The sequence below is a fragment of the Setaria viridis genome, chromosome 3, assembly GCF_005286985.2.
Source record: "Setaria viridis chromosome 3, Setaria_viridis_v4.0, whole genome shotgun sequence".
In the NCBI taxonomy this organism is placed as follows: domain Eukaryota; kingdom Viridiplantae; phylum Streptophyta; class Magnoliopsida; order Poales; family Poaceae; genus Setaria; species Setaria viridis.
The window spans coordinates 3612610-3727630 of record NC_048265.2 but is presented as its reverse complement, the minus strand read 5'-3'; the positions used below and the strand labels follow the sequence as shown (position 1 = coordinate 3727630).

Below are 115021 nucleotides of genomic sequence, written 5' to 3'. Positions count from 1 at the left end.
AGTGAGTCACGCCTTGCGGGGCGTGCGAGAGGGTTTGACTAGTTTGACCTCAAAACTGGGGGTGAGTCACGCCTTGCGGGGTGTGTAAGAGGGTTTGACCGGTTTGACCTTAAAACCGGGGGTGAGTCACGCCTGTGAGGTATGCAAGAATGTTTGATCGGTTTGGCCTCAAAACCCGGGGACGACTCCAGTGCGGTCGAACAACGTCGAGTCGGAGGATGCATGACACCATCGCAAAGCTTGCGTTGAGGCGAGGCGAAGTCGTGAAGGCGCGGGGTCCATCCGATGTACCGATAAAAAGTTGGACGGTTTTACCCCTGTGGGGTATTTGAGTTGTATGCTTCATATAAGGGTATCCTGGTTATTTTCGGATGCCAATATATACGTGGAGAGGGCTGTTGGGGCAGCTACATATCTCTTAGACTCTTTAGTGGTGGGCTTCTCATTTTGTTGGTGAGGGCCTTTGGAAGGAGAGAGGGAAAGAGATGAGAGGATCTTTGATTTGATTTTTTTACCATCTTAATTTTGATTGTACTTAAGAGTGGCTCATAAACCGAACTTGATAGAGTAATCTAAAGATCAATTTCGTGCTCACTTGTTCCATCCTCTCAAGATCTGAAATTTATCTTTTTCATAATTTTTGAAGGTATTTTTGGAGATTTTTTTGTTCTTCGTGTTTGAGCCCAAATCCCGTGAGATTTGTTGGGAGTTTTTGTTTCTAGGATCCTTGTGAGCAATTTTACTGTGATCCCTACTCAAATCCCTCACTAATTTAGCCCAGATTTGGATTTCCTCGAAATTCCCCTTCTCTTGTGTTCTTGATCAAAATCATGAAATTCAAGGTGAAGTTTTGATCTTTTTGAGGAGATCATTTGGGAAAAGACTCACTCCATCTGGGAAAACCTTTGCCTAGAATTTTATGAAGTTTGGACGTCATTTGATTGAGTTTTCCTTTTTCTTTGGATCTTGACCCGCGCAGTTAAAACAGGAAGTTCCATTTTTTTAACTTGCTCTTTTTGGGAGATCTCTGGGAATGGACTCTTGATGGTCTTGGAAAGCTATGGTCCAAATCTCATGTATTTTGGAATTTGTTTGGTCAAGTTTTGGTATTTTTCTTGGAGCTCCTACACGTTGTTGTCTGGGCAAAATCAGACGTTCTGGTTTTGAGAAGAGGAAGCTCCAGTTTTGGAAGATTCCCCTCCAATTTTGGTAATATTTCCCTCTGGTTTTGGTTCCAAAGGTTCCGATTTTTTTCTGATGCCTTTGTTTCCTTTTTAGCTCTTTTTGTATTTGCTTCCGCTTTATGTCAAGGGCTTCCTAGTACTGTTCTTAGGTCCAATAGCATCTCATTTTGCTGTGGATCTGACAATTCTAGAAGGGATGTGTGTATGGTGACTTTTAGGATATAGGCCGAATTTCTGTGTTCAAGAAGAGAATTTTGATCGGCTCCCGCTCACCCCCTTCTGGTTGCCAGTCCCGATCGTTCAGTGTGTGTATGCTTGTGTATTAACTTAAAGAGTGTACGGCTTGCAGCCTTCCACCGGTAATAAACTTGTTTGTATGAATATCATTGGAATGTCCCCCACATGTTCACGTTACCCTGTTAATCCTATAGCGCTTTTGTTTGCAGCAACATGCTTTTTTCCTCTGCTTTTTCCTCTTGATTCTTGAAGTCTATGAAAAATGCTCTAATTAACTTTGCTTGTCGTCTCAATTAACCCAACAGGTAGGTGCAATTTTGTAGAAGATATATCCGCATATATGATATATGATCCTTATATTTAGGTGTATCTAGAAGCGTATGAGTTTGACTATACGGCAAGTGGACATAGCAAAATGACACTTGAAAACAAATGATGAATGGTTTATTTTTTGTTACAAAAGTAACAAAGTAAATTTCAACTATTAAGTGCCCATATTGTAAAAAACTATATTTGACTTTCATAAGCCTGGCTTGGCTAGAATTGAGAATTCCTTGGCTTTACCAGTTATCTGAGTGAGGGATTTATGAGCTAAGTACTTGTTTTTTAGCAGGCTTTGTCGGACATCACCTCATTAAGCAACGTATTAAGCCACTTGATAAGGAGACACTTAACTTTGAATGGTAGATTGGGTAATTCTCAATCAACCTTGATCTTTTGGTTGGCATAACGTCATGGTCCATTTTGCTGGTAGATATTTCTTTTTCATAAGGTAACCCATAATGGCACTGTGAGAGTAGTCTCACCGCAAGAGTTACGCATATGCATATACCCATATGCGTGTGAAAATAGAGGATTTAGGGTTGGGGTTGGTGGCAGGTGCGTTCAAGTGGGTCAAGGTCAATGGTTCCATAACCAGTCTGTTCTCACAGCTTTCCTCTCGAGACTAGTGTAGGCTGGCTCTCAAGTCGTCTCAACTTGTATAGATCAGCTACATGTAATTAAATTGTTAGACAACCATGCAAATATGAATATGCTGGCCATACGTATTGTCTGAAACTTTATGTTTTCCATATAACACTGTATCTCTTTGGCATGGAGATGATCGATTCCCTGTACGGGATGGCCACGAGTGATAAAGATCATATACATGATATATCCTTGCATATCTGTTGTTCGAGATGGAATGAATCTCTGCATCGTACATCTTCTGTAATACCAACATAAAAAGAAGATCAAGCTAGTATGATTTTGTGCGGCAATCCATAACCTTTTTCCTCATTGCTTTCTCATCTAGATGAGATTTTTCCGGGTTTGCACCTGCATGCACTTTCCTATTTTCTCATGATTCCTTTAAAAGTGGAAAAGTGCACGTTCAATTTGCATTGTCGGTGTGTCGAATTACTGGACAGGTAGCTGCGATATGAGATATCCAGAGTCCCTTTGCCTGCAGTTTCAGACTCCAAAAGCCATTTTTTCAATGCGATCACACACCACTACGCATATCTGTTCCTCCGATCACCGCCAGATCAGCTGACGTACCCATCGTGACATCTTCTTGCTGATGAGATGTCCAGAGTAGTGCTTCGATTGGTGAAGATGCTGTTGCCTTTGAGGATGCAGTGCAAGATTATTTGCTCAACAATTCTCCCTCCGAGGAACCAAAAATTTGCCAGATTACAGTACGAAATGCGCAACACGCCTGCATGCGCTTTACCCAAAGGATCGATTCCACCCAAGTTGCCGCCCCGGCAGCGACGAACTTCACTACTACCATCAGCTAGTGGCACCAGGGTTGGTAGCGTAGCCAAGTCCAAGTCGCTGGCATCTCTGATCGATATCCCTTACAGACGCGGCAACCAGCCATCCGTGACCGGATCGGCAACCTGCCGAACGCCCGAACGTCGTCGATCGCATCAAGCGACTGACCGCCTGCGCGTGATGACCAATTGTTTGATTGACTTGACCTAGATGCATGGCCATGAGCAGCTTGATTTTATCTGAAACCCAAGAACTAACACGTTCTCTGAGATCTGTATCAAAGCGCCAAGAGGACGCTCCCTATATAAACGAAGGCCATCAGTTGCCAATGGCATCGTCCAGAACTAAATCCAAACGAGAAAACCAGACAGGTGTCTAACCAGCAGGTGTCTTCCTTAGGCTCGCTCGTATGGGTAGCAAGAAGGAGATGTTCAGTTGGGGCAAGAGCAAGAGCCCTGCTCCGGCCGAGGGCGCCGGCGCTGCCAGCAGGGCGGCCGGGGAGGTGGCGGTGCAGAAGGTGGAGAAAATCGATCAGGTCCTGAGCCTGGTCCCCAGGCCCAGGTCCCCGGTCTTCGGCGGCGTCTGTACTCTATGGGATGGTGGTCGCGCCGCCAAAGGAGATGACATTGACAGGCAGGCACAGGAGTTCATTAACAGGCAGAGGAGCATGTGGTGATCCCTCCGCCAGAAGACCAGCGGGCCTTCGTCGTCCATCGATGAGAGTAGCATCATATATGTTCGTGTATGGATATAATGCATGCATAATGTTAGAGTTAAACTCAGTTATTTATGAATTATGATCACCTTGTATATATACGTATTTTGAAGAAACTATGTGTACACTACTAGGTAAAGGCGAAACGCCTTTAGTACCGGTTAGGGACCCCCTAATATGCTATAGGACCTTTAGTACCGGGTGGGAACTCCACTGGGTACTAAATGGGGTCATGGAGAACACCTCAGGGACTATCCGTTAGGCCCGGTACTAATGCTCACATTAGTGCCGGGTCCAATTCCAACCGGTACTGATGTCGTGGACGAAAGGTCCATTCCTTAGTAGTGGTATAAATTAGCAGAGTAAGTTTGTGTACAATGAGCATGAGAATTGCGTGACCACATACCTAACTTTATGTTGCGTCCCAAATTACTATTCGTTTTAGCTTTTCTTGATACATAGCTTTTGACATGCACCTAAATATATTATGTATTTAGAAAAGCCAGTTATTTGGGACCGCACACGTGTTTACGTAAACCTATAACTAGCGAAGTGCAAGTGTGCAATTGCGAGGCTAGTACGCTATTCAAACCTAACACAGCTTATCCTGCACCCTTCCCACACCCATTTTGATAACTTTGTACGCGAATCATGTTCGTCTCAAATGGATGCCTTCATCAATATTTCTTTGTAGCTGGAAGTAGTCATTCCATCTAGGGATGAAAACGATCGGGAACGGTCGGGAAAATCTCCTAGCCACTCCCGCAACTGAATTTTTTTATCAGGAACAGGAAAGCCGGATAGACAAACGAAATCAACCACTGCCCGGGATTTCTTTCTGGGGCTCGCCTACGGGACATTTCAACCAGAACATATCGATTACGATCGGAAATCGATAACTTAAATTGGGAACATCGACACATGTTACCACTTCAAACATTTAGCTCAACGCAATAGCTACAACCATACATAATTGATATGCAAACAATACACAAATAAGCAAATAAATTTTACATGCATATCAGCGAATGCACATGCATACCGAGAACAAGAAATTGAGAACGGCGGAATCAGACACACACACATGCGACATGCACATGACACTACATCACACACGCACAGGCACAGGCACGGGCACAGATCCAGCCGCGCAGGTGCCTCCCTTCTCCCTGCTACGCGCCTTTCCGAGACGCCGGGATCCCGAGAGCTGAGACGGCGCCCGTGGCGGAGTGGACGGAAGCACGGAGCGGCCTGTGGCGGAGTGCCGAAGACTGGAGACGATGGTGCCTGGGTGGCGGCGGCGGGCCTGATTGGTTTGCTGAACCAGCCTAGCCTGGCTCGTATCAGCAAACCAGGCTCCGGTCGGCCAGGTTCTGTTGGTACATCCGCAGCTGATTGGTTGTTCGTTCACAGGTAGCCTGGCTCTGTAGGGAAAATGGTTGGTTGGCCTGTTCGCCTGTTCAGCTTACTATCTCGCACCGCTGCTCTCTCATTCCGCACAGGAAGTGTGCTCGCGCGAGCCAGGCTCGGGGGAAACGAGGAATTTCCTCGTACGCGCGGAGCCTGGCCTGTTTTGCACCGTCAGAGCTAGGTCCAGTCAAGGGTGCGACTGGTTTCAGGTCGGATGCGAGCTCTCCGCGTGCGACCTCCATACGATTGGTTGCATGCGCTGCTTGCTGGGCCTGGCTCGCGGGATGCAAAAGGACGTCTGAAGCCTGGCTCCCGCGATGCGACCAAATCCTTCGTATCTCTAGAGCCAGGCTCCTGGGATGCAGCGGCAGATGCATGGATGCAGCGCGGAGGCAAAAAAACGCAGCGGAGCAGACAACCAATCAACTTCCCACGCGAGCCAGGCTGCATGCAAACATCAACCAATCAAAAGGGGGTTGCATCTGGCGAGCTGGCCGACGGGAGCCTGGATGGTGGTGCGAGCCAGGCTCGGCGGAGAAGGAAACCAATCGTACCCCAAGTGATTCAGCCAACCTATCAAATGCTGGTCGCATCGGGAGGGCCTGGCTGATGGAAAAACAGCCAACCAATCAGCCCCGGAATGGAGAGAAGGCAAGCTAGGTTAGGACAGGAGGCCAGTGGGGGCTGGTTTTGTTTGAGGCGGCTGCCGGCAGGTGTGGGACGCTGGCCAACGGGCCAGGCCGTCAGGCGCGCGTGGGACGCCAGCCGTGGGCTTGGGCTGAATGCAGATGTGGGCTGAATGCAGAGGTTTTGGTGCAAACAATACGGGAATACAGACGGGAATTTTACAGATCAAAGAACCACCAATACGGTTAAGAAACACCGCTCCCGTTCTTGTTCCTGCCGGTTTTTTCTGATTTTTTCCTGTTCCCTATTTTTCATGTTAATACGATATACAGTCGGTTTATATAGGATACGGTGCCGGTCGGGACGCGATTTTCCCGTCCCGCTTCCATCCTAGTTCCATCATCACTTATTTTGGTTGCCGCCACAACCTCCAGCTTTGGGATCCAAGCTTAGGACTAAACCAACAATGACTAATCTGCTAGTTTATAAGAATCAACCTCAGCATTGTGCGCTTACATGAAAGATAGAAAATGTAAAAAAAGATAGTATACTATCCTAGTAGGAAAAAAAACAGACCACACCACCGGTTGAACCGGCAACTGGTGACCTTATTGGTCCGGTCCGATTAAAAGATCGGCCACAGAAAAAAATCCTTCCCATATGCATAGAAGCAAAACTGGCGGCAAATGAACCATGTGTGAAATAACTTTCTCTGCTTCCACGGAGACTTTCGGGAAGTTATAGATCAGCATCGATGCACAGACATGCTTCGCAAGTTGTGTTCTTGTTTTCAGCACCAGCACCTGTAATGGCATGCATTGGTGCTTGAACCTTCTTGTTCATACTTCAAGCATCAACTACAAGAATGCAGGCCATCGCGCCCTGGTCGTCTATTTGGGGGAGGAGGAGGAGGAGGAGGAGGAGGTACTACCACTTGTTCGAGTACGCAACAGTTCGACTCGGCTCACTTAAATCTATGACCAACCAAGGCTTTAGGCGTAAGACTAGTTTTAAATACTGTATTTTCAAAGAATCTTCCGAAGGATAGAATACCTAACACCGCCCAACGTGCGTGAAGGCTGGCCACTAATATGCATAGGACATGGTGTCATCCATGGAGCTATTAAAAAAATTTATGAATTTAGAAATATTAAAACGAACTATATTTTAGGAAAAAAGAATAAATATATTTTTCCACCGTATGTGCTCGCAAACCAGAGGTTGGCCGAGCAGAAGATTTCCTGCGCCCTTGGCTTCGATCGACCACACACGACGGGTGTATGAATACATGCTTGCTCTGCCTGGTGGTGCACTGATCTCTCTTCAATTCATGGTGTCGGGCCACTTATTGCAAGTGCTGCCGCCGGTCAAGGGGCTCGAGTGGCGACTTGCCACAAGTATCCAATGGCCGGCGGCCTTGCAAACCTCTCACCGGATTAGTGTGGCTGTGGCATGGCATCATTAGCGCTTCTCCTAGACGTGGCATCATTATTAGTCAGTTGCGTGCGCGGAGCTACTGTGGCTAGATATGCCCTGCACAGTCATTCTTAATGAAGACCGACCTGGCTGGCTAGGTGCGTAGTACGGGAGCAGTATAATTTAACTTCGTTGCCATTGTTTGTTGTCTTGTACAAATGCATGGTATAGTTCTTCTAAAAAATAAATACACACGCTCAGACGCAAACACATACTCTCTCCGTTCCAAATTGTAGGTCGTTTTAGTTTTCAAGATTCATAGATATTTATATGCAAAAAAATATAGTTTATTTCTAGATATATAAATATCTATGAATTTAGAAAAATAAAACGACCTACAATTTAAAACATATAGATTATATAGTCATACGTGACTTGTGTTCTCAAGGGCCTCGCCTACCACTAAATAATAAAGTAGTCAAAGTTATGGTCAACCATGCTGAGTTTGCGACTCGAGCTCAAGCAAACAGCTCAATTCATGCACAGTATAGGATTAGGGCTGCCATCAACATCATCCATTCATTTCCTTCGCATTTAATTTGATTTATTTCACCAGAGCTTAATATATAGTTTATAAAAACTTTCTTTCTTGGTCTTTTATTACATCTCAAAAACAAAGTTACAATCACGAGCGATAATGTGATGAATTCGAGTAAAATAGATCGAGTGTGTGCTTACGTGTGTAGGTTCGCACGCATGTATCATCTTTGTAATTGAGAAAAATGTGAGAGGGAAATTGGTATCTGCCCCTTATTTTTGTGGGAACATATTAGCAAAATTGTAACAATTGTAGAAACCACCAGGTTAGTAGTAAACAATAATATAAGGGTTTGTCTATCTGTCTGTCGACACATTTTGTCTGTCTAAATCTGTCAGATTTTTTGTCCAATCAGATGTAGACACATCGTCAACAAAAAACTAAAAGATTTTCAAAGAAAAATCTGACAGAAACTTATAACAGGGATAATGAGTGTTAATGGGTCCAAAAAAGTACCCAAAACCCGCTTATCACAACCAGATCAACATTTTCAACCTGTCGCTGGGAGAAATGTCAAAAGACATTTACAAAGCCAAATAAAGTTAACGAGTGAAATAAAACCAGACAACATATTACAAAGGCAAAAGATAAATTACAAATTACAAAGGAAAATAACACTGATAGGGAACAGAAAAAATAGGTGATAACAAGAATAATCACATTCTTGTTGATATTTAGAGCTTACAAATACACAACCTAAACTACTGCATGCAACACTCGAACTAACTGAATTTGGTAGTGACAGCTTTGATATAGAAAACTCCAAGCCATAGCAAAATCTAGGACTCACACAACAACTGGGTTGGAGGCGGGTGCCGCGGGGGTTAGAGGCGCGACTGCAGGTGCGCGCGCCGTCGGTCTCTCTACTAGTCCTCCTCCCCTCCATCGTCGATTACTAACGCATGGTGAGGAGGGGAAGAAAAAGAGTGTGGTGGCTCCTGAGATTCCGAGGTGGCAAGGGCAAGGGGAAACGAGCAGATTTAGTGGGGAGAGGGTGCGGTTTTCAAAAAAATCGCCAGGCTAACAGGTTTCGGGCTGGACGTTTTGCAACTGTTAGCAGTATGAACCTGCAACGTCGAGAAAACTAAGATATAATGAGCACATATCTCAAAGCATGCATCTAACGGACCAAAATTCGATAGATTTTTTGTAGAAAATCTGTTGATAGACATTTAGCAAAAATCATAATATAAATACAAACCGCATTTTCAATTAACTATGTTATTATTGCTATTTTGCAAAAAAAATAGATTATTACTTGTAAGTTAATTCTGATTTATTAAGAATCCAATCTCATTATCAGAATCTACAAAGAAATAGTTAATTAAACATGTCGATCACCCACCCCAATTAAATATCACGTCCAGTAACTACCATGTATCATATTCAAGACAATCCACTTCTAGTTGAAGAAGAAGATGGGAAATATATATAATCCAATGACTTTCTTAACCTCATGGAACCCAAAAGGCCAAAACCCCTATTTTGTGCCACTAGTGACTTTCTTGATGGAACATGTGTCTAGTCTCTAGTATCGTACTCACCTGAACTCTAACGCATCCAAAGTTCTAAGTATGTAATTGTTATTATGTCCACTCCCAATTTTTCATAGAAAATAAAATCTTGTTCTTTGTAGAACACAGAAAGAAAACTCTTGGAAAATATATATTTCTCGGCTTCAATTATTATGTACATCACAATACATTGAACTTGTTCCTCTAGTGTGCATCGAGTGAAATTTTTCTAGATCCGCCACTGCTTTCAGTCGCGCAATTGCCCCTCAGAGATTGCTCTCTGTCGTCCCTCATTCCTCGTATCCACTAAACATAAAGGGCGTGCAGCTTGCAGTGCACCACCACAGGGAGCCACTTCCTCTGCCACCAATTCTCATGAATCTTCATCTTCCTTCCTCCCAGGGGCACAGGCCTACTTGTATTCAAGGGTATTCAACTGAGGGGGTGTTTGGAAAGGAGTGCTAAACTTTAGCACCCCACTTTTTAAGCACATTTTAGCACTTGACTCCCAAACAGGAGTGCTAAAAAGGGTGTGCTAAAGTTTAGCACCCCCATTTTCTTTAGCACACCTAAGGGGTGCTAAAAGGTGCTAATGGGTGCTAAAAGTGGTCCCAAACCTATTTTTTCCCCTGGTGCCCTCCCCCCTCTCTCTCCTCCCCGCCACCTGCCTCTTCCGCCTGCCCCGCTGCCTCCGCCGGCCGTGCCTCCGTCGCTCGCCCCCGCCTCCTCCGCCGGCATGCCACGCCGCCTCCGCCGGCCCCACCTCCTCCGCCCAGCCCGCCGCCACCACCTCACGGGCAGCCGCCAGCCTCTTCTCCCTCCCGCACCGCGTGTCCCCCGCTGTCCTCCGCCTGCCACGCCACCTCCGTCGGCCCTGCTGCCTCTGTTGGTGCTGCTGCCTCCGCCGGCCACGCCTTCACAGTCGCTCCTCCCGCCGGCGCGCGCGGCGGATCTGGGCCTCCCCAAGCGGCGCGGTCGGGTCGGTCGAGGAGGCAGAGAGGGCGGTGGTCGCCGGATCTGGACCCTACCTCCGTGCCTTCCCCACTAGCCGCGGCTTCGTCTCCTCCCCAAGCCGCCGCGCCTCCCTCCGCCACCGGTCCAGACGTTCGTGCCTCCCTCCACGAACAGCTCCGTCAGCGCCGCCGTGTTGTGGGCCTTGCCACCATGGGGAAGGAGCAGATGCCTCCACCGCGGGGCGAGGTGGCCTGGGCAGAACAAGGGTCGTAGCTAATCGTGAACAAGGATGCCGGGGTGGAGCAGGGCTACCGCGTCGACAGGGGCTACCGCAGCGGGGGTCGGGATGGGGACGGGAGGCGGGGATCGTGCGGGGGCACCGAGGCTAATGGCATCAGCGGCGCCTGGCCGTGCGGGTGCGCCGGGGCCGGCGGCATCGGCGACGCTTGGCTGTGCGGGAGCGGCGGTAGAGGGAGTGGGAGAGGAGATGCGCGAGGTGGGTTGAAGGAGGGGAGCTCGAAGAGGAGGAGGAAGAGGGGTAGTGCGCCAGCCATAAATGAGGGGTACTATTGTCATTTGCCACCAAATGTGCTAAAGTTTAGCATACTATCCAAACAGCTCAAGGTGCTAAACTTTAGCTCTCCATTTGAGGGTGCTAAACTTTAGCACTGTGCTAAAGTTTAGCACAAGGTTTCCAAACAGGGCCTGAATACCCATTATTTTTAGCAAAAAATTTTGTATATGTAGTGTATAACACTTGTATATATTCAAAAAATAGAAAATGGCATCACTAAACAGGGCTTCCAATCTGTCCCTACCTCCGTCAGCCAAAAAGACGATCTAGCCCACTTCCCCCTCCATCCCGAAGGCTCAGAGACAGCTCAAACTTGGATCAGAGGAGTCGTCCTTCCACATTGCACCTGCAGCAGACTGCCGAGTTTCGACTCCCTCTCGTTCTCGGCTCCCGTTCAAACGCTCATCCCCGAAGTCCCGAACCCTAGATGACCGGCCCCTGGCCGCGCAGCAACAGTGGAGGCGCAAAAAGTTTGGGACTTGGGAGCAGGCAGAGTGCTGAGCGGTTCGTCAGGCCTTGTGCGCACAGGCCGGCAGGATGCAGAGGTGGCGCATAGGCCGAGCGCAGGGCAAATAGTGGCCAGCGGCGGGCTCCCCGGCTCTAATCTCCTTCCCAACTTCCTGCTCGCTCCCCGCTCCACCACTGTTCCCTCCTTGTTCTGCGCACAAGCACAGCGGCAGCCCCACAGCAAGAGCTAGTCAACAAATGACTAACTTAGGTGAGCAAATTGTTATTGATTAGGGAATTTGTAATTGCAATTTTGAATACTTGTTAATTTGTGGCAATTTGAGAGCGATGTGGTGAGTAGAATGTTTCTGAAACTTAAGTGATTTTAATTTTTAGGTCTAAAGCATGAAGATGAAGAAGGGTAGTAGTGCTACTACTGATTTGATGTCTTTATTGCAAAAGAAGAAACAACCTGAGCCATTTCAATTTTGAATAACCATTGTCAAAATCCTGGGCCCGCCCCTGCTCCCTCCCACATAATGCTCGCAATCATTACCATTGGTTGCCTCATGCGCATGATATAAAAAAGAACCATTTCACCTCCACTATAAAAGCCCCTCGTTTCACCTCTTTCGATCTCCCTCTCACCATTGCTTGCATGCAACAGTGCACCACCACACTCCATTTGCTTCCGCAACAGTGTACAGTGTGTGTTCGCCACGTGTTCAGCTACCGATCAATGGCTTCTTCCGGGTTCGAGGGTTTCGAGAAGCGTCTCGAGCTCGTGTTCTCACTGCCGAGCTGTGGCGACGGCGCGCGGGCGCAGCACGGGCTCCGGCTGCTGCCGGTGGGCGCGCTCCGGGAGGCGCTGGATACCGTGCAGTGCGCCGTGGTGTCGGCTGCGGGGAACGCGGCGTTCGACGCGTACGTGCTGTCGGAGTCGAGCCTGTTCGTGTACCCGTCCCGCGCCATCCTCAAGACGTGCGGCACCACCCGGCTGCTGCGCGCCGTGCCGATCCTGCTCCGCGCCGCCGCCGGCGAGCTCGGGCTCGCGCTCCGGTCGTGCCGGTACTCGCGCGGCTCGTACCTCTTCCCCGAGGCGCAGCCGTTCCCGCACGCCGACTTCGCCGACGAGATCCGGTTCCTCGACGGCGCCGTCCTGAGCGCCCTCCGCTTCCGCCGCTCCAGCGTGATGCCGCCGTCGCAGAGGCACAGTCAGCAGCAGCACAAGTGGCACGTGTACGCGGCGTCGACCTCCGACGACGACCAGCACGTCGACGGCGCGACGCATTTCACCGTGGAGGTGTGCATGACGGAGCTGGACCGCACGCTAGCCAGGCAGTTCTACCTGACGACTACCCCCGGCGACGGCCGCCGGACCAGCCACGCCATCGGCGACGCGATGACGGCGGCGTCGGGGCTCGGCGACGTGAACCCGCGCTCGCTCGCCTTCGGGTACGCGTTCGCGCCGTGCGGGTACTCGATGAACGCGCTGGACGGCGCGCTCTACGCCACCGTGCACGTGACCCCCGAGGACGGGCACAGCTACGCCAGCTACGAGTGCGGCGGCGCTGAGGCCGGATGCGCGCTCGCGTCCGTCGGCAAGGCCATCGCCGTGTTCCGCCCGGCCACTGTCTCTGTCTCAGTCTGCTACGATGGCGCCGGTACGGAAGCCATTAACACCGCGTCGATATGGTCGGCGGTCGCGGACGCCGTGGAGCCCATGGGCCTCGCCTGCCGGAGCCGGGCGGCCGAGGCCTTCCCGGGCGCGACGACGGTGACGTACCAAACGTTCACGCGTACTCCGGCTTCACTCGACATGATCAATCACAGCTAGCATAATGCATGGACGTTCTCGTTAGTCGTCTGGACTGGATCCATGGCTTGCTTTTGCCATGAGGATGCTGGGGTTGGGGGCAGCAGGGGAGGTGACCATGGGTTTTTGCCTGGAGAGGGGGCAGGCACTAGGGTTTGTGATAAGTCCCTCCATTGATCCATCCTCGTATACTATGATAATCCTATTTTCCGATATTTCCTTGGGCTTTGTGGGGGTTTAACCGTGATGATGGCGATGCATTGGCATTGCATTGCTGCATGGTGGACTTACTGGTGGAGGATCTGGGGACGCAATGTGGCACGAGCACTATAGGCGGCGATCGAGCAGTATGGCAAGCCGGGGAGCATGCGAAAATGCGATGTCGCGTGCAGCTAGCGGGAGTGGAGGTGGAGTGGGAGATGGATCACGCGCGTGCAGTGGCAAATGGCAACGCCGGCATGCGCTGCATTACATGGTCGGAGGGGATTGGATTGGAGATGGAGGAGGGAGGAATGATACCGAATACGGGTTGCGTTGGTTTGTTTCGAGTTGGTGCAGGCATACCGGCCGGGTTGGTGGAGTGGCAGGCCAGTTTCTGCAGTGGAGACGATGGATTGGCCGCCGCCGGCTTTTCGGGGGATTTGGGCTGCCGTTTCGATCATTCGATCTGCCGATGGGTCGTGTAAAGGGTGAAAAGGGAAGGGTGTGCCCTGTTGCTTTTGCTCGAGAACTGTTGTGCGTGCTAAATGGGTTCGCGTTAGGGGGTGGGGGGAAACTGGAGAGGCCCGTGGGTTGCCAAGTTGGAAACTGCTTTTCGTGATATTGCTCAATTTCATGGAGTTTCCAATAGATTTCGGATCATTGCGCCTATGCTACACTAGGAACAGAACGAAACAAGTTACATTGTACTAGTAAGTTGAGCACATTTTCCTAGTAACGAGTAAGTTGAACAAGGGTTTGTTTGGATTGAGCGCGAAAAGGCCCCCGGTCCGGTCACTCACCAGCTGGCGGCCTTCCAGCAACGAGGCCCAAAAAGGCCCACCGTGCGCGTTCCCCTCCAAATCTGCTGCCGAGCCGGTGCCGGTGGTTTGGTTTTGCTACAAGTAGCACATCCCGTCTGGTGTTGCTTCCGCCGCCGGCCGTCTGCGTCAGGCGCCCGGTGCGGCGGACGCGGATTACGAGGCTTCAAATCCCTCGGAAGTCAGGTCACACTCACACGGGCGCTGGCTAGATTCGCACAGCACGATGTCCTCCTCGAGCAAGCCATCCTACGCCGCTACGCGCACGCAATACCCAACGGAATAGTCAATCACCGGCACCGAACCGAATCGTCATGTGCACAGCAGCCACAAGCCCAGAACCACAGGGATGTCAGGGTTCGTGGCTCGATCGAGTATTCTACGCACCGGCTCCGGCATTCGGGGATCATGCCGGGCGCGTGACCAAGGTTGCTGTCAAAACGGTTGCTGGTCCTCCACGCTCGTGCCACCTGAATCTTCTCGCAACGGCCGGTGTCGATCGAGTTCAAGTTACTACTAGATGTGAGTCCGTCATGGATTTATCAGGATTTGGTCTCATTGTTTTTCTTCCCTCTTGGTTGCTAAGTTTTAGTAGTTGACTTTCTCTCATCAACCGTATTATATCTTATCTTGATTCTTGAGGCAAAAAAAAAAGAAGGTTGTTCATAATACTCTAGTGGCACGTCACAAGAGCACACAACCGTGTAAACACTTTGTTATTGCGATTTAACGATATAGGCCATACCTAGTACTACACAAACCGCAAATTCGTTGGACCAACGAGAGATGGCGAAAGACGCACAGGAAAAGACCACAAGGAAGAGCAAACACAGGACACAAGAAGCCACTCATCGAGAGCAAAAACAGGACAGGAGCAAATCTTGGAACCTAGCACCGCCACCCTGTAGCACACTGCACGAGATTGTTGAGAAACCTAGTTCTGGTCACTAGACTAGAAAACATCGTGGACGAACGTGTCGCCCCCATGCCAGCTGTGAGGAAAGAATCTCTGCTTTTGCATCTGGACAAGTGTCTGTTGCTGACAAGCATGTGGGAAAAAAATAATAAACATGGTAGCAAGTGTCTATACCAGTACTGTCCATTGACAGTAATAACCAATAATTCAAATGTGGATGCTACCAAACAAGATGCAGAGATGAGAGATGTATAGTATCCCTACATGCTTTCTTTTCAGAAAGGAACTTGTGGAAACTGATAATGTGCCCGGCATGAAAGGACCTTGATTAACTAAAGAAACTTGCAATAAAAGGAGCCAACTTTAGTTGAACACAGCCAACCATTGTACCATTGTGTGTGAGTTTGTCAGTTTTCCCACTAGGAACATTAGGAAAAGTTAGAGATAAGACCTCTAGATATGTCTTTCTCAAATCTTTAGACTTGTTTCCCCTGAATTTCTCCCCACTCATGTTCCAATCTCTAGCTACTATTAACAGATTACAAATCGGGGAAAGAAAAGGAGAGCAATCAGGAATGGCTCGCTAGGCCACCACTCCATAGAAAATTCTAGAAAGCATAATCGAATTGAAAGAATTTCAGTGAACCAGAGACAGAGCAGAGTCTGATTACTCCAGGTGCTTGATCTTGCCATTCTCCTTCTCCTCTTCCTCATCCTCCGACGAGCTCTCAGAGTCCTTGGGGTCCTCGAAGAAGGAGTCGATGAAGGAGGAGCATTCCTCGGCCCAGCTGCGGCGGTTGGCGGAGGCGCGCCACTGCTGGTCGGCGATCATCTCCGGCGACATGCCCCACTGCTCGAGCTCCTCCTTGGTGTGGTGGACGAGGAGGGAGTACTCCCCGCCGGGCCCCAGCTGCATGACCCTGAACTCGCAGTTGTCGAAGTTGTTGAGGCGCTCGAACTGGGCCACCGTCCACTTGAACCACTTCATGAGGAACACCCGCGAGGTGAGGCCGTGCGACACGATTACCAGGTTGGTCTCGCAGCTCGGGTCCTGATCCAGCCTCCCCATGTCGATGTCCCGCCACAGCGACTCCAAGAAGCCTGCGCATTGATTCGCGATCAGTTCACAGGGCTCAGATCGGAGAAGGGAGGAGAGATGCGATCGGATCGTACTTGCGACGCGGTCGAAGACGTCGGCGGCGGACTCGCCCTCGGGGAAGCGGAAGAAGAAGCGGCCGAAGCGCTGGCGTGTCTCCTTGACGGCGCGCATCCGCTCCTCGACCTGGAAGTTGCCGAAGTCCTGCTCCCGGACGCGGCACTCCTCACGGGCGCCGATGACGCGGTCCCGCGGGAAGGCGCGTCCGATCTCCCGCAGCGTGGCGCGGGTGCGCGCGTAGGGGGACACGTAGAAGTAGACCTTCCAGTTGCCGCCGCCGCTCGCCACCACGTCCCGGATGCCCCGGCCCGCGGCGCGCGCCTGCTCGGCGCCCAGCGCCGTGAGCGGGATGCGGTAGTCGGGGGTGGTGGTGTACGCTGACATGTCGAGGTTCCCCTGGCTCTCGCCGTGCCGGACCAGGATGATCCGCTTCGGCAGCCGGCGCGCGCACTGCGGGTGGTGCTGCCGCGTCATCTCGCAGAACCGGCACTCGCTGCTGGGCGAGTCGACACTGTCCCGGCCGGGGTGGTGGCCTTCTTCTCCTTCCTCTGCTTCTCGAGGGGTGGCGATGGGGTGGCGCGCAGCCGCGTCGTGTGACATGGGTAGCTGGCGCCGGTGCCGGGATATATAAAGAGCAGGCAGCAGGGAGGTGGTTGGGTGATGGAATGGAACGCAAGCAAACAAACTTATTTTGTGGGGTTCGGGGCAGCGCGATGATCACCAGCTGGAGCCATGGAGGAGGTTGTGAAACAGGCCGCGGGATCCGGCCTCGCTGGCAGCCTGGAAAGCAGGCTTACGCCGCAAGTCTGCAAGGAATAATTGAGGATTAGTTAACACTACCAAATTTGTGAACTCGAATCACTGCATTCCTCCAAAGAAAAAAGACTGATAAGTTGGGGGAACAAGGAATGGCACAATTAGGCTAAAATTCTCAGAGCCGAATGAACCCCCCTGGTTGATGATGGAAGTTACACAGTTCAAGTTCATGATGAAGTTTCAATTGTTATTATGGATCTAATAGTAGAAGGGAATGATGAGCTGGGCTAACATTCCCCAAATGCAATTTACTAGACAGTGCAAGTCACTGCTCTGTTACTGATCTTCTCTTCGTTGGATCTAGTAGTGATTAGTGACCCGACCAAGCAAGGTGCTCAACCCAACTGCTCACTGAAAAAGGGAGGATTGCCCCGTGCTTGCCACGTGATCAAGGGGGATGGGCCCTCATCAAACACGGTGGAAAGGTGGCCGATACGGTGCATAGCGTATCCCGGTTTCCTTTGTTCCCGTGTCAAGCAGTCGGTGCATGTGCGCATCACACATGGGGCCACGGGAACCGCCATGAGAAGCAGCCCAGCAACAGCAGCCCATGCGCGGTGCGCGCCTCTCTGCCCAAGTCGGCGGTGGGTTGAGTGAGCCGTTCGCAGATCGCAGCCAAGGCAACAAAAGCCGTGTGCGCTGACACGGCATCCACGCAACAACACGGTCCGAACGCTTCAATCGATGGTCTTAATATCTTATGCGTACGGCCGTATATGTGCAACCTGAATAGCCGTACAGAAAGGTCTCACGTAGGGGCTGAGGAATGATTTATAGTAATCGGAGTCGTGATTTGAATCTATTGTGCATCATGTATGTACAGACAGAGATAGGCTTCAGGCAGGGGCTGATAGTCACGTTCCACCCAACAATGAGCCCTACTGATGGTGACACTAACACGGCATGCAGATATCTTCCTCTAAATGCAATAAAATGGCACAATTTCGTGCCATTCGTTAAAAGAATGACTTTCAGATATGCCACGAGAATTCATGCAAGCAGGTCTAACAAACCTATTGAGGCCCAATCCAAACAGCAGAGTTTAGCGAACCATAAGTGAATGGGAGTATCACTCCTCCCTTCGAAATAATCCCCAACCATGAATTCGAGTAGATTGAGTGATTAGCAGACTGATTTAACAGGTTACTCATTTTTCAGGTAATTGAAAATTTGCAAATCTTCAAGGGAAAAAGTTGTGACAAACAATGTTTATCTATCTCATGCCCATGAAGAACACATTCCCCTACAGTAATGCTATGCTCCAATGGAGTGTTCATGTAAAAGATAATAAATTTTTGTAATCTAAAAAGAATAACTTTCTGTTTAGTGGTTTCAAAAGTTATTTGGAACTTAACTCTTTTGCTAACAACCACGCAATCAAGCTCGCTTTATGAAAAGGAAGAACCATAGAGTGAAGCAATGTATATGCAGGATGCGAACAAAACATGAAAGGGCCATATGATGAAGTCCAGCTCAAAACTACTCGGAATAGCTTTGAAGCTTTGTCTTTCGGAGACAGGTTTGGTACCACACAGAAGCAACGTGTATCATGCAAATGCATGTCTTGGACAAGCAAGTCCAATCTGAAGATTAGGTAGATCTGGTCTTCCAAGGACCATTAGATCCACTCAAAATCCAAATCCAAAACTAACTTCTGCCAACACTAGAATCAGCCACAAAACCATCAACCAGTAGGATGTATGGGATTCAATCCATGCCAGAAAACTACTAGCTACGCCTGTTGTTTCCTGATTTTTAGGAATTCAAACCCATGACCTCAATGAAAAACTTCACAGTGTAAACAAAACCTAAGGCGCCAGGTCCAGCCATGCAGCACAATATCTTGTCTCCACCACATGCCCCCCAAGGGTAAGCAAGCTTCTGGGAACAAATCTTCTCCCCTAAGGAAGAACATCTCATGTGGGCATAAGGTGCTCTAGTGCACGTAAGTGGATAAGATAATGGGTCCAGCTTGGATTGCAGTGCAGTCTCAGTTCACTTTTCATCCCAAAACTTTGGCCACTATATCTCCCCAACAATCCGTAGAAGCAAGGCTGGGTTTAGTGTTGTTTAACTCTCCAGAAAAACCGGTTATCAAATTAACATACCCCAAGTGGAGTATGCTTTCTGTAAATTTGATTTGTTGCGATCTGCCTATTAACTGACCGGACAGGTGAAGAAAGTGACTGAACCAACATGCTCTCAGCAGCCAACTCCTAAGAATTTGATAGCGATTGAAGACAACATTTGAATTGGTCAGAAGGGCAAGAGCGATGAAGCATAAGCTCCACCCAAGTGGCAGTATACTAGTAAAGAGCGCCAAAATTCAGATCATTTGTAACATTTTTAATGCTAATGGACAACTGTGAGTGCTTGACCAAACGGCGGTAACCATAGAAACTATGAACAAAAACAATTTTCTGAGTTCATGTAAGCAGGGGCGGACCTAGGCAGCATTTTGAGTGGGGCACACCTTAAGAACAACTCAAATTTGAAGGTTTGTATATGGTGAAAGTTTGCTAATTGTCTTAGAGTCAAAATTTGAATGAGGGCCTGTGCCCTCACTCACATTAACGTAGGTCCACCCCTGCATGTAAGCACTTTGTCTGACTAATTGTGCACTCAAATACACCATCTTACTAATTAGAACAAATGGTAGGTAAAGAAAAAAAAATCTGATTGGTTGTGTATTCAAATACTGCATCTAATTACTACTGATGGAGTGATGGGTAGGAAAAGGAAAGAAGACATAGACTAGGATAAAAGTCCAAAGTACACCATTTTCTGTTGTTTTTTCCCTCTTGTAGCCCAAGATTATTAATAAGTCAAGTAATATAAAATACCTACCACGTCACCACCTCTTGCCTACTGCAGATGTTATGTGCAGAACTTTTCTGTCAACTTCAAAAGAATTTTAAGTTAATAATTCATATTCCCATAAAACATGTGTATTCATCAGAGAGTACTATATGCAGCAAAACCATAGTGTAGTTTCATTAAATCCCATGTGCTGGGATACTCCCTAGTCCATAGCCTAAAATCTCCCCAAGGCATTTCTTGAGTCCTACTCCACACCCAGTTCTTCCTGACAACAACATTCCTAGTTAGAAATTCCCAGCAACCATTTCTTTTATGCAACAAAGGTTCTAGAATTTTGTTTTTAGAGTGTCACACAGTTAATAGCTACCATTAACATTTCTGACTCCACTAACATAGTTCTCCTGCGCGTTTGACTCCACTAACATAGTTCTCCTGCGTGTTCGACTCCACTTACATCATAACCTAGATTTTATTTTTCAACATAAATAGTAGGACCATATTGATACATTGTATGACATCTATCCTTCATTACAAATGGATAACTGCTCATAGAACAAAATAGTGAATTGTAGCTCTTTTATATAAGTTGAACTGAAAATTTTCACTATAACTTTAGTTATATAACTCAAGTATCGCTCTTCAACTTCAAGATAATACTAATCTTCTATTTCTAGCTATAAGGATTTGTTAAGACAGGACTATCTGGTTATAATTTGGAACTTCTGAGTACACATACAACTGTTTGGGTGTCAGATATTTAAAAATGGCACTTAAAGTTTTAATTTTGAATGCCAAACCTATAAAATAAAAAGGAAAACATATATTCTGTTTAAGCCACTTTCATGCACTTTATAGTTGTCAACTTGAAGGCTCAGATTTAGCTTCTGCATAATAAATCTTGCAGGAAGGTGCTTAGCGTGCAATGGATAAAATACATTTGTTGTAATGCACTTAGTGCCATGGCATACTGCAAGCAATACTGATAACACATGGCAAAAATAAGGCTCATGCCAGAAGCCACAGTTCTAATCATAAAAATTCAAATAAAAAACTGGAGAAATAATCAGTTATACTTTAGCGGAATGTTGGTGACGAAAGGTAGGAGTTAATGCTTACCAAGAAGTTGCCTTCTTTATTCCAAGATGGTTAATATACTCTGAAAGAAGGTTGAAAGCATAAACATGCTTTACTTCTTTAAAACCTGGAGTCCAAATGACGAAAATATCTACACCAGCAAAGCAAAGTTAATAACAAACCCTAATAGAAGTATCAACAATTCTCTCAACTCTCATTCCCACCATGCCACATTCAAACTGCAAGCTGCGTAACACACTAACACTAAATTGAAAAACCCATTTTCTGTCTTTGTGCTTGAAATTGTAGCGTTAAAGTTCCATCAGATAAATTTCTGTGGGAGCATATATATCAAATGGGTGGGCTGCTCAGAAATACATAAAAAGTTCTTTGGCTTTGCTGTGTAAATCTATCACATTCAACATGAACCACATAAGTGTGAAAAGGGTGAGAGCTTCAATTTTCATTTTTCAAATACGAGCAGAATCTTAATCTTGTTGGTCACTAAAAAAATAAACCAAGAACAAAAGGATTCTTGGAGAATTCCTTTTTATGAACTCAATAAGAATTAGTTGAATATATTTACTGGGGCGGTTTTGTGGAGTATGAACAAGCAGTAAAATTCAATAACTAATATTGTTTCCAAGGTAATCGCTCATTGTACAGATAGCTGGATGGATATGATTATACTAGAACTTCACCTCCAATGAGCCTTTGTAAATAACTATACTGAAATAACGCACACAAGGAATTCAGATTTTGAACCTTGTTTAGAGAGGTCATCTTGAATCGTGGAGGTTGCGCATTTGTTTGGGGAATTGATTTATTATCTGTCATTCGAGATACTTGTTATTTAAACATATAGGCATATAGTCACCACTTGCCACGTGGGGTGATAAATACATGCTGCTACAGAGAAGGGGAAAACACAGATTGCTGAAAGAGCCTGATCAGTTGGGCTTCACTATATGGCAAAGGACAGATCTACTCTAAACATCCTCAGGCTTCGATCTCCACTGCACGTCTTAGGATTTCACCAATTAAGCATATTGCCTATTAATCCTTCCATATTGCCTGCCATTTCCGTTCCACGCTGTTTCTCTGGCACATAATGACCCTACCTGAGGTCATAAATCGCAACCACCCCAGTAATCCAAATTCTATGAGCTTGGAGTTTGACCATACTATACAGCAAGCAACGGGAAAACCTGTAAGGCTGCAGTAATTCCCCGATCCACACCTGCAAAGCTAAGAGAAACATTTCGCAAACTCCTAAGCATACTCGCGAAACACCAATTTCTGAATGCCGGGATCCTGCCACGGCCTCCTCATTGCGCCCCCATTTCGCACCTCTACCCAGCAAAACCGAATCCGCTCCCACCACGAAAACAGCAAGCGAAACAGCATCCTCCTCCTCCGCTGAGTTCGCTCGCCCGACCCAATTCCCGACGGCGATCGATTTCCAAACCAAAACCAAACACCTCCCCCGCGGCCGCGGGCCCCGAAATCAATCCAACCCAGACAAACATGGAGGAACGGATCGAGCGCGAGGCAGCGCGAATCGGAAGCTCGCAGGAATTGCGAATGGGGAAAGTTACAGGGGAATCGCGCGCTTACCTCGTCGTCGTTGTCGCCTGTCGCGTCACGGGAGGAGCAGGTGCGAAGCAGAGGGAGACGGGTCGGTTTCTGAGGTCCAAAATGGCAGGAGGAGAGAGAGATTTTGAAATTTAGGTTATTGTTAACCCGTCCTCAAATTTCTGTGCGGTGGGGCCGGAGGAGATCTCGGCGGTCACGTGAGAGGGCGCGTGGAGATCGGTGACTTCCTCTCGCGAAGGAAACGGCGGCAAAACGGCGCGTGGAGATCTCTGGTTGGTTAGCTTGGCTGCAACTCCCACACGACACGACGACATACGGGGGGGCTGTACCTATGAGTATGACGATGCGTCGATGCACACACGGATAAGCTGGCTGTGATCACTTTCGCAGCCACTGCCCAAGCGAGGAGTAAAAATAACTAGCCGGATAGGCGCGCTTCGCTGCGCCATCCATAATTTGCTTTTTAATCTATCATAAGAAAGATTTACCACAGATATTAGTAGGTATATACTTTATGTGGATAAAAGAAAATGAAATGAAATTACTGTAAATTTTTTATCAGGGGTTATGCAATTAACATAAGATGATATTTTTTTATCACATAGGTCATAACGCAACGGTTAATATCGGTTTTTTATGTTTTTATCCAAATCAATGAGGATGTATAATGCGCACTGCTATTTTTTTCCTTTTCCTTTGAAATATTTTGAAAGTATCCAATTGGGACTTTTTTTTTTACACAGTCCAATTTGGATTCAACATAGACCATAGTTCATAACGATGTTCGCTTTGAGCTCAAAAACGCTTCCGTGGCAAACGACCTGCGGGCAAACTGGTGGGACCTACATGCTAGAGCTTACCTCTTTCAGACAGCTGCTCGCAGAGAGCCTCGTCTCTCTCGTCTCTATCTAATCGTTTCTTTCTCTTTCCAGCATTGTTTTTTCTCAGATCTCAGAGCTTTGCATGCGGTCACTGCTAAGAGGAGGTGGCTCGAGGCAACGCCCTCGGGCGCCCCCGGTGAGCTCGAGCATGACGTTGAGGGGGCCGGGGAGGCCGGGAGGGTGCAGCCTCTCTTTTCTCTTCATTTCTTCTCTGCAGCTGTGTCTCAATTCCGGTGAGCGCGGTTGCGACTTGCGAGCGTGGCTTCTGCACGGATCTAATGGCGGGCCCGGCGACGCGCGGCAACTGTCACGCAGAGGAGCAGCGGCGGAGATCACACACGCCAGCGATGCGGTGACGCGGCGGCCGCACTTGCAGCAGTAGCAAGCTCAGCGGAGCAGGCCGGCCAAGCGGGCAGCGGCGCGTGCGTGCGACCAGGCTAGCGGAGGAAGCCAGCGGGAGCGGCATGGCGCGTATTGCCAGCCGAGGTGGCCCACGGGTTGGGCGACATCTCAGGCTGGTAGAGCAGCGCGGGGAAGGCCGGCGGCATCGTGCGCTGCCGAAGGAGCGACACGACGCGGGCGCCGCGGGCTGCCAGCAGCTCATGCGACTTGTCAAGTGAGGATTCACGGTGGCATGATGCTTCTTTAAGCAAGCAAAGCCGATTTCGCTAGATGATTCTGGTTGCAACTCGCATAAGAAAAACGCAGATACCCTCCCAACCAAGGACCCACCTGCCATGGACTGCTACAGTACCTGATGGCCTCTCCGCTGGTCCAGTCCAGGAACTTCAATATAGAAGTATAGATAGAAAGAACGTTTTCTACAATGTGACTGAAACTTGGAAACAACTGATTTTTGAATTTTTTTAAAAAAGCTCACTTAGACAGTAAACATTCAACCCTGCAAAAGTACAAATGAAGGCACAGCCATGGCAGAAGATCATCAATTTAGTTTTCTTCTAAGTGCAAATATGACTATAAGTAGAATTCATGGCACTTTGTACCAAGTATAACAAAAAGGTACACGTCCAATGCGAAGATTATTACAAAGAGCATAGGGAACTGAAGGTAGTAACCAACAAGGGCAGAGAACGCATGTAGTAGTAGCGTCACTTGAGGAGGGTGTTAACAATGGACTTGACATTCAGCTTCTTCAGGTCGGTGTAAGACTGACCGCATCCCACGAACATAACCGGAGCTCCAGAAACGTAAACCATGGAAAGCGCTGCTCCAACCTTGTCGTCGACGGTGTCAAACTTGCTAAGCAGGATACCATCAATCAACCTTGCAGCTGGAACAGGCGACAGGTCGGCCAGTTTCTGGTTGAACTGGGTCAGCTGATCGACGGCGTCGTTTCCAACCAGCGCTTCCCCGACGAACAAGACCAGGTCCGGGCTGTTGAGGTTGATGAGCTTGGAGAGCGCCCTCATGAGCGGTTCGTTGTCCTGCATGCGCCCAGCAGTGTCGACAAGGACAACATCTGATTTGGTCCGGGTTGCTTCTTGGATCGCTTGCTTCGCTACGACTGCCGGATCTCTTTCATAGCCCTTCTCAAAGATCGGTATCTGGAGCCTGCGAGCATGGGTGCGTAGCTGCTCAACGGCACCAGACCTGAAGGTATCACAAGCTGCAAGGGTCACACTGAGGTCATGCTGGAGGAGCCAGTAAGCGACCTTTGCAAGATTGGTGGATTTGCCGACTCCATTCACCCCAACGAATACGATGACATACGGCCTCTCACGCTCCTTGGCAGCGTGCACGTCTCTCAGAATGTCAATGGATCGGCTTGGGGTCAGAATGCGAAGAAGAGCCTCCTCCATGGCTGCCTGGACGGTGGAAGCTATGCTCGTGAAAGATCCTACCTTCTTGCCCTCAAGGCTTGCTGCAATCGATTCGCAAAGCTTCTCTGCGATCTCCTCCGCAACGTTCTTGGTCATCAGCCTGTCTTTCAGAGCTTTGACCGCAGGCTGCAGATCAGACTTGCCAATTACACTGTTACCTGCTGCAATGCTCTGGAACACTGAGGAGAACCATCCTTTCGCTTTGGAGACATCTCCAACCTGTTCATCCTTGTCCATCTTGCTTAGTCCCTCCTTGACCGCCACATGATCAGTCACCTTGCCCCTTTCAGCTGGGTCTGAGAAATCCAGCTTCTTGTGGGAAGGCTCCTTGTCGTGGTCCTTTTGTCTTCCCTTTTTGTCGGGTTTGTTCTTCTTTGTGTCAGTGTTCTTACTCTGAAGCAACTTGTCTCGCAGGATCCGTAACATACTCAGATTGAAGGCCCCGCCATCTTTGGGTTCGGGTTCTCCTGAATATTCGTCCTTCCCGGAGTCACCGTCGGAGCCGTCCTGCTTCCTCCCACCAGCATTACCCCCAGAATCTCCAGGAACATTGGAATCAACGTCGTGCGACACCGATGGTGGCGGCGCCGGACGTGACTCAATAGGCGCTTGTTTAGACTTGTTCATCTCCTCGGCGCGCGCTTGGGCTTCGAGGTGGAGCTGCCGGAACACGTCGCTGAAGCCGTCGTAGTTGGTGCGCTTGGGGTGGTAGATCCGCGCGAACTCCGCGCGGACGGCGGCGAGGAGGTCGTCGACGTAGAGGAGGCGGAGCACGCGCCGGTACACCGCCACGAAGACGAGGCCGAGCCCGTTGTGGAAGGCCCACTTGAACGCTCGCTTGCCGTCCTGGGAGGCGCCGGTGCCGTCGGCGGACCGGTCCTCGAGGAGGCAGGAGCGGATGAGCGCATCGATGGGGGAGGCCTTGACGGCAGCGCCGCCGCTGCCGCTGAGCGCCCACAGGATCAGGCCGCCGCGCGTGAAGATGAGCAGCTCCTCCAGCATCTTGCCCGGCCGGCGAACCTTCGGGTCGATGCGGATCCCTTCTCGTCTCACGGAGGGCGAAAATTTGGGCGGTAGTTCGCGGCGGCGAGGCGGCGGTTATATCGGAGAGTCACCGTCTCCGATCGGATCGGACTCTCCTATCCTCCCGGCTGTCTCCAGAGTCCTAACCGAATCGATCTCCGTTCAATGGCACGGGCTCTATGACAGGTGGGTCCCATGTTCTCGGGGTATCATCGGCATTTGGTCCCACCCACACGATCGACTTTTTTATTTTTTAGCCCTTTTTCAAAAGATTCTTACAAATAGATCCTTGGCGGAATCAATTCCAAAAATGGACCCTTAGCTTGGCGCCATCCATGCTGGCGCCAAGCTACAACGTCTCGGCGCCAGCCATCCTGGCGTCAAGGTCTATGCGCAGCCACTTACGTGGGTGCCGATGTGGCGGGAGCTTAACGCCATCCATCATGGCGCCAAGCCTTGGCGCTATGGATCTTGGCGCCAAGCTATCTACCCTGTACCCTTCGCGTTTCAAACTAAACAAGTATAATTGTTCCGAAGAGTTTGTAAACTAAGTTGTGGTTCGACTGGACTGGTTAGGAGGTGGGCTCCTTTTCCTGGAGATCTGAGTTCAAACTGGGCAGTCCAGTCCAGTCGAACCATAGCTTAGTTTGTTGCACACTCCTCGGAATAATTATACTTGTTTAGTTCGAAACACGAAGAGGCACGGGGTAGATAGCTCGGCGCCAAGATCTACGGGCATCCGCGTCAGCAGCTGCGCATGGACCTTGGCGTTAGGGTGGCTGGCGCCAAGACGTGTATTCCGCTAGGGGTGTATTTGTGAGAATCTTTCGCAAAAAGGGTTAAAAAAATAAAAAAAGTCGGCCCCACACGATCCCTGTTGTGAATGGTGCACCGTAGATCAGATCCTTTCCGGGTGTAGGCCCCACATATCAGTGAGGCGGTGCACGGGAGCTATCCCTACGGAGTCGGCGACATCAACACAGCGGCGGCGGCAACATTGACCCCGACGAATCGAGCAGGCGCGGCGAAGACGGCGGCTATGGCGGCGGCGGCGGCAGTGGAGAGCGTGGTGGTGGTCCACAACGTGGCGAAGCGGCACAACGTGGGGACGCTGGCGCGGAGCGCCACGGCGTTCGGCGTCGCGGAGGTGGTCGTCGTCGGCCGCCGCGACGTCAGCGCCTTCGGCAGCCACGGCGCCACCTCGCACCTCCGCTTCCGCCACTTCGCCTCGCTCGCCCTCGCCCGCGCGTACCTCAAGGCAAGCAAGCCCTCTCTGTTCTGAAGCAGCACCCCCCGGCCTCACTAACCCCTAAACCCTAGTCCCCTTCGTTTTGTTTTGTGAATCATGAATGACAAGTTTCTGTGCGTGCCTTTGCTGCAGGATGAGAGAGGGTGTGACATTTGCGGTGTGGAGATAACCGATGACGCGCAGCCGGTGACCGCTCACCCGTTCCGCCGGAGCACCGCGTTCCTATTCGGCAACGAGGTTAGTGGGATTCTCTTCATTCAGTGCTGACTGCGAAATTAGGTTGGTTGGAATGCAATTTGAATGGTGAATCGTGGTGTAGCTTAGTTTCGTGGACTGGGATTGGAATTAGTGGTGTCCAATTGCGGTAATCGCTGCCATGTCTCACATAGTCAGATATGTTCATTGGGCACTTGTAAATTTTGTGCGAACACCTCATTCCTTAAAATTAGCTTTCCTTTTGTTGTTTCAATCAGGCACCTATTGAAGGCAGCATGGTATTGGTATTCAATCATTAATTAGCTTGACCAAAGTGTATTTGGAAGAAAAATGTATCTCTCTTACAAAATGTGCACATGCTTCGCATCAACTGTACAATCATTTGATAACATAAAGATGCTAACGCAGATGCTATTTGAGTTCTGTAATGAAAATTTTATAAAGGGCTGTTGCATAATACTGCCCTAAACCAGTTAGAGGTTCTTATTAGTACACAGCCATAATTTGCCCTCTATTCTAAATTAACTGTCTATTTTTTGGGTGGTTTCATCTGACAGGGTACAGGACTCTCACAAAAAGAGTGTGAGATCTGTGACTTCTTTGTCTACATCCCTCAGTATGGTGGTGGAACAGCATCTCTGAATGTTACAGTTGCAGCTTCAATTGTTTTCCACCACTTTGCAGGTAAATTTCCATCCTGCTCCAGTCATTGCAGCATTTTTTGGGTAATGTATAACAAGTTAATGAAAATAGAAAGTTTGAATGTGCTAAGCTGCAAATTAGTCACACCAAAGTTGTTGCTTACTTGCTTTCGAACTAAACTGTCTTTTGGAGCTTTAGTGTGCCAAATTTCCATTATTGTACACTAAATACTCACATTTCTCTCTGGAAGCCCAGGTTGAGAACTATCTGTGGACATATATATTAATCGAGGTGATAGCTGACCAGAATTGAGTAAAATATCTTCTGTGGCCTTATATGTACTGAAATTTTTTAAGTGGCACATACATGTTACTGTGAAAAAGTTCGAATTGAATGTTTGGTCCTGCAAAATATTTGTTGATGTGCTGATGTTTGCAAAAAATGGAATCTCAACTTTTAGTTTGTATAATAAAGCACATCCAGAGGACAACCTGATATATTGCTGTATCTTTTGTGGTGATTTCTGAAAGCATAAGTAATTACAATACTTCAACTTCATTACATAAATGTGAAATTTTGTTTAGTGGGCACATTATTAATATTGCAGAGGCAGGCTGCAATCCTGGTCTTATACATTTATAGATGCTAGTGCTAGTATTTGTTTCAACTATTACATCATATCTGTTCTTGGAAGCATTTGTTCTTTTTTTTTTATATGATCATCTTCAGTGTTGGCCAGGCCCATAAGTTGAGCATAAAACTGGTTTTTGTTAACAGTTACCCAGTACACCAAGTTATTTACCCTTTTTTGGTAGTTCTGCTAAGATGATGAACCAAATCTTTGCTATGGAACATTATTTACCACTAGCCCTGTAAGCCCAAACATGCACTCTTATGGGGTAGCAATCAACTGAAGGCCAGCTTTGATAAGTATGCATTCATCTCCTTAGCAGAAACCTGAGGCTGATGATATTGGTTCTATCTCAGTTGTTCTTTCCCTTTCTTGGCTCCAATCCAATACTGTATAGAAGCATTTTATTGTTAGAGATACTTGGAATCACAAGCACACATACTCACATTTTATGTTCTGAAACTGAACTTGATAAAGTTCTGACAGACATTTGAGAGAATTGGCAGTGACTTCATAGTTAACTGCATTTCCTTATCATAATTGCCTGAATTTTTCCATGCTTTCCTGCAGTCTGGGCTGGCTTTCCTGAACGAGGCAGAGAGGGCAACAAATTCATTGTAGCTGATAGACCTCAGGGGCACTCGAGGGGGCTTTACTGTACAGACTCGATTGAAGCAGTGATTGAAGAGCGGAAAATGCGAAAAGAAAATGCATGTGATATACTTGAAGAAAATGGAAGCAGCCATCCTCAGGAATCAAATGGCCTAGATTTGATGTTTACAGAGTAGGCTTATCACTAGACAGCGTTATTACATCTCGTTTGTTGAATCAAGTCCCTGCGTTGGGGTTGATGACGCAGATTTTTGCAATACTACAACGCATAACAGAAATGTATTTCCAAAAGAGCGAGAAGTAGAACACAGGTTTTCTTTCCAACCTTGGCATGGAGCAGAAGGGCGCACCGAGCTTTTGTGAAGCCAGGGGGTGAGAGTGTACCTTGAAACCCAGGGAGTGGTTAAAGCTCTGTTTCGCTCAGATTGCTTACTTTTTTATGTTCCCATGTAAAACAAGATGTGGTGCCTGTTGCTTATTGGAATTGCTCTGTTGTAATGTAGCCACCTAGGGGTTTGATACTTGGCACCTGACTTCCTCACTTTGCAGGAAGTTGGATGGGGGAGTTTGTATTTGCTCTTCAAATATGAAATTTATTCAGAGTTGCCATCCTTCGGGGTCTGTTCTTGTACCTTGCAAGATCATCTGCTGTTTACCTAATAAACATGACAAGTACAGGCGCAGGTGTGATGCCATTCAGCCCTTGATATGTCCCTGAAAGATTGAAAATTGTAACACGAGGCATCCTAAATCTGTCAACTGATGACAATTGCGGCGTGAGGAAGTTGCAACAACTCTAGTATCCTCTGCTGACGCCTCTATCTAACCGGAGGCAGAGGAGCACATCCAGGCCATGGCGATGCTCACCTTTGCCGTGCGCCGGCGCGATCCGGTGACCGTCGGTCGATGACATGGAGGTCATTCGTCGTCATACGCCGATCGCCTGCTTCTACCGCGGCGGGCCGCCGGTCGACGACGACCCGGCAGCCGTCATCCACCGCGCGCTCGATGATGCGCTGGTGCCCTACTACCCGCTCGCCGGGCGGCTCAGGGAGGTGGAGGGGCGGAGGCTGGTCGTTGACTGCACCGGTGAGTGGGTGCTGTTCGTGGAGGCCGACGCTGACGTGCGGCTGGCGGAGCTGGAGGCAGCCACCGGGCTGAGGCCGCCGTTCCCGTGCTTGGACCGGCTCTTGTGCTACGTCGAAGGCTCGAGCGGCGTGCTCAACTGCCCATTGCTGCTCATCCAGGTGACCTGGCTGCTCTGCGGCGGCTTCGCCTTCGCGTTCCGCGTCAATCACGTCACGTGCGACGCCGCCGGCGTCGCCCAATTCGTTTCCGCCGTCGCGGAAATCGCCCGAGGCCTCCCGGCGCCGACGGTGCCGGCCGCGTGGTCCCGCGAGATCCTAGAGACGCGCAGCCCACCAAAAGCGGCTTAGGCGCTCCCTCGCCTTGCCGATGCCGCCGCCACCGTTCAGGGACGTGGTGCAGACGGTGGCGGACCTACGATTTTACCGTAGGTATGTAAAAAAGAAATTTTATTCAATTCGATAAAATCATTTATAGTTTGGTAAAATCATATTCTAATTCGGTAAACCACGTGCACTAGACAACATGGTGTAAGTTTTAAATTTAAAAATTATGCTAGAAACAACAACAAATCACAATATAAATAGTCAAATGAAATACAAATAGTTTGAAATATAGCATAAAAGAAACTTACAATATTACTTGTTTGCTTTGTTTACTTTTTTGAATGACATGAATGTCTTGATTATATTATCTTCATTCACTTGGAAGAAAATATCCCGCTCAATAAATGTGACTAGACAATCGTCCAACACACTATCACCTAGCTTATTCCTTAACTTTGTTTTCACTATAACCAATGCAGAAAATACCCTTTCAAACACTCGTTGTTGCTACTGGTAAAAGCAATATCAATTTGAGAAGCAAGTAAACCATATATACATTGTGCCTCCATGTTAGAACAAGCTTAACTGAGAGATCAACGATGTTGTCTAGACTCTTGAGGCTATCATCTCGTCACGTGTCATCAATATAATTATCAAGTTGCAATTCAAGTTTTAGCAAATCATTGTTGGAGAAGTCCTTAGGATAAAAATTTAGCCAATCTACGTACCTTCTGGGCGTCAAACGAAGCAAATGAATTGGAAAGACTGAAGGCTGCCATACAAGAAAGTAGCTCCATATTGATCTCATCGAACAAGCTCTTGTCTAATTTGATCAATGATACCAATATATACTTGTCTTCTAAAATGATCATCATTTGTTTAGTTTCAGGCACATGCGTTATTTTCCATATGGCTCATAATCACCATCGTAGCAGGAATTTCAACATCGTGTTTAATGGCCTCCCGCCGAACCTCGCGGCCACGACCTTCGACTTCGAGGTGCTCACGGCGGCCCTCTGGCCGTCTGGCGCGCCCGCACGGCGGCGCTCGATCTCCCGCCGGACGAGGGTGGTATCCGTCGTCAACTTCCGGCACGTGCCCGAGCTTGGGCTCCCCGCCGGCTACTACGGCAACGCGCGTGCGTGCCCTTGGGCCGTGGTCGCGGTGACTGCGCTGCGGGGACGCTGCTGGCAGGCTCGCTGGGCGACGCGGTGGCGCTGGTGCGGGAGACGAAGGCGGCGGTGCAGTGACCGCCGAGTACGTGCGGTCCACGATCGACCTGCTGGACTGCTGGTGCTGCGCGGGCGGCCGTATGTGGCCATGGCGAACCTGTTCCTCGTGTCGGACAACCGGCACGCCGGGTTCCAACGCGTCGAGCTCGGGCGGGGCGAGCCGGTGTACGGCGTCCCAGCGGCGCTGCCGTTCGGGGTGAGCTTCTTCGTCCACATCGGAAACGGCGGCGGAGTGGGTGCAGTTGGCGCGATGATCGTGCGCCCACGCCCGGCCATTGACAGGTTCGCGCCGCGGTAGAAGAAGAGGAACGGCACCTGCCCGCGCAGCGTCTCCTGGCCGTCGATGTCGGACAGGCGCTTCGTCTCGCGGGGCGTCGGCTCAGCAGGGCCGACGAGCTCTGGGTCAAGCCGGCGCACGGTGAAAGTCAGCGCCGATGCCGCCGTGGCCGCTGTTCAGTAACATGGTAATCCAGTGCATGGAAGGTGAGATCTCCATGGCGGCCGGGGCCGTGACCTAGGACGCGGCGGACGGCGCAGTGGCGCTCATCGTGCCGGATGGTCGCATGCTCGCAGAGTGTTTGACGAAATGCCATAGATGTATTCAGCCCCTTTGATCTCGTCAAAGCACGACCACCTCGCTGCACCTCCTCCATCACACCATTCTATGGCCGAGCTACTAATCTAGCTATACTTGCTAGAAATTTGGAGGAGGGCGGAGAGGTTGGAGCTCAGTGCCATGACCGCCGTCGGCCATGAGAAGCGGCAGCCGGCTACCTCCACCGCTCCACTGCAGCGCCCCTGGGCTCCCGTAGCTTCCGCCGCATCCTCGCTGGCGAGGACCATCCGCTCTCCTCTCCCTCTCCCTCTCCCTCTCCCTCTCTCCCTCTCCACTCCAAATTTTTTATCCAAACCCTAACCCTAGCTTGTGTTGTTGATTTTTGACGGATGCTCAGCTTTCGGCAAGCTCTTCGAGAGGGGCCGGGGGAGAGGGAGACTTGCATCAATCAAGACGAGGAGTAGGATCTGTAAGGTGCGTCCGTGTTCTTTCTTTCCCTCGAAGCTTTTTAATTTTTTCAATGTAAAGCATCCCAAAAAAATTGGTAATTTGAGTATGGATGTGTCCCAAAAAGTTACTAATTTGAGTATGTTGCGTGCCTCAATTTGATCCGTGCCGATGTTGATTGGGTCTACTGGATTAATAAATATATTTTCACTATGATTTATTCCTTGGTGGTTCTTGTTGAGTGGCAGGATTACTTTGTGTCTCTTCACCTTTTTTAAATGTTTGTTGTTGCCCTATGAAATATATGGTGCCATTTATGAATTGCTCCATCCAGTAAATTGCCAAATCAGATAAAGGTGATCTACATAGACCCATTTGTATGTGAGGAACTGGCAACTGAGGCATCATTTGAAGTTATGCAAGGAGAACATTCTTGCTGGTAAGTAAAGTTTATAGTTTCCCCATTTTGTAGCACTTGTCATTATAGAAAAAAGAATGTTAATTTCCACGGCATGTATGCATGCATTGAGAGTAATAATTCACAAAATACTGTTGACTTGTGTCACACCCGATTTTAAGGATAAAATCGAGTGCATTAAATACATGTGCGCCAGGATCAAGTTACACACATGTACGACAATAGTGAATAACAAAGACAGTGCTAAATCGAATAAAGAGAGTATTAACCATTATTACATGACCGAAAGTCTCAAATAAACCACAAAGTCTAATTATTACGCAGCCGGAACTCCAAAGATGACGATGACTCCACAGGCAGCTGACTGAAGAAACGTACGCCTAGAACTCCTCAAAGTCGTGTAGATACTCCTCTTCCCAATTAGCTTGGTCTGAACAGCGGTTTTGCAAGGGTGAGTACACTTATGGTTGGTACTCAACAAGTCGTGGGGAATAGTGTAGTGTAAGGCTAATTCAAGGTATGGCTAAGGCATAAATAGCATTCGCTTTTAATTAAGTTGGTCATGTTTTATTAGCAATTAACTAAGTATAAGTTCATACCACCCGAAATTAAACATGATCATAAATAAAGTAAGCAACATATGCATGAAATGATAACAAGTTAAATCCATCTTCCGATAATATTATCATGTGAGGGTCCAGGCCGCTCTTAACCGTGAGCACGGCTGATCGATCAGTTTTACACTCTGCAGAGGTGGCACATCTTTACCCACAAGTCGCGTAAAAGTTCAATAGAACTTTGGACCCAACCATGCGGTGTTTCCAAGGCACCATACCACACTTCCGAGGTGTGATTGCATAGGGACGCTACGAGGCCTTTACAAAGATTCATTAGTCAGTGGTAACCCGCTAAGGTTTCGGTGTCTGGCGTGCATCACCCATCCCAGGTAAAATGCAACGACTCAGTCCCCCCTCTTGCCTCATCACGAGTAAGGTCACCCCAGACTAAGGTTTCTAATTAATCAGCCAAGACCAGAGCCATTTAGTCTTGTGGTAGCACTGTTTTCCTGGATGGTTCTCCATGTTCCGATTAACAAATAATGATCTTGTCTTAATGAAAGGTATAACAGAAGTAAAGCAAGATTAAGCATTGTGTTTAGTTAAACCACCATGTACCAAGTAAGCACTATGTAACGACCGACCCCTAAACCTTCCCAGTTAGTCTGGATCAGAGCCCTTGATCCTAGTCTTCTACCTTGCTTTTCCCACGCCGAGTGCTCAGCTATCCGCCCGGTTCCGACCCCTGAGATCCGACCCCTCTCCGCTTCGCTCCTCTCCCGACCCGGCAAGCTCAGCCCACCGTCGGATCCTGCTAATCTTCCTCAACCATCCGTTCTATCCACCGGTGGACCCGCAAGATCTTTCTCCCAGATCCTCCGCGACAGCCGCACTCGAGTTGCATGCCCGCTTCAGCGCCTTCCTGCCGCGTGGCTCGTCTTCTCCGACGCCCGCCGCTCAGTTTTGTCTCTGGCAAGCGACCAAGTGGGTTCTCGCGCCCCCTTTCCCAATGGCAGCGGAAGCCCCTCTGCACCCCTTTCGGCAGAGCCTCGCCTCCCGCGCCCATCATCACGCCGCCAGATCCCGGCCCTAGAGCCCGATGTCGCCCATCTTTTCCGTCGCTTCAGCCACAGTCACGCCGCCCGGTCGCCGCTACACGACGATTCCTCCACCGCCAACCCCGACCGCTGCCGCGACAGCTCCTTTCCCCCGCCCTGTCAGAAGCCGCCCGACAATCTGTTGTTCCGCGCTCGGCCGCGCGCTCGCAGCTGCCTGTCTTCTCACCTGTGCGCCCTCGATTCTAGCACCGTTAAACCAGTCGCTTCTATCAAATCTTCCGCACGGCGATGCCCGCTTTCCGCCAAATCTCAACCACCGGTCTACCCGCTCCTACGCCGCCCTGACGGCAGAACGCAATGATCGCTGGCGTCACCCCCGGAGTTCTGCACCACCGCCCTCTTCGCTCAATCGCCGCCCCGGCAGAGCACTCCATTGCCTCTCCCTGGCCTTCGCGCCGCTCCCCTTCTCTCTCTCCCGCGCCGCTTCCTTTCTCCGCTCCAGCAGCTATAAAAGGAATGCCCCGATCGACGGAGTTCCCTCTGTCATTGTTGCCTTAGCCATTCTCTCGCTCCCTGCTCAAGCTCCTAGCGCCACCCACCAAGTTCTTGAGGAGCTCTCCTCTCAGCTTTTCCCCTTGGTTTTCTCCAAGTCACCCAGCAGCGTGACCCTCCGTGCTGCGTAAAAGCTTACTTGTGATTCACAAGAAGCATCGCGGCCGCCGTAGCATTCCCAGTCTTAGCCCTTGCTCGAAGCTTTAATCCCTCCGCCCAAGTCTGCTTCTTCCCGACCCCAAGCCTTCCTTTCAGGAAGAAGGTGAGTTGCCGACCCCAGTCCGCCTCGCCCGACCCCTCTTATCCGCCCGACCCCGGTTCCGTCTCGCCCGACCCTGTCTGTTCTGCCGACCCTTATCCGCCTCGCCCAAGGGCTCGGCTGTGATCTTTTTCTTCAACCCGAGGGTGTATGTGTAAAATATGGGAAACCTTCAGCGCTTGCGTCTGAGGATCCCTAATATATCACATCCTCTAGTTCAAGGATCAGATCATAAGTTCCTTTCCTGCCCTTACCTCTTGATCTTCACCAAGCTCTCTTGAACCTCCCCACCCTCCTGCTCTTTGTCGCGAGTTTCTGGGCTCAGGCGATCCAGTGTTGCTGTTGAAATAACCGTCTATGCTAACCCTTGCATTGCATTCGTGTAGAGCTGCATCTCGCCGACGGCTTCTATGAGCTTCACCCGGCGCCAGAAGAAGAAGCTGTAGCCGAACTCCTGCCCGCTGAAGCCGAAGTCGCCCCAGAAGTCGAGCAGTTTCCTTCCTCTTTGCTCGAAGGCAAGCCCCGGTGCATGAAAATCCTACGTGTTTTGCCAGACTTGCGCATGCCTTCTGCAACATGCTTGTGCATTTACGTTTAGGAGTTGTGTGAAACCCTAGATGCATGACTTAGTTGTCCCCATGATCTGAGCACTAGCTGTTGGACCGTGTAGTCGCCTTGCTTAACTAGGAGACGGTAAAAGTCGAGTGATTTCCTGTCACTCGCGAGTTGTAGGAGTTGGATGTCTATCTTTCTGTTACAACTATAAGGACGACGGACGGGGCAGAGTTTTGGTAACTCTTTGGTGGTCCGATGTAGCCCCGTCTGTCTATGAAATCTTGCTAAGGCCCGACAGTGGTGGTGTTCGTGATCAAGTGTTTGAAAGTACTAGCCTCATACTTAGTATGGGATGAGGAAGCCTAGTACCGGATTGAACCTAGACGTGAGCGGTCGCCCCATTGTTCTTGGAACGGAGTTTCCCCTGCTGGTTGTCGCACGTGGTGGCAAGCGTGGTCACAGAACGGCAGAGGCCGGGTCTGTGGAACCTTGCACCAAAGGAAATAGGCCCGACACGGGTTAGGGGATTGATGGGGAAGGCCGACACAGGAAGCGACCTCCGGGTGCGCGGATGTCGTGAGGCTAGGTTCACCATGCATGGTTAAAGAACTCGAATCGATTCGTCTGCCTCTCACAGTTTGAGATTGCTTGATCGCTATGTCACCCTGAGTAAGTGAGGAATCTAATGATGGCAATGTTTGTTGTTATATCTATACATCTGTTTGGTTCTATGAATGCTTAGAATAGGGTGCACAACCTAGACTGGTAAATGAACCTAGAACCGGAGCTAAAACTTGAAAATAGGGTTACTAAGCGCTTTTGGCAAATAAACCCCTCAGCCAAACCGCCCTGCATGTCTAGAAGGAGTAGTAGTTTACTCCTATCGGTTAAGTCTTGTTGAGCTTAGTAGCTCAGCCTTGTTGTGGCTCCTGTTTTCAGGTGGAGTTGCTGCTCCCGACCCCTCTCTGGTTGGTGCTTGGCCGCCCCAGCTCCCGCCAGGCTGGACGGTCGAGTGGGATCCTTCCTCGGACGGCGAGGATAGGAACCAGTGATATCCCGGTTGGCCTCACCAGTGATGTCCGACCCCGACGAAGTCTTCCGCTAGTGTTTTTCTCTGATGTTATTTTGAATCCTGTAAAACTCTGATGTTGGATTTTATGGCCGAACCAAAAGGGTAAACTTGTGTAACTCAGTGGACTCGTTGTATTCTCTGTAACCACTCACCTTCGTGTGGGTTTGCTAAACTCGATCTTGTTTAAGTGGTTAAATCGGATGAAATCCGACGGCACTTCGTGTTAACTTGGTTTAGGCAGGAGTGTCGCATGTTAGGCGACTTAACCCTGTCTAATCAAGCAAATCCGAAGTGGATCCGCCACACACTAAGCATGAGCTACCCAACATAAAGTAAACCGGTTGGTCAAGGCAAAGGTAAATCAATCTAGGCGAACCTTAATTGGGACCCATCAATTTAATCTTAACATGTGCGTAGCATAAATGTTGAGTACGAGAAAGTAAAGGTGTATAGGACGAAAAGGTAGTGATCAAGGACACGACTTGCCTTCTTGACCTTGGTCCTGCTGTTCGTACTCCTCGAAGGCTTGATCTTCAACTCCCTCGAACTGCGGGACGTCTACACGTGTCACACGAGCACATACAAGCAAACATGGGAAAAAGTAAGAAAACAGTACACCAATCATAGTTAAACAGAGAAAACAAGCTTGAAAAGATGATCTGCGCTCTAAAACGAACACGTGGATATAAAGAACGCGAAAATCGGAGTTAAGATGCAAAAGATACGATTAAAACAAGATCCAGGGACTTTTCTGAGAGAAAAAAAAACTTTTAGGGCCTATCCGCGAAAACCGAGGGCTTATACGTAATTATGCGTATAAACCGAAGGTCTGACGCGCAAAAACTCAAATCCGGACGGCGGGTTGATTTCTGGAAAGCTCAAGGGTTAAACCGAAAAGTGCGAGGGCAGATCTGTAAATATTTTTCAACGCGATCTGGACCGCGGGTTGATTTGCGGAAAAGGCGGGGGCTTAAGAGCAAAAGCGGTGCGGCGCGGCTCGGTTGACCGGTACGCGGCCGGATTGACTCGCGATCGACCGTCGGATCGAGATCGGACGGTCGCGGTGATCCGCGACATCGCGGCGGCGGCGGCGAGCGGCGGCGAGCGGCGGCGGTTCGCCGGAGTAAGCCGAAACGGCGCTCCGGGGCACGGTTTGGCGCGCGGATTGCACCAGAAGAGAGAGGAGGGCGCGGCGAACTCGTTTTGGGAGTTCTTGGCGACCGGAGCTCACCGGAGGCGGCGCTAGACGGCGGGGAAGAGGCGGCGGCGCTTGGAGCTCGGGCGCTAGGGTTTTGGGGGCTTCGGTTGCGGGTGCTTGAGGCCGGGAGGGGGCGGCGGCTTATATAGGGGCGGTGCTTGGAGATAGAGCGCCCCGGGTTTAAACTCCCCGAAGGAGTCGGAGCGGAGGCGGGCGGTTGCGGAGACGGCGGCGCGGCGGTTGCAGGAAGGACTCCCGGCCGAATACGGCCGGAGGAGGAAGATGACGGGTGGCGGGCCTGCGCGACTTCGTGGGCCGGCGCGCGTTCGCGGGCTGCGAGGCGTCGGGCGAGCGGCAGGCCGGAGGCGAAGCGATGGGCCGGCGCGCACTTCGCGGGCCGCGGAGGGAAGGGCGAAGCGGCGGGCCGCGGGGGAGGGAAACGGACGGCCGGCGAGCGGGGAAGAGGGGCATCGCGGGCCAGCGGAAAAAAAAGGCGGAGCGGGCCGAGCGGCTGGTGCAAGGCTGGGCCGAAAGGAAAACGAAGAAGGGAAAGGAAAAGAAGATACGGCCCAGGAGGAGAAGAAGAATAGAAAAGGAAAAAGGAAAAGAAAGAGGAAAAAGAAAAGGTTTTGGAAATCAAATTTAAATTTGGAAATTCAAATTTTGATTCAAACTCAAGCAATCAAAATAAATGCACCAGCATGAATGCACAATTAACTCCTATGATGAATTCAATTAAATTAAAGAAAATGAATTTAAATGCCTAGAATTTAAATGACACCCTAATTTGAGCAAATTTTAATGAATTTGAATTATTTAAAATTTTGGGTGTTACAAATCCTACCCCCCTTAAGAAGAATCTCGTCCTCGAGATTCGGAAGATCCTGCAAAGAGATGGGGAAATTCCTTCTGCAACTCGTCCTCTCTTTCCCAAGTTGCCTCGTCCTCTGTATGGTGACTCCACTGAACCTTGCACATTCTGATCGTCCGATTCCTGTAACCCTTTCCAAAGTATCCAAAATCTTAATGGGGTATTCCGTGTAAGTGAGATCATCCTGAACATTCAATTCCTCCATTGGCAACTGTTCCTCGGGAACTCTGAGGCACTTTTTAAGCTGTGAGATATGGAACACATCGTGTACCTCCGACAACTGATTAGGCAACTCCAGTCGATAGGCAACCTGTCCCACTCGCTCAAGAATCTTGAACGGACCGATGAATCGAGGTGACAAATTCCCTTTGACCTTGAATCTGCGCATACCCCTGATGGGTGATACCTTGAGATACACATAATCACCTACCTCAAAGGTCAATTCTCTTCTCCTGGTGTCAGCATAACTCTTCTGTCGAGATTGTGCAGTCCTCAAGTTTTCTCGGATGATCTGGACCTGTCTTTCTGCCTCTTGTATAATTTCTAGCCCGAATAACTGACTCTCTCCTGTCTCACTCCAATAAAGGGGTGTTCGGCACTTTCTACCATACAAAGCTTCAAACGGCGACATTTTGAGACTGGCTTGATAACTGTTATTATAGGAGAATTCTGCATAGGGTAAACTTTTGTCCCAACTGCCTCCATGCTTCAATGCACATGCTCTTAACATATCCTCTAATATTTGATTTGTTCTCTCGGTCTGTCCATCCGTCTGAGGGTGATAAGCGGAACTGAAATTCAACCTTGTACCTAGAGATTCATGCAATTTCTGCCAGAAACGTGATGTGAACTGAGTACCTCGGTCAGACACAATCTTCTTAGGCACACCATGTAAACACACAATCCTTGCCATATACAACTCTGCTAGCTTGGACCCGGTGTAAGTAGTCCTTACCGGTATAAAGTGAGCTACTTTGGTCAATCGATCCACTATGACCCATATGGAGTCATACCCATCTCGGGTGCGAGGCAAACCCACAATGAAATCCATCCCAATTTCTTCCCACTTCCATTCCGGCACCTTCAATGGCTGAAGTAACCCAGCTGGCCTCTGGTGTTCAGCCTTGACCTTTTGACATACGTCGCAAATGGCTACATGTGCAGCTACATCTTTCTTAATTCCGGGCCACCAATACTTCTGCTTAAGATCTTGATACATCTTGGTACTTCCGGGGTGAATGGAATAGGCTGAATCGTGAGCTTCTTTCAAGATCGTCTCACGGAGATTCCCCACATCGGGTACCCAAATCCTTCCTTTGACCCATAAGGTTCCCTGAGAGTCTTCTGTAAAGTCAGTGGCTCTTCCTTCCTTTACCATCTCCTTAATTTCCTTGACCTTGGCATCCTCAAGCTGTCCTGCCCGTATCTCTTGCTCTAGAGTCGACTCCACTTCCATCGTTGCTCCCTCAGTATGCGCAACGACGCTCAAGTTGAGCCTCTCAAATTCTTTCATCAACTCGTCAGGTAGCTGGAATGCTAAGGCTAAGTTAGCATGACCCTTCCGACTCAAAGCGTCTGCAACCAGATTAGCCTTGCCAGGATGATAGTGAATCTCCAGATCATAGTCATTGATAAGCTCTAACCATCGTCGCTGTCTCAGATTAAGGTCCTTCTGAGTGAAGATATATTTGAGACTCTTGTGATCAGTATAGATCTGACACTTAGTCCCCAGAATGTAGTGTCTCCAAATCTTTAAGGCATGAACCACTGCGGCTAACTCCAAATCATGAGTCGGGTAATTCTGCTCATGTTTCCTCAATTGCCTAGAAGCATAGGCGATCACATGACCTTCCTGCATCAGAACACAGCCTAAACCCTGTCGAGATGCATCACAATATATGTCGAACCCTTTATGCAGATCTGGCATTACCAATACTGGAGCTGTGGTCAACCTCTTCTTCAGTTCCTCAAAACTGGCCTGACATGCCTCTGTCCATTTGAATTCCCTTCCTTTTTCTAGTAGAGTGGTGAGGGGCTTCACTATCTTGGAGAATCCTTCAATGAACCTACGGTAATAGCCTGCAAGTCCGAGAAAACTCCTAATCTCAGTTACTGTCTGCGGCGGATTTCACTTCAAGACATCCCTAACCTTGCCTGGATCCACTGCAATTCCACCGTCGGAGATTATATGACCAAGGAAAGAGACTTCCTTTAACCAGAACTCACACTTACTGAATTTCGCATACAACTGATGTTCCCTCAACTTCTGAAGCACTAACCTCAAATGTTCTTCATGTTCTTCCTCACTCTTGGAGTAAATCATGATATCATCAATGAACACCACAACGAACTTATCCAGGTACTCCATAAATACCTTATTCATCAGATACATGAAGTAAGCTGGAGCATTTGTCAGTCCGAACGACATTACCGTGTACTCAAAGAGACCATATCTGGAGGTAAAAGCGGTCTTGGGTATGTCGGACGGCCTGATCTTCAACTGATGATAACCCGATCGCAAGTCGATCTTGGAGAATACCTTGGCTCCTCTCATTTGATCAAACAAATCCTCAATGCGAGGCAATGGGTACTTGTTCTTGACGGTTACCTCGTTCAGTGCTCTATAATCCACACACATCCTCTGAGTACCATCCTTCTTTGGCACAAAGATAACCGGTGCTCCCCATGGCAATGAACTAGGCCGAATAAACTGTTTTGCTGATAATTCCTCTAATTGTTGTTTCAATTCTTTTAATTGCTCAACAGACATTCTATAAGGACGTTTGGAGATAGGTGCAGTACCAGGTAAAAGATCAATAGCAAATTCAATTTCGCGGTCAGGTGGCATACCTGGTAAATCGTCGGGGAACACATCCGGGTAGTCACACACCACTTTGATATCTTGCAAGGATCTTCCAGCCAACTGATTAACTGCACAATCTGCTACTGAGGGTAGAGTAGCTACAAACTCCACTTTCTCTCCATCAGGACCTGTTAGCAGAACTGTCCTCTTGGCACACTGAATCGTTACATCAAAAGCGGCTAACCATCTCATTCCCAGAATCACATCAATTCCACCGGACTCAAGGACGATAAGATCAGCCGAAAAATCTATACCCATTATTCTCAGATTAACTTGCGGACAGATGTATTGAGCTTTCATTGACCCACCAGGTGAACTCACTAGCATATGACGCCTCATGGTATGCATGGGTAAATTATGCTTTGCTACATAATGACTAGTGACAAAAGAATGCGATGCTCCAGAGTCAAATAAAACTGATGCGGGGGCAGAGTTGACAAAGAACATACCGAGCACTACATCTGGAGCCTCCCGAGCAGTCTCGGCCTCCACATGATTCACCTTGCCACGAACAAAGCTTTGCTGCCCCTGATTGCCTTGTGGGGTCTGATTCCCATTCCTCGGTTGCTGCATCTGATTCTGCCGAGGTGCACTGCTGTTCTGCACGGGGGTAGCTGGCCCACCTTTCTTAGGACAAGAGTTGGCATACTGACCAACCTCGCCACACTTGAAGCAAGTAGGGCCTACTGGAGCATTAGGCCTTGCTGGAGTGCCAGTGGGGGTCATCTGGCGATTCTGCGAAAAGCTGGGGCGCGAAGTCTGCATAGTCTGCATCCCCGGACGCTGGAACTGAGAGCTGGGGCGCTGGAATGACTGCTGAGCGGGGCGCTGGAATGACTGCTGCCCAAAATTCCCACTCGGACCCCCTGCGCGGAGCGGTGTCCCTTGCTGTGGAGCAAAGCGAGGGCGTGTGTTGCTTCCTGATGACGACTGGGAGTTGAATTTCCTCTTCATCTCCCCGAGCTCGTTCCTCTTGTGTTCCAGGCCAATTGCTTTGTCTAGCATCTTCTGGAAACTGGGGAAGGTGTGCGACATCAGCTGGTATTGGAGTGGTCCAATCAACCCATCCAAGAACAGCTCCTGCTTCTGCTCATCATCAGCAACATCTTCAGGAGCATATCGGGACAACTGGACAAACTTGTCCCTGTACTCAGCCACTGTCATACTACCCTGCTTAAGAGCAAGGAACTCCTTCTTTTTGAGCTTCATCAATCCGGAAGGAATATGGTGACTTCTGAAGCTAGTCCTGAATTCCTCCCAGGTAATGCCATTAGCATTGGCATGGGTGGTGGTGTAAGCATCCCACCAATCTGCAGCTGGCCCTTCCAGGCGTCCTGAAGCATACAGGACCTTCTCCCTGTCCGTACACTGGGTGATATTCAGCATCTTCTCCACGGTTTTCAACCAGTCATCAGCATCTAACGGATCTGGAGAATGTGAAAACGTTGGGGGCTTGTGGCTCATGAACTCCCTGTGCCTGTCCCTTGGCGGCGGTTGCTGCTGGTTGTTGTTGTTGTTGTTGTTCAGCTGAGCTTGTAAGGCTGCCACGGTGTTGGTCAGTCCGGCGAGAAGCTGAGTCTGGGCTGCTAGAAACTGCTCCATCCCTGCAGGTGCTTGCTGGTTCTGTTGCGGAGCGAGGTTGGGGTTGCTGCTGCTATCTCTGTGGCGAGGCACTGCGGGACGGTCAACTCCTGATCCGGACCTGGTGTTTACCATCTGAGCATTAGAGACAATAGATTTAGATAGGTGTGTGAAAGAATAACTGAGAAAGATTAAAGCGACAGGATATAAAAGTAAAACAGATTCTGTTAGCTCCGTTAAATTAGGTGTGGCCATCAGAAGAAGTGTCCATAATTACTGAAAAATTACCAAGTCGTAACTTATTAAATTTGTAAACCAACCCAACTGGAATCACCTCAATCGGACTTCTGGATATCGAGTTACAAAATTAACAAGCTGACAATGTCGGTCGACAGTTTCAGATTCTGAGTGCTTTACTAATTCGCATACATCTCCCAGACAGATCCTCCAAAAATTCTGAAAAAGTGACATAAAATACTCCACGAAATTCTGAAACTAACCCCACTGATTTCATGTCATTTGGACTCCTGTAGCTCGAGATATAAATAAAACAGTACTGGCGTGTCAATTATTGTCGAGAACAGAATTGAATGTTGCTTAGCTTGCATGATAGATAGATTTAGACAGACGGTAGATCATGATTAAGAAAGATTAGAAGCTGATTTAGAACAGAACTAAAACCCAACTAAGCACTTTTTATTATTAAGATCAGTATCGTATGGCAACTGCCCCACATACCGCACTCATTACAAAGATCCAACTCAAACATGTAACACAAAACCAAGCATCTAAGCACACTTTAACTAACACACTCGAGCGACGTCTAACGATTACAAGAATTTAAACTAAAACACTCCTAACTCCTAGAGATCTTCTGCGGCGGCATCGGGCGAGTCGTAGCGGGGACGCTTAGGTGACGGCGACGAAGCGGGAAAATCAGCATAGTCTTGCGGCGGCGGTGCCCCCGTCGCGGAAGCCACATACACATCTCTCTCCCACCGGACTTCATGAAGCTCCCGTTGAAGCTCATAGATGTGGTTGTTTGCTTCATTCAATGCAGTGAGAGCTGCCGACGTGTACTTGCGGAGGAAATCCGTAGCCATGTCAACCCCATCGTTAGTAGCGATGAAGGTTCTTGCTTCTCCACTAGCTCGGGATGGAAGGAACCGATGATAAGTGTGCTGTAGCCGCGGCCGTTCCTTGTGGGAGAGGACCTCAAGTGCCCTCCTAGCTGCCTCGGCAATGCCGGACTCCATGGTCCTCCTTGTTGTCACATCATGGTGAACAGCCTTCACCTCCCATCCTCCTTCGTGCTCCTCACGAAGGACAACCTTCACCTCCCAAAAAGTGGGATAGCGAGGGTGGGTGAACCGAGCACACTTGTAGATAGGCCTCATGCTGTACCCCAAGTGATGACAAGTCCACCTGAGTATGTCGGCCATGTGCACTCCTTGGTCATAATCTTCCTTCACCCACTTGATCTATCTCTCGGGCTCGGGATCTGCTTCGGGCTCTTCATCCGTCAAGTCGACGACCGGTACGGGCGCCGGGGCTGGTGCAGGAGCCGGTGCCGGTGCTGGTGACGGTGTGGTCTCCTGCTCCACGGTCACGGCGTCCTTGTCAGTGTCATCCCCCGGATGCTGGAAGTATTCTTCCTCTTCCTCCTCGTCCCTAGGCTCCATGGGATCATACGACGCGATGCCATGACGCGGGGGACGGGTGCTCTTGCGTGCGGTCAACCGGGTGCGAGCCATCTAACAGAAAGAAGAAAAAATTTTAGAATAAAATTTTGAACGAACCAAGATAATAAGATAGCAACAAGGATGAGACAAATCAAGTTTAAGAATAATTAAGTAGATTTAAATTAAGAAAGGTAGGAATGGCTACTAGATTATTATAATCCTTAAATACGACCATTTTCTAACTAGGCTAACGTCCTACAGTCAACACGGCTCTGGTACCACTTTTGTCACACCCGATTTTAAGGACAAAATCGAGTGCATTAAATACATGTGCGCTAGGATCAAGTTACACACATGTACGACAATAGTGAATAACAAAGACAGTGCTAAATCGAATAAAGAGAGTATTAACCATTATTACATGACCGAAAGTCTCAAATAAACCACAAAGTCTAATTATTACGCAGCGGAACTCCAAAGATGACGATGACTCCACAGGCAGCTGACTGAAGAAACGTACGCCTAGAACTCCTCAAAGTCGTGTAGATACTCCTCTTCCCAATTAGCTTGGTCTGAACATCGGTTTTGCAAGGGTGAGTACACTTATGGTTGGTACTCAACAAGTCGTGGGGAATAGTGTAGTGTAAGGCTAATTCAAGGTATGGCTAAGGCATAAATAGCATTCGCTTTTAATTAAGTTGGTCACGTTTTATTAGCAATTAACTAAGTATAAGTTCATACCACCCGAAATTAAACATGATCATAAATAAAGTAAGCAACATATGCATGAAATGATAACAAGTTAAATCCATCTTCCGATAATATTATCATGTGAGGGTCCAGGCCGCTCTTAACCGTGAGCACGGCTGATCGATCAGTTTTACACTCTGCAGAGGTGGCACATCTTTACCCACAAGTCGCGTAAAAGTTCAATAGAACTTTGGACCCAACCATGCGGTGTTTGCAAGGCACCATACCACACTTCCGAGGTGTGATTGCATAGGGACGCTACGAGGCCTTTACAAAGATTCATTAGTCAGTGGTAACCCACTAAGGTTTCGGTGTCTGGCGTGCATCACCCATCCCAGGTAAAATGCAACGACTCAGTCCCCCCTCTTGCCTCATCACGAGTAAGGTCACCCCAGACTAAGGTTTCTAATTAATCAGCCAAGACCAGAGCCATTTAGTCTTGTGGTAGCACTGTTTTCCTGGGTGGTTCTCCATGTTCCGATTAACAAATAATGATCTTGTCTTAATGAAAGGTATAACAGAAGTAAAGCAAGATTAAGCATTGTGTTTAGTTAAATCACCATGTACCAAGTAAGCACTAAGCATGAGCTACCCAACATAAAGTAAACCGGTTGGTCAAGGCAAAGGTAAATCAATCTAGGCGAACCTTAATTGGGACCCATCAATTTAATCTTAACATGTGCGTAGCATAAATGTTGAGTACGAGAAAGTAAAGGTGTATAGGACGAAAAGGTAGTGATCAAGGACACGACTTGCCTTCTTGACCTTGGTCCTGCTGTTCGTACTCCTCGAAGGCTTGATCTTCAACTCCCTCGAACTGCGGGACGTCTACACGTGTCACACGAGCACATACAAGCAAACATGGGAAAAAGTAAGAAAACAGTACACCAATCATAGTTAAACAGAGAAAACAAGCTTGAAAAGATGATCTACGCTCTAAAACGAACACGTGGATATAAAGAACGCGAAAATCGGATATAAAGAAAATGAATTTAAATGCCTAGAATTTAAATGACACCCTAATTTGAGCAAATTTTAATGAATTTGAATTATTTAAAATTTTGGGTGTTACAACTTGCCAATTCTAACAGCTAATCAGCTATGCATTGACATGTTTACCTTCCTCCATTGCATATGCAAATCCTGCTTGCACTCATGTCTGTATTATCTTTTCTCTTCTTTAGGTGAGGCTCAAAGGAAGAATTGAGGAATAGTCCATAAGCCAATGTACCACATCTACAGATTAAGGGTCAGCTTGGATCCCTTGCCGGAGCTTGCCTCGCCTCGCTGGGCAAGAAGCATAGTGTTTGGATTTGCTTGCTGCCTGCCTCGGTGCCTGTGATAGCAAGCTTTTTGCTTGCTTGCTGCAGCGAGCTGATTCAGCTCTCCTTCCCTGGCAAGGCTAGTTTTGCTAGGCATGGCGAGGCTAGCAAAGCTAGCAAGGGAACCAAGCAGACCCTAACCTTGTCCTAGATTGTTCATATGGAATTCTGAATTTGCCAACCATTTGAAACTCTAAGACATGTTGTTATTGTGTTTATCAATTTGATGTGTGTTATCATTTTGAAGCTCTAAGACATTCAGTGTTGAAGTTAGCATAACTTGTGTTTATTTGATTTTTCCATGGAACCTCAGACGCACAATATTAATATTTAATTTATGAGGATGTTTTATTGTCATGTATGCCATACCATTTGCTACTAGCAATGTAGGATGCAGCTTATATATAGCAAATATTTTTCTTGTTCTAGCTTTTTAATCTTTAGAGTGATGGCACCAACTCGTCGAGGAAGGAAGCCTGCACTTCCATGGAAGTTTCTAGAGGACAGAGACTGGAGGCTTGAAGTAAAGGAACGTGAAAGGGGCAGAAAAGATAAGGTGTCAACACATTTTTATTGTTATTTACTTTTCTATCATTGACAGGTTCCCATATTGTTCTGGTACATTTCTCTGATTAATGGTGCAGCTTTTTGGACATATTTGTAGTTTGCGAAATTCACTGTAATACATTTTTCTCACTATATATTCTCACAACATACTCAAAGTTTTTTTGTATCTTAATATTTTTTCCAAATAAAATTTGTCGTAGAAAGTGAAAGACTGAAGCAAGTTAAATTATAATGCTTACATGTTCTGCAGTATTGGAAAAACTTGGAGACAGGGAAGATATGCAGATCAATCAAGGAGGTAAAAGATATTCTGGAAGCTGATGGTATTTGCTATACCGAGCCACCAACTCAAGCCAAGGTGAGCTAAAACCATTATCTAAGTTGATCAATTTTGCCTGTTGAAGCTAGTGTCATGGATGTCTTTCTCCAATAAAACCATTATTTCCACCGGTAGCTAACGTGTCCTACATACAACTTCATATCATCTCTACCTTTTATATAGGGGGCAAGTTGCAAGACTACTGTGGCAAAACCTACAGCTACCAGCCCAGGTGAACTATTAACCAACCCCCCAAGATGTCGTTTAGATGATCGCACTATGTATGTGCATTCTCATGAGCTCATTATTTCAATCTATATTTTCAGCCAGTAAAGAACTGAACCAAGAAATCCCCAAGGATGTCGCCATTGATGTTGTTCCAGAACAGAACGCTGGTGAGCATATCAGTCCAGTCTTGCTAACATTTTCCTTTAGTTCGTTTATAGATGCTGCAAAATTAAATATTGATCTTTTCTTTTTCACCCTGATAGTTGTGCCACCAGGAGATATCATAGACAACAATGCCCACGGTGACGGTGGACTGGCAGTAGCGCCACCAGGAGATATCGTAGACAACAATGCCCACCGTGATGGCGGACAGGAAGAGGTTGCTCAAGAACAGCAGCATCATGGACGGATGAGAAGTTTCGATCTCAAATTCGGATTACCTGGTTGCTGGGAGTAAAGCCCTCAGCTCTCATGGTCGCAAGTAAAATGGACTAAGGTAGAATGCCTGGAAAATAATGGTGTTACCCTCGTTCATGGAACACATTATACTTTTCGTTTGGTGTTATGCATGCGCATGTACAAGGAAGTCTCTGTCTTAGTCTTAAAACGATATGTATCTCTGTGACTGTCTTACTCATAAACAACATGTACGAGTTGAATTGTGATGCTGTTCTGAACACTGTGACCTCACCTCATCATTGCGCCACGCAAAGCAGCGGTGGCCAACGGCGCAAGCCCGTCGCAGAACCGGCCATGGATGGGTTCACGTCAGAGATAGTGATGTTGGCCAAGGGTGGTGGTCCGGGCAAGTGCCTGTGAAGAAACAGTGGGGTATCGATCTACTCCTGAGGTTCACCTTGGCCAAGGAATGCTGTAACTTTTTAGGCGTTCAGATCCCAGATATACTACTGAAAAGGTGCAACACTTAGGATAGACTATATTTCAACTATTGAAAATATTATTTGAGAACATCACAAATAGAAAAAAGGTTTTAACATATTGTTGGAAAATTTATTGAATGGGTCTTTACAATTATTGGATTAGGTCCCGTCCTTGCTTTAGGCTATGACGATGACGACTAGAGATCCTGCAAAGAAACCTCTGCTGTTATACCTCAACGCAACAAGACAAAACCGGAGGTCAGAGTCTGATTGTCTGAACGCTTAGTCGCAGCTAAGCTGGGACTTTGGCCGTGCCGTGCCGGCCCGGGCCTCTCGTGCCTCCTGGACTTCTATGCACGTTAGGCACGTTGTGCCGTGCAGTCTTTTACTAAGTCCAAGTACGGCTCGTGACACGCCGGTACGACTTCATGCCGTGTCAGTCTAAGCACGACTCTCACTATGCATGCGCTTATTTTTTATTGGTGCTAATTTTGCTTACACGTACTTTGCTCTCACTAGGAAAAAAAATCTAAAATTAATAGAGGAAACAAACATTATTATACATATAGATGATGTAGGTGAATGTTATGACTGTCTGTGGTCATACGAGAATGCAACATTGTTATGTTATGAACGATCGTTCTCATGATTAAGGTAGATTTTGTGGTTTTCTTCATAGGTAGTAACTATGTTAGGCTATATGACACATAGATCCAATAATATTAGGACAAAATAGTTTATAAATGTGCTAATAGGTTATTTCTGTATCGTGCCAGCCCAAGCACAATCCAAAATATGTGTCGTGCCGTGCCACCCGTCGCGCCAAAATCCTAGACACGGTCTAAAATTTACCATACCATGCTTTGAGCCATGCCAAAATGTCGGCCAACGAATAGCACGGCCCGTCCCAGCTCTACTCGCAGCCAGCATCTTGACGAAAACTACAGTATAATTTGGCGAAAACTACAATGTACAATCCCAACTCCCAAGCCTCTGCTCCCAATACTCATGCAATTTACTCCTCGTCGTTGTCAGTTAATTAGCGCTGAATTTTTCCCTACTACCCCCGCCGGCTTATTCCGACAAATGCAGCATCATTTCAGAAACAAGGACTACGAACCAAGCATCTATCATCTCAGTTCGAAATATCTGTCCAAACTTAAAAACGACGTGACAGTTCATTACGTTCACAAAGCCTCTCGTCTCGGCATATCTGAATACTACGCACTTCCGAAAGGCAGTCACTTCAACTTCTTGGTTTTTTTCGAGTCTAAAAACCACGTGTGGGCTGTGTCCTCGGGACCTCCATCGACGGCCATATCATCCCACACGGCCACACCACATGCCGGAAGCAAAGGAGCACGTCGGGGCGCCGGCCATGACGACGGCCGCATTCACCTTCGCCGTGCGCCGGCGGGAGCCCGTGCTCGTCGGCCCTGCCGCGCCGACGCCGCGCGAGACGAAGCGCCTGTCCGACCTCGACGACCATGAGACGCTGCGCGGGCAAGCGCCGTTCCTCTTCTTCTACCGCGGCGGGGCGCACGCGCATGACCGCGACCCGGCGGGCGTGATCCGCCGCGCGCTCGGCGAGGCGCTCGTGCCGTACTACCCGCTCGCCGGGCGGCTGCGGGAGGTGGAGGCGCGGAAGCTGGTCGTCGACTGCACCGGCGAGGGGGTGATGTTCGTGGAGGCCGACGCCGACGTGCGGCTGGCGGACCTCGAGGCGGCGGCCACGGGGCTGACGCCGCCGTTCCCGTGCATGGACCAGCTGCTGTTCGACGTGGACGGCTCCAGTGGAGTGCTCGGCTGCCCCTTGCTGCTCATCCAGGTGACCCGGCTGCTCTGCGGCGGCTTCGTCTTCGCGATCCGGCTCAACCACACCATCTGCGACGCCATCGGCCTCGCCCAGTTCGTGTCCGCCGTCGCGGAGCTCGGCCGCGGCCTCCCCGCACCAACCGTTGCGCCGCCATGGTCCCGCGAGCTCCTAGAGGCACGCAACCCGCCAAGGCCGACGTTCCCTCACCGCGAATTCGACGCCGTGCCGCCGCCGCCGCCTCCGCCGCCGGGTGATATGGTCATGCGGACGTTCACCTTTGGCCCGTCCGATATCAGCGCCATCAGGAAGGACCTCCCACCGAACCTCCGGGACACGGTCACGACTTTCGAGGTGCTCACGGCGGCGCTCTGGCGCGCCCGCACGGCCGCGCTGGAGCTCTCGCCGGACGAGGACGTGCGCCTGGTGTTCATCTCCAACATCAGGGGCTTGCCGGAGCTGGGGCTTCCCGCCGGCTATTACGGGAACGCGTGCGTGCCCATGGCGGTGCTGGTCACCGTGGAGGCCCTGCTCGGCGGCTCGCTGGGCGACGCGGTGGAGCTGGTGCGTGAGGCGAAGGCGACAGTGACCGCCGAGTACGCGCGGTCCACGGCCGACCTGCTGGTGCTGCGCGGGCGGCCGTATGTGGCCATGTCGAACCTGTTCCTCGTGTCCGACAACCGGCACGCTGGGTTCCAACGCGTCGACTTCGGGTGGGGCGAGCCGGTGTACGCCGGCCCGGCGGCGACGGTGTTCGGGTTGAGCTTCTTCGTCCACGTCGGGAACGGCGGCGGGGTGGGCGCAGTTGCCGCGATGATCACGCTGCCGCTCCCGGCCATGGACAGGTTCGCGTCGGAGGTGAAGACGTTGATGAAGGGTTAGTGACGCGTTCTGGGAAGGCCGGCCGGTAGCCAAGGCAGGGCCGCGCCGCCGCGCGAGACCAGCAAGCCCCTGCCCGGAATTATCATGTGCACCGATCAAACAGTAATAGAGAAATTCATCGCCTAGCGCGCTCCTTTTGATTTCGTTTCCTCCTTGCTCCTTAGTTTGTATGATCAATAATGTAAGGAAAACTCTAACTTTGAATCGATGAGATCAGTCTTCTCTACGGTCCAAGATGCTGTGCAGTTGTGCAGTCCTGCCATCTCCATCGAACCGAAGAAATAGACGTCAAGAGCACGTGCTCTCATGCAAATCACCGTTAACATTGCCCTTAAGGGCAAAATTTTCTCTCAATATCCTTTCCACATCTCCGTCCTACTAACCACTTTCTTTCTTGTTCTTACAACCGACATAAGAGGCGTGTTTAAATTTATTTTGCTATTATTTGTACTTGAGATCGATGAAAATAAAATTGCTTATCTTATAGTTCTAAGTAATCTATAGGAATAAGAATGGTAGCATCTCTTCAGACCTGTCTTATATATGATGGAGTGGGCCAAAAATATGCAAACATTATTTTTAGCAAATACTATACATGATATATAACTCCTAAATTTTGGCTAGTGCAAAACTACATCTAATCCAAACTATGGGCCTGTTTGGCAGAGCTCCACGCAGCTCCAGATTCAAAAAAACAGCTCCGCTCCTATTTTTTCCAGCCAAACGGTGCAGCTCCGTGAACTCCAGGTCCGAAAAAAATTGGATCCAGCTCCCAGATCCACCAATTCCACGGAGCACCCAAGGGGGTGCTCTCAAAACGCTGGTTTTGTAACCCCTCATGGAGTTGGTGGAAATTACCCACCAATGCCATCGATTACACACATCCCGTACCGGTTCGACCTCTGTTTAATTCCTCCGCGCGCCGCCCCTCTGTTTTTTCATCGTAGAATTTTCCTTCTCCTCCCCCGCCGCATCCAGCGCCGGCCGCCGCCTCGTCTCCGTCGGTGGCCGGACCGCCGCCGGGAATGAGGAGATCAGGTCCTCCTCCACCTCCTCCGCCCCCTTCATCTTCCAATCCGGCCCCTAGGGTTGGACTTTCCCGTCCCGGCCCCGTCACTGGCGCGCCCGGCGGCGTCACTGGCACGCCCGGCGGCGGGACCCTGGCCGCCGCGGGCCTGGGCGGCGCGCCCGGCGGCGGGACCCTGGGCGCTGCGCCCGGCGGCGGGAGCTTGGCCGCCGCGCCCGGCCTGGGCGGCACCTGCCTGGCCGACGCGGGCCTGGGCGGCGCGCCCGGCCTGGGCGGCGCCTGCCTGGCCGCGGCTGGCCTGGGCGGCGCGCACGGCCTGGGTGGCGCAAGCCTGGCCGCGGCTGGCCTGGGCGCCGCGGCCGGCCTGGACGGCGCAAGCCGGGCCGCGGGTGGCCTGGGCGACGCGGATGGCTTGGTAAGATCCATCAATCCCGTTGATTTCACAAATTCCACATGATTGCAGCAGATGATTTCTTCCCTTTTACCTTGGTTGTAGTAGCAGTTTGCTTTGCCGTGGGAATGAAAATAACATTGCTAGATGTGCGTATTTGGTTTAAACTTTTGTTGTGCTCAATTAAAATTTGCTTTTTTTGTGATTGTAATAGTTGCTACATATTGTGGCAAATGTGGTTCATGTTAGCCGGTGGTTCAATCGTTCAGTCGCTTTCAAGTGGATTACTGATACCATCATTCATATGGTTTGCTATGAAAAGCGGTTTAATTGTATTTTCAGGGAAAACCATGTCAAATTGTATATGAGTAGGATGTATTTGATGTCAACAGGGGTACACGGTATCTTTTGTTCTAAAAAATTGTTTACAACCAGTATTCATATTGTGACAGTTCAGCTCAAACAATTTGTTACCTTGGAACGTTGTTGGCTTAGTTAAAAAATAGTATTCTTATTGGAAGCCTTGGTTGCAGCAGATGATTTCTTCCCTTTTGCCTTGGTTGTAGTAGCAGTTTGCTCACTTGACACCTGGTGCTCAATAGAAAGGGCTTCAGGTTGATTAGTACCACTCCTCGACACGCACCTGACCAAGTAATTTAGGTTATGTCTTTACATGGAAACTGCTACCGACAACTCGAATTAGCTGGAGCAACTCTTCCTATAAATAAAAACAAAGCGACGCTCTTAGATCAAGGATATGAAGTTCAACCAAAACACATCCACAAAAGATTGTCCTAGTAATTCAGCATTTCTAAAAGTTACAGCTCTATTATACATCTCAACATTTCCTGGTCAGCTCTCCAAGAGGTTCTATCTGGGGTAAGGGGTAATGTGTGCATGCATGCATTTTATAGCAGGTTAGTGTGCATGTGAGTATGGAAGCGTTTGTTAAAAAAATACATAAAAAGAGGAAAATCATAAAATATAGACAGAGGTGCATTAGTTAGAAAAATTAGAAGATTTTCTGATTATGGGGCAATCTAGTAGGCCTTGTATTATTCTGTTGGGCTGTCGTGATGGGCTGTTTGACTGTCTATTTTTCAGCTTCGGCCTACTGTCAATATGCTTTCTGTTGGGCCATCGTTTTTGTTTGGCTGTCCGGTAGGTATAGCAGAATGTGCAGAACGTCTCAATCTGTTTCTGGATGGTTATGATAGCTTCCTGTCGCGTGTCCTGTTCAGATCAACAATGTACTCTGCCAAAAATGATAATGTGGACCTGAGAGGAAGGTATGACAAATAGACCGGCCAATTGCCACACATTGCGTAACAAAAAGCACACACACTACAAATTAGCCTAGGGCCCGGGCTGAAATGTTTCAGTCTGTATGCAAAACAACAACGAAACCGACAACTTCCTATTTAATTGAATCCATTAATTTTGCTTCAACTATTGTTATATTTATGTGCTTATAAATGATCTGTTTACACGAGGTTCATCATACTGCCTTATAGAATAGTCTTGTAATATTCTCTTGGAGCTCCATATGCTTGGCGTGCTATTTTGCTATTTTTGCACCAGGAGCCAATTGGGATTATTGGATTATTGGAAATATATACTAATTGGATTATTGGCAAATGGCATGTAGGACGCAGTGATCGGCGATGAGTTCCTGATGGCATCGCAGGCATCTTCTACACCGGTTGCGCAAGCTAGGAGGCGTGCTGCATCAGCTAACAAAAGGGCAAGGGATGATGAGGTATATTTTTCTTCCATTGTAGCAGAGCTGTTGTATAATAGAGTTGGAATTTGAACAATATTTTGGGGAAATCATTAATAGGGTGATCATATGGATTGGAATGATGGCTATACCACCATTGTTTGCAAGTTGTTTGCTGAACAAGTTAGAAAAGGAAATCGACCAAACACTCATTTGAACAATGTGGGATATTCCGAGGTGAAAGAAAGGTTTTTTCAGAGTACCGGTATCATGTTGAAAAAAAGTCAACTTAAGAACAAGTGGGATAAGTTGAGGGGTGATTTGTCTGCATGGAAAAAATTAATGAGAAAGCAAACTGGTACTGGTTGGAACTGGGAGAAGGGAACTATCAATATGGACGCCGAGTGGTGGAAAAAAACAAAAAAAGTGAGCACTTCTCGCATGGTATTTTGTTCATATATAGATTATATTAGTCTTGTATAATTTCAATTTAATACCTTTGTCAAACACTTTTAGGACATTCCTGGCGTGGGGAAATTTAAGAATAGGCCTCTCCAAAATGAAGATGAGTTGAAGGTGATGTTTGGAAATATCATTAATGAAGAGCAAGATCATTGGAATCCTATGAGTTCCAACCCCATCATACCCCCAAGCCAAGAAGCACCCAATCTTATGAGTTCCAACTTCATTGATGCCGAGGATGGGTTAGAGATGGGTGGTAACAATGATTTAGACAATGGCGATGAGGTCCAGGAGGTTTCTCCTTCCGTTGCCAATGCTAAGAAAAAAGTACATGTGATCCTTGATAAACCTAACAAGAAATCTAAGGCAAGCACAGCATTAGTTATACAAGAACACATCTCCAAGATATCAGATAATGCTTCCTCTTTTGTGGCAAGCAGGCAAGCTGGGATCACTATTGAACAAGTAATGGACCATGTTGCCGCATGTGGGGCTGCGTGTGGCAGTGATGAGCATTTTGTGGCAACTGAGCTTTTTGTCAAGAAAGAGCAAAGGGAAATGTTCATGACTATTCCCACCAATGAGGCTAGGTTTAGTTGGCTTAAGAGGAAGTACGATATGATGTTTGCAAAGTGATGGCCGAGTGATTTGCCATCTTTTTTTTAGACATGTCATTTTTATTCATCTATGTCATATGGACAAATTTGTGATGCTTAATTTGTTGTCATTTTTAATTCATCCATCTTATGTTGTTATTTGGACATGTTATTTTTATTCTTGCAGTTGTCTAGTGATGATTCTAGTGATGAGAATGAGGAATTTTTCAAAACTATCCTAGGAGGTGCTATGCTTGCTCAAATATATGTTGATATGTTCCTTACTAAAAACCCTACAAGGACATCTACCACCAGTGGAATGTGTTTTATTTTGGAGACTTTGCACACTCCAGGCGAATGCCATAGCCAGTTGCGTATGAGCACAGAAATCTTCTTTGATCTTCATGGCTTATTGGTACAGAGGTATGGGCTAACACCATCGTTGCACATGTCTACCGAAGAGAGCTTAGGAATTTTCTTATTTATCTGTGCGGGAAATGAGTCTAATAGAAAATGTCAAAATCGATTCAAGCACTCTGGTGAAACTATTAGTCGAAAATTTGAGAATGTTCTAAACTGTTTGATGGCCATGGCAAAGGATTTCATTAGGCCAAAAGATCCAAATTTTCATAATGTTCATAGGAGAATAAGGGATGATAGGCGAGCATATCCACATTTCAAAGATTGCATTGGAGCACTTGATGGCACCCATATTCGTGTTTCCCTTCCACCGGATGATCAAGTGAGGTATATCGGGAAGACAGGGATAGCCACCCAAAATGTTTTAGCAGTCTGTGATTTCGACATGCGGTTCACATATGTGTCAACGGGCCAACCAGGAGCTATGCATGACACAAGTGTGTTATACAATGCATTGAGTGTGGACGAGAAATTCTTTCCACATCCACCGCAAGGTAAAATTATTGGAATAGTTATTTTACCATTATACGTGACTACAAATAAATTTATTTTTTGTCATCATTTGTAGGTAAATACTACGTTGTCGATGCGGGTTATCCCAATCGTCCAGGTTATCTAGCTCCATATAAGGGTGAGAGGTATCATATGCCTGAGTGGCATAGAGGTATGGAACCAAAAACCCCAAAGGAAAAATTCAATCGCATCCATTCTTCTATTCGAAATGTGATTGAGCGATCTTTTGGCGTATTGAAAATGAAGTGGCAAATTTTATACAAAATGCCGAACTACCCGATGTGGAAACAAAAAATGGTAGTTATTGCTTGTATGGTCCTTCACAATTTCATTCGTGAGCATAATAGTGAGGATTCAGACTTTGCTCGGTTTGATCGTGATCCTAATTTTGTCCCTACAATACCGCAACGGTACAATCCATTTGTAGTTCCATCGGATGGATCTACTTCAGAAGGCAGTGTCACTACAATGGATATTTTTCGCGATGAGCTGGCCACCAATCTTGCTCTTGCTTGGAGGTAGAATGAAATGAAGTAGTGAATTATCAAATTTATTTTCTATGAACAATTATTTATGTATGAACAATTGATTTATGTATGAACAATTAATCAACTTCTTGGGAAAATGACTGGATGCATGCGTATATAAAAAAACATGTCAATACGTCTTCCTCCGGCCATTTTTCTCCGGCCATTTTTCTTCGGACATAAAAAAACATGTCAAAATGACTGGAAAATGACCAGTATGTCTTCCTCCGGCCATTTTTCTTTTTTCAGAAAAAAATGAGAAGAAATACCAAGGGTATTAGTGGACAATCCAACCAAAAACTCTGTTTCTGGATTTGGAGTTGTTGTCTCAGCCAAACACTTTTGCTCAGCTCCACGGTGAGAACATAGATCCACACTGGAGCTGCTCTGTAGTGGAGCTACTGTTTTTTGGATCTGGAGCTGCGTGGAGCTCTGCCAAACAGGCCCTATATATACACCTCTCAAACCTTTTTGGATGAAAATGGCTCACAATGGCCCGTCGATTGCTTCATTGGGCTTGGGCCGGCGGCGTACTACCCAACTTCCAAACAGTGGTGACCGGTCGCTGCCGTTGTTTTTTCTCGTGGAATTCTATATCGTCGAACATCGATGGAAGCTAGCTTTAAGCGGAGTGAGATGGCGACACTGCTAGAGAGATCCAGTACGCTAGGCGGCGGAGCACTCGTACGCGTGCGTACGGTCGTGCCGCTTCTCCGAGCTCCAGACTCGACGCGTGGGCGCGGCAGATGCGAGCCTCCCGCCACGTCCGCCGGCCTCCCCGGCCACGCGCCAGCGCCCCCCGGCCTCGCCCCCTTGTTTATATGCCTCCCCGCCACCACGCGTCTCCCTCACCGTGCCATGCGCGCACTGCTCCTCCTTCAGCAGCTCCCAAGATCGGCAGCCCGACACCCACTTCTCCTCCCGAATCTGCGCAGCCCCCGACCACGCGACCTCGCCACAAGAAGGTCGGTCGCTTCCTTCGCCGCCGCGCGGCCTTCCGGTGGTGGTAGAGCGAGGGCGAGTTCGAGGTCGTCGGCTCGCGCCATGGCGTCCCAGCAGCAGTTCCCGCCGCAGCAGCAGGGGTCCCAGCCCGGTAAGGAGCACGCCATGGACCCCCGCCCGGAGGCCATCATCAAGAGCTACAAGGCAGCGGGCAAGCTCAAGGACAAGGTGGCGCTGGTGACCGGCGGCGACTCCGGCATCGGGCGCGCCGTGTGCCTGTGCTTCGCGCTGGAGGGCGCGACGGTGGCCTTCACCTACGTCAAGGGCCACGAGGAGAAGGACGCCGAGGAGACCCTCCACGCGCTGCGCGGCATCAAGTCCCGCACCGGCGCCGCCCGCGACCCGATGGCGGTGCCCGCCGACCTGGGCTACGAGGAGAACTGCCGCCGCGTGGTGGAGGAGGTCGCCGGCGCCTACGGCGGCCGCATCGACGTGCTGGTGAACAACGCCGCGGAGCAGTACGAGCGGCCGTCGCTGTCCGACATCACCGAGGCGGACCTGGACCGCGTGTTCCGCACCAACATCTACTCCTACTTCCTGGTGACCAAGCACGCGCTGCCGCACATGCGGGAAGGGAGCAGCGTCATCAACACGTCGTCGGTGAACGCGTACAAGGGGAACAAGACGCTGACCGACTACACGGCCACCAAGGGCGCCATCGTGGCCTTCACCCGCGCGCTGGCGCTGCAGCTGGCCGACAAGGGCATCCGCGTCAACGGCGTCGCGCCGGGGCCCATCTGGACGCCGCTCATCCCGGCGTCGTTCGGGAAGGAGAAGGTCGAGCAGTTCGGGTCGGAGGTCCCCATGAAGCGAGCCGGCCAGCCAGCCGAGGTCGCGCCAAGCTTCGTCTTCCTCGCCAGCGAGCAGGACTCGTCGTACATGTCCGGCCAGTTCCTCCACGTCAACGGTACGTACGGCGGAGTATGTTGATACTGTACGTACAATTTCACACTGAGACTGTATACTAACTACATGACGACGAGCATGGATTTGCAGGAGGCGTCATCGTCAATGGCTAGAGAGGATGAAGCAGCCGGAGCTCGAGGGTCGCCGCCGACGGGATGTCGTCGCTTGGGCTGGTGTCAGCGTGTCGCCATGGGAGTGCTTTTATTGCTGTGTATGTATGTCGTGTCCAGGTCGAAAATGGAAGAAGTGACGCGTTTGTGTGCGCGTGTACCAAGTAGGGTCAGTACGTGCAGAAGCAGCTGTAGCTGTCTCGTTCGGTGCGCAGTGCTTGAGCACAGCACGTGTAAAAAGGGAAGGAATGTGTCCGAATAAAATATATGCGTGCATGGGACCTCCGTGGCATCTCCATAATCGATCGTGCAGTTTCCTCCCGTATAATTTACCATCCTCTGCGTGCATGTTACTTCATGAATCCAATTGAGTCATTTTTCAACTTTGAAATCGCCTGTGCAATTCAAGTATTGTTGCTGTAACTTTGAAATGCCGTATATTTGGAAAAGAGGGAGCGTTAGATAAAATAAAATAATTCCTAAAGGGCATTTTTTTTCTTGGAAACATTGACGCTGCTTTCAATGGTTTTACGAGTATTATTGTTCACTTGGCCCAGTTCGATTTCTGGTCCCGAACCAGGCCGGCCGGTCCAAGAGACAAAAACTTGGCCCGCGCCGATTCTTCTCCTCATTAGTAGGCCTGGCCCACACAGGTTTAGGGTTAAAAAATAATATTTTCTCCTAGATACCTACTCCCTCGGCTCCAACATCTGAATTCCTCCCCCCGCATGCACAGTAGTGCCGCGCCATCGGAGAGGGACGAGACGAGGCGGCCACCGTCGCCCGGGCAGCCGCCGGCGATCTGCCGCATCAACGCTGATCGATTGCTTGCCCTCTCTCCCGGTACGCCCCCCGCCCCCAATCGTCGCAGGGCTTTTGCGTTTCTCGATTATTGCCTTCACTCGATTGGTTTGTTTCCTCGCGCGTCCCAAATCGATTTGGATAGAACGGGGGATCCCTCGTTTGGTTGGATGGAGCCCTGGAGAGTAAATCGCCTGCAGGGTGGAGAAATGCCGGGGATCTGCTGCCCGTGCCAGGCAGCTCGTCCAGGCCCAGGCAGCTCGTTTGGTTGGATCGCTAGGTGGTGTTTCGTTGGCTAATGGTGCTTTGTTTAGGGTTTAGGGTCGGTCGTCAGGTAGTCTAAATCTCTCCCTCCCCTGCTAATGGTGTTTTGTTGGATTAAACGATGCGCGCTCTAGCTGCTACCCCAGCGCTACCATGGCTACTGTCCTCGCTTGCAGGCGTGCACTTGTGGCCACCGATGCAACCCAATATCCTTCTGCTCGGCGTCCGTCAGGTATCTCTGAGAGGATCCATGAACCACTACGAGAGACCTGACCAGGATGCTCGGTGGTCAGGCCCCATCTCTTGTCAGAACGGCAAGAAGGTCGGGGATTTGAACGGTCACGGGAAAGGTAGAGGAGACGTATACGTCTGACGAAGGCGTATCTTGCTGTTTTGCGTTTTCTAGCTTTGAAAGTGCATTTTCTTCTTCACGTTATTTCCAAGGCAAATTTGATCAACCAAACAGCATTGAAATCAGCTCGTGCAGCCGGCTAAATCCGCTGCAGCAAAGTTTGGGCCGAAATCAGCTCGTGCCGGCCCGTAATCACCACGCGGCAGCCCAAAACGACAGTAAAAAGGCCGCAACCCTACCTCCTCTCGACCTCTCCTCCTGATTAAAGAGCGGCGCCGGCGGCGACCTATGCTGGCAGCGGCGGCTGCGGCTGCGGCTGCGGCTGCGGCTGGCGGCGGCGGCGGCGGAGACTACCAGCAGCGACCTGGCGGTTGACTTTCTGAGAAAGACGAAGTCCGGTAGTTTTGATCCATGTCCCAGAAGCCGGAGCAACAAGCAAGCAACTTTTCTTCTCCTATGTCCTCTCTCCTCTGTTCTACGGCGTCCTTTGCTGCTTTCAAATGTCGGGCAATCAGATTAGGCAATTGATTTGTTAGAAAGATAGAACATTTCCTCCTTTCTACTCAACTGAACTTTGTGCTGAAGCCCTTAACATGATTCTTTGTGCTCAAATGTTCCTGGTTCTGTGCTTAGATGTGCATAATCCACTGACATCTTAATTTTGACATGTATTTTTTGCTAAACCGCTAAATGCAGCTATCTGAGGATATAGCCGGCTATATAGCGTTTGTAGCCTCTGGAAAATATCGAACGAGTTCTCAGGCCATCCCTAGGCAACGTTTTCACCCAGGCAACTTATCCAGGTTCCCGACCAAACAAGCCCTTGAAACTGGATCCATGTGGCTACTGTTGTACTACTTGAATTTCTGGTACTGTGCATTTCTCAAGCTGTTTACTACATCTGCTGTTCATGCCCCTAGATTGATAGCTGGCGATGGATCTGTTACTTCCGTTCAAGATTGGGGATCTCGCAGAGCTCAAGTCTTTCCTGATCGGTTACAGGAGTGCATGGTTTCGCTGCAAGGTCAGGCCTTTTTACCTTGCCTTTTTTAGATTTATTCAGATGTCGTATCTTGTTTGGATTTATTTTTAGTATGTTTAAACTGTTGGTTTTCAAGTTATCTCTCCTCCGAATTTCATATTACCACGAGATAGTATAACATGATTTTCATTGTCTCACCGTGCATCTCATGAATCACAAATGAACGCCTATGTTTTATTCATGTTCCCTGTACAAAAGTAGGGCAATGCAATCTATTACCTTAGTATTTAGAGTGTTAAAAGGAGGATATAGTTAATGTGCAATGGTTGCATGAAGCATGTGACCCGTAATTGTCTTCTTCCTCACGATGAACCATCAGCCCACCTCCTCTCGCCATCGCTAGAGCCGCCAACCTGTCGTGCGACCTTCTCCCTAGTCCCTACCACCACTCCTTACCGATCTGCCTTCCATCCACCCACCACCACTCCCTCACTGCCCTTCCCTAACTCTGCCGCTACTACGCCCAGGCCCGGTCTCCTCCCACCACCCGTGGTCGGCAGTGCTGTGTTGCGATGCCGCCTACCCCTGGGCGAGCCTCTTTCTTGTGATATATGTTCACAGGGAGAGAAAGAGAGCACTCCCTGCTCCAAACAATAATGCACCCTGCACACACATATCCTAATAGAAGCAACTAGCTGGTCATCTCTCGCGCCGATCACACTCAGGGGTATGCGAACATGCGACAGTAGTGGGTTACAGTTCTCCTTAAAAGATCTAGAAATCAATCTAAAATTACTATGTCTATTGGGAAAAAGAAAAGAACCTACACTACTGATTTAATGATCATAAAGTTCTAGATGAAATCGAATAGACCATGCCAGATATAATTAATAAGTATCTAAATAAGTATAAAAAATAGAAAAAAATTAGTAGTCTGGTTTCCATATTAAATTGGAGGTAAAGTACCTATTGCTGCGAGGAAAGAGTCATATTAGAAAATGAAGTTAAATGAAAGAGGAAAATCAACTTCCTTTTCCTGTGTTAGAACAGGAACATTATTTTCTTCATTGTTTCACTATGCATCTGGCTCATGAATCATAGATGAACCTTTATTCATGTTGGATGGACAAAAGTGGTGCGTGTGGATTAACTAAATGCAGCTGATTTTCAGGTACATGATATGCGTCTCAACAGTTCTGCTGGATACCTGGAGTATTACTTGGAGTATATTGACTATAGTACAGAACAAGGTAAGCAATGCTTTATCTTAACTCTCTTGTCTTAAGCAACCGTTTTGTCTTTTCAAGAGTGATGTTAAAATTGTTAATCTTTCATACTACTGATCTATATGTAGCTTTCTTTCTTGTACAACCTACCTAATAATTAGAAGAAGGCTTTAGATGAACACAAAGGCCACAAGCACTTGTACATTTTGGCATCTATTGTTGAAAAGAACTTATATAGTCCCCTTCTGTTGGAAAGAGCTTATGAATAACATTAGTCATTAGTTATAAGCACCTTATGTTCCCCTCAACCTTGCTGTTTCCTTGCAGAGAAGGAGTGGGTTAAGGTCTTTGAAGAGAACCCAACAAGCTCCAATCAAAATTCAAGAGAGAGTACTCAACTCATGATAAGGCCTTGTTTTCCTCAATGGTATTATGGACATGAAGTTCCTGAGCAGTTCCCAAATAGTGATGTCACAGCAATTGTTGATGAAGCCTGGAAAGTAGGTGATCTGGTTGATTGGTTCACTGCAGGTTGTTATTGGTCTGGGACAATTACGAAGTTACTCGGCAAAAATATGGTCGAGGTAAGCATTTATGAGCTACCATGTTACTAGAAATTACATGTTGCCCTCATGAATTTGCGTGTTATTCCCATGTACATGTACTGTGGTACGTGTAATAAATATGATTTAGCCTATGCGTGTCCAACTAGTTAATTCTGCTATTACTTCCCTTTCCATTCAATGTTTTAGAACTGCAAAAAAGTTTTTTCTTTCCTTGCTTGATATCATAGGATGTCAAGATAAGAAAACCATATATGCATGTCTAAAGTGTCCCTGCTTTGTTTACTGTGTAGCAAGATGTGATCTCTGTGTTCCTTGGACAGAGTGGGTAGTTTTAATTGATAACATTGGGTCGTTTAGGAGGTGAATGTATATATCAAGGTCGTAAAACACATCTTTGGAGGCTGTATGGATTAGGAATTTCATATGAAATAGTTCAGGTCTTGTTAAACTTTTACCACATAATGCGGCATTCAAGAATGAATGTTCGAAAAATTTAACACGTGATGTTTGTTCTTTATTCATATGCACATTTGAATTTTCAAGTTTGCGAACAAAATCACCATTTGTAGTACTTTTGCAAAGGTGGACAATATGAACACATTGGCTAGAATAGTTAGGTTGCTGCATTGTATTTTGGGGATCCATTTTGGGTTTCTTTGTAGTAACGAGTAACATATTTATTGTTTGATCATCATGTTTTCATGCTTTTTATGGTTTCGTAGCCAAGATTTATGACCAGCTACTTATATAATATATCCAAATCATATTGAACCTCTGTCTACAGGTAAAGCTGCCGCCGCCTCCCATAGGTGAAGGCATACGTTATCGTGCTAATTGTAATGATCTGAGGCCTACTCTTGAGTGGTCCCTAACAAAAGGTTGGACTGTACCTCTTTCACAGGTAACAAATGGATTACAAATTCTTTTGTTAAGCTTTGATGTATCTAAATGCTAGAATATGAGTAGAGGTGATTTATGATCACTTTTATGGGAAGTATTTACTGTATCCATCTAATAGTATGTTTATTTTAATGTTACCAGGCAAAAAGAAAACACTGGCATGCTGCTCGTCTACTTCAACATTCTAAATCTGGTACTACTATTCTCTAGTGTATATGTTACTGTGATGGTTGAGCATAGATTTAATAAAGCCATTATGGTTTTGGTGAATTACCCATAGGATTTGATAGAGCATTATGAGCCTCTGTACACTATAAGAACTATTGTAGGAGTTTCTGTTGCTTACAATGAGCCTCTGTACACTATAAGAACACATTGAGATGATTAATACAAACCATGTTGCATTCATCTTTTCCATATGTGTATTTTGAGCAATCTGAAGAATAAATTCCTCAGAAGGAATCGAACTTGGGTGTTCAAACTTGAAATCGAACCTCTTTAAGAGGCTGTCCTGAGTCTCAATTTCAAAATAGAAATCAATCATTTATGAGATCGTGATTCATGTAACTCCTTGAGCTTCTCGTTATGAAACCTGGGGTAATTAATTTATTCAGTTTATAATCGTTTTTTCCTTCTTACGGTGCTTGTATGATAATATGTGAAAAACAAAATATAGAACTTGACAACGATGCCACTTCCTGCAAATTTTGGGTATTACTATGTTGTTCTATCAGAGGTACCATGTTCACTGATGTCTCTGAATGTTTGCAGAATCAGAGAAGAGCACCTCAGATGAAGAGTCATCGTCAGATGATGAATATGGTGATAATGGTGGGGGTGTGCAGCAATCAGGATGCAGAGCTTTGAATCTGTCTCAGGGAGGTCCTGTCGTCCTGGCACCTCCATCGGCCAAAAACAGTGCTTCCAGCCCAAAAGCTCAAGAGGATGGAATTATCCCATCCGCAGAGAACCTGAAGCTCAGTTCAACATCCAAACCACCAGGCCCCGGCCATGGCACTCAATCTGCTGCAACCAGCAGCCAACCTGCAGGCACCGGAGTTACTGTCAAGCAAGAACCAGGTATTGGAATCTCAATCAAGCAAGAGCAGGAGTGGCCCCTGACAGTAGCTGAGGCTGATGATGGTCCAGACGAGTTTCTGGAGAAGTTGGACAAGCTTCAAGCCAAACTTGACTACCTCGTGGAGCGCACACAGGTGGGACAGGAACGTCGTGCAGAGGTGCTGGCTTCCAGCCATGGGTCGACGAAGGACAACGCGTCAAGCAAATGAAGTGGCTTTGAAGGTGTGCATCTTCACCTGGGGCCATCGAGTGCCTGTTGTTGCTGAATGTTGAATGTTGTTGTGAACTGTTTCTGGAGTGTTTGTTTGTAGTTGCAGGAAATGGTAATCCTGCTTATAGTTGCTGCTAACCAATGGATGGTTGATGAACTCGTAAAAAACTTCATTTTGTAGAAGTGAAGGGGAATGCATTGGTGCGTTAAACATTTCGAATGTGGTGATTTGAGTTTACTAACATGTTAGTAGCCATCCAGTGCGATTCGTTACTCCCTCTGTTATGTTTTATACGGTGTTTTAGAATTTGAATAGGTTGCACTTCCTAAAGTTTGGGACTGCCAGCTTAACTGTTCTCCTGGTTGGAAACAAGGCGCTGCACGCAGGGAAATGTAAAACTTCTCTGTATGCATCACTGAATCGCGGATTCATTTCTAGTTCAAGATTCCAATGCCATTAGTTGACATTTGGTGTAGGTCACCAGCATACTACTGCACCTTGGACCGCAGGATATCTGACGGCACACACCAAGGTGCAGCACAGTGAGCAATTTGACGGAAATAAATATTTTGGCACTATTATTAAAATCATCCCTTTTCCGATCAACGGAGTGAGGCAATAACGAACAGAACTACATAGCAAGATGATCATCCAATTCCAACACACCACTAGTCAAAGATGCAAAGGATCCACGGTTACAATCATCTCAAACTGGCATGCCAAACATAGTGTTAAACGAACCTCCATCGACCAGACGAAGAGTTACAAAGTATCGTACATTGAAAACAGCAGGCAACCTAACAACCATCAAACTCAGATGGTACACCAAGGAAACAACTGGAATCCCTAGACTTCTTGCACTACTCCATTTAGTCCTAGCAATTTCATGGCATGCTGGGGACAGATCAGTGTGTCCTCCTGGGGGACCTTGAACGATATCTTGGTGGTGGTCTGGGAAAAAAACACAAAAGTACCAAACAAAATCAGTAATATTTCATTTAGTTCGTGGGCTGAGTAGCGAGCATCAACAAATCAGCTGACAGGGGACATAGTAACAGGGGAGCCCTTGCATGTTAATAAGAAACAACAGGAGGCATACATAAAGAGTTGTATTGATGCAAGCCAAACAATATTACTCTACCTTGGAAATATAAACATAAGACTTAACAGACAAACCTAACAGGCAAACATGACTTCTGGAAGTGTCGGGCATTGGTAAGAAAACACTTCAAGAGAAATGAAAAAGGACCAAGGAAAACATACTCAAAAGAATCTACAAACCAATAACTACAGTGCATATGACCTGGAGCCTCTAGCTGCAGTTAAGCTACCTCACCAGATTCCCAAAAATCAGTGGCATGATACCTTCTGTATTGGATGACAAGTACCAATTTCCTCAAGAGCAAAGAGTGAAAAGATATAGAAATGAAAGGGAAGTAACCTTCAGCCCAGTCAGTTTAGGTTTCTAATTTCCAAATGTGTTCTGGGACTTGCATACCAGTTTCGACTCCACGTTGAACACCTCAAAATATCTTAAGGTGGTGTAATTAACTAAAAATAGCAATACCTCGCAAATTAGTGAAACTGGCTTGTCTGCTAGCCAAGTAAATACCTGGTGTGATTAGCTCTGACACTTTCAGAAACCCCCTACCATCCTTAAATCGAGATCTAGAGATCGTACCTTTATTCAGATATTCTGAACAACCTACCAACGTTGACAATTGTGAAACAAACATGTACCACCCTAACACAAGGGTCTAGCAACACTAACAAAGCAAGCATGAAAGAAAGAAAAACACAAAAGAAAAGAGCCTCTGTTTTTTCCTACCAAAATTGGACAGGAAAACAAGAAGAGAATACCTCTTTTGAGTGTTTCTGCGCTTAGCAGGACCACTGCTAAATGCCCAATCAACACTTATTATTTGGGCATAAAGCTCAGTTCCATCCAGTTCTTTTATTGCAGCCTGAGCTTCTTCAAAGTTCTCATATTCAATCAAAGCATACCCCTGTACAGAGAAAGGGCTAAAAGTAAAAAACTAACGCTCGAGAATATGCAAAAGAAAAGGACCATGTTTTTTTAAACAACAGAAACCACACGTGAAGGTACTAATTTACAAGATCAGATATAATTACAAAAAGGTGTGCTTCCACCCTAAGTTATTCACTAGTTGCTATTAACGAATGCTTTCAGGAATTATGTTAAGAGTTATCAAATTCAAAAATGAGGAATATTATGATGCAGGCAGCAAGTGAACAAGCATAAAAAGTATAGGTAACAGAAAACAAACCTTGACAAATCCAGTACGACGATCCAAGTTCAAATGCAGGTTTCTGACCTGCCCAAATTCTCGGAAAGCATTGTGAAGGTCATCTTCTTGTGCTTCTTCGTGAACTCCAGTGACCAGCACAATCCATCCTTCAATTGCTGTATCGAAAGACCAAAATACACATGAGCTCAAAGTGAAACCACCTATACCTATTATCATCATCAGAGTAGAAATTTCACCCAAAAAAAAGAAAAAGGAATTATGTAATCATGCAGGTACCATGAATTCAAATCCACATGATGAACTAGAAAGTTTCCAGATTGCTCAAATCATGAACTATTAAACAGTACTTAATGGTAAAAGAAAGGTATGAGGTACCAATCGAAAGGCTGCAAGGGGAAAGAACAAAAGAAAACGGTAGTAATCTCAGTTGTGATTTCATAGGAACCAAAAGTCAACTAATGGTTTATAAAAATGTTCAGGATTGAGCGTAGCTCTCATTGTAGCTACAAAAAGTAAGAGCCTTTTTTACTTTATAACCCCAGCCAATCTAGACAGCTAACAAACTGAACAACATTGATGCCTCGAAAAGTCTTCAGCTCAATTCAAGAAACAACCACCTCAATAGTTTCAGAAAGAACTGATAACGAATAGACAGCAAAAGATAAACGGAGAACATAATACAACATTACAGTCACATGTCACATCGCGCGCATAAAGGCAAGCAATATTTCAATTGGAAATAATCTCGGGACATGATGTCATCAGACTACAAGAACTGTCCCAAGCCAAACCCTAGAGCAATCAGACTAATGTTTCAAGCGGTAACTCCAATGAGAGGGAAAAAAACAGGGAGCCAGAGGCGATATTTGCCTGGAACAATTCTCCAGATCACCCAAAAGGTCCACTTTCACATCCACATTGCTAGCCGAAAATTCGATCTTTTCCACGTTGCAACAAGTATTGGCAACTCGGCCATGTAAACAACCCATCAAAACAAAACCTTCTATTCGAATCCTCAGATCGGCTTATTACGCAGCAAATCAATACATCTAGGCAGCGAACATAGTAACTTACACAAGCTACTACGATAAGGTTCAGATCAAACAACCCTACTTGCCTAAGTACATTGCCTCAAAAATAATCCTTGGAACCAAATCTTGAGAAAAAGAAAGAAGGGAGTTTGGGGAAACGTACATCGGATGGGCGCCGGGCCGCCGCCGGAGCCGAGGGAGTCGAAATCGCCGCGTCCCCCAGCGCCGAAGCGCGAGTCGCGGGGGGCGGACGAGGAGTTGGGGTCGTCGCGGAAGCCACGGCCCTTGGTCTTACGCGGCGCGTCGTCGCCCGCGATGGTGGAGCGGAGGCGGGACGTGGGGGCGGGGGCCGGCGAGGGCTCCGCCCCGGCGTCCTCGTCCATGAGGTCGTCGTCGTCGAGGTCGAAGTCGACCACCTCCACGTCGGCGTTGGTCACGGCCGCCATCGCCGCCGCCGCCGGGGATTGGGTTGGATAGGGTTCGAGGAGGAGAAGGGTTTGGGTTGGGGGTTTGGGAATCGCGAGTCGGCCGGGCTATGGAATTTTCAACGACGCCCCTGGGATATTCCTATGTAGTACTAGACACCTAGACAAGCATTTCGGACTTCCAGTAGTTCTTTTCCTTTCCGGTCCCGGTTCAGGTAGGCTTCGTGCCCTCAGCATGCTATAGGGTACCGCACCAAATCGGTCAATTGCGTTGGATCTTTTTCTTCGAAGAATTGTGTGTGACAAATATTTATGCATATTTTCTGAGATTTGAGTGAAGAATTTTTGCTAAAATACTTCATAAATAAATTGCTAGGTAAACACTACTCCCACATCACAAATTATAGTAGGTTGTTTTGGTATTTCTAAATTCGTAGTTTTTACTATTCATCTTGATATACACTACATCTAGATACACATGGGTGTTTGGCACTGTCACATCGGATGTTTAGAGACTGATTAGGAGTATTAAATAGTGGTTAATTACAAAACTAATAGCAGAACCCCTAGGCTAAATCGTGAGACGAATCTATTAAGCCTAATTAGTTCATGATTTGATAATGTGGTGCTACAGTAACCATTCGCTAATGATGGATTAATTAGGCTTAATAGATTCGTCTCGTGATTTAGCCTAGGAGTTCTGCTATTAGTTTTGTAATTAGCTCATATATAGTCATCCTAATTAGCATCCGAACATCCGATGTGACAGGGCTAAAGTTTAGCCCCTATCTCCCAAACACCCCTATAGTAAAAACTACGAATCTACATATGCTAAAATGATCTGCAATTTGGGCAATTTAGCGTATATAGCTAGAAAATTTCATGGCACCCGACAATATACCACTCCGCATGACAGTACCAAGAACAAAGCAGAAAATTTCGTGTCTATACATAACCCCTAATAGCATACGGGTAGTATGTTTTTTAGGAAATAGAAAGTTAGATCCATTTTGCACCACAAATATAAAATTTTGATGGCTGAAAATTAGTTAGTAGGGAACCCAAAGGGGACGCTACAAAATTGGTACCATATGGATATATGGGTGAGGACGAGAAATTGTATAATCGGAATATATGGGTTGTACAGGGAAGGAGAGGTCATGGATGGACACCATTGGCCCACAAGAAAGGCATCCAAGTGGTTGCCTGGGACGATCAAAGTTGTCGTTAGAAATGTAGATAGTATACATTGATTTTCACACAGACACACACAAGACACACGCTTATATGTCTCTCCCACACACTCAAGGCTCACAAGTTACAAATTACAAATGGAAGAGTACTTAATTACTCGAGTGCGTACAGCATTTATATTTAAGTACGTTGGGACGAAAAGAAACAAAAAAAACACAGCGGTGCACACACATCTGCATACATATTAGCTAGAGAACCCATGTATGATACGGCTAAAAAAATTTATGCCAGCTTGTTTCGATCACTTGCTTTGTTGCTGCCACGGTGGCTGGCATGTGTGCATGGCATGGAGCATTATCAGGAGCCGAGATGGGAGGTGGATGCCAGCGCCACCGCCTGCGCCCACACCTTGAGCCGAGCCTTCACGTCCATCGGATCAGCTCCTGTGTTTCGCAAAGAAAAAAAAACAGATCAGATAAGCACACGCTATCACGCTTTAATTTTCTTTCACTAATTTCTGCGAGATGGATGCGTGAATGGATTACGCAACTAATCATGATCAGCCCTCCTCCGTCCCAAATTATTATTCGTTTTGACTTGTACATAGCTTTTGCTATGTATTTAGATATAATATATATCTTATTATATCTAGTTAAAACGAATAGTAATTTGAGACGGAGGGAGTAGCTATCTAGCATCACGTCGATGAATCTCATGATGAGCAGGGATCCTGATGGTGAAATGGAGTGGATTGTGCTGGCAATGGTGAAATGGAGTGGTCGTCGCTGTCGCCGGTGTATTTGCCGCGACGCAGACGAAAGAAAGAGCGAAAGAGGGGAAGGTAGGTGCTGCAGGTGGAGGAGTAGCGATCAACTCGAGTAGTGATCATAATTAGCCTCCCTCTCCGATTAATACAGTAATAAAGTCCATCGTCTGGTGCCCTTGCTGACCTGACAGAGAAAGAACTCGTCGTCGCGCTTGCCATGCCGGCCATGGCAGGGTACCAGGGGGATTGATTACTAGTAGTATATGCTTTGCCTGCAGATATTATCTGAGGCGTATCTATGTCTAAGGCACGTCTAGAACACGAGCGATTATTGTTCATGGATTATTCTATGGAGGAAATTGAATTGCTATCAGTATTCTATAGATGGTGAGATCGATCGATCGTACCGGGGCTGGAGACGGCGCCGGGGGAGTCGGCGCCGCTGCTGGCGGTGTGGGTGGGGCTGCTGCCGCCGGACGTCAGCCCGTAGCACTGGATCTCCACGGTGCAGTCGGAGGGGAGCTCCAGCCCGAGGTCGCGGCACGCGCGGACCTCCTCCACGTCCATGGCCACGCCGCCGCCGCCCACCGCGCCCGCCTGCTGGGACCGGCCCGGCGAGGAGGCGCCCGAGCCGCCTTCGCCGCCGCCCCCGCCGCCCTTCCCCACCACCACCACCACGGGGGTGTCCGCGTCGGGGGCGCCGCCGTTGCGCTGGTGCCAGCTCCGCTTCATCTCCCACGCGCGGTCCAGCCACGCCTCCCGCGCCGCGCGCTCGCGCCGCACCACCGTGAAGCTGCTCCGCCGCAGCTGCTGCTGCCTCGCGCCCGTCGCGCCGAGCAGCCGCGCCCACTGCTCCTCCGCCGCCGCCTCCGGGTCGCTGTCGTACCGCTTCTTGCCACCCGCGTCCTCGATCGCCAGCCACGCGTGCGGCGGCGGCAGCGCCCGCGCGCCGCCGAACGAGCGCCGGCGCCGCGCCGCCACCGCGTCGTCCTGCAGCCTGCCCTTCAACACGCCCTGGGCACGCCCGGCGCCCTTGCTGCCGTCGGCGTCGGCGCCTCCCTCGACAGCCAGGCGGGACACCCGCCGGCTCGCCGCATCCCTCGCCACGACGCCGCGGTCACCACCGTCTTGCCGCTCGTCGTCATCATGGACGCGGCCAAGACGTTGCTCCGTCGTCGCCATCGCCATGCCTGGTCCGACGATCACCTACCAAAGTAGTCAAACTAGCTAGGAGCCGAGGATACCTATCACTACTGAGCAGGTTGCTAATGCAACCCAGGTGGCTCGTTCAGCTAGCAGAAGAGAAGAAGATCCAAGTGGTGCAGGTGAGAATACCTGGAGAGCGATCAGTGGTTGGGGTGGGAAGTATAGCCTGTCGGGTGGCCGTCGAGTCTATATATACCCGACCGGCGGGGCAGTGCGAGCTGAGGTCACCGGCGATGGCGACCGGCGGGGGAAGCGGTGGCGCGACACATGGACCGGGGGATGGCTGGGGGTGGTGATGTTGGACGCTGTCGTCGCTGCATGGTGTGGTGCGCGGTATGGTGGCGTGGTATGCATGGCAAGGAGTGTATCAACAGTGCCCTGCCCTGTTCAATCAGGCGTGTAGGCCGTCGATGGAGCCGGCCGGCGTAATGAATTCAGAATTGGACGCTACTTCAATGTAGCATATCTGTTAGGGGTAGTGTGCGTAGTCTCTGCAGTCTTCATGCATTGACATATGTGTGTAGCATATCTGTTAGGGGTAGTTAGTGCGTGTATATACTTTGTTATGTCTGAGGTGAAAATACAATTGGCTAAAATTGGAACTCCTGTCACTTCCTCTCTTTTTTTAAAAAATATATCAAACTACATTCAAGATTTAAACTTTTAAATGTTTGACCAGCAATTAGTGTAAGTATAACATGGATTTTGTAATACAGAAATGAAACAACTAATCTCATATTGGAAATTGGTGTCAGGGGGCTGAAACTTGCGTTCACCACACTAGCTCGACGATGTATTTCAACTAATTACTCTGGTGAGCGGGTTGATGAAGAGGATAGACGCGAAAATCGACATTGATGTTGCTATTGGAACCGTTAGATTTTTTTTTTCTGAAGCAATTCAGTGGCATGAAAACCCACCTATACTATACTGAATCGAAAAAGGTGCTGGAAAGTGCATTATACAAGTAAACCCCAGCATCCCGACTTACCGAGGGAGGAGAGTTACAACATATAGAGTGATAGGCATGCAAGAGAACTAACCGTTAAATTTGCATTGCAAGGTTTGATTGAGCCGAACTTTGTTATTAGACACCTGGCTATTAGCATGTCCTTTTGTTTTATCGTTTGATACCAAATGTTACAAGAGAAAATGCGTACTACTGCAACTCCACCGGACCAAATCACACCTTAGATTTTTAAAAAACAGTGAGATCACCTTTTGGGATAAGTCATTATTCTGATGTAAATAATACACACGTATCCCCTGAAGTTAATAGACGATTTCCATAAGATCTATAGATGTGATTCTAATTTGCTCTGGACAATCAAAGCGACCGAGTAATAATGGGAATATGTAGGGTTTGCCATTTTTTTTTCCTGCGAGGGTGGTTTGCCATTATATATGGTGTGGTAGGTTGAAGACGACGTCATTCTCATGGAACTCATCGCTCGACGGGCAACCGAATGATTACACGCTGCATCGCGGAAGCTTTCAAAATGATGGTTTGGCGATCGACGGGAGGATCGAATTATACTACGAGAGTAATACAGTACATTATCACGAGATAATAACTGCCGACGAATTGAATTGAAATGACCTCCAGTGCTCTCAGCCACACAAGTCCTGAAGCTTGCCTTTTCTTCGCGCCACCATGATCGACGACCGATCCATTCAATCCATCCTCCCGTCAGATGATCGGCAGGGCATGATGGCCCCAGATAAGCTCGAAAGGGACCCATGGCGCCTGGCGGCCGGCCGGCATGCATGCATGCCTATCCGGATAAGCTTAACCACGCATTAATTAATTGCCCAAAAGGAGTAAAGATAGCCATGATGATGAGGGGCTCCTCTTCAATCGGAGGGGAAGAAAAGGCAGCGGCGCGCCGTGGGCGGAGGAGCACAGGCGCCACGCCGGATCGGTCTTGCTTATTCAAAGCTGCGTGAGCGCGCGGGAGGAGGAAGAGGAAGACGAAGAGGCCGGGCCCGCGGCGGAGGCCCACGTGGCGCGCGCGGGTGCGGGGCCGGGCCGCCCGGGAGGGGAGGGCAGGGGGAGGGGTGACGTGGCGCGGGAGGGGAGGAGCCAGGTGCGGTGGGGGTCGGCGTCCACGCGGTTAATCCGCCGCGCCAAAAGCGGGGGCGCTAATCATTTTTAATTAGCCCCTCGCGGATGGCGACGGCTTAGCGGCTCCGGATTTCGATAATTAATCATTAATCACCCGGGTGGGACCGGGGACGGAGGCGCGTGTGGAGCCCGCGGCGCTTTAGTCTCCCGCGTTTGCCTCATGCGTGATGACCTCACTGACACCAATACATGTCCCTTGTATCTCGGGGTCTGCTGGGGTCGTGACACATCGAGAGCGTACGTGCACGTCCATGCACATGCTTCCTTCCAAGAAAGGGCCGTGTATTTGGTGAGCCTGGTTACGTACGTAGAGAATGATTCACGGCCATGCATGCGATGGCACGTCCGATGTGCTCAGCTCGTCGTGTGTTACAACTTAGAAGTCTTTTTTTTTATTTCATCTTTTGTTGTTTGAGAGATGATGATCGAATAGCAGCACACTAGGGTGTGTGTATGTATGTATGATACATATAGAAAAGGTTGGGAGTGAGTTGTTCGCCACCATTGTTTTTTACATTTGGTTTAATTTTGAGAAAGTTTTCCACATAAATAATATTTTGTGCCGATTGTGCAAGTTAGCTTATTATTCAAATATAGTTATTCAGTTGCTGCTACCTATTGGTTCCCAAAGTTTAGTGACGAGGATCGGGAGGATTAAGATTAACTGTGCACGGTTAGCTGCTGACGTTATTCAGGTAGAAAAGTGGCATTCCTGCGTGGTACTCGATAAGTTAGTGAATGATAACATTGCACGTAGAAGCAACACCTGGAAAGCAGAAGAAATGCTTATGGATGTGCATCAAGCAAGGCCGTAGGGGGGGCCTACCGCGCTTTAGTTCCCGCGTATACCTCATGGTGCATGATCCATCGATCCACATCTCAGTTTTGGTATGGTCACCTTCCTCATGTACAACTAAGGGCCTGTTTGGCTCCACCCTGTTAAAATTTAACACCCGTCACATCGAATGTTTGATGCTAATTAGAAATATTAAATATAGACTAATTACAAAACTAATTGCACAGTTGGAGTGTAATTCGCAAGATGAATCTAATAAGCCTAATTAGTCCATGATTTGACAATGTGGTGCTACAGTAACCATTTGCTAATGATGGATTAATTAGGCTTAATAGATTCGTCTCGCGAATTAGCACAGGGTTCTGCAATTAATTTTATAATTAGCTCATGTTTAGTTCTTCTAATTAGCATCCGAACATTCGATGTGACACTGTTAAAGTTTAGCACATCATATCCAAACACCGCCTAACACACGGCGGCGGCCAGAGAGATACTAAAACAGTAGGGAGAACAGTTGCTTCATATTCACCTCCTGTTTGGCGTACTGACACATAGACAATGTATATGTCCTGGCACACAAGCTTCCAATGCAAGCAGAAGCAGGGATGCTGTAGAGATGGACTGGACGCGAGATCGAGATAGCAACAATCCGATTAGGAGGTCAGGTCAGATCAGATCAGATGACCGGTTCGTGCATCGGATTGCGTGTGTAAAGAAGAACTGGCGGCAAAGATAAGCTCGAGACGACATGTTCTTGTTCTGTCACCGATGATGCGGCGGCAAGCAACAAGGAAGCAAAAACTCCAAGGCCCAGCGAGCATCTTACCCCGGCCCGATGCTTACATGGGCTTTACGGGCCTGTCGAACGAAGAAAGCTTTCTCCTCCGTGGGTTGGTTGGTGGAATCGGGCGGATATATATAGCCCAAGACAACGCAGTACTTAAAGCCCACTGAGCTCGCAGCACCCGTGGGCCACTTACTTATTACAGCCCAGCCAGGATGAGTGAACGATTTTGTTCATTTCTCTTTTTCTTTCCATCCTACTGCTTTTTTAATCTTTATCCTTGCACAGGTGATCGACGCGCTAGATAAAGATTTTAATTTTCTTTTTTCTCCCTTTGTTTATTTTCCTTCACCAGGTAATTCTTTTTTCTTGCTTGGAACTCAGTATTTATGCAACGAGGGGAAAAAATTGGTCAGCGAAATCCCCCGTTTTGGTTTCCAAATGTACTGATGCTGAATGGTGAGCATGTAAGCAGTACTACTCTAAAGTCAATCTATAGCTCCTCAACTGTTCTGTTTCTGATAGAGAGGCAACAAGTACTACATGTCCAGTCTCAAGTCAGCCCCAGGAATTGCAAGTTTTTTTCTTCTAGCTTAGTCACGAACTTTAATCATCCAAGCTGGATCGATCGGCCAGCAGACCTGAATTAAAGGACATGCGTGAACTGTGCTATAAGATCTGATGTAATCATGTAAAGCAGCCAGGCTTTAGGAGGAGGATGGCAGATTTGCATCTTCTCTTTTGCGTTAGTAGGAGGAATAAATAATTGCCTGCTGATGATGCTGGGGTGACTTGACTTGTCCCTATCTTCCTTGCCGACATCTCATATCCCTCTGTTCTTTGTCGACCAGGTGCTTTAATTTGTTAAACAAACGAGGCCCAGATGCTTTATTTTCGCTTCATCTATAATTACCTGGCAGTGGCACACCGTTAATCCATCACCGTGACTGACCAGGTAGCTAGTACATAGCAGTGCACTTGACATCTCTGATGCTATTTCTTCAGATATACGAACGAATTCAGTCCCATCGATCAATCTTGTCTCCTCGCTTCTCTTTCTTGCGTGCCATCTCACTCTCGAGCTTTGATTCACTAGGTAGGTTTTGATTTTTGTGGGTTGGGCTTTTCCTTTGGTAGGACAGCTGCTGGCTCCTCCTCCATTGTTGGCTTTAAGCTTGGCGCCATGCGTGCAGGCGAGTAATGCCGTGGGCCTTTCTAGCTCTAGGCGAAGCATCCACGTGACGCGAGAAAGAACGACACGGGCCACCATCTTCTATCACAGCCTAGCACGATTGGTATCTCGCATTGTCTCAGGGTGCACTAGATGCATGGAAATCTGATTCTGATGGATGCATTACATTGCGTGCGTTTCCGGATGTAGGGGACTGGGATATGTGTTCAGTTCAATTATCTAAAAGAAATTTCATTTCTTCCTTTTACACACACGGCACACCTGGTGAACAACTGCGTGATGTCATGTGGATGCATCTGCATGGAGTTATACACACACAAGCAATTATTCAGTATGTCCTGTCCAGTTCTTGTCTGACGCTAATCCATGGTTTTGTTTGTTTGATGATGATGGTGATCATGACTAATTGGCCATTAGCATGTCATGGTACTGTTGAAGATTCTCACTAGCTAGGATACATGGGGTTGGCATGCCTCTTGTTTCAGCAAAGCAAATGAGTGGATGAGCTGGAAAGCCCTCCCTCTCAATAAGGACCTAGCAGTGTAGTGGTGAGCAGGGCCATCACAATTCACAACACAACCAAAGGGCAAGGGCCTATGGCAGCAGGAGGGTATCTAATCAAATCTGACCTAATAATCTCACCTCATCTCCATCTCAGCGAGGAACGCCGCGTGTGTATTGCTAACAGAGCGAGCCTCCAATGCGGCTTAGCTGTGGTGTTAGCGTGGGGTTCCTGTTTGTCTGGATGCCACTTGGCTTTATTTCCCATCCATTGAAGGGCAATAGACGCTAGAATGTAGTATCATCAGGGCTCAGGACCATGTCCTCCACTGCACTGCCTTTAACCTCTCCTTTATGGGCTTGCTGCATCTTTTTCATGAGCACTGTGGGTCATCTGATTTTGCAAGGACCATCCATCCCCAAGCAAATGCCTGTCCTATCATGTTTAGCAAGTGCAAGCACATAGATAGGCAGGGCAGGGCACTGCATGCAATTAAAGTGTCCAAGTGCAGATGGAAAGATGATTTGATCAGCCTGTCCTGCCCCTAGGATAACCCTTTGTTACCTTCAGTTACCCACTTACCCTGCAGGTGTTCTGGTGGACTGTAACTGCAACTGCACCTTTCAGACTTCATAGTTATATATATGCTTTTCCTATAACCTCTCTAGTTCTGGTATGGTGATGGGTTCTAGCATCAATACCTCAAGTGTTCTGCAATATAATTATTTCTTCGGCCACATTAATCCTTTTCAAATATATTGTCTCAGTTACCAAACTGGAGCAAAAGTTGAGTCATTTTGTTTCTTTCTTCCAGAGGGCTACATGCATCATTCAACTGTTCTTCTGAAAACTCACGGTCTCATGATGTCTGCTCTCTGCTCTCTGCTCTACCATATCCTTATAGTACCAAAATAAAAGTTGTGTTAATTTGTGGTTCAGTTGAAAATTGGATCATAAGTATCATCGTGGTGGTAGCCACCCCCCACAAGTTTTGTTTCCTGTTTTTTTCCGGTATGAACACCTGATACGTTCACATTGCTGGTCTCTTTCTCGTATTCAATCGGCGTAACATCTCTGCCTTTTCCAAAACCAACCATAAACGCGGCGATCGCCAAATGTGTCCCAATGCAAGGCACACCGGGGATGTGATCCAAAGGTCCTATGTTCTATGTTCCAACATATATATGACTATTAACAAGATCTCCGTCCTGTTCAAAATGGCTAGGAAATTCCGGACAAACAAGAGCCATCAAACTAGTCGTGCCCATAACGCAGGCGGAGGGTGATTGCTCCAGAATTTTTTTTGAATTTAATCAAAATGCAAACTGAATTCCGAACATCGCAGTCGAAACCATTCAAGTGGCTTTATTGAAAACCGGCGTGGTCCGGACGGTTTTTGGTTCTGATAACTTTTATGTTGAGACGATGGATAGCAACTACTCACAAAGATTTTTCAGAGGTCTAGATATGACGAGATGTCAAGAACTGCAGTCTCTTATGCGCCAATTCACCAGCTTTCTTCCCCGGGGGCCTTTGCAGTGATGGAGCAAGAGAATATATCGCACACGCTCCACTGAGCAAAAAAAGCGGCTAGCTACGCTGCTGCCGGGTGTGCTTGCTGGTGCATGCGATCATTGAGCAGCGTTTGGATAAGGGACAAATCGTGTGGGACGACGCTTTACACACACATGCACATGTAACTGCATGCACGCACACATTCCGTCCTCCGCCCCTGCTTTGCTTTTGATCATGTCAAGTTCGTTACTTATGTTCCTATGGTCCCTGATTGCTTTGAGTCTTTGAGTGATCCGGTGACATCTCTGCACAAAGTTGTCTGTACTGTGTTTGTACCTTTTGGGCATATTTGGAAAACACACTCACCTAATCTCGAATATGACATTCAGTATGATAATTTGAGTAGCATATCTATAGGAAAGTGCTTTTTATATAAAAATACTCATACAATGGGAATGGCTAGTATGAATGACATCACTTAATACTTATCAACGAACTAAAGATGCATGGCGAGCAGGGCGGCTGCATGCATGCATGATGTGATACGTACGTATCAGTAGGTCTACGTGCACGTGCATCAGGGGAAGTGGTGCCGGGGGCATCTACTAATAATTTTCAATCGCATGAACTTTTTATTATCTTCTACTCACCTAGAATTACACACTACCTAGAAATTGCAGTAACAAAGAAGAAATTGTAAAAAAAAAGAACTAGTGGCCCGATCAAGGCGGAATAATTTATTTTAATAAACGGCACAAGATAGTGCGAGCAGAAAAAGTACAAGACTACGACCCTGGGAGGCCATAGACAGGAAAAGAAAAAGGAAAAAAATTTAAACTAGACACACCGGGTTGGATTGGGACATCAACGCGGGTAGCCGCTCAACTCGAAAAAAATCATAAGCCCGATCGATAACGGCAGCCGAGACCGAAGCCTTCCCACGGCACTCACCGGCATTCTCACGCTTATATAGTCGCCGAAACCTCCAACGTGACCCCGCATCGATGGGGAACCGAGAGAAACTGACCGCAATGCACTGAGAAGGCCACCGCCATGCATGACCCTTCGCCGTAGTGCCGCTGCAAAACCACATTCCACCTGACAGAATGATATCACCAGATCCGGACCTCTCCAACGGGGCTTTGCCACATCCGCCGTTGGACTCCACCTCGCTCACGTCGCCTTGAAGAAACACTACGCGTGGGGGCCTTGCTACGTCCGCCACAATACTCCATGTCACGGATCCATCGCCATCAGAATGGTGAGTAGAGTTGCCCCGCTTCCCAAGGTCTCCATCAAACAGACAAGCTGCCGCCGCAGGTTGATTTCGCCTCGTTGCTCCCCCACGCACATAGCCTCCACCGCCGTGCCAACAAGCCAAAGAAGTCGCTTGCGCCGTCTTCCGATGATGTACTGCACCGGAGTAGCCCAGCATAACTGAGCAACCCGTCGCAGTCCGCTGCAAGCCTAGTCGTCCCATGATGCCGTTGCTGCAAGCGCCATCCTCCGACGCAGTCCCACGCCGCACTGACAGTTGCCAAACAAAGCCAGCCGTTGTGATCCGCTGCAAGCAACCAATCTGACAAAATGCGACAACCCCTATCCGCCACCAGAACTGTGATCACCTCCACACGAGCTCAGCAATCCCCGTCAAGCTTGCCATCCTACACCATGCCACCTTGCCACGCCGCAAGCCCGTCACGGCGAGGACGCCGCCATCGGCTGTAGCCTCCCATGATCGCAGTGTCACTAGCAATGCCACAAGTCGAGTTGGGTCTCCAGAGATGACGTCTCTGTTGGTATTTCTTAACGTTACGAATAAATCTGCAAGCGCACGGATATACCATTGTAGCATTTCACCCGGAGAGTATTCAGGGTATCGTTATTTATATTTTCCCAAAGGATAATATTGGTGTAAAAGGATTTATCGGATACATATCCAGGATCATAAGCTTAAGTAATAGACCAAAAATCATACGGGGTAAGCCATGATAAATATATGAGGATAATGTGACACACACACAAGCCAATCTCAAGAATAAAGAATAAAAGAATAAGCCTAAAGTTAGCGGGAGCAAGGCATACAAGAGGTCCTAGTGGCATCTATCTATACTACAAAGGTTCATACAAGCACATGATCAGATCTAACCCTATGCATACAACATTACGGGGAGAATATCCAGTCCTGGTCTGCCAAGGCAGGATATCTTTTAGAACTCCTACACCATACCCGAACGTGGGGGACTACAAGGGACAGACAGGGCTGTCACCACCTGCCACCTACCCCTCAAATCGTGGGGCACAGTCATATTTGATGGATCCCAACACGTCCGAGCACCACGTTCGTACACGTGATCACTACTCTAGCTCCTCTGGAACCCCGACCATGATGATCGACAGACATAGAACTAGAGCAAGCCCGAAGGCACAACGAACCGATGCAGTAACATAGATTCAGCCTAAGCATATGAGTATAACTTAATAAAGAACAAGTCATGGCATAGCATACTATCGAAATAGCATAACAACAATACTCTTTATAGATAGGATACCGACAAGTCGAGTACAAAGCCATATTGAGAGCCGGAGGTTACGTTCCCAACCGACTCGAAGACTAGCATAGCACTACAAGAATTCAGCTCTAGCCTAGCTCCACTAGCCTAAGGATTACAAGAGTAGAAAGAGGGAGAGAGGCTTCAAGTGTGGCGTGTGTGAGAGGGGGGGGGGTCTCCTCCTCCTTTTATAGGTGGTTGTGGGTGGTTCCCGGGAGGTATCTCTAGGGAATCTTCTCCCTCCATTATCCTAAGTCAACAAGCGACCGCCACGTGGAAGATAAGGGCGGGAACCGCCTGTCCAGGTCCTCCACCGTCTTTTCCTGGTGAGCCGTCCTTTAGTTCTTGGTACTGATCCTTGTGGACCCATGCTTGATTGGGTTGATTTGCTCTAGCGTGTGGGCCCTCTTCACCGTCTTATACGCGTCAAGTGTTCTTCTATGTGTTTCGTCCGCATTTGCGCACGTTTCCTCTCTTGTACAGACTTGTATTTATGAAATTACTTATTTGCCAATACATGTGGAACTAGGTTATTGATAACACATATGTGAGTAAGGAATGTTAATTTTCCTTTATTCTATGAGTAGTGTGATGGTCGGATTTCATAAGGATCATCAACAGCCTCCAAAGAGGGGATGGCGCCAATGGCGCCACCGTCACTCGTCCAGAATCTGGACAGGGTTCTCTCCAGAGAACCCCGTGCAGTAGGGATGGAGCTCCAAGATGACGCCCCCAACGGGGATAACGACGTCCTAGAGCGCCGCTGCCATCGCCACCAGCTGGATCGCCAGCAAGGGTTTTCGCCCAGAGCATCCAATCCCAAGCACTACACGCACTCAGCTCGGCAAAACCAGGGCCGTAGCCATGGAAGCCGTCTCGTGAGCGGCGCTGCCGCCATGCCTCCTCGCGCGGCCACCCACACCATGCTGGTCCACAGCCGTCCAGCTTGCTGCCGCGGCGCGGTCTCCTTCTCGTCCCGTGCGGCTCTGCACGACCTCCCATTGTCGCGCCCGCCGCAGCCGTGCGGCGGCCTCACGCCGCACCGGGCCGTAGCTACATGACCTCCTCGCCCCTCCGCCGCCAACTGCCGCGCTGAGTCGAAGCCTCATCCACGCGCCGAGCCGACCACCACATGCTACGTAGGGCCACCGCCGCGCGGCACCTTGCCGGCCCAGATCTAGCCGGACCCAGCCGCTCCGTCACCGCGGCCGCCGTCGTGCCCGCCGACCGGCCTACCCGTGCCACCCAGTCAACTTGCGCCGCATTGATGTGTCGCCGACCCCAAATTCGGCCGGGTCCCTCCGTCTTGCCATGCCGCCCCCAAATCCCGGCCACCGACGTGCTCACCGCCCGCTAGGCTGCCCGCGTGCGTGAGCTTTGGCTCTCCCCACGGCAGCTCCGTCATGGCCGCCGCACGCCGTCCCCTGCCCAGGACTGGCGCCTGCGGCCAAATCCGGGCGTGAGAACCCCACCGCCGCCATCCTAGGGGCCGTTCAGACTTCCGGTAGTGCCCTCCGGTGGCGGCGAGGGGAGGGGAGGAAGGAAGTGGACGGCGGCTAGGGTTTGCCGTAGCTGCTTGAGTCACCCGAGCGGGGGGTGACGCGGGGGCTCTCCTCAGAAGAAGAGATTATTTCATCAAGGCGAAATATTGTTGTGCATATTTTTATCTGGATAGTAGACGCACCTATATACGAGAATTGCAGATATTTGCAGTTACAAAGGGAATCCAGAGCAGGGTCTTTGATTTCATAAAAAATGTTGAAATATTTGTAAAAAATATCAGTTGCGATTCAATCCTTGTTAGGGTTAATGGCCTCTCTTTGTTTAGAACCCAAGCAAATTTGTGAGCATGTGTGTGCGAGTGTATGAGAGGTTCTAGAAATGGCACAGAGAGTATACTTATTATACATGACTGATGCATGCATGCATGCTTTACTGGCACGAAAGACCATCTGCACAAGTGGGCTCACACACGCAAGTGACAGCGTCACGGCATGAAGTAGGACGTCAAAGCTAAGGATCCCAGCCCCACGTGTGTATATGTACGTATTGCTTCCCGTGCTTACTTTGAGTGGATGATACGATCGATGTGCAACGCCGGCGGCGGCAAGGCGGCAACGAAGTTATGGCCGCCGCCGGCCGGGGGGCGACGGCCATGGACGTCGCGGCCGGCGGTTGCTCTCGTAGCACGCATGCATATATACCTCGTACGTGTAGACAGCTCATCGATCGCCCATCGGTGTGGTTGATCGATGTCACGACGGCCGGCCGGCCGCCGGGCGCGCGAGCTCGGCCGCGGACTTGTCGGCCGATAGCGCGCACGCGGTCCGGTCTGGTGCGTGGTAGGGCGAGCACCGACCGAGATGAAGCAAGGAGTGGCCTTTGGCAATGCGCGAGAGCGAGACGACGACCGCGCGCGCAGGCCGGCGCAGCAGCACAGGGACGTCTCAGCTGCCGATCGATGAGCGTGTGCCCGGAAGAACCCCCGGTTTTGGCGGGCGACCTCTGATCGCTCGCGCACGCAGAGAGTGTTGTGACGCGGCCGACAAGCACAATCATGCATGGTCGCGAGCAGACACTGTCGCACGGCCGGTAGGACGGACGTCGCCGCCGCGGCCGCGCGCCCCGACCGGCCGGAGCTCGGCCCGCCCGACGTCCGTCCGTCGCTGTCCGGCGGCCACTTGCGCCGAAACGGTCGACGGGCCGCCCGCTGGGGCCCGCGCGCGCGACGGCAGGGTCGCCGTCGCCGCAGCTGTGTCGCGTACTATTAGTGCTCGATCGCCTCGCTAGCCTGCTGGCAGATTGCAGAGTTGCGTTGCGTGTGGCCCGCCCACCCGCCCGCGCGCGCCGGCTAACCAATCTACCATGCATATGCAGGTGCAGCTAGCTTCCTTCTCTTTCGCCCGGTAGCATTTTGTCGGCACAGCCAAAAAGGTAGCGATAGCCATAGGAGTAGCTAGCTATATGTGCTGGCGCTGGCACGTACGCACGTCCCGCTCGTGTGTGCGTGCACGCGTGACGCCACGCGCCGTCAGCGCTCACGCACCTTTTTCTTCTAGATGAATGGATCGGAGGTGCTGTTTGGATGCGTGTGCTGTGGTTTTCATGCTAAGGTGCACATGGTACTACTTACTACAGTGTACCAGGACTTGGTGGTGCCTAGCTAGCTACCTGTACGAGACGACGTTTCTCCTATTGCAGAAAAACAGTTGCGTACCGTTATGCCGTTATGGCTTACTTGTAGGCGACCGACCGAGCTGTGTAGGTACAGGGAGCACACGTACATACGTAGGACGGGTCGACGTGCACAGCTTACCAACAACAACTCTCTCTCTCTTTCTTTTTTTCCTCGACGAGCGTGAAGAACAAGAGAAGATACCAAACGAACTGCGTACACCCCATCATCAGTCTACTACCAACCACTCCTGCTACCTTAGCTAGCATAGCAACTACAACACTGGTAGCACCTAAATTACGCTGCTAACCACCCTTCTTGACGCCGATCTTAATCCTAATTTATTGGCGTGTCGTCGATCGCCTCTCGCGCGCCTGTGCAATACTATATATATTAGCTGGCCTTGGTTAGCTGGCTGTTGCTACTAGCTAACTGTAGTGGCCGTGTGGCCTAATTGAATGCCATGCCATGCCCTGCTCGATCACATCCTCGTCACAGCACGTACGCGTGCAATCATCTAATGCCACGCGTCGTCTCCCACCAATCGATCGATCGAAAGAGAGAATAATCCCCAAACAGTAGACACCCATACATACGTCCTGTAGGCTGTAGGACGTAAGCTTTAGCCAGAGCGAAGTACTCCCAATAATTCTCTGCTCAACTGAAGATGGACCGAACGAGAGGACGACGCTGCTGCATGGATAGATTCTAGTAGCTAGCTTCTAGATAGCTTGCACTGGCGCTATAGCTCGATCGGGCAGTGCAGGAAACGAAAGGAGAGACGATGAATCATCTTTCGATCAACGACTAGATCAGAGGAGTCCAGCGAATATGGCCCCACACGATCATGGGGACTAATGAAGTATTGAGAACATGCCTTGAAAGTATTTTAGGTCCCAAAGAAGCAACCACAATCAAAGACAAGCGAAGAAATAAAGAAATCAGTCATCGACGCAATGGGAGGATCCACCGCATTAGTCGGTGACATAGCAGAGTGTGAATAGGTATTGGTCACCGACTCATTCGGTGAGCCAAAGACCTAGCCACCGAATCAGTCAGTGTTAGGGATGCACATAAAAAAGGACACCATCGGATGATCCGATGGCTCGCGAGGAAGCATCGGAGCTTCCATCGGAGCGATTGGTACAATTGCGCTGAGGCCAAGTCAAAGCTGACCATCGGATGATCCAATGCCCTGATTTCTACAAGCGTCGGATCAATCGCTGGCCTGAAGAAGAAATGAAGCGAAGCACCAGATGTTCCGAGGATTGAGTTGGTGGGCATCGGACGAAGAATATTTACTTTAGAAACTTCTAGAGAGATTTTGGACGTGGACAGCACACACCGATTGATCCGATGCACCATCGGATGAATCAACTGATGAATAGGCGCATTAGGTCGGTGAGGAATCTGAGCAGAATCTGGGCGCGGGGAGGCAATGGCTAGTAGCACCGGATGTTTCGATGCGACCCAAAATACTACTATCGGAACATCCAATGGTATACTTTAACTAGCCGTTGGAGCAACGGCTCTTTTGAGTTCTTGAGCTATTTATACCCCCTCCACTCGCCCATTTGGAGTGGCTTGATGAAGTTGAAGTGTGCAGGAGTCCATTGAAGAGCAAGACACATCAAGAACACATCGAAGCTACCAAAAATGCTTAAGTGATCCATCAAAGGCTTAGCACAAGCTTAGAAGAGTGATTAGTGCTAGGATAGGCTTAGAGAAGAGAGAGTGCAAGGTGTGCCTACCTTGTGATCATGTTCTAGAGTGAACCACCGTTGCATAAGGTGTACCGGCGTCTTGGAGCCTTAGTGGCTCGCCAATAAGTTTTCGACCCACCGGCTTGATGTGGAGCCTCCTTAGTGGAGACGGCATCAAGGTGATAGGGAAACTTGGCATGAGCCTTAGTGGCCCCGAAGAGATTTGGTGACCAGGAAGCAATACTCTTGTGTGGGTGCTTCAACAACGTAGACTAGTGGTGGCTTAGTGCCTACCGATACCACATGATAAATCATCATGTCAAGAGTTTGCATCCCCTCATCTCCTTTACGTTTCCGCATTTCATACTTGCAACTTGTGTGTCTTTACTTTCTTAGTGTAGTATCTTGCTAGGATTGACTCTAGGTTGCAAATCTTGTTTTGGGACGAGGGTTCCACACTATATCAACTATAGTTGCACATCTTGATAGTATGATCTAATTTAATTTTGATGCAAAAGTAGTGAAAGTTATAGGTTAAGGTTTTAAGTTTGACTAATCCACCCCTTCTCTTTTAGGCTACGAGCACCGATTTCTTTCAAGGAGACCCAGAAGGTGCACCACTGTTAGTTGGTACCAGCTACCAAGCTTGTTGTTGGCTACAATTAGAACCGACCGACCCATCGACCCATCGATCGATGCGTCCTTTGACGTACGACGACTGGCGCGAGATCAGGCGACGCACGCACAGGCACTGTGACTCAGCAGAGCTGACGATCGACGGCGAGAATGAACACGGTCGCGCCGTGTGCGTGGCGTCGCGCGCGTCTCGTCTCGTCTCTCCACAGCTGCCTAAAGCCATCAGTAGCCCACATGCACGCGTCGCCGTCGATCGTCTATCATTCACATTTCACAAGCTGCTCAGTATAAGCTGAAGCTCATACGACTATATGACGTGTGCACCGGCGCGCTGGGTGGCCCACACACCTACCTACATGCGCACGAGATACTTATACTTACATGTACGCATCCATGCATGCATGCATGGCGCGCGGGCGTACGTGTACAGGAGTTGGGCGACCGACGGGTCCATGGACGTGACCGTACGCCGAACATGCCCGCGGCGGTTCAGTCCGGGATGATGCATGTGCTCTCGCCGGCCGTCATGCCCATGCATCTCGCCAGCACGCCGCCGGGCCCCACTATTACCTGTTTGGCAAACAGTCTACTTGTCAACTTTTATTTCACGGCCAGCTTCGTTCTGAATTCTGATGATGCATGCACAATCACAAGCCGCCAAACAGAGCACCCCCCCCCCCCCCCCCTCCCCGCCCCCACCTCTATATATACACACATACATACTCTTCGACGAACCATTGCATATTTCTCGAAAAAAAGCTTTAAAGTATTCGAGTGCAGCTAGCAATTAGGCACCGTGGCCAAGCATGCATTCTGACCAGCCGGCACTGCACATGGCCGCGAAGAAGCACACACCACCCGTCTCGCGTCGGCGTCGTCGTCGTCGTCGTCGTCCTGCCCATAATAATACTGCCTCGCTAGCTAGCAGCCTGATTAAGAATCCTCTTATCGCTAACAAGAATAATCAATGGCCACGAGAGGTCAATCAGAGGGACAGGCAACCACTCCTCCAGCTTGACAGTTCCGTGCGGATCATATCCAACAGTACTGCTGCACCCGGCCGGCCATCATTAGTATAGGCCTGCCTGGCTGGGATTATTGGGTGATGAACTGATGCATGCACGGACATATATGTAAATAAAAAACAATCCATGGATTAATTAGCTACGTACAGGTCCCTTTGGAGAGCTCTAGCTCTAGCTAGGTAGCTATAAGCTATGCGTATGTGCCATGCCATGTAACTTGCTTGGTGTGCCCGTCCTTCACTCAATCAGCAGCAAGTGTGTGTGTGTGTGTGTGTGTGTGTGTGAAGTGCTGGAAACTTTTAGCTAGTTACTACTACTAGTGTATGTTTTAACTTCTTTTTTTCTGCCGGGAAATCTAATCTCAGCTGTACGTTCTCTCCTTCTAGAGAGATGAATCAACCCCACGGGATCCCGTCACGTCTGTCAAGACAGGACGACCCTATATATGCTTATGACGAAGACACCAAAAAGCCTACCTCTTCACGTGACGCGATTGTATTGTGCTACGTGCATGTACAATTTTATTATCTGAACAAATATGACAGAGAGCGCTGAGCAAAGCGATGCATGTTGTTCTTTTGGTGAAACTATGAATTATCATTGAATCCGCACGTGACTGCGAAAAGAATTCCCCTCAGTACTCCATGCTTCTTCCTATCTAGTTGAAATAAAGCTTCTTAATCCCACTCAATGTACTGTCCAATTAAATATCTTATCTACCTTTTCCAATATGGCGGCTCTATGATAATCCAATACTACTACTTGGCTAGCCTCATATACCTAGCTCCCTCCTGGACGTGTGTGTGTCTGATCGATATAAATCCTCCTGCTGTTTCAATAAAAGAAAAGGAATAACCTAGCTACCCAGCCAGAGATTTGGTAGCTATTAGAAAAAGGTAGAGGTGAAAATGATCATGCTACAGCTAGTCTTTGTGAATGATGATGAATCAAGAGAATCCTTAACGCACCTTTCTGCGTTCATTGGAGGCGGCATGCACAAATGGGGAAGCCTTTTTCTTGTTCTTTTTTTCTCCACCCCTTTTTGCATGCGTGATTGCTTGCCTGAGAGCCAGCTTTAGGCTTTAGCTTGCAGCCGGCCGGCAGGTTGGTTCCTCCTGTCGGTGCACAAGTACAATTACAAGCGCTATGAAATTTCCTCCAGGTTATATTATATATATATATACTCCACGACTTGCATTCTTCCTGCCATGGATCACATGCATGATCAATTTTTGTTTTGCTTTTTGTAGATCCCCATTCGAAAGAAGAATTTCATGAAACTCACACATGAGAATCATATCATACAGTTATTTTTGAAATTCATGTGAGGTTCCTACATACGTGTACTCGTACCTTTAAACTAGTGATAAAGAAGTGAAACACGTACAGGATCATATGCAAGAAGATGATAACGATGGCGCGCAGTGGCTGATATATACAACTTGGTACCTTTGCCACAGGGTTTTCTATAGCAAATCAAAGAACACAAAAACAAGGAATATACTACTTGTCCGTATGCAAGATATTCTTTCGATCAATGCAAAGATGGCAGTGGCTGACACATAATTTAATTTCTTATAAGAGGTTTGTCACTTGTCAGCGGACCGACAGCACTGGCCGGCGCCGATCTGTTCGTGAGCAAATATTCTGATGATTATATGCCATACCGAATCGAATCATGCACGCATTAGTTATATCTGAGCCGGCAACGAGCTAGCTGATCAAATCGAGGCATGCTTATGCATGGGATATGGTTTTATAACGTCAACTGTGACCAACACCGATCCGGTGATGATTGACTCATACATTTTGCAGTTCACCCCTCCCTTTGTAAAGAGCTACACATCCGCCCAGACTAGACAAACCGATCCGTTTCATTTTTTTTCATCAACCATGCATGCATATGTCTCCATTTCAATTTCGCATAATGCTCAGAAAATGCGAACATCCGATCCCCATAATCATATATACTCTTACAAAGACTGAAAGCTACAGTTCATGAACAATAATCTTATAGGTGTATTTATGTGACCAGCATACATAACATACGGGTGTGCATGTACGGTCCACTACAAGCGAACAAACTAACGCGACACATACCGTACGTACGTACAGCACCGTGCACGAGCGGTTGTTATCATCAGATCAGACGGTGTTGATCGCTGGCCGGCCGTTCCTTAACGACCACAAATGGTCGTCATTAGCCGGCTGGCGTCATTGAACGACACCAACCGAATACGCACGTATCTTGCAGGGGTCAATGGGAATTGGGTTGTTAACCCAAGTGCCCCTTGAGATCGAGATTGCCTCATAACATTTGTGATGATCACAGGGAGTACCGTACCAATTAAGCCGCCATGGTTATAAGTAGTAACCATATATGCACTACAGTGTCGACGTACTACATGTGCTGTGCATATATATGAACAAAGAACGCTAAGACAAAAGACGGACTATACGGCACAGTGGATACACGAGAGGACCATCGTCATTTGTCACTGTGTCGCAGCATTGGCGCGCGCTCATCCGATCCAATTAAGCTGGGGGGTTCTCCACGTCGAAGCAGCTAAAGCGGATTGTTACGCAAATAATTGTGTCCCCTACCTTCCCGTAGGTACATGTGCAAGCTATCCGCGCCTGTTCCATCCCAACAGTTTTCATTTCAGCATACATTACACTGTGGTCTCTCTCCTCGCTAAGCTTTCATCGCACACAATGCAATGCAAGGCATATGGATGCACAGTGGCGCCGCATTTGCAATCTGTTGTAATCCGCGTACTTGATTGATTTCGACGAATCTATACGGTACACTGTGCATCTTATCTGTACGTGATGACATGCATACCACAGAAAGAAATCAGCACGTACAAGATGCCAAAAGCACCAAGCATTGCAGGCCACATCAGCAGTGGTAGGCCAGAGAGACGAAATGGACCATTGCGTCATGCGGCGCGCGACAGCTCATCACCTACACTACACGCGAATCTTTGGCTACACGCACGCACGCCGTACGTAGATATTGGGCACCGGCTACGTACGGCTACGAGTACCCTTGTACGTATGTATACACGTGAACTTTAAGGTATTTGTACGGCCGGGCAGCAGTTAGCGCGCCCGCAACCACACGTATGGAGTACGTGCCCACACGTACACGGAAGCTGCCAGTACTAGAGGACACATACGTAGCATGCACGTATTTGGAAAATGCATGGTTTCCCAAGAATACTACACAAACTTCACAATTCAATTCCGACAATATAACCAACCACGCAAAACTCCTGCATTATCAAATCCTTTGGAACACTAGTTTGTTTTATCAAATACATGAGAATTGACGGAACCTTTTCCTCTAAAATTCATGCGAGATTCTTGCACTAAATCCTGTAAAATTCAAGCCATTTTTCCCCTGCATTTCAAAATACCCTTACAAGTGCACAGTGCGCCGATATATGCGCTTGGGGTGTAGCGCAGACGCAAACGGGCGATGGGGACGTCAGAGAAAAGGAGGGGAGTGCAGTGCCATTGCAATGCCAATAAGCCCTAGTACATGGAGGATGGGTACGTAGCTGTTACGGCTGCTATGTAGCAGCAGCAGCGACTCGCGCATGCATATACCACGGGTGCTGTGGCCTGGGGGGGTGGGGGGGGGGGGGGGACCTTGAGGAAGGTGCGACTTCACATCGTAGGGACGGGGGGTGATTAATTAGTCGTGTTATGGATTGGACCCGCTTGATTAATTGATTGCCCGTCAACTAGGCCTAGCTAGGCCTCCTCCTCCTGGCTTAATCGCAACCATAATATTAAGCGCGCGACTTAATTGGGCGGATAATTGGGCGCGCGCGCGCCGGCCATTTTGTGTGGACTAGATGCGTGTAGCTAGGAGCCGAGTGTACTGTAGAGAAAGGAGGAAGCAGGGGGCCGTGCGGTGCAGTGCAGTGCATCCGGGGCTGCATTATTTGCTTGGCTGCTTTGCTAACAGAGGGGGTCAAGGAAAGTGATGTGTTAGTGTGCAAATGGAGCCCAACCTGATAATGTCCCCCCCTAATACTCCCTCTAATATCAAATCAGCGGTGCGTTGTGCCGACAGAATGTTACTGCGATAATTAATCATGTGAAAAAATGTTACATGTGCAGGTCTATCTACCTGGGAAAAGTGTTTTAATTTCCTATTATAATTTGCATTAGGTTTAATGAATTCTTTATAAATATAGTAAAAAATAACTTTTGCCAAACATGTGCTGATGTGCACGGCCAAAAGATCATTTATTTATCTATTGTTATTAGTTGTATCTCTGGGTGTGTAAGGTAGAGAAGTGCAACAGTGCAATCCAGCTGGTCAAAATTTGGTGTCATGCATGGAATCAAATGAAATGGTCAGAATTCACAATTAAATAAAAGTGCCGCTGCGCAGATGAACAAATAAACAAAGCCATTTGTGGTGTTTCCTAACTTAAATTAGCAGGTGGGCCCTGTTGCGTTTGTATTACGTGGAGAGAATAGGAGAAAACCTGTCGGCAGGCTTCACAATTCAAAGTTTATGAATGACGTCATTTCCACTAAAAGAAGAGGTACACATTTTTTTCTTCATTGTTATGCAACTGGAGGTGTATTATTATACACTCTTCTTGCACCAGTGCATGCATGCGGCACACGAGTACACGACACGCCAGAGACTAAAATTAACCCGAGTAGCTTACTGTACCTGGCTCTGCACATTATTTTCTTAGTTCTTTCAAATCACCGCTTCTTGCGATTATGCAGATTAGACGTGCAATGCTACAATGCTAGGGGTCAAGGATCGATCTGACGTGGCATCCGCGGCTGGATGTGTCCGGCTAATCGGAGTGAAAGAACAGGGCAGCCAAAAAGAAAAATGCGGGTCGGACGCGGGCAGCTTTCGCGCTACATGGATATACTAGACGCTGGGGAGAGTGATATATGTCGCATGAAAGCAAAGTCCATACAGTGTCCATTTCTTTGCGTGGAAAAGGACGAGGTCCAGAGAGCGGCACGTATCGATCGTACGTTTCGCCACCAGTTAATCGGCTTCTTCTCTCTCTTTTTTTAACATAAAAATCCGGCGAGATGGTAGTAATACTTTATGCCAAATTGTACCACATTAGGAAGGTAAAGGACAGAGCTAGATAGTTGGGAGATCTCGGTGTGATCTTCACAGGCACGCTAGTTGATCAATTCATCACTACGTCGCTCTCTCTCTAATCGATCGGCCACTTGATCTGTCGGCTGTAAAATAACGTGCGAATGAAAAGAAAATAACTTGAGTGCCCATCGACGTAAAGAAGCTAGTAACAAATTTTGCTAGAGGCCTAGATCTATAAAAAGTAACAACTGAGGTACTCTTATTATGTAATTAACCAAGAGGTGAGGACAATCCTCTTCTTACCTGCAAAAGTCGCTGGACGATCCGATGGTGTTCTGACCCGAGCAAGCCGGCCGTCCACGAGTTGCACCTCGACCTTTTGCCAATCAATGAGTCCGTTCCATCTCACCCACATGCTCTGAAAAGGAGCCATGCACATATTGACTTGGGATTTGCCCGGCATTTAGATAAAACTAGAGGCGCAGGAATTAACACGAGATAGATGTCGATATGAATTCCCGATGGGCACACACACTCGATCGGGGCCTATGGAAGTGGTAGGATGCCTACGCACGTACACGTCCGCGGACAGCTAGCAACGGGGAGGAGAAAACAAAAGGGATGACAGGGACAAAGGCGACTCGCAGGGATATTCCTGTCCAGCCCCGCAGTATTCACTTCTTCTCTTCTTAACACTGAGAGAGAACTACGACAAGTACCAGTACTGGCATAGAGTATACGCAAATAAATCAGGCGCGTATACATGATAAGTTCCTGAGATTAATAATTACATGTATAGTGTATCACCATCATCAAAAGACACATTATTTATATATGTGCATACATGCCGATAGGAAATTTGCAGCATGCTATAATGGCTGTAGCGCTAGTGCGCGTCCAGTTGGTTGGCACACACGGAGGAGGGGGGGGCGTGGGGCGTGGTCCCTTCGCTTTCGCCTCCCCCTCGCTCGATCCATTCCATTGATAGGTAGCTAGCCTCTACGCTACATGGGAGGATTGGATGGGGATTGGGTTGGCGATTGGACGGTGCCCTACCATTCAAAGGGCACGGACGGCCCACTGTCCTACACCCAATCTCTCTCTCTCTCTCTCTCAGAGGGCAGGGCACAAAGGCACAAAGGTGCGTACCGTAAGCTTCCACGGGCCCGCCCCGCGTACTATGGATGCCGTCCTGTTCCGATCTTTCATCCCTCTTGAATCCCGGCTGTACCGATCATTCGTTCATCATCACCAGCCCAGGCCACATCACGAATTTAACATCTCTCTCTCTCTCTCTCTCTCTCTCTCTCTCTCTCTCTCTCTCATAAGGCTGAGAGATCCTATATATTCTTATTATTATTGTAAACTAATAAAGAAATGGAAGGATATTGTCAAGTAAATCACTCACCAAGTATCGTGTGCACCGTAGGGATTAGGGAGGGGTGGGCCTATGCTTCCTGGGGACCCCAGAAAAGATGCCTCCTTTGTCAAACTTGCCTTCCCCGTGATCTTCTAGTGCCAGCCTTGCTAATTGCCATGCTGCTGCCGCCAGCCTTCCCTTCTCTTATCACCACTCAAAATAATGCCGCCTCCTTCTATATCATAAGTCATAACAATCACCTCTGACCAAAAAAAAAATTATGCAATGATGCAGCAATTAATCCCAGTAGCGTTTTTGTGCCACAAGTTTATTTCCAAAATTACCTGATTAGGGTCATCCCATCCAGATTCTGTAGTCAGTGAACACTTCTTTCCTGGGAGCAATGCATAATTCTGAGAAGAAAAGGGAAGAGACGCTAGCAGTTGCAGACAAGAGGTAGGTTGTTACCTGATGGTCCTTTTTCCTAGCTCAACTGCAAGTCCTGCATGGAGGAAGAACAGATGGTGACATTGATTCTAGGAGCATCCATTTAATTTGCAGCGTTCAAACAGCAAATAGTATAGACAATCTTCAGAAATAATAATATATGCTACACCGCCCAGTACAGACAATGCAACGCTCCAGAATGGATGAGATCCGTTGCATGGGGAATCAAAGGACAAAATGATCAGCTGGAAAACCAGACTATAGAATTGCTCAATCACAACCTTTTGATTCGTGGTGCATTTGTTTAATTGGCGACGAGTATCCGCCGTCACATGGGCACAGATGGATGCCGTTACAATCCTAATCATGGAATCATGGATAAAAACGCTCTTTTGTCAGACAAGAAAAGGATACCAACAATAATATGTGCATTGACCAGCTCGTTTCCAATACTATGCTCCAAGAAATTTGTCTCCTGCACTGGACCCTTTTTGTATTCAAAGCTTCATGAAAAAAATCACAGGCATGAGTTCACCCTCGCTATGATCAGTGCCTCCATTGACGCTAGCGACAGTCAATCAGACAAATCATTACACTTGTACCTGTGCGATTATCTTTGCAATTATGGGAAGCCCAATTCTTAACCGATTTGCGGACACATTCAGAGCCTGCAACGTGCTTCTTGTTGGACTGGAGAAGTAACAATTTCTGATTAGAATTGCTAGCCAGCCTGCTAGCTGCCAGAGATAAACAAAAGGAAGATGCTCTCCGTCCTGGAATACGAACATATGGTGCCACCTCTTTTCCCCCCGGACCCCAACTGTGATGATTGACCAGGGCTTTTTCCCCAGAGAGAAGTGACACAGTGAGTTACCTGAAAAGCAAGAGGGCAAAAGGACAACACTTAGGTCTGACACATAAAATCTTGCAGGTGGGAAGAAAATGAGGTGCACATGCACGCACGAAATGAACAGCAGCTAACACATCGAGTTTTAATTAGCAACAGAAGAAAGGTGGACAACGCTTCTTCACAACTATGTGCTCTGCCCTGCATGGACATGGAGCACCCGTGACTGTGAGGCCGTGATATAGAAGCAGCTGCAGAAAAGAAAAAAAAACAGAGTTCACTGGCTGCTCTGGGTCACAATCATTCACCTGGCAGCGAGAGCATCGATCCATTTCCAAATCATGTACACTCTGATGGACACGTTTCACTTTCACTACCTTGTGCCCGAAGAAATACACCAGGCAACAGGCATGCGAATTGGGTTTGAAGGAAATTGGTGAGAACTAACAGTAACAGTTGCACAAAGGTCGCGACAATTAAAATATCGGTGGAGGTGGCTACCCCACCGGTTTTGGCACCAGACATAGATTCTTAGGAGATGACGAGACAGACGCCCACGCAGAGCAGGAAGCAACCGTGGGGAAGGCTAAACCTCCCCTCCCACAACCACCTCCACCACCACCTTTAAAAGAAGGTGCTAAAGGGCTGTCCTGCAAAGAAAAGGAGAGGAGTGCCCCTAACCTTTCCTTGCTTCCCACTGAAATCTCCTATCTGCAACCATACAGTTGCTCAATTCTGGTCTCAGCTGCAGCCCAATCATTCACCAGTATATAAGTCACTACACCATCTGCATTTCCCACCCCTTCAGCCATCATCAATCCTTGAAGAAGCTTTGTGCTACCGGAGAAGGTGCTGGCTGTGCATAATTGGAGGTTGTATACATTCCACAGACCTGTCAGTTCTGCGAATTTGGAGCTCCCAGGTTCTGCATTGCGCTGAGATGGGGAGGCATTCTTGCTGCTACAAGCAAAAGTTGAGAAAGGGGCTCTGGTCTCCGGAGGAGGATGAGAAACTCATGAATCACATAACAAAGCATGGCCATGGCTGCTGGAGTTCTGTTCCCAAACTCGCAGGTATGTACAACGATTTCTTCTGCACTTGGTCCTTTTCAATTATCAACTCCCAATTCTTTCTTTTTTCTTCCTCTGCATTTTGCTCCTTCCAATTACCACCTCATATCTTTACTTCTCTTGTCTATGAAATCCCTGTAAGACAGCCCAATGATCTAAGATGTAGCTGTCAAATTGTTGCAGGGCTCCAAAGGTGCGGAAAGAGTTGCAGGCTGAGGTGGATAAACTATTTGAGGCCAGACCTCAAGAGAGGGGCATTCTCTCAAGAGGAAGAAGACCTCATCATTGAGCTGCATGCTGTCCTTGGCAACAGGTAAATTTACCTGAGAAGTAGTATCAGGGATTCAAGACTGCATATCTGCAAAGCAACAGTTGGTTATTTAGCTGATATTAGCCCTTTCCTTTTTCTATGAGAAGGTGGTCTCAAATTGCAGCACAGCTGCCTGGAAGGACTGACAACGAGATCAAGAACCTATGGAACTCATGCATCAAGAAGAAACTGAGGCAGAAAGGCATTGATCCCAACACCCACAAGCCGCTTGCTGAGGCTGATTGCAGCCGAGCAGCTCCCACCATCAGCACTGAGAGGACCTCAGGATCCAGCGACGTCAACCCATCAAGCACTGGTGCTCTGGGGAACTTGAGCCACCTCCTCAGCGAGACAGCTCAATCATCAATGCTGCTGCCAGTGTATGACAAGAATCACCCTGAAACTCCAAACTTAGCACGCCCTAAGGTGCCTCCAAAGGAGTTATTTCTGGACCAGCTTACTGCTGGACACGAGAGTTCATCAACCTGCCGCTCATCAGGCCAAACGTTGTATTTCCCTTTTCAACAGCCATTAGGCTACAGCAGTGAGAGTGGCAGTGGTGACGGTGCAAGTATGAACTCACTCTGGTTCAACCAGAATGACTTCAACTGCAGCACAATTTCCACTGTGATGCCACCAGTTTCACCATCAGCCCTATCAACATCGATGGGGCTGAATCTCCCACCAAATAATCCTCGACATGGAGGCACTGGCATTGGAAGTGCCTCAGTAGATTCATTATACTGGGATGGTACAAATCCTAGCAGCAGTAGCAGTACTGGGAGCAGAGGAAGCAACAGTTTGGGATTTGAACCACAGAGCACAAGCTCAATTCTGGAGAACAGTGTGTTCCCATGGACAGACGCCGGACAAGAAAAAGATTCAAGAGCTCACTTAGTAGAGGAACTTAAGTGGCCTGACTTGCTCCATGGAACCTTTGCTGAAACGACCGTAGCCATGCAGGACCAGAGCCAATCACTCTATGATGACGTGATCAAGGCAGAGAGCCAATTCAACATGGAAGGGATATGTGCTTCTTGGTACCAGAATCAGCAGCCACAGCAACAGCTGCAGGCAGCACCAGACATGTATGACAAGGACCTGCAAAGAATGCAACTGTCTTTTGAGAATATCTAGGCCTTATGTTCCACCATATGGAACAGAGCATACCAGCAGAAGCAGAAACTTGTAATTTTCACAGATTGATGAGCAGAACTATGCTGAGCTGCTCACATAGATACATAAGTAAGTTGATACAGAAACCATCCACCACAGCTGTTCCTCAGTTGAAGATCCTGCAGTATCGTGGAAAGGACAGCCCTGGCCTTAGGAGTGGAAGCAGAATGCATAGAAAAGTACGTTCTAGAGTCTCCTTTTCTTTCTCTTCAAATTGATTTTTTCCTTCTGTACACGACAACTCAACTTTTGGACATTTGAGTTTTGTTCACTCTCTGTTTATCAAATAAATATAGACAGGCATGGGCAAAACTGCATGTGTCGGTTGCTCTCATAAACCATGCAAGTAGTCCCAAACTTTTCAACCATTGCCATGCACGTCCATGCAAATTAATTATTGCATGTTGTATTTTCATTTCTTCTTTGAGAAGTTGCCAACAAACGGCAGTTGTATATTTGTAAAGGAAGAAATATGGAATATTGACCTGAGAGCTATTTTTCTTCTCCTTTCCCTTTCCTGCTTCTGTCGTAAAGTTTTCTGTGTGGAGAACCCAAGCTACTTGATCGCTTTCCACTTGAATACAGGAATGGAAAAGGATTGGTTGATTTGATAGGGTCCAAAGGGGCAATCTTCCTCAAGAGGAAGTAAACACATTCAGGAAATAAAAGGAGGTAACTACTCATGAATTACCTACCATATAGATTGGGTAATATATGAAGCCTCAGTATGATGAGACTCAACTTATGCTCCATTCAGTCTGCTTATCATTGTTTATGTGACATAACCATGATGTGTTCTGTAGATTTAGATTTGCAAAATCTGTAAAAGCTTTGCACTTTGGTTAGGGTTAAATATTCATCTGCCATGGGGCTGAAGCTATCTTGCATGCTTCTTGGGTCTATTCCCCATAGTTTGTGCAATGGGCCGGGACCATTTTTTTTTTATGGATGATGGTGTAACATTCCTCAAGTTAGGTATGAGCCTATGATTGAAAAAGCCCAATAGAGTAAAAGAACTCAGTTTTTCATCATCTTCATTACGAGGTACATTGAGTAAAATGGGAGCTACAACAATAAGCGTGAGGGACCTTAACACCCAAGGTACTAGATTTTGAATTGAGAAGCCCTGATCACAACAGCTCCCTATGTTTTTTATTTTCCTTGATAAAGTTGTTGACTACTGAAGATCTCCAGGATGGGACTTTAACAATTACTGTCTCTAAACTAATGTATATTAAATAACAATAGTATCACCACATCATTTTTAACTCCAAATATAATGATACAGTTTTCATATGACCGATCCATATAATTTTAAACATAGTGAATTAGTTTAGAAAGAGTACAGTTATAAATCAGGCAACTGAGTTAACAAACAAGAAGGCAAAAGATGGTGTTGATCCTAGTAATGTACAATTTAGGGACCATGTCATGCGCTCAGCTAGATTATTAACTGCTTTGACTTGGCCCTTCTGGTGGGTTCCTTTCCTCGTGACTAGTCAAAACTCAAACCAATGTAAAGATGAGTTCATTTTCTGCATTGCTATATTCCTAAATAAAGCTAGCTCAATTTGGTTCCGCAGAAGCTTTAGAATTTAACAACTATCATTTTATGCCGTACAACTAATGGGACATGGCCATGTGCATGAAAAAGCTGGCATAAAGTGACTGGTCCTTGGATTTTCACAAATGAATTGAGAACAATAATGCTGATAAGGACCATTAGCACTAAAAAGCAATAGTAGGGGCAAAAATACTATTTTAATGTCTCTAGATGTTGTAAAGAACATAAGATACATTATACAAGTGATGAGCTTGATTACGTACCATGATGTATCAACTTATGGGTATATGCACTTCAATTATCTTTGTTTGTATCCTGTGTCTACTCGGACAAATAAGCTGCATTATTGGATGTATCTGGGTGTCTCAAAATGAACACGTCAGTTGAAAGAAAGCAAAAAAGAAGTATGAAAGAGAAGTAGAAATAGCAAGACATGAAAATAGCAACAGAGGAGCAGCAGTGCTCTTCCAGGTGAAAAAGACATTTAGTTACATTGTAATATGCAGTCTCAACATTGCCAACAGTAGTACACCGGCATCCACCTAACATCATCATTAGTGAGTGGAAGATATCAGAAAAGTGGAACAATATCAAAAAATTAATCAAACCACATAAACATGAGTTAGAATCTAGGGTATCATAGGTTGATGCTAATTAGTGGTCCAATGGAATAGCAAAAAAAAAAGTAATAGTTCAGTGATTCCATCTGGCACAATCCATAACACAATTGAATCATTTCTTCTTAATTAAAAATTCATTTGGATAAAACTGCTTTAGTTAGCTGAAAATGTGAACATAAGGCAAAGTAACCAATTCAAAATCATATGAGAACCTTTTTTAGAAGAAAATAAAGTGTTATACAGGTAGCAGGAAACCACCAAGACAAGGCATAAGATATATTCCTGCTTAATAACATTCTGAAAGTTTGTTGCCTCTATATGACATCAGCATGATGATAAACATATGAAACCATACTTGGAAAGCATTTGTAAGCAAGAAGGTACTCAATGTTGGGCCTGCAGCTGTAGAATTAAGTTCTATTACTTTTAACACTAAAAAAGTACACCATTAGCCCTTTACACCTCTAGAGACAGGCCGTATGCACGAGATGTGACTATAAATAGTTTCATCAATTGTTGAACTGTGTCCACACACTCAAACATGCGTGCCAACAGGCAACAGACGTCAAAGCTTGTACACATTTCAACAATTACCTGCAAGATCAGCAACTATGTAAGTAGCAATCTCTCCATAGTACATAAGTACTTGTGGAGCCCACAACAATTAAGTCGTTACCATGGTCACATGAATCACAGTAATAACCAGGGAGAGGGAGAGCACCTAAATTTCAAGAGCTAAATTGATGTTATTAAAAAGAGAAATTATGTTTCTGCCACTGAATTTGAATTAGGTCCACTAAATCAAAAGGGATGACCTAAAGCTATAAGACGGAAAGGAGCAAAAGAAGCAGATAATATAGTTGGAAGCGCCTTTGGCCAAGGCAGACTACCAATGAAATGCAAGATACAGACATGGGAAAATATGAAGATTCCCAATGATTTAACTGTGTCATTGATATATGCTATCCTATCAAACACAGTATGAAAAATGATAAACCCAAACAGGAGTATCAAATGAAAAACAATATTATCACTTATCAGAATATGTATCTGATTGCTAGATTAAATTACATATTCAGATGATCAAAAGGTTAGTGGGAATATCCACAAATATAGAGGTTTTTTTTTTGCAGCATACGATCTGGTGGTATCCACCCTCTTTCATGCATTTGAATGCACATCACAGTCCACTAGGTCTGTATTGAGGTAAAAATGTGCAATAAGTTCATAAACGAAACAACACATTCCCGTTCTGCAAACTGGAATCATAATCCAACAAAAACTAAGAAGCAATAGTAGTAGCCAAATGGTGCTTTTATGCTTTGTAAGTTAAATCCTTTTCCATCAAGGTTGAATACATAGAATGGAAGCAACTGCATACTGGAAAAAAAAGGTGTTCCGCAGGCTTGCACAGCCTTCTATTGAGGGTTTTTAGCTAATTAATAATGGTAATTGAAATGCAAGGTCACACCAATTCTGAACAAAATCTGTAGTTTATAGTTGAACCTAACAAATAAATTCATCCAGGAGATGTTCTAATGAAGCAGATATCGTGCATCCACAGCAATAAACATCCTGAGCATCTGTAAAATCTGATTGGATCAGTATGGCTTCAGAGATTTGACTTAGAGAAAGAGATGGATATTCATAATCAAATCAGCTAGCTTCTAATCACACAATGTATTTGAAATAAGATCAGTAGTAACTAGTAAGGGCTGAAACAGTGGCCATTGAATTTCTGCTTTGCTTGTTTAGGCGATCCAATCAGCTGCAATCATATGCACAGTGGAGAAAAATGTTATACTGACTTAGCAATTACTGTGCCAGCAAAGAGGTGGTAAGTCTTTGTGATACACAGATGGGTCCCAGAGAGCATTAAGGTATTTGGATTTTTGCCATGTAAAAGTAGATGATAGTATCAAATCACATGTACACGTCACAACTGCAGGTAATTTTCTTGGGCCCTGTTCCTTTAGGAAGCAGAGGAGAAGCAAAAGTATGGGCTGAGCAAGGAGCTGAATCAGAGTCTTTGTACCCTTGTTGCCCCCCTAAATTCCATAAAGTAGGCTTCCATGGAATTTTGGACCTAGGCTACAGGCTGAAGCCCTGGCAGCCCAAGCCCTGTCTCTACATCTGCTCGGGAGAATTCTTTAGTTTTTCAAGTAACAAAATTTTACTTGTCTATAGCAACTATTTGGTTTGTTTGTCAGATATAAGACAGGGCTTGATGTTGTGAGCAATGGCCTGGAACAATAAATTACATACTGAATGTGTGGAGACAGGTGAGGTGCTAGGGAAGGTGCACAATTTGCATGCTAACTACAATTCAATCACAAGGATGTAGTAACACCATGTTCCTGTTAGGATAGTATAAACTACAATCCAGGAGAATAAAATTCAGCCTTCACTTCTCAGACATAACATCAATCAGTTTTGACTTGGTGAGTAGCGTTCTATACAGGGTGTTTTATAGCTGTCCAGTACAGCAGATGGCCTGGTCTGAAAAATGTATCAATGAGCTGCAGACCTAGACGCCATGGCACTACAAGCTGGGCTCATTGCTAAAATCGAACAGGCATAAGTCCATATGCGAAGCTTTCAGGATTTGATCAGCGAGTACAACATGTTGCACGGAAATCACGCAAACAACATTCCGGTGATTTTGACGACCTGGGAATGCGACACCCGGGGAGCGGCACCTACAGCATCAACGGGTGATGTGAGCCCGTGAGGCATCCGCGCAGTGCTACACCATATCTACGTGTGGCTGTAACAAAACCGCAGGAATGAGCGCGATGCCTGCAGCGATCAACCAATCGATGCTTCGTCGGCGGTGAGCGAAGCCGCTGCCGCAGCAATGCGGGACCGACCCCGCCCACTAAAATGGGCGACGCGAAATCGTCTCCCTCCGGTTGGCGAACCGGGTAGGCGGGTCGAAACGGCCGTCCCGGCGCAATGCTGCGCGCCACCATCGGTTGGGTTGGGGATTTCTAAATGCGTCTACGAATCGGAACCACGCGCGCGCACAGAGAAGGGGGAAGTGGGGAGGAGGGGAGAGCACATACCAATCGCTCGCTCAGCCTCAGGCCGAATCGATCGCCGGCGACACGGGAGGAGGAGTAGCGGGGAGGAGGGGGTGGGCGCGGAGGCGATCGCGCATTCCCCCCGCTTCGCTTTCGGTGCGGCGCGGCGGTGGCGCTGATGAGTGCGCGTGCGGCGGTGGTGGGGGCGTGCGCTCGTTGGTGCGCCTGTCTCCCTCGCGCGGAGCACAGGAGGAGGGGGGAGCCGTCGCTACGCGTCGCAGCCCATGGGCTATTTTTGGGCCGAGAGGACGCGAGCGAACTCTGCCAGCACAGGCAGCAGGAGGCCCAGTCAGTAGCAGCGTGGCAGGCCATTAGTGGGCCTCTTGCGTTCCCAGGAAAGACATCGGCCCACCCGTCCAAACTGAACGGCGACCGCCACCGTACCCAAGCCGTCGACCGCCGAGCGCCGGCAGCGAAAACCCTCCCTGCGGCGAGCGCGTGTATGGTGCCCGCCGGCGGAGGCGAAGAAGATCCACCGGGTGTCGTCTGGGTTGCAGCACGAGAACTGGCACCGGGATGCATGCAGCATGCTGCTCTGCCGCCGGCCCTGGCATGTGGCATCTGGCTGCTTTTCTTTGACGATGTGATGCGCGCTGTCAGGAACCTCGTGCCGTACGGACTCCACTGACGCCGACGTCGTTGACTGGCTGCCGCATCACTGCATCAGCATCACAATCAGCGTCACCCTCTTCCTCTTGCTTCCACGCGAACGAGACGAGCCCATCAAGCATTCAAACGGGACTTGCGGGAGGCTACAGGTAGCGATAATACGCATAGAATCAAAATGGAATCAAATTAGGATAGTACTATTTATCATATTTTAATTTAAATTCCAATACGAATATGGATATTATCAAATATGAATACAAAACGAATGAATAGTTCAAATTCGGATTTGCATTCGGATACTTACTCGACTTATAACATAGCGTCATAACGAGTATTAATTTTATTTTATAGATGATCTTATAATTGATTAAAAATCATGTTACAAGTAGGGAGTAAATGGATAGATATCTTATTAAAAATAATGTGTTTAATAATAAATAATTAAATATATCAAAATAAATATAAAATAAGTATTTTCATAAATATATATCATTTAATAATAATAATAAGTATTTACATAAATATATATCTCATTTAATAAAAAAAATAACTTCATTGATACATTTAAAAATGATTATTCATTTAATACATAATATAATGTATTTAATTAATATGATTAGTTATATTAAAATTAATTAAACTTTATGACTATATATCAGGCATTTGTCATATAGATAATTTTTTTAAAAGTTTAAATGGTCTAAATAATTATTTTATTAGCAATATTAGAATTAACATAATTTGTAATTAGTATTTATAGTAATATAAATAAGCTTAGATGGCTTTATTGGGTACTTTATTCTTTGTGGATACGGAAAATATCGGATATTTCATATTTTTATCAAATACGAATCTAGATACATCCATTTAACATCCACATTAAAAACGAATACGAATTCGGATATCCATATTAACGTTTTTTCGAATTAGTTGATTCGGATTTCAGACGTCCAAATCCGTCTCTGTATTCCAGGTCCAGGATGATCATGTGCCTTCTGCTCGATCGCGCCGAAAAGCAAGCACGTGAGCTTCCTTTTCTGGCCAATCTTCAGCGAGCCCGCACCGGTCGCTGCACTGCACATGCTGTGCAGTCTCTGCGTTGCGTTGCTCCACTCGGCCGCGACATCTCTGTAGATGATGCGACCAAAGGCACACGCGGCCCTTTCGTTCCGAAACGACAGTAGGCGATGATAGCATCACGCTAGCTGCTTATCTCGTTCGAGGAGATGAGGGGGAGGCTAACCAAGATCAGGATCATATGTTCACAGTTCACCAGCATTGTGTCTTGTTTAGTTGCCTAACTTTGAAGATGTAAAATTACTAATGTAGCACTGTAGTACACTGTAGCGTTTCGTTTGTATTTGTGAATTATTATTCAAATATTGACTAATTAGGCTCAAAAGATTCGTCTCGCAAAGTACAGCAAAATTGTGCAGTTAGTTTTTGATTTCGTCTACATTTAGTACTCCATGCATGTACCGCAAGTTTAATATGATGGGAAATCTTCTTTTTACGTAGTATCAAAGTTGGGAGTTGTGAGAACTAGCCCTCGGCGTCATGACCGTCATGCTGATTCGTTTGTTGACAAGACCTGGATTACCATTATGGGGAGGGAGATAGACCTGACGCCCGAGCTCGTGCCGGCTGGCTGCATCATGACTGAGGCCTGGGGGTTGTTGTGGCTTCCAGGACACGGGTGCACTGCATTTGCATGGACGCCGTCAGAGCTGTTCAGAGCGGCGCCTGACTGCTCCTGGGGGCGGCAGAGGCCTTTGAAAAGGGCGGCGAACGAATTGATGCCAGGAATTGAATCCGCATCCGCCCCGACAGCAGGCACTGTGCCCGCCTTATCCTCTTGCACGGATCACTCAGAAGAGTTCAGACACTCACTGTTCAGGTCTCAGGGTCACAGGTAACTACTGCAGCAGCAGCTGCAGTGTGTGTGATGATCCATCTCGGGCAGGCCGGGGGTACCGGAGCGAGAGCTCGATCAGCTCCGTACATGTGTCGCTTGCGCTTTACAGCCCAGAGATGCACAACGGCAAGAGATGAACACCCATCATGTAGAACTAGCAGGCTGTATTGCGTCGCTTGTATTGTATGGAGACACGAATGAATACATGCATGATGTATATGCGCCCATACGCACGCTTGATAGCTCTCCTCCTGTCTCTCTCTGGCAAAATCCATCCATCCCTGCCTCGATTAGATTGGGTGCGATGCAGTGCGAGTGGTTGCCACGGATGAAACGGCTTCAGAAGGATTTAGCAGCAGCAAACCGAACAGCTTTCCAATTTGCTCCACACTGAGATCCCGGAGCAGGAAAATTTAGAGTTCTTGACAGCCAACTTCTGAGCCGACGTTTTGCTCATGAAACACCACAACTTACTACATCCAACCTCTCACGCGATACATTCCACGAGCACGGGTTGTTTGATTCCATGAACTAAAATTTAGTCACTATCACATCGAATATTTAGATACTTATTAGGAGGACTAAATATGAGCTAATTATAAAACCAATTGCACATATGGAGGTTAATTTGCGAGACGAATCTATTAAGCCTAATTAGTCCATGATTTGACAATGTGATGCTACAGTAAATTAATTAGTCTTAGTAAATTTGTCTCGCGAATTAGACTCCGTCTGTGCAATTGGTTTTGTAATTAGTCTATGTTTAATACTCCTAATTAGTATCTAAAGACTAAACTTTATTAGTCCGTGTAACCAAACACCCCTTAAATTCTCTTACAATCTACAGGCAAATTACAGCTGAGATGCGACGTTAGCAGGCTAGGTAAAAATGTTTGTTCAGAACCGAGCCTACTGCATGCCTACGCTTCTTCAGACACGCATCGATGGAGCAGCCAAATTCAGAGGAAACAGAGCGACCAGCCGACTGCCGCCTAGCTCAACGCGCGCGATCTGCAACAACATGCGGAGCGCCTCGTCACCTTCACGTCTGCTTCGGATGCTGCTGCTTCTGATCGCCCTGTTAAGAAGCACATCAAAATGGCGTTTTGATGGGTTACTGGCACAGGAAATACAGAGACCGAAGCGCATTGCAGGACACTGATCCTTGCAGCTACCTGTGTGACGACGGGAACCGGCGGTTGGTCCGCTTCTGCTCCTCGCCGTGCAGGAGCAACTTCCATCTGCTCGGGCGGCGCGGTGGCCATGTGAGCGAACGCCGCGGCGGCCGGCGGCGGCATCGCCTGCCCGGGCACGCCGAACATCGGCCCTGGCGGCATTGCCATCGGAGGGCACGGGAAGTGCACGCCGGCAGCGCGGGCCATGTCGAAGGCTGCCGCCGCCGCGCCCATGCTGAACCCCAGCCCCATGCCGAGGTGGGGGAAGTGCGCCGCCATGGGGTGCGGCATCTGCATCGCCGGCAGCAGCATCGGCGGCACGCACAGACCCGTCCCCATCGACATCATCTGCACCTGCAGCTGCAGGGTCTTCAGGTACTCGATCGCCTCCTCCAGCATCGACGCCTTGTCGATCTGCAACAGAAGCAAGCGTGTTAGTGGCGTGTGCCAGACGAATGAAGCAACTGGATGGATTCCATTTTAGGATCAAGGTGTCAGTGGCGTGTGCCTTGTTGCAGTTGGGGATGAGCTCCTGCAGGGCGCGCATCTTCTCGTTGATCCGGTCTCGTCTCCTCTGCAATGCAAGGTCACAGCAATTTTCAATTCACATCTCATGAGGATCACTTGCATGGCGTGCGCGCATTGGCAGAGACGTGGATCGACCGAGCAGTGCCCCGTGCGTACCCTCTCCGATAGGTTGTGCACCTCGGCGGTGCGGCTCCGCTTGTTGCTCCGCGACTCCGACCTCCTCGTCGCGCCGCCCTCGTCGTCGAGGTCCTGCAGCCAGAGAGGCGTTGCGATCAGGAATTCAGGAAGCCCGATGTTTGAATCAACAATGGCCAATAGGTGGTCGGCCATGCGCATGCTACCTCGTCCGGGCTGACGGAGCAGTCCGGGAGCTGGTGGTGGCTGCTCCTCTTGGGCTGGCTCCGGTCACCGTTGCCGGAGCAGACCGACGAGGTGGTCACCGCCGCCGGTCCCGCGGCCGCATCGGGAGCCCTCGCTTCCGGCTGCAACCTGCGTTGAGTCACCGTGGCGGCTTCTCCGTGGCGGAGCTCTGGGGGCAGAGGCGCCTGGGGGGCAGGAGGTGCCCCTGCCGCCGTGGCGCGCGGCGCTTTGGGCGGCTGCAGCCACGCCATCCTCTGCTCCGAGAACAGCGGGGTGCTCCGCAGCCGGTTCGTCGCCGCCTGCACGACCGTGGACTCGACGGGGTTGCTCGGGGCCGCGGCGGCGGACGCCTGCGGCCGCTGCTGCAGGGGACGCGAGAAGAAGGTGAAGTTCATGACGCCCTCACCGGCGCTCGGCGGGGCCTGCTTGGCCGCGGCCTCCGGCGGCGCGGCGCGGGAGGCCGGGACGGCCGCGCCGTGGTGGGGGGAGGCGGGCGGCGCGGCGCCGGGGAGGCCCGGGTACTCGGACAGCAGGCCGGCGCAGTACTCCGGGGGCAGCGGCGCCGTGTCGCCGTCGTCGACGATGACGGGGCAATGCAGCCACGGCACGGCGTCGTCGTCGTCGTGGACGGGGAACCCGCCGGCGTCGTGCGCCCCGAGCGGTACGGAGGCCATGCCGGCGGCAGCGGCGGCGTGGCGCTTGAGCTCGTGGGCCCTGCTGCTGCCGGCGGCGCTGCAGGTGAAGGGTTGGAACGGCGGCGGCGCCCTCCTCAGCGCCGGCCCGTTGTCCCAGAGCAGCTCGGCCAGCTCGTCGCCCGGCCCGATCCTGCAGGTGAGAGAATCACACAGGCATCATCATCAGCACCCATGCACGGCTGGCTCGAATCGAAGAAGAACTCGCGTCGCGTGGCAGGAACTGACATCCGAGCGCCGCGCGGCGACAGGTGGAGCAGGATGGAGCGCACGCTGCTGCTGCTCCTGTGCCTTGGCGCGGGCGAGCAGAGCGGAGAGGATAGGGAGTTGGAGGTCGGAGCACAAGCTAGCACGAACTGTTGCTGCTTGTGTGCGTGGGATGGAGGAAGGAGAAGAGAGGTGGGCGAGCAGTTAAGGAAGAGCGACGCGCCACCTACCGCAGCAGCAGCAGGAGCCGAGGCCAGTGATGGATGGGTTTGCAGGAAGAGGTGGGGACGAGGGCGACCCATGCGCTCGCCCGGGCTATCCGATATTACACATGGTTACCAAGCGATGGATCCGATGACACTTGTTTCACACTTGCAAGTATATTGGCAGGCGCGTGCATGCGGATAACTTTCTTTCATAGGACTCGTGATCTTCCAGACCGGGAGCAACACAATTTCATTACCAAATCAAGGAAATGGTATAATCTTAGCATATTCATCTCCACATGTATAATTTAGAGCAATCTTACAATTATTAACTGAGACTCCTTTTGAAACCTTCAGGAGGTGGATACTCTAGGAAAAGGAAAGAAATCCTAGAATTTTTCAAAAAAAAGTGAAACATCTAGCCATCAATCGGTATACTCAAATCATCATAGCCATTGGATCTATTATGTAATTTTTTAAAAAAATTACCCACCTTTACCATTATAAAATTAGCCTAAAATAATCCCCTAAATCTATATCTAAATTACCTACCTCTATCATTATATTCAATAAACTAAAGTAACCCCTAATATTCATGAAAATTACCCACTTATGTCATTATAAAAATAATTTAAAATAACCTCCTAAATTTGCAACTAAATTGCCCACCACTATTACTTAAAAATAACTTAAAGTAACCCTTTAAATTTGCATCTATATTACCCACATATACCATTATTAAAAACAACATTAGGTAACCCTAAATTTTAATCCAAATCACCTTAATTAAAAATATACAGCGTTACATGATTCTAAATCGTCTATTTCTTACACTATTGGTATATGATATAATAATTAAGATATATCCACATTATGTGTGTCACCATTTATAAAGATATAGAGGAAGTGATGAGAATATAAATTTCTATATTCAAATTATAGCTCGTGAAAAGTTAAAGATTATAAATGTGGATGAAAACATTATAGAGTAATTACTAACTAAAATTTATCACAATCAGATGAAAATAATAAGTATATATCTATATAAGTGTTATGTTCGAATATTTAACAAATGAGAGTTAGTTCAAGGTAATAGTTTGTAGCAATGTGTCATTATTTTTTTTTCATCGAAGACGGGACATGCTAAAAAAAATACAAATCCAAGAAATTCTCACAAAAATTGGAAACATCAAACATCAATCCTGTAAACTCTAATAATCATAGTCATTGCTCTATTATATTTCCTAAAAAGTTACTCACAACTATTATTATGAAAATATTCTAAAATAAACCCTAAACATATATCTAAATTACTGAGCTCTGTAATTATAAACAATTATATAAAGTAACCCCATAATCTTCGTCCAATTTACTCATGCATATCATTATAAAGATAAGTTAAAATGTCATTATAAATTTATATGTAAGTTAAAAAGTAAACATTTAAATCTTAATCTAATTATCTTCATGTGCATCATAAAGAAATATTCAAAAGTAAAGTAATATATGATTCTAAATACCTATTTATGTCATTGTTAATGTAGAAATACTAAGTTAAGGTATATATGCATGATGAGTGTCACCATGTAAGCTATTTATACATATACTTGAGGAAGTGGTAAAAAAATATTGATTTTTATGCTAAACACAATGTATGAAGGTGCGATACAAAGAATTTGTTTTTTTTATGTTATAGCTGATTACTCCTTTTTTCATTTTAAAGAGTGGCATCCTATGTCCACTATCTCAATCGAGGAATGGATGTCAGAATAAATAGAATAATGATGAATGAAAAAAAGAGAAAATCTTTTAGTTGGATAAGGGGCGGATGTAGCCAAGTGGATCAAGGCAGTGGATTGTAAATCCGCCACACGCGGGTTCAATTCCCATCGTTCGCCTCTCGCATTATTGCAAATTAAGTGTGAATGTGGATGAAAAGGTGTATAGAGTAATTACTAATTAAAATCAATCACAACTGGACAAAGATAAGTACACATCTATATTAGTATTATGTTGAAGTATTGAAAAAAAGAGAGAGTAGTATGTAAAAAAATTTGATTATTAGCTAGAATTTTAATTTCTAAATAATTTTTAAATACAATAAATTTTGAAAACATTAGCCCTTGCAGGAGCACGGGTTGATGGAACAATTATAATAAAATGACATTGACACGTCATATTAGTGATAAGGTGGAGGAAAGAGGGAAGAAGAGAAGATAAACGGCTTGTATGCTTAGAGCCAGCTAAGAGCTGGTGGAGACACGCGCTCCAACAAAGCTTTTGTGAGAGAATGAGGCGGGGCATGTATTAATTTTATAATATAGATTAATAGTCAACTATTATATGAGCGAGCTGGTAGATGACTATAGTGTAATGTGGCACTGTATAAAGCTAGTAGCGACTTGATAGTGGCACACTACGACTTCTACTAAAGCTAATTGTGGCTAACTAGTTAAGCAGTTAGTCATGACACATGGCATAAGTACCAAGGTCACATGAATCAAGAGCAAAAGTGATAGTGCAACAAAAGGTTCTAACCAAGCATTTGGGTAAGTAAAATCATGCACAAACATTGACATAACATTGTGTAATCCAAAATACGGGTTTAAATGTATAGGGTTTGCATTTGTTACAACCTTGATTCTTGTACAACTACATCCCATGCACTTCTCTAGCTTCAAAATCCAGTTCACCCCTAGATAAAAAATTTGCACAATCTTATCCGCTCCCAAAATGCATCTGCGGTACATGAAGTTGACAACGAGTGTCATCCAGATCCCCAAACTCCCAAAATGCAACATCCAAGTCCCCAAACTTGCTAATTGGTTCACGTGAGGTCCAAATCACCGTTACCCGCGTTAAACTTCCTGGCGTCATCGTCACCGTCCAATCAGCATGCCACTTAGGTAGTTTAACGTGGGTAACAGTGATTTGGCCCTCACGTGAACCAATTAGCAAGTTTGGGGATCCGAATGTGCATTTTGGAAGTTTTGGAACCTGGATGGCACTCGTTGTCAAGTTCATATACCGCCGGTGCATTTTAATCCTTCTAATTCATCATTTTCGCCATTAGATAAACATATCCAACAACTCACCTCTTTATCTCCTTTTTCTATTAGGAGTTTGCCTTTCTGGATCTACTCAATACATTCTAGTGTCGTTGCTCCTTCCCCCCCTTGACGTTGGAGAATGCCATGCCACCACCCTTTCACCTATGTGATCCAACTTTTTACTAAGTCTCCTTGTTCTTTTCTGGTGAGACGTATAATTTACCCCTTCTCCGTCTTTGGGATATCCTCGTTGATCCTCCCTTGCTGACCATTAGAAATTGTTGGCACTTCATCTATCTTGATCTCCCGCCAACCACTACCGCCGTGAATAGTCTAACGCAAAATCAAGGCCCTAGGAGGCCTATTATATATGGCACGCACGATTTTTGTCCCCGACTTCAACAACACATCAATTTATGCCCCTCACTTGCTCGCATGTTTTTATAAGAAAATCTCTATTAATCTTAAACAATTAAAAATTAATAGACCATAGATTTTTTTTTCTTATATCACCAGCAAAGCAACACAAACTACTTTAAAACTTAAAGAGCCATAATGTCTAAATCGAGAATTGCACCGATACACTAATTACGGCAAGATCCTTAAAATGAGATCGCATTTCAGTATATTTTGATGACATTCTATCATATACATTTTTACCTAGATATTTTTATCACCTAGATGGAACAATATTTTTATTGAGTGGAACCATTGTTATAGGTCCATGGGAAAATTGTTCCAGGTTCAAGAGTAAATCGTTCCTTTTTCATGTGAACATCGTTAAAAGTTCAGGAGGACAATATTCTAGCTTCACAAGAAAATTGTTCCGGCTCCATAAAAAAAAAATGTTCCAGTTTCATTCAAAATAAAATATATCCAAGTTTACGGAAAAAATATCCAAAATTTAGAAAAATATTTGTAATGCAT

General features: G+C 47.6%; 13 protein-coding genes, 1 long non-coding RNA gene and 1 pseudogene across 29 annotated transcripts; 9 read left to right on the top strand and 6 right to left on the bottom strand.

Moving 5' to 3' along the window:
* The first annotated feature begins 12176 nt into the window (after nucleotides 1-12176).
* LOC117848164 (S-adenosylmethionine decarboxylase proenzyme 4) lies at nucleotides 12177-13274 on the top strand. Its single transcript, XM_034729496.1, has one exon. The coding sequence runs from the start codon at nucleotides 12177-12179 to the stop codon at nucleotides 13272-13274; it is 1098 nt and encodes a 365-aa protein (XP_034585387.1).
* A 2242-nt stretch (nucleotides 13275-15516) lies between these two features.
* Nucleotides 15517-22823, bottom strand: LOC117848804 (phosphoglycerate mutase-like protein AT74H). Of its 6 annotated transcripts, none has more exons than XM_034730349.2 (6): nucleotides 22672-22823; nucleotides 21097-21205; nucleotides 20142-20245; nucleotides 20008-20061; nucleotides 16362-17150; nucleotides 15517-16289 (listed from the first exon to the last, which is right to left on the bottom strand). In XM_034730349.2, exons 5-6 carry the CDS (start codon nucleotides 16942-16944, stop codon nucleotides 15856-15858), a joined length of 1017 nt encoding a protein of 338 aa, XP_034586240.1. In that variant the 5' UTR covers nucleotides 16945-17150; nucleotides 20008-20061; nucleotides 20142-20245; nucleotides 21097-21205; nucleotides 22672-22823; the 3' UTR covers nucleotides 15517-15855. The 6 variants fall into 6 exon arrangements, with proteins under 6 accessions (XP_034586240.1, XP_034586242.1, XP_034586239.1 ...); XM_034730351.2 differs by having other exon boundaries at nucleotides 20142-20241; XM_034730348.2 differs by having other exon boundaries at nucleotides 20008-20245.
* Nucleotides 22824-24461: 1638 nt separating this feature from the next.
* Nucleotides 24462-26559, bottom strand: LOC117847270 (uncharacterized). The gene has a single exon (XM_034728450.2). The coding sequence runs from the start codon at nucleotides 26372-26374 to the stop codon at nucleotides 24641-24643; it is 1734 nt and encodes a 577-aa protein (XP_034584341.1). The 5' UTR covers nucleotides 26375-26559; the 3' UTR covers nucleotides 24462-24640.
* A 790-nt stretch (nucleotides 26560-27349) lies between these two features.
* Nucleotides 27350-30356, top strand: LOC117847073 (uncharacterized). Its single transcript, XM_034728233.2, has 4 exons — nucleotides 27350-27653; nucleotides 27777-27881; nucleotides 28418-28544; nucleotides 29704-30356. The coding sequence occupies exons 1-4, from the start codon at nucleotides 27435-27437 to the stop codon at nucleotides 29919-29921; spliced, it is 669 nt and encodes a 222-aa protein (XP_034584124.1). The 5' UTR covers nucleotides 27350-27434; the 3' UTR covers nucleotides 29922-30356.
* Nucleotides 30357-30443: 87 nt separating this feature from the next.
* LOC117848160 (benzyl alcohol O-benzoyltransferase-like) lies at nucleotides 30444-32687 on the top strand (annotated as a pseudogene).
* An 18663-nt stretch (nucleotides 32688-51350) lies between these two features.
* LOC117847725 (benzyl alcohol O-benzoyltransferase-like) lies at nucleotides 51351-53054 on the top strand. Its single transcript, XM_034728997.2, has one exon. The coding sequence runs from the start codon at nucleotides 51468-51470 to the stop codon at nucleotides 52818-52820; it is 1353 nt and encodes a 450-aa protein (XP_034584888.1). The 5' UTR covers nucleotides 51351-51467; the 3' UTR covers nucleotides 52821-53054.
* A 1143-nt stretch (nucleotides 53055-54197) lies between these two features.
* Nucleotides 54198-57123, top strand: LOC117847705 (L10-interacting MYB domain-containing protein-like). Its single transcript, XM_034728970.2, has 4 exons — nucleotides 54198-54262; nucleotides 55887-55997; nucleotides 56079-56384; nucleotides 56475-57123. The coding sequence occupies exons 2-4, from the start codon at nucleotides 55914-55916 to the stop codon at nucleotides 57054-57056; spliced, it is 972 nt and encodes a 323-aa protein (XP_034584861.1). The 5' UTR covers nucleotides 54198-54262; nucleotides 55887-55913; the 3' UTR covers nucleotides 57057-57123.
* A 59-nt stretch (nucleotides 57124-57182) lies between these two features.
* Nucleotides 57183-58471, top strand: LOC140222084 (uncharacterized). The gene is made up of 2 exons (XM_072292268.1): nucleotides 57183-57930; nucleotides 58005-58471. Exons 1-2 carry the CDS (start codon nucleotides 57183-57185, stop codon nucleotides 58469-58471), a joined length of 1215 nt encoding a protein of 404 aa, XP_072148369.1.
* Nucleotides 58472-59081: 610 nt separating this feature from the next.
* LOC117850110 (glucose and ribitol dehydrogenase homolog) lies at nucleotides 59082-60795 on the top strand. The gene is made up of 2 exons (XM_034731899.2): nucleotides 59082-60385; nucleotides 60475-60795. The coding sequence occupies exons 1-2, from the start codon at nucleotides 59086-59088 to the stop codon at nucleotides 60495-60497; spliced, it is 1323 nt and encodes a 440-aa protein (XP_034587790.2). The 5' UTR covers nucleotides 59082-59085; the 3' UTR covers nucleotides 60498-60795.
* Nucleotides 60796-61318: 523 nt separating this feature from the next.
* LOC117848733 (uncharacterized) lies at nucleotides 61319-67089 on the top strand. 2 transcript variants are annotated; one of them, XM_034730256.2, is made up of 8 exons: nucleotides 61319-61337; nucleotides 62608-62714; nucleotides 62832-62935; nucleotides 64065-64143; nucleotides 64447-64703; nucleotides 65470-65586; nucleotides 65727-65778; nucleotides 66357-67089. In XM_034730256.2, exons 3-8 carry the CDS (start codon nucleotides 62846-62848, stop codon nucleotides 66872-66874), a joined length of 1113 nt encoding a protein of 370 aa, XP_034586147.1. In that variant the 5' UTR covers nucleotides 61319-61337; nucleotides 62608-62714; nucleotides 62832-62845; the 3' UTR covers nucleotides 66875-67089. The 2 variants fall into 2 exon arrangements, with proteins under 2 accessions (XP_034586147.1, XP_034586146.1); XM_034730255.2 differs by lacking the exon at nucleotides 61319-61337 and adding an exon at nucleotides 62169-62346.
* A 399-nt stretch (nucleotides 67090-67488) lies between these two features.
* On the bottom strand, nucleotides 67489-70726 carry LOC117848734 (RNA-binding protein Y14A). Its single transcript, XM_034730257.2, has 4 exons — nucleotides 70342-70726; nucleotides 69166-69302; nucleotides 68738-68883; nucleotides 67489-67828 (listed from the first exon to the last, which is right to left on the bottom strand). The coding sequence occupies exons 1-4, from the start codon at nucleotides 70622-70624 to the stop codon at nucleotides 67783-67785; spliced, it is 612 nt and encodes a 203-aa protein (XP_034586148.1). The 5' UTR covers nucleotides 70625-70726; the 3' UTR covers nucleotides 67489-67782.
* A 1098-nt stretch (nucleotides 70727-71824) lies between these two features.
* On the bottom strand, nucleotides 71825-74156 carry LOC117847503 (uncharacterized). The gene is made up of 2 exons (XM_034728717.2): nucleotides 72971-74156; nucleotides 71825-72240 (listed from the first exon to the last, which is right to left on the bottom strand). Exons 1-2 carry the CDS (start codon nucleotides 73749-73751, stop codon nucleotides 72155-72157), a joined length of 867 nt encoding a protein of 288 aa, XP_034584608.1. The 5' UTR covers nucleotides 73752-74156; the 3' UTR covers nucleotides 71825-72154.
* Nucleotides 74157-88829: 14673 nt separating this feature from the next.
* On the bottom strand, nucleotides 88830-105876 carry LOC117847465 (uncharacterized). Of its 9 annotated transcripts, none has more exons than XR_004638639.2 (9): nucleotides 101913-105875; nucleotides 97285-97556; nucleotides 96964-97185; nucleotides 96704-96737; nucleotides 96580-96629; nucleotides 96284-96470; nucleotides 95179-95293; nucleotides 90743-90889; nucleotides 88830-89319 (listed from the first exon to the last, which is right to left on the bottom strand). It is a non-coding gene; the product is annotated as an uncharacterized lncRNA (long non-coding RNA). The 9 variants fall into 9 exon arrangements; XR_004638635.2 differs by lacking the exon at nucleotides 88830-89319 and adding an exon at nucleotides 89554-90603; XR_004638645.2 differs by lacking the exons at nucleotides 88830-89319; nucleotides 90743-90889 and adding an exon at nucleotides 94813-95018 and having other exon boundaries at nucleotides 97285-97372; nucleotides 97469-97556; nucleotides 101913-105876.
* Nucleotides 98098-100589, top strand: LOC117847464 (transcription factor MYB61). Of its 2 annotated transcripts, XM_034728679.2 has the most exons (3): nucleotides 98098-98602; nucleotides 98783-98912; nucleotides 99017-100589. In XM_034728679.2, the coding sequence occupies exons 1-3, from the start codon at nucleotides 98470-98472 to the stop codon at nucleotides 100044-100046; spliced, it is 1293 nt and encodes a 430-aa protein (XP_034584570.1). In that variant the 5' UTR covers nucleotides 98098-98469; the 3' UTR covers nucleotides 100047-100589. The 2 variants fall into 2 exon arrangements, with proteins under 2 accessions (XP_034584570.1, XP_034584571.1); XM_034728680.2 differs by lacking the exon at nucleotides 98098-98602 and having other exon boundaries at nucleotides 98784-98912; nucleotides 98994-100589.
* Nucleotides 105877-108224: 2348 nt separating the features above from the next.
* Nucleotides 108225-111178, bottom strand: LOC117847462 (transcription factor APG). Its single transcript, XM_034728678.2, has 6 exons — nucleotides 110860-111178; nucleotides 109921-110764; nucleotides 109736-109828; nucleotides 109560-109625; nucleotides 109052-109465; nucleotides 108225-108954 (listed from the first exon to the last, which is right to left on the bottom strand). The coding sequence occupies exons 1-6, from the start codon at nucleotides 111138-111140 to the stop codon at nucleotides 108919-108921; spliced, it is 1734 nt and encodes a 577-aa protein (XP_034584569.1). The 5' UTR covers nucleotides 111141-111178; the 3' UTR covers nucleotides 108225-108918.
* Between the last annotated feature and the right edge of the window lie 3843 nt (nucleotides 111179-115021).

What these genes read in the sequence shown, in the direction of transcription:
- LOC117848164 (XM_034729496.1), top strand. Translation starts at nt 12,177, where the DNA reads ATGGCTTCTTCCGGGTTCGAGGGTTTCGAGAAGCGTCTCGAGCTCGTG.
- LOC117848804 (XM_034730348.2), bottom strand. Translation starts at nt 16,944, where the DNA reads ATGTCACACGACGCGGCTGCGCGCCACCCCATCGCCACCCCTCGAGAA. An exon ending in CGTCTTCGACCGCGTCGCAA is followed by an intron (nt 16,290 to 16,361) that starts GTACGATCCGAT and finishes ATCAATGCGCAG; the next exon opens with GCTTCTTGGAGTCGCTGTGG.
- LOC117847270 (XM_034728450.2), bottom strand. Translation starts at nt 26,374, where the DNA reads ATGCTGGAGGAGCTGCTCATCTTCACGCGCGGCGGCCTGATCCTGTGG.
- LOC117847073 (XM_034728233.2), top strand. Translation starts at nt 27,435, where the DNA reads ATGGCGGCGGCGGCGGCAGTGGAGAGCGTGGTGGTGGTCCACAACGTG. An exon ending in TCGCCCGCGCGTACCTCAAG is followed by an intron (nt 27,654 to 27,776) that starts GCAAGCAAGCCC and finishes CCTTTGCTGCAG; the next exon opens with GATGAGAGAGGGTGTGACAT. An exon ending in CGTTCCTATTCGGCAACGAG is followed by an intron (nt 27,882 to 28,417) that starts GTTAGTGGGATT and finishes TTCATCTGACAG; the next exon opens with GGTACAGGACTCTCACAAAA.
- LOC117847725 (XM_034728997.2), top strand. Translation starts at nt 51,468, where the DNA reads ATGCCGGAAGCAAAGGAGCACGTCGGGGCGCCGGCCATGACGACGGCC.
- LOC117847705 (XM_034728970.2), top strand. Translation starts at nt 55,914, where the DNA reads ATGGCATCGCAGGCATCTTCTACACCGGTTGCGCAAGCTAGGAGGCGT. An exon ending in AAAGGGCAAGGGATGATGAG is followed by an intron (nt 55,998 to 56,078) that starts GTATATTTTTCT and finishes AATCATTAATAG; the next exon opens with GGTGATCATATGGATTGGAA. An exon ending in GGTGGAAAAAAACAAAAAAA is followed by an intron (nt 56,385 to 56,474) that starts GTGAGCACTTCT and finishes AAACACTTTTAG; the next exon opens with GACATTCCTGGCGTGGGGAA.
- LOC140222084 (XM_072292268.1), top strand. Translation starts at nt 57,183, where the DNA reads ATGTTATTTTTATTCTTGCAGTTGTCTAGTGATGATTCTAGTGATGAG. An exon ending in CTTTCCACATCCACCGCAAG is followed by an intron (nt 57,931 to 58,004) that starts GTAAAATTATTG and finishes CATCATTTGTAG; the next exon opens with GTAAATACTACGTTGTCGAT.
- LOC117850110 (XM_034731899.2), top strand. Translation starts at nt 59,086, where the DNA reads ATGGAAGCTAGCTTTAAGCGGAGTGAGATGGCGACACTGCTAGAGAGA. An exon ending in CCAGTTCCTCCACGTCAACG is followed by an intron (nt 60,386 to 60,474) that starts GTACGTACGGCG and finishes ATGGATTTGCAG; the next exon opens with GAGGCGTCATCGTCAATGGC.
- LOC117848733 (XM_034730256.2), top strand. Translation starts at nt 62,846, where the DNA reads ATGGATCTGTTACTTCCGTTCAAGATTGGGGATCTCGCAGAGCTCAAG. An exon ending in GTGCATGGTTTCGCTGCAAG is followed by an intron (nt 62,936 to 64,064) that starts GTCAGGCCTTTT and finishes GCTGATTTTCAG; the next exon opens with GTACATGATATGCGTCTCAA. An exon ending in ACTTCAACATTCTAAATCTG is followed by an intron (nt 65,779 to 66,356) that starts GTACTACTATTC and finishes GAATGTTTGCAG; the next exon opens with AATCAGAGAAGAGCACCTCA.
- LOC117848734 (XM_034730257.2), bottom strand. Translation starts at nt 70,624, where the DNA reads ATGGCGGCCGTGACCAACGCCGACGTGGAGGTGGTCGACTTCGACCTC. An exon ending in CGGCCCGGCGCCCATCCGAT is followed by an intron (nt 69,303 to 70,341) that starts GTACGTTTCCCC and finishes CTTTCGATACAG; the next exon opens with CAATTGAAGGATGGATTGTG. An exon ending in GTCGTACTGGATTTGTCAAG is followed by an intron (nt 68,884 to 69,165) that starts GTTTGTTTTCTG and finishes TTCTCTGTACAG; the next exon opens with GGGTATGCTTTGATTGAATA.
- LOC117847503 (XM_034728717.2), bottom strand. Translation starts at nt 73,751, where the DNA reads ATGGCGATGGCGACGACGGAGCAACGTCTTGGCCGCGTCCATGATGAC. An exon ending in CGGCGCCGTCTCCAGCCCCG is followed by an intron (nt 72,241 to 72,970) that starts GTACGATCGATC and finishes TGCGAAACACAG; the next exon opens with GAGCTGATCCGATGGACGTG.
- LOC117847464 (XM_034728679.2), top strand. Translation starts at nt 98,470, where the DNA reads ATGGGGAGGCATTCTTGCTGCTACAAGCAAAAGTTGAGAAAGGGGCTC. An exon ending in TTCTGTTCCCAAACTCGCAG is followed by an intron (nt 98,603 to 98,782) that starts GTATGTACAACG and finishes AAATTGTTGCAG; the next exon opens with GGCTCCAAAGGTGCGGAAAG. An exon ending in CATGCTGTCCTTGGCAACAG is followed by an intron (nt 98,913 to 99,016) that starts GTAAATTTACCT and finishes TTCTATGAGAAG; the next exon opens with GTGGTCTCAAATTGCAGCAC.
- LOC117847462 (XM_034728678.2), bottom strand. Translation starts at nt 111,140, where the DNA reads ATGGGTCGCCCTCGTCCCCACCTCTTCCTGCAAACCCATCCATCACTG. An exon ending in GCTCCGTCAGCCCGGACGAG is followed by an intron (nt 109,829 to 109,920) that starts GTAGCATGCGCA and finishes CTCTGGCTGCAG; the next exon opens with GACCTCGACGACGAGGGCGG. An exon ending in CGGTTCCCGTCGTCACACAG is followed by an intron (nt 108,955 to 109,051) that starts GTAGCTGCAAGG and finishes GCTTCTTAACAG; the next exon opens with GGCGATCAGAAGCAGCAGCA.